General features: G+C 41.7%; 1 protein-coding gene, 1 long non-coding RNA gene and 1 pseudogene across 5 annotated transcripts; 2 read left to right on the top strand and 1 right to left on the bottom strand.

The window, feature by feature from the left end:
* Positions 1-52,161: 52,161 nt before the first annotated feature.
* Positions 52,162-59,391, top strand: LOC108349715 (uncharacterized). Its single transcript, XR_015648372.1, has 4 exons — positions 52,162-52,246; positions 52,855-52,988; positions 56,012-56,137; positions 59,270-59,391. It is a non-coding gene; the product is annotated as an uncharacterized LOC108349715 (long non-coding RNA).
* Positions 59,392-74,190: 14,799 nt separating this feature from the next.
* On the top strand, positions 74,191-133,981 carry Cacul1 (CDK2-associated, cullin domain 1). 4 transcript variants are annotated; one of them, XM_087578289.1, is made up of 9 exons: positions 74,191-74,866; positions 91,047-91,173; positions 91,977-92,079; positions 111,654-111,749; positions 113,952-114,054; positions 119,520-119,609; positions 122,789-122,867; positions 129,251-129,294; positions 129,666-133,981. In XM_087578289.1, the coding sequence occupies exons 1-9, from the start codon at positions 74,476-74,478 to the stop codon at positions 129,704-129,706; spliced, it is 1,074 nt and encodes a 357-aa protein (XP_087434415.1). In that variant the 5' UTR covers positions 74,191-74,475; the 3' UTR covers positions 129,707-133,981.
* On the bottom strand, positions 83,357-84,229 carry Snu13-ps5 (small nuclear ribonucleoprotein 13, pseudogene 5; annotated as a pseudogene).
* Positions 133,982-144,179: the final 10,198 nt, after the last annotated feature.

Below are 144,179 nucleotides of genomic sequence, written 5' to 3'. Positions count from 1 at the left end.
CATGCAACACAACAGACTGAGTATGAAGAAAGTTTATTGACAGGAAGGGAAGGGGACCTGGAAAAGGGGTAAAGGCAGAGAAAAAGAACTGAGAAGGACAGAAAGAGAGGAGAAAGGAAAGGAGGAAGAGGCTGGCTGGGGACACATGGGAAAGAAAGAGAGAGGAGATGGAGAGAGAGGAAGACAGAGAAAGAGGGAGGGAGTGGTAGGGGAGAGGGGGAGAGGGAGGGAGAGGGAGAAAGGGAGAGAAAGCGGGAGGGAAAGACAGGGAAAGGGAGAGGGAAAGGGGAGGAAAAAAGGGAAATAGAGAGGGAGGGAGGGAGGGAAGAAGGAAGAGGGAGAGGTAATAGCAGTCTCCTGGCTTATACCTGGCTACCTGGCAGGACAGAGATGCAAGCTGTTGGACAGAACCTAGAGAAATTACTAACACAGCGCATCTCACCTGCTAACTTGCTGCATGACCTTGTGCCAGCGGCTTCATCTTTAAAGTTCAGTCAGTTCCCTCGATTTTAAAATTATAGTGTTGCATACTTAACCTCCAAGAACTTGTCCACCTCAGAGTCCAGAAGTCTACGGTCAGATCATTTAAAGTGTGATTTCTCTTACAGTCAGGAGGACTGTGAGAGTGTTTGTTCAGTTCAGGCAGAAGGTAAGTGTGTCGGCTACTCTAATGAAACGAGCACATTTTTGCTCTAAATGTCATGGGTGTTTATGATCAGATTAAACTACAGCAGGCCTAATTTTAGCTCTTCCAATTCAAGTGGAGCAATGAAGATTAAATGTTAGGCATAATTAAAGATGCAGATGTAGTTATATTGAATTATAAACCTCATTAAGTACAGCGTCCCAGGAAGACTCTTGAGACCAGCTACAAAGGACTTTTAGTCACAGTGCTAGAGTTATTAAAAATATTCTAAAGTAAATCTCACTCCCAAAATATTATGACTTGCATGGAAAGATTTCTAAAAACATGGTTGGGGTTGGTTCAATGGCTAATTTCCTTATTCTGTTTGTAGAGAGTTGGGAAGGAGGGTTTCTCCCCTAGTGTTTGTATGGAATGTATTTGATCCCATTGACAAGGGATCAAATCTCCTGGGCCTGTGCAAAGTGGAACTCAAGGTCGAATTCCATTCTAGGGTTGATTGCAGGGGTATTAAGAGAGGTTTCCTTAGGATTGGAAGGCCACGTTGAAGATACAGACAGATCCATTTCCTTGGTGGCATTTCCACTTTTTTTTTTCTATAAAGTCAGCAGGTAGACATTTTAACAATCCAAGGAATACAGAATAGGATAAAGAATTCATGACTTCAAAGAAACCAGTGTTGATATTTTCTCTCTTAAATTTTGCAAATAATAATTTATACCTTAAACATCAGTGTGTGTGTGTGTGTGTGTGTGTGTGTGTGTGTGTATGGTGTGTATACATGTGCTCCCCTGTGTATACTGGTATATGTGCATGTTCATGTGTGTGTGTGTGTGTGTGTGTGTGTGTGTGTATGGTGTGTATACATGTGCTCCCCTGTGTATACTGGTATGTGTGCATGTTCATGTGTGTGTGTGTGTGTGTGTGTGTGTGTATGGTGTGTATACATGTGCTCCCCTGTGTATACTGGTATGTGTGCATGTTCATGTGTGTGTGTGTGTGTGTGTGTGTGTGTGTGTGTGTGTGTGTGTGTGTGTAAAGGTGAGAGGTTAACCATAGGTATTGTTCCTGGAACTACCCATCTTGTTTTCTGCTGGAGTCAGGTCAGCCAACATCACTTTGACCATTGTCAAATTGCTTACCTGAACTCAAAATCAAATGGTCAAGGTGAGAACTTCAAAGTGACCTTTCAAGAGGCAAGGGTAGGGCTGGGGTGGGGCTCACTTGCCTAGAATGCAGGTAGCTTTGGGCTTGGTCCTCAGCACTTCATCAACTGGGTGTGATAGTGCACACCCTAATCCCACCACCCAGGAGGTAAAGGCAAAGGCAGGAGGACCAAAAGTTAAAGGTCATCCTCAGCTACAAAAAGAGTCTGGGGCTATCTTGGGGTACATGAGACCCTACTCAAGAAAGGGACAATCATATTGATTTAGGCTTATTAATGTAATGTCCCCAAAGACCCATGAGCCTCAACCCTCAACATCTGGGCATGCACTTACAGACTGTCTAGCAGATGGGGCTAGTTTGTGTTGTCACCAATGTTGCAAGAATGTCACTTTGGTGGAGTTTTTGGTAGATGCTCTCCAGCAGGCACTGTACTCTGGGTCATCATCTAGCCTTATCCCTCATAACTGTCGTGTGTTCTAGACCTCTACTGGCTTTTTCTGTTAGGAATGCTCTTCATGTTCTACCACGTACATCCAAGCCCTGTATCAAGTCCTGCTCCCCTAGGCAGAAAAAAATGACGTGTCTGTTTGTCCAGAACCTCACTGGTTTTAAAATACAATCAGTCTTCCATCTCAAGCTCCCCACCAGACCCAGGCAAGCTCAGCTGATTGATCACCATAAGAGAGGGACTTGGCAAACTTTAAAGGGCCAGAAAATAAATATTTTAGGTCTCTATTGAGAGCTCTTGATTCTGTAAGTGCAATGTAAAATCGATTCTAGACTACATGTCACAAATGGGTGTGGTTATGTGCCAATCTGACTTTATTTACAGAAACAGGTAGTGTACTGTGTTTGGTATAAGGGCTTTAATTTTCTCCTTGCTAAAACTGGGTATTTTAAGTATTTGTCATATTCTTTAATTGTTTGTTTTGTTGTTTTCCCTCTCTCTTTCTCTGGTTGGAATATAAGGGGAGTGTAACATCTTTACACTGTACCCTGTCACTTAGTGGTTATGTGAAGTTAAATGAGTTGCTTAACCTCTTTGGTCTTGATTTCCTTATCTGTCAGGTGGAGATAATAGTAATGTTGATCTTCATGCGTTTAGGAGGATTAAATGTTTTTTATAACATATGGCTGAATGAATGCTCAATAAACAGCAGTCGTAATCATCATCATTCTGCATGCCTTCCTTATTAAGTAGCACAGTTCTGGTTATAGAAGTAACTCAATGCATAGAACCATAAAGTCACACATTAAAAGTCTTTTAGGCTATGTTTCACTGAACACTCAGAGGTGAGCATATTAAGGAGGGCTGGATGATCGGAAACGTGACCACTAGTGCACTCCCTGTATATTGGCTGTCCTTGTCTCCGTGGTTACCAGCCAACTCTGAGAATCAAACCCCAGGTTCTTCTTAACAGGTGGTCTCTCCCTGAAAAGCCATCTTCTGCCTTGAATTCCGTCTTCTAACTACCTCTATGCCTACCTAAGTTATGTGGATGAAGCTTGGGAAGGGGCTCCCTAAGATTATAGCAGGAATTTTCTAAGCAGACATTGAAGTCACTAGTAAGAGTAAAAGTTGGTGGGTGTGTAGAATACTAGGACTGCTTATAAGACCTGGTGTGAATAAGTTATAGAGGGTCCTTTCCTTGGTGACAGAAGGAAGGCCTCATAGTTGGTTCAGCGACCCCTCCAGCCAAGACTCCATCATTTTATCAAAAATCTCTTTCATCTTTTAGGGCTGGCTGAGCTTTGATCTGGGAAAATGGAAGGCCAGGTTTCTGGGTGCCCACTGCCAACTTTTGCAGTAAGAGTGAGCCTCGTTGATCCTGCCGGCTCGGACGTACTCCATTTCCTGGTAATTAAACAAGTGGAGATCAAAGCTGACAAATCTCCCAGTCTCTCAGAACAGGAGATGAAGGTAAATATTTCCAGCAACAGTCCTTCCTCTCTTCTCATTAAAAGTGAAACATGAAATGTGTTTTTACTTTGAAGAAAACAGATGTGTTCAAGGTCAGTCTAGAGATGTTCTATCGGACTACTGTAGTTATTCTACACTGGCTCTAACTCTCTGCTCAGTGGAGGGATGCAGCATCTAAATCATACCAAGTCAGAAGACAAAAGAAAGGTACGGAACACACCCATCTGGTAACCAGAGCCTACATCTGGTGACACCTGCCCTTTGCTAGCCTCGGCAGAGAGCTTCCAAAGCCTCTGTCCAATTATTGCTCCCAGGGCTCAGCCTGAATTTCAGGCAGCTGCCTGCGCTGTCTTGGCTGTTTCCCCATAATGTCTTTTGTGATTTGCTGTCTTCTCTGAAAGGAACGGCTCACCAAGAGGCTCTCCCCCGGGGCCACCAGTTCAGGAAGCTCAAGGTTGGAGGTTACAGATGCCTGCTGGAGATCCTAGATGAACTCCTTTCAGTGCAGGCAGCAGATCCCACTTGAGTTAGCTCAAGTGTGGGGTGTGTGGGTCGTGTGGAGCCAGTTAAGGTCCTGGGGACCCCAGATGGGGTTCCAGGGATACTAGCGTCAGAGTCTGTGGAAGCCTGAAGCACAGGACTGTGTAAAGGACTGCACGGCACCCATCCCCCCACCTCTTCTGGGGCTCTCCTTTCTCCTCTGTGACCCACACTTGGCTTCTGAGTCATTGTTGCTTCATCCTGCTTGTTCACAGTCCCTGGAGGCTGACTTGAACCCAGAACCGTGTGTCCTCATGGTTTGGCCTTGACTTTCGTGCCTCATCCCCAGTCCCGAATTCCAAAGAGAAGGTGAATATGAAGAGTGGGAATCTCTCAAGACAGGCTATGATGTCACAGTTCTGATCAGGATGTAGGTGCTCCAGCCTTACCTTTGATCCAATTAGCTGTAAGTATAGGACTTCCTTCCCAGAGAGTCATGGGGTGAGGAGGAACGTCAGCTTCTGTGCTGGAATGGAGCTTAGTGGGTGGACTTCAGACTTACTGGATCTTGGGTTTGATCCCTAGTACCAAGTTTGCACGTACCTGTAATCCCAGCACCTGGAAGGTAGAGATGAGGGGATGAGAAGTTCACGTTGTTCTCAGCTACACAGAAAGTTTAAGGCTAACCAGGGCTTTATGAAACCCCCCTGAAACAAGCAAGCAAGCAAGCAAGCAAGCAAGCAAGCAAGCAAGCAAGCAAGCAAGCAAGCAAGCAAGCAAGCAAGCAAACCAATTTCTCTCTCACAAAGTCAACAAAACATTCCTCATAAGTGGTCCTGACTGTGACCAGCTCTGAGTAGGACAGATACCAAGACCTGAGTGCTCACTAAGACTTTTGGTTGCCATGTTTACCAGCTGCCATATTGTTTTAAAGATATAATTCACATACTATAAAAGTCACCCTTGAAAGCATACAACCCAGTATTTTTGGGTATACTCTACTCCATGCCCGTGAGCATTCACTTCCCATTTCCTGTCCCTCCAATCCCGAGCAGCCACGGATTTATTTTCTATTTCTGTGATTTATCTATTTCAGACATGTCATGTCATTCCAATCACATGATCTACAGCCTTTTGTGTTTATGTCTTCATTAGCATAGAGTTCTGGAGGCTCATTCATTCCACAGCGTGGATCAGTGTCCTCATTTTCACTGCATAAAACCCTATTAATGAGTCTTTTCTTTTTCAGTTTTCATCCAGCCTTTCATCTCTCCATGGGCTCTTGTGTTGTCTCCATTTTCTGGTTTTGAGTTGCGTTGCTACGGACATCTGGATACTGGTTTTTGCGTGTGTATGTTTTTTTTTTTTTATTAACTTGAGTATTTCTTATATACATTTCAAGTGTTATTCCCTTTCCCGGTTTCCGGGCAAACATCCCCCTCCCCCCTCCCCTTCCTTATGGGTGTCCCCCTCCCAACCCTCCCCCCATTGCCGCCCTCCCCCCATAGTCTAGTTCACTGGGGGTTCAGTCTTAGCAGGACCCAGGGCTTCCCCTTCCACTGGTGCTCTTACTAGGATATTCATTGCTACCTATGGGGTCAGAGTCCAGGGTCAGTCCATGTATAGTATTTAGGTAGTGGCTTAGTCCCTGGAAGCTCTCATTGGTTGGCATTGTTGTTCATATGGGGTCTCGAGCCCCTTTAAGCTCTTCCAGTTCTTTCTCTGATTCCTTCAACGGGGGACCTATTCTCAGTTCAGTGGTTTGCTGCTGGCATTCGCCTCTGTATTTGCTGTATTCTGGCTGTGTCTCTCAGGAGCGATCTACATCCGGCTCCTGTCGGTCTGCACTTCTTTGCTTCATCCATCTTGTCCAATTGGGTGGCTGTATATGTATGGGCCACCTGTGGGGCAGGCTCTGAATGGGTGTTCCTTCAGTCTCTGTTTTAATCTTTGCCTCTCCCTTCCCAGCCAAGGGTATTCTTTTTCCTCATTTAAAGAAGGAGTGAAGCATTCACATTTTGATCATCCGTCTTGAGTTTCGTTTGTTCTAGGGATCTAGGGTAATTCAAGCATTTGGGCTAATAGCCACTTATCGATGAGTGCATACCATGTATGTCTTTCTGTGATTGGGTTAGCTCACTCAGGATGATATTTTCCAGTTCCAACCATTTGCCTACGAATTTCATAAACTCGTTGTTTTTGATAGCTGAGTACTATTCCATTGTGTAGATGTACCACATTTTCTGTATCCATTCCTCTGTTGAAGGGCATCTGGGTTCTTTCCATTTTCTGGCTATTATAAATAAGGCTGCGATGAACATAGTGGAGCATGTGTCTCTTTTATATGTTGAGGCATCTTTTGGGTATATGCCCAAGAGAGGTATAGCTGGATCCTCAGGCAGTTCAATGTCCAATTTTCTGAGGAACCTCCAGACTGATTTCCAGAATGGTTTTACCAGTCTGCAATCCCACCAACAATGGAGGAGTGTTCCTCTTTCTCCACATCCTCGCCAGCATCTGCTGTCACCTGAGTTTTTGATCTTAGCCATTCTCACTGGTGTGAGGTGAAATCTCAGGGTTGTTTTGATTTGCATTTCCCTTATGACTAAAGATGTTGAACATTTCTTTAGGTGTTTCTCAGCCATTCGGCATTCCTCAGCTGTGAATTCTTTGTTTAGCTCTGAACCCCATTTTTTAATAGGGTTATTTGTTTCCCTGCGGTCTAACTTCTTGAGTTCTTTGTATATTTTGGATATAAGGCCTCTATCTGTTGTAGGATTGGTAAAGATCTTTTCGGTTGGGAGACCTTTAATGACTGCTTCTATTTCCTTAGGAGTTATGGGGTTGTTTAACTGGTTTATCTGTTCCTGATTTAACTTCGATACCTGGTATCTGTCTAGGAAATTGTCCATTTCCTGAAGATTTTCAAGTTTTGTTGAATATAGGTTTTTATAGTAAGATCTGATGATTTTTTGAATTTCCTCTGAATCTGTAGTTATGTCTCCCTTTTCATTTCTGATTTTGTTAATTTGGACGCACTCTCTGTGTCCTCTCGTTAGTCTGGCTAAGTGTTTATCTTGTTGATTTTCTCAAAGAACCAACTTTTGGTTCTGTTGATTCTTTCTATGGTCCTTTTTGTTTCTACTTGGTTGATTTCAGCTCTGAGTTTGATTATTTCCTGCCTTCTACTCCTCCTGGGTGTATTTGCTTCTTTTTGTTCTAGAGCTTTTAGGTGTGCTGTCAAGCTGCTGACATATGCTCTTTCCTGTTTCTTTCTGCAGGCACTCAGCGCTATGAGTTTTCCTCTTAGCACAGCTTTCATTGTGTCCCATAAGTTTGGGTATGTTGTATCTTCATTTTCATTAAATTCTAAAAAGTTTTTAATTTCTTTCTTTATTTCTTCCTTGACCAGGTTATCATTGAGTAGAGCATTGTTCAATTTCCACGTATATGTGGGCATTCTTCCCTTATTGTTATTGAAGACCAGTTTTAGGCCGTGGTGGTCCGATAGCACGCATGGGATTATTTCTATCTTTCTGTACCTGTTGAGGCCCGTTTTTTGACCAATTATATGGTCAATTTTGGAGAAAGTACCATGAGGAGCTGAGAAGAAGGTATATCCTTTTGCTTTAGGATAGAATGTTCTATAAATATCCGTTAAGTCCATTTGGCTCATGACTTCTCTTAGTCTGTCGACATCACTGTTTAATTTCTGTTTCCATGATCTGTCCATTGATGAGAGTGGTGTGTTGAAATCTCCCACTATTATTGTGTGAGGTGCAATGTGTGCTTTGAGCTTTAGTAAGGTTTCTTTTACGTATGTAGGTGCCCTTGTATTTGGGGCATAGATATTTAGGATTGAGAGTTCATCTTGGTGGATTTTTCCTTTGATGAATATGAAGTGTCCTTCCTTATCTTTTTTGATGACTTTTAGTTGGAAATTGATTTTATTTGATATTAGAATGGCTACTCCAGCTTGCTTCTTCTGACCATTTGCTTGGAAAGTTGTTTTCCAGCCTTTCACTCTGAGGTAGTGTCTGTCTTTGTGTCTGAGGTGTGTTTCCTGTAGGCAGCAGAATGCAGGGTCCTCGTTGTGTATCCAGTTTGTTAATCTATGTCTTTTTATTGGGGAGTTGAGGCCATTGATATTGAGAGATATTAAGGAATAGTGATTATTGCTTCCCGTTATATTCATATTTGGATGTGAGGTTATGTTTGTGTGCTTTCATTCTCTTTGTTTTGTTGCCAAGACGATTAGTTTCTTGCTTCTTCTAGGGTATAGCTTGCCTCCTTATGTTGGGCTTTACCATTTATTATCCTTTGTAGTGCTGGATTTGTGGAAAGATATTGTGTAAATTTGGTTTTGTCATGGAATATCTTGGTTTCTCCATCAATGTTAATTGAGAGTTTTGCTGGATACAGTAACCTGGGCTGGCATTTGTGTTCTCTTAGGGTCTGTATGACATCAGTCCAGGATCTTCTGGCCTTCATAGTTTCTGGCGAGAAGTCTGGTGTGATTCTGATAGGTCTCCCTTTATATGTTACTTGACCTTTTTCCCTTACTGCTTTTAATATTCTTTCTTTATTTTGTGCGTTTGGTGTTTTGACAATTATGTGACGGGAGGTGTTTCTTTTCTGGTCCAATCTATTTGGAGTTCTGTAGGCTTCTTGTATGTCTATGGGTATCTCTTTTTTTAGGTTAGGGAAGTTTTCTTCTATGATTTTGTTGAAGATATTTACTGGTCCTTTGAGCTGGGAGTCTTCACTCTCTTCTATACCTATTATCCTTAGGTTTGATCTTCTCATTGAGTCCTGGATTTCCTGTATGTTTTGGACCAGTAGCTTTTTCCGCTTTACATTATCTTTGACAGTTGAGTCAATGATTTCTATGGAATCTTCTGCTCCTGAGATTCTCTCTTCCATCTCTTGTATTCTGTTGGTGAAGCTTGTATCTACAGCTCCTTGTCTCTTCTTTTGGTTTTCTATATCCAGGGTTGTTTCCATGTGTTCTTTCTTGATTGCTTCTATTTCCATTTTTAATTCCTTCAACTGTTTGATTGTGTTTTCCTGGAATTCTTTCAGGGATTTTTGTGTCTCCTCTCTATGGGCTTCTACTTGTTTATTTATGTTTTCCTGGAATTCTTTCAGGGATTTTTGCGATTCTTTCAGGCATTTTTGCGATTCCTCTCTGTAGGCTTCTACTTGTTCTCTAAGGGAGTTCTTCACATCTTTCTTGAAGTCCTCCAGCATCATGATCAAAAATGATTTTGGAACTAGATCTTGCTTTTCTGGTGTGTTTGGATATTCCATGTTTGTTTTGATGGGAGAATTGGGCTCCGATGGTGCCATGTAGTCTTGGTTTCTGTTGCTTGGGTTCCTGCGCTTGCCTCTCGCCATCAGATTATCTCTAGTGTTACTTTGTTCTGCTATTTCTGACAGTGGCTAGACTGTCCTATAAGCCTGTGTGTCAGGAGTGCTGTAGACCTGTTTTCCTCTCTTTCAGTCAGTTATGGGGACAGAGTGTTCTGCTTTCCGGCGTGTGGTTTTTCCTCTCTACAGGTCTTCAGCTGTTCCTGTGGGCCTGTGTCTTGAGTTCACCAGGCAGCTTTCTTGCAGCAGAAAAGTTGGTCTTACCTGTGGTCCCAAGGCTCAAGTTCGCTCGTGGGGTGCTGCCCAGGGGCTCTCTGCAGCGGCAGCAACCAGGAAGACCTGTGCCGCCATTTCCGGGAGCTTCAGTGCACCAGGGTTCCAGATGGTCTTTGGCTTTTTCCTCTGGCGTCCGAGATGTGTGTGCAGAGAGCAGTCTCTTCTGGTTTCCCAGGCTTGTCTGCCTCTCTGAAGGTTCAGCTCTCCCTCCCACGGGATTTGGGTGCAGAGAACTGTTTATCCGGTCTGTTTCCTTCTGGTTCTGGTGGTGTCTCAGGCACAGGGGTCCTGCCGCTCCTGGGCCCTCCCCCACGGGAGCCCAGAGGCCTTATACAGTTTCCTCTTGGGCCAGGGATGTGGGCAGGGGTGAGCAGTGTTGGTGGTCTCTTCCGCTCTGCAGCCTCAGGAGTGCCCACCTGACCAGGCGGTTGGGTCTCTCCGCGTGTGTATGTTTTACGTTCTGTGACTCACATGCCTTGGGATGAGGCTTGCTAAATCATCCTAGGGAGTCTGAAGTGGTGTTTCATTGTTTAAATCTGTATTAACATCTTCATCTTGAGCAATAAGGAGAGAGGAGCAGGAGGGAGAGGAAGAGATAGGTGTTCTGAACACCATTTCCTGTGCTCATTGATCACTTGATGTTTTTAAGAAATGGCTGTTCAGATCTTGGCCCATTCAACAATAGTGGGTCATTTGTCTTCTGTTAGTGTTCGGTGTAGCTGCTCCATCTTTCTAGGAATAGATTTTCTTATCTTATTGCTAAGGTTACCTACTTCAGGTGTCTGGAGGGAATCTGTGAGGCAATGCATATGAGAGCCTTTAAAAGTGCCCAAGTCTTAGGGCAACCCCATAGGAATACGAGCATTCTCAACTAACCTGGTTCCCTGGGAGCTCCCAGACACTGAGTCACCAACCAGGCAGCATACACGAGCTGGTCCAAGGCCCTGACATATATATAGCAGAGAACTGCCTGATCTGATATTAGTGGGAGAAGACGCACCTAATCCTTGAGAGACTTGAGACCTCATGGAGGCCTGACAGTAGTAGAGCACCCTCTCAGAAACAGAGGGGAGGAGGAATGGGATGAGGAACTGTGGGATGGGGGACCAGGAGGAGGGGCAATGGCTGGATTGTAAAATTTTAAAATGTGCCCCATTCATGAAAGAAACAACAGTGATACTATTATCCGGTCATTGTGGAGATGACCCAATAGTTTGTTCTCTTGGTAATACTCTTCTCACACCAAGATACTGTTTTGGGTAGGTGAGGGTTGAACTTAAGAGTATATTGTAAAAGCCTAGGGTGTGGCTGGAGGAAAAGAACACCCATACTGTTAGTTGCAGTAGCTGACTAGTGCCCTTTCTGCTTACTAGGGACTCTAGTAAGGACCATAAACGAGGACAGTAGAATTTGAGAAGTGACTTAATATACTGTGACAAAATATTTGACAACATCAACTTAAAGGAGAATAGATTTACTTTGGACCATAATATCACAGGTTTCGGTCTAGGTCACTTAGTTCCGTGGTTTTTGGGTCCTGAGTGAACACAAACGTTATGTAGCACAACTTATGGCAGACAGGAGACAAGGGAGAGATGGAGGGAAAGAAAGGGGGAGGGAGGAAAAGAGAGCGGGAAGGAGGGAAAGAAGGAGGGAGGGAGAGAGACAGAGAAAGGAAAGAGAGAGGGAGGGAGGGAGGGAGGGAAAGAGGAAGGAGGGAGGGAGGGAGGAAGAGAGGGAGGGAGGGAAAGAGGAAGGAGAGAGGGAGGGGGAAAGAGGGGGGAGGGAGGGAGAGAGAGAATATGAATATGAACATGAACTAGGGATAAGACAGAGCCTTCTCAGAGCATACTCCCTAGTGACCTACTTCTTCCAACTCAGCCCTATGCCCCAGCCCCTAACACCCCCTAAAGCCACCAGATTATGAGTCCATCATTAGATTAAACCACAGATTAGGTCAGACCCATCACAATGCAATCACTTCTCAGATTCCTCACCTCTGAGCGTTGCTGTCCTAGGGACCAAGAATCTATGAGCCCTTAGGGACATGATGGATATGAGTCATAACAGGAAAGCTAGTCAGGGGTTGGAGGACATTGACAGAACTGGCAAAGGTGATGTTTAGGAAGCTTTACTTGTGGTATATAATCTAAAATGTCTTTCCTCCAAAGAGCTGGTAAAATTTCCATCTTACCCAAGCATTTTAGGAATGGATCTTTTTTTGAGAAAAATGAATAAAGTGCTTCTGGCTTCAAAGGTATAGAATGGGTTCCATTATTCCCAAATTATGCTGTGATCTCTTTAAGATTTGAGATAATGAAGGTCAAGGATAGAAAATCGTTCTTGGGTACTCACAGGGATGTGTAATAAACCATGGTGGTTCAGTCTCCTCCTGGATTGGCTCAGTGCACAGCGTGGGAAGATCTCTGCATCCTGCTGTCTGTGGACTATAAGAGTCTGACCTCTATATGGGCATGCAGATTGCACCTCTGCTATGCCTGTGTATATCAGCTTGAGGCCAGGTCTGTAGCTGGCACAGCTCCTTGGTGAGTGCTCTAATGTGTTGTTTGGGACCTTAGATTTCCAGCCAAAGTTCACTTTGAAGACTTCCTAAGCATCTGATTGCATTATCAGGAGATGGTGGAACTTTTAGGAGGTAAGACCTATTTGGAAGAAGTGGGTCACTGGGGGCATGTTCCATGTTTTGGAACCATATCCTTCTAATTTCTCATTGGTTTCAGGCTGCTATGAGGTGAGCAGTTTTGCTCCAGTATGTGTGCTTACCACGATGTTCTTCCTTACCACACGCTCAAAGTGGTGGGATTAGCCAACCATGGACAGAAAACTTTGAAAATATGAACCATTATTCCTCCTTTAAAGTTATTGGTCACCGGCATTCTGTCATGATGATGAGAAAGGTATTACACAGTAGAATAGCTCTGGGACTATAGAAATTTCATAGTCCTTTTAGAGTTCAGAAGGAGTCTCCATTGTGAAGAGGACTCACAGGGTACCACAGAGGTTCTTCTATGCATATACAGAATGTTTGTGCCCTGCCCCATTCCATGTGGATATAATAGCACCATGAATTAGAATTCAGTGACCATGAATTAGAAAGTGAAAACATTTGGAGGTAATTAACAGGGTGAAGACTTCATGGGTGGATCAGAGTCCTTAGGAAAGCAACCTTAAGGTCTCTCTCACTGTCTCTTTACCATGTTAAATTTAGGGAAATTTCAGTATGTGATCCAGAAAGATACCTTCACTAAAACCCAACCATGCTGGTGTCTTGATCTGGGGCCTCTAGCCTCCAGGTTTGTAGGCAATATTTTCCTGTTGTATTTAAGCTTCCCAGTCTACAGTACATCGCTATAGCAGCTGACTTAGACACTCTCCCTAGTGCCTTAAGGAAGGGGAACCTTTGCTTGGGAGGAGGCTTGGAGACAGTTTTATGTTCCAATATGGGGGGGGGAATCCTATCTATAATGGACATTAGTCGTAGCTGGCTTACTTAGAAAACAAACTTTCATCTTTCACACATTGGAGGACAGTTTGTTCAGTCAACAGACAAATTACGTACCATCATGAAACACATTCTGAGCCAGGCATTTTCTGAAAGAAGATTCCATCTAGTCGGAGAAGCAACTTGCAAACAGCAAGCAGAGGTTATAACAGAATGAAACAAATGTGTGGAAACTGCACTGGATGAAGAGGACTGCTCATTTTGATGGAGGCACCAGGGAAACTTCTGTAGAAGAGGTCATGGACTGGAAAGGGTGCTCCTGGGTAAGGAACCATAGGAGCAGAAGTACAGAGAGCCAGGTGGTTGTAAACTGGTCAGGGAAGGTATAACTTTAATTTTTTTCACCACCTATTTTTAATGATGGTTCTTAAATGCTTCTAACCTCCCTTTCCACCCACCAGAGGTAATGGAAAAGAAAGGAGACAGGGGAAGTGGACCTGTTTAGAAATGGTTCTTTGGAGCAAATCCTATCTGCGCTATCAGGAAATGAGTGTTTCAGTTCACAGGTCAGCAGTGGCAGCTCCATCCACTCACAAACATTTCACAGATCAACATTTGTTCTAACAGTTCGTGCATGCAATGCTCCCACGGGTCATGTGTTTTAACGCCTGATCTCCAGCTGGTGGCGCTACTTTAAGAGCTTGTGAGCGTGCAGCTGAGTCGCTGAAGACAGGCCCTTGAGAGTTGTAGTTTGGCTTTTCTTCAGTTGCTTTCCCATCTAGCTTCCATGTGAGGAGTCACACACTTCCACCAACAGCGCTGATTAAGTAACTCCTGCTCCTGTCCCTTCCCTGCGTGATGAACTGAAATTCCCCTGAAGCCATAAGCCAATGTAAACCTCTTCTCTCTTAAGCAGCCTCTGTCAAATACTCTCATAATGATGAAAAACTATATCTTTGTGTCTGTTTATCTTTTGGACCTATCTTTGGTCCATTCTGTGGATCTCAAGCTTCATTGAGACACTTTGCAAGCATTTGCCGTGCAGGATAGGGATATGGTGATCTTGCGGGTCCTTAGTTGGAACTGGTGGGAAGTGGAGGGAGGGAACAAAAGCCTTCCCTGTCGGCGCCAGCACCGACACGGTATCAAGAATTGGGCGAAAGCCTGTGGGATGAAAGACACAACACACACACACACACACACATACAGGTTATCGTGTCAAGCCAAGAGAGGGAGAGAGAGAGAGAGAGAGAGAGAGAGAGAGAGAGAGAGAGAGAGAGAGAGAGAGCAGAAGAGTCTCCTGTAGCTTTATTCACCACTTATATACCCAAGTCTCCAGGTAGAAAATAAAATATCTGGGAAGCACAGTGGGAAACCCTGGCCCGTGACTCGGTAACAAAAGACCGACTACAAAAGACCTGAATTAACTAGGGAGAAATCTGAGAAGACCAGCCTAAATCTCAAGGATAAAGTCTGAGGAAGCAAAAGGCAGAAGTAAATTGACCACCACCCAGGTGTGGTCCAGGTGTGTCGGTTCCACGTGCATCAGCCGGGCTCAGCAGAGGTCATGCAGTGGAGACACCGGGTGTTTACTACTTGGTCTTTTCTTCCTGTGCCGTAAATACATTGGAGAGGCCTCTGTCCAACAATCTCATGACTTTATGGCAGTAATCTTAACTGTGGCCATACAGTTACAAAGCGGCCAGGCCCAAATCCAATATGGCTCACTACACTGCCCCTCCCCCTCATCTTGAAAAACAACATGTTCTGGAAGCCCAAGGTTTGTTAAGGACTTAGGTACTCCTAGGCTTGCCCGCAGACATCTCTTGTGAAGCCAGTCAACACCTATACTTTTAACTCATGATTCTGATGTTCTCCAAAAGTTGAAAACAACTGTTTAAAAAATTTGCTCAGGAAAAGAGGGGAGCTGTGTTCTGTGACCCCTGAATTTTACTTGGAGATCAAGTAACCGGATGCACTAGGTTTAAAGGACTTTAAGCAGAAGGCAGTATTAGGTCTCTTCGCACAGAAAGCTGACAGAGTGAGTACTAGGAAGCCTTTCTAGTTGGTTCAGGACATTTTTACCTTTCTGTGAGTCAAAATGAACCACTTGTCTTTCTATAAACCTCACCAGTCTGTGAACATATAAGATTAACATAAATAATACTAGTTAACCCGGTAATTCCCTGACTATGCATACAGGACCTCTTTGCAAAATCACCCAGGATGGTTAAAGCATCAAGTCTTTCCGCACCAGGTGGAGCCATGGTTTACCCAAAATTCTGCTAGGTTTCTGCTATTTTTGACCAGGAGTCCTCTGGTACCTCTGCAGGCACATGGTCCCTCATTGAAAACCAGAGCTCACTGAGGTCTTCCTGGGGTCAACATTTAGGGTTTGGCTGCAGAATCAAGAGTCTGAGGAGGCACAAAGCATCACACCTACGAGGGCTTGCAGGGTTTCACCAAATACTCTGTTATGTTTTCCAAGTCCTAATGGTTTTAGAGATTTACTATCTGCCAGTCACTGCTCTGGGTACTGATGTATGACACCTTAGTCACCCCCTCTTCTGTCTATCTATAATAGAAAATTAAATATATATAGAAGATAACCAAGTGAATCTGAATAAGATGTTTGATATATTTATACCATGTAGAATGATGAAGTCAGGTTAGTTGAGAAACCCATTACTTCACATATGTTTTCTTAAAGATTAAAAAAATTGTGTGTAAGTGTTTTGCCTGCATGCATGCATGTGAATCTCATGCATGCCTGGTGCCCACAGAGTCAGAAGAGGACATCAGGTTCCCTAGAACAGGAGTTACAGGTAGTTGTAAGCCTCCATGTGTATACGAGGAACCCGACCCAGGTCCTCTGTAGAGCAGCAAGGGCTCTAAACTGTAGAGCCATCTCTTCAGCCCCCATGTGTCACGTGTGTGTGTGTGTGTGTGTGTGTGTGTGTGTGTGTGTGTACACAGAACAGTGTAGCAATTTGGAAATATACAATGCATTATTATTTATTCTGTAGACAGATCACTAAAGCTTGTTCCTCCTGCCTGCCTGACATTTTACATCCCTTTGCCAGGATTTCTCTTTCTTTATGTCTGTCCCTGGTAGTCTACCCTTTATCTCTATGAATTCACCTTCTTTATGTTCAATATCTAAGTGACATCATGCAGTATTTATCTTTCTGTCCCTGATACTTAGCATAGTGTCCTCCACGTTTATCTGTGTGTTGGAAGTGACAGTTTGTCCCTTTGGAAGGCTAAATAACACTCTGCTCTGTGTGTCTGTGTGTCTGTGCATGTATACATATATATTATATATATGTATACCACATTTTCTTTATCCATCCATACATCGATGAGCATTAAGTTTCCATCTCTGTTTAGCTATTGTGAATAATATTGCAATGAACGAGGAAGTGCAGCTGCCCGTCTAGTTTCTTTGGCAATATACACAGAAGTAGAATTAATGGACCATGTGGGAATTGTATCCTTGGTTTTTGGAGGACCTCTAGATTGCTTTCCATAAGGAGTGTATAAATACACACACACACACACACACACATATATATATATGTCATCAGTAGTTTACAAGGGCTCCATTTTCTGCCCATCTTCACCAGCACCTCTTTTTTGTCCTTTTGATAATAGTCCATCTAATAGGTGTGAGGTGATGTCATATTATGGTTATAATTTGCATTTCCCTGATAATCAGTGGTCATGAACATTTTTCATAATCTGTTGGCTATTTGCAAGTCTTCCTTTAAGAAACGTTTACGGGCTGGAAAGACGGCTCAGTGGTTAAGAGCAATCATGGGTCTTCCAAAGGTCCTAAGTTCCCAGCACTCGTAAGACTGCTCACAACTGTGTGGTGCTGTCTTCTGATGTGCACAAGTACACGCAGACAAAGTGTTCTTGTACATAAAATACATAAATCGATCTTTAAAAAAGAGAAATGTTTAGTTAGAGAGCTGAAGAGGTGGGTCAACAGTTAAAAGTGTTTCTCTTCCTCCAAAGGATCTGAGTTCAGTTCCTGGCACCCATATTGTGTAGCTTAAAACTGATCCTCATTCACCCCCACCTATTCCACAAGTTCTTCTGGTATCCTTGGGCACCCACAAATACTCGGCCTTAACACACACACGAACACACCAAGTAATAAAAAAAAAAATCTGAAAATTTAGTTAGGTCTTTGGTACATAGTTTTGTTTTTTTTTGTTTTTGTTTTTTTAAGTAAATCCCTAACACCCTATTTTATTTTTAAATATTTGACATTCATTTCAGATAAGAACATATATGGACTCTGCAAGAAACACAACCATAATAGCATTGTCATTTGCAAATGTAGTTAAACTGATTTTTTTTATTTCTAGTACTTCCACATATGTGATACATTTAGAATTGTTTTATTAAAAAATTAAAAATATATATGCATGTGCATCACATGCATGCAGTGCTCACAGAAGCCAAAAGAGGGTGCTAGATTCCCCTGGAACTAGATTTGAGGTTGTCCGTCTCATGTGGGTGCTGGTAACGAACTCACACCCTTTGCAAGAGTAGTAAATGCTCTTAACCCCTGAGCTCCTCTCCAGTCCTTGGAACTGTTTTTTTAAAAAAAACTTGAACCAGGATTTTGCCAAAGCTGTAAATGTTATATGTTGCTGTGTCTCTTGAGTTAAAAAAAAATCGAAACAATGTTACTTTGTTCAACCACAGGGTCCTTATTAGAGTCTTTCATATATAAATTCCTTTATATACCTTTTCTTCATGGGAGGAACTAAGATTAATAGCATTAGAAAATCATGGAATCACTCATTAAAAAAAAAAAAAAGCTTCAATCGCACAAGTGGACATGCACCTAAGGTCATACTAGAAAGCAACAGGGGGAGCCCTGTGCTTGTTGTCAACCCCACTGCCAATGAGTGGATGCTAAACCACTTTTCTCTTTCTAAAGATTTGTTTTATGTATACAAGTACACCGTAGCTGTCTTCAGACCAGAAGAGGGCATCAGATCTCTTTACAGATGGTTGTGAGCCACCATGTGGTTGCTGGGAATCGAACTCAGGACCTCTGGAAGAGCAGTCAGTACTTTTAACCGCTGAGCCATCTCTCCAGCCCCTCTTTTCTCTTACTGGCTTCTGTTCCCCATAAAATCCCATGGTGAGTCCACAGTTGCCAGCTCAGGAGGCAAGTAATGTAAATAACAGATTTTGCATTAAATCCTTTCCTTATCAACTTCCTGGGCCAATAGCTTCCATCTGGGTTACCTGTTCCTTGGCCGAGGTCCTCTCCAGAGGCACCATGGCTTTCAGGCAAGAACAGATTTAGCAAAAAAGAAAAAAAAAAAAAACAACCCAAAACACCAGACATGCATGTTTGCTCTGTCTGAGTAGATCTGAGAGAGACTCCAGTCTTTTCTTTTTCTCCTTTCTCTCATTTTCTCTTTATGGTTCTTGTTCAAGGCCAGATCCATCTATTTCTCCATCCTCGGTGGATTTATTTATTTATTTATTTATTTATTTATTTATTTATTTATTTATTTATTTATTTATTTATTTTAATGTACTTCTGTTGGGGAGGTGTATGCCATATATATATATATATATATATATATATATATATATATATATATATATATATATATATATATATATATAAAGTTGCGCTCAAAGGCCAGAAATAAGTGTCAGATCCCAAGGGACTGGAGTTACAGGTGGTTGTGAACATGTTGACAAGAGCACTGGGAACTGAACTCAAGTCTCCTGAAAGACAGATGGAGGCAGCTATCTGCATATCCCTCTCTCTAATCCTATGCCGATTTTTGGTATTTCTTTTCTTTATTATTTGTTTTTGTGTATGTATATCTGTGGTCTTGCACATGCTACAGTGTACATGTGTAGAAGAGGACAACTGTGGGGATCGATTCTCTCCTTCCTCTCCTACTGTGTAGGTTCCAGAGATTGACCCCAGGTTATCAGGTTACCCACTAAGCCATCTTGCTGTCTGTCCTCACCCTGAACTTTCGGATTGAGCTCAAAGTTTGTTTGAGTTTGTTTTAGGGGATGAATCACAGGAATATTTCAGGATGCTGGGGTCCATCCTATTGTTGTGGTGAAATCAAAGAATCCAGTCAGATGACTCAATTTAGTCCTAGCTTTGCTTGGGGATCCCTCCAAACCTCAGTTTTGTCAACTGTAAAATGGGGCTCTTGCTTGTGTACGGTGAAGAGGTGACTGTTGAATCTTCTGCATGGAAAGAGATGTAACTTGAACCCCCTGAGCAGGCTTCTGGGTGGCTGTAGAGGACTTTGGGTCCCAGATATAACTTTCTGCCAGTGACAAATCAAAACCAGAGCATCTGCCTCCAAAAGGCTGACAGGGAATTATTTTATTTTATTTTATTATTTTATTGCCTCTAAATGCCTGGGTAAGCCAGTGCTGGTTCCCTGCTCTGTGGGTGTGCTGAGATAATTGTTGAAGTACTTTGTTAAAAGAAAAAAAACTCTCCATGTTTCCATTAACTCCCTGCATGGGGCAGTTCCAGCCCACTGATCCAGGAGCCATTTACAGTTCAATCTCACAGTTATGAGAGACTGAAATACCTACCCCTCTCCAAGAGCCAAGAGCCGCGCACATTCACAAACAGCAGGCATTCATCACAGGTCCTTTCTTCTTAATTATCCTCTGTTTGGGTCTCCTCCTCTTCAACTGAGAGCAACTTTGAATTTCAAATGTCCCAATGTGCTTTCATCCTCTGGGTAGACCAAAGAGTTAATCTCTTCAGAAATCAACAGAGCTGCTGAAGGTCTTAAGATTCCCTGCCCCGAGTGCGGACATCACAAAGAATAGCACAGTAGTACATAAATCTACGACTTGCATAAGTTTACTTAATCACATTGAAATTCTCTTTGAACTTGACCCCAGGGGATGGAGATTATAGAACTGGCTGGCAGCTAAAAACTAATCCACCGCGAGTGTCATGAGAACATCAGGATGAAGGGCAGAGTGCAGTTGGTGAAGAGTCAGTGCAACTCGGGATGTTACCTGTCACAGGTTAGGCTTGGGGCTGCAAGCTTGTGGTAAGGTTAGATTTTTTTTTCTCTCTTTTGCCTCCTCTTCCTCCTCCTTGTCCTTTGAAATGGGGGTCTCATAGAGTCCAAGGTGTTCTTGTACTCATCGTGGAGCTGAGGAGAATAGTTGAACTGGTGGTCCTCCTGCTTCTGCCTCCCAGGTGCTGGGATCGAAGGTGTGTACTCATATGTCCACACCTCATTTAGTATGTGGTACCGGGATGGAAATAGGGCTTCATGATTGCTCACTGAGTACTCTATGCGATGAGCCGTTTGTCCAGCCAAAGGATCCTTTGACAAATGAATATTTGCTTTTGAATTCCCATGTGGGTTGTCAAAAAGGTATCTGATCTCTGGGAAGAGGTCGTTGGGTCCCCCAGCGAGATACTTGTTAAGGTAGGTTGGGGAGTACATGGTGCTGACTCTATTTTGGGTCCTAGGAACTAGTGTCAGTCTGGGGATGAAAGAGGTCAGGGTTGAGCACGTGCAAAGGCAAGCAAAGAGGAGGAAGGGCAGAGTGATTCCAAGGGTCCAGACCCGGGATCTTGTTTTTTGTGGACGACTTAAAACAGGGTTCAATATGTCATGGCTTGTGGGCCAAATTTAGCCTGAGCTGAAATGTTTGTAAGCTGGGTATGGTGGTCTATATTCATAATCTCAGCAACTGGGAGGCTGAATCAAGAGAATTGTGAATTTGAGGCCAGCCTGGGACACATAGTGATAACGTCTCTCTAAATAAACAAAAATGAAGAAAAAGTAAAAGAATATTGTATAACATACACATATCTGGATGACAATTTTCACTGTCTGTAAGGTTTTATCATCTCACTGTGCTTGCTTATTCGAATAGTGTGGAAGGCTGCTTTGTGCTGCAGTGGTGTAGCCAAGGTAAACTGTAGTGAGCATTCTGGAATTTTGGTTTCTTTAAAAAATACAAAAACATTATAAGAAAGTGCTTTCATTTTAATCTCAGCTGTATGGATGTGGGGCTGCTTCAGACTGTCCACAGCAGCTGACCAAGATCTGCCTTGTGCCCTAGCAGAAGCATGGTTTAGCAGGGTACAGATAGCTTCTGTGATTGTGTGATGTTTGGAATTCTGGGAACTTTTCAGAGGGTACATAAATGCAAGGGCCCCTGAGAAGCAGGGTCGGTGGTCAGTGGTTGGTGGTTGATGGTTGTCTGTGGAGGTTAGTCACAGTTTGTTAGGAACAGAAGTCTAGGAAAAAACAAAAGGGAAAAAAATTACACTCAGGGATCTCCTAATTCTTCTCTCCCCTCTATCCTTTTTTCTCTCCTATCTAGTGTTAGGGGATGAAAATGGAGGGATTAAAGGTGGGAAAAGAAGAACCCACGAAGTAGCAAAGACCAGTTACAGTAAACTGCTGTCTGATCTTTGATGACAGATAGTTTCTACTCTCTGTACAGCAGATTGTATAAATAACGGGTACTTTATACTAGAGCCAAAGATAAGTGGCCGTAGCTAGGACCACAGATCCAGGTTTTCCCATGTTCCATGTAGTAATAGTTTCATGGAATTTTTAGTTACAAAACAAAAAAATCTTAAATCAAGACACTTCTCAAATATATTGGTAGAAACATTGCAAAGCAAGAAAATCTCCATAGGCTTTAGAATCTGATGACATCCTTAGCCCTTGAGTTGATAAACTCAAGGTATCTGTCTGCATATTACAAAAAGATTTACCTGATTGCCACAGGATGCTAGGTCAATTTTATAGAACACTGTCCTCTGGGCATAGCAGCCATTACCATCTTCATCAGATTAGCTGTGAACCCTTGCCTACGACTTCAAGATTGGCCTGGTATTTTCTCATAAAAGGAAGGTGCGGCAAGGGTCATCACCCAAGAGTCCAGCACTCTTCTCTATACCTCCTTTCCAGTTGTGTGTGATTCTTCCCCAGCTCATGGTCTTGGGAGGTGACAGAGTATATAGAATGTTAACTGAAGTATATAGAAGGTTAACGAAAGAGGGGCCTTCTGTGTGTAGCTGTGAGGAGGCTGTCGTCTCTGAGGGGTTAAGACTTTTCATTGCTATAGTTGCTTTGAGGTTGTCTGTGTACCAATAAATAACCTTTACCACACTCTGCAAGGGAGCTCAATAAACTCATGATTTGTCAGGATGGACTTTGGCATAATTATTATTTGGTCTGTTTTTTCTGTCCTGTCTGGGTTCATATCACCTTAGGAAAAATTCACATAGCAGTCACATGAAGAGGTAGGCGATGATTGATTGTTTATAGAGGCTCAATGATAGTGCAAGAGAATTTGGCTCTTAACCTGCAACCTTTCAGCTCTCCACAACCATGCAAGTTTTAATTAGTTAGCCAGGCTTTCAGACCGTTTAACACAGAGGTGGCCATTTTATAATCTCTGTGTGCTTATGTGCCTATGTACTCATGTTTGTATGTGTGAATCTGAGCATGTATGTGCCATGTGGAGGTCAGAGGACAGCTGTAGGTGTCTTCACGTGCCTATACACACCTGTTGGGCGTTGAGCTTCTGGGATTCTTCTGTCTTCACCTTCCATTTCTTTGTAGGAGTGCTGATATGACAGACATATACTACAGTGTACAACTTCCTTTGGGCTCTGGGAATTTGCACTAAGGTTCTTAACGCTTACAGCGTAAGCATTTTATCCACTGAGCTGTCTCCTTAGACCAGGTATTTTTTTTTCTGGAAACTTATTTCATAACTTTCATATAAAAGTTTGCTGACCTGTAGATCAGAGTCATTTAGAAATTTTGAGTTTGAGAAAGTTTGAGTTCTGGATGGAATTTGTGTGAAGTAAAATAAGCCATGAGCTATTTTATCTTTGTTAGGGACAATTCCCTAACATGCAAAACAGACACTAACCAGACCCATTATTTGTTTGTTTATTTGTTTTCCTTCATTCTTTAAATTTTTATTTCCCCCTTTTATTGAAAATATATTCCTTTCTCATACAATATATCCTGATTACAGTTTTCTCTCCCTCTGCTCCTCCCAGTTCCTCATCACCTACCCTATCATCTAGTTCCACTCCCTTTCTGTCTTTTCATTACAAGAGCTCAAGTTTCTAAGAGACAACAACAAAATATAATAAGATAAAACAAAAACCATCCTATCAAAGTTGGACAGGGCAAACCAACAGAAGAAAAAGCTATCCAAGAGCAGGCACAAGAATCAGAGATCCACTCATTTACACACTCAGAAGCCCCATAAACACACTAAACTGAAAGCTATAATAACATACACAGAAGACCTGGTGCAGACCGTATAGGCCCTGTGCTTGCTGTTTCAGTCTCTACGTTCATATGAGCCTTGCTAAGATGATTCAGAGGGCCTGTTCTTCATACTCTGCTTTATACTCCTTCTGCTGCTTCTTCTGTGGGGTTCCCTGAGCTCCAAAGGGAGGGATTTGATGGCTATATCCCATTTAGATCTGTGCATTCCAAGGTCTCTGTCTGTCTCTGTCTTTCTCTCTTTGTCTCTCTCTGTGTCTCTGTCTGTCTGTCTCTCTGTCTCTGTCTCTCTCCCTCTCTCCCTCCTCCTTCCCTCCTTCCTTCTGTGTAATGTCTAGTGGTGGGTCTCTATATTATTCCCATTTGCTGTAGGAGGAAACGTCTCTGATGATGGCTGAGTAAGGCACTGATTTATGAGTATAGCAGAATATCATTAGGAGTCATTTCATGGCTATTTTTTTAGCCTAGGTCTCCAGGCTATCTAGCCTCTGGTTCTTGGTCACCCACGCAGAATCAAGTATGGGTTCCATCTCCTGGAGTGGGCTTTAGGTAAAATTCGACATTGGTTAATTACTCCCATAATATTAGTGCTACCAATATCCTAACATATTTTGCAGGCAAGACAGCATTGTAGATCAAAGGTTTGTGGCTGAATTGAAGTTTCTGTTTCTCTTTTGATAGCCTGCAGAGTACAATTCCATACCAAAGACTCTAAAATGTAGGAGTAAAGGTTTTATGCAGACACTCGACCTCTCTATGCTAAATTAGTTGTTCGAGTGTTATCTTCAGCAATGGAGACTGGCTATCAGTTTGTAGAGAGAAACCTATTATCTTGGCAACAACCTGGGTTGTTTGGTGATTTTTCAGGGGACCTCTTTGGCCAATGACTCAATTAGATGTAATCCAGTCTCAGTACTGGAAGCTTTGTTTGATGACAAGAGATGGGCATTCGGGACTCTGACTCATTCATTATTTGGAGGCTTCATTAGGATTTCCTTGATATATTTTAGGAAGTTTCCACTGCACTAGGTTTTCATACCACTCCTCAACCCCCCCCCCCAAATTATATCTAAAAGATTCATTTTATAAGGTGCTCATGATCATCATCATCACCACCACCATCATCATCATCACCACCATCATCATCACCACCACCACCACCATCATCATCATCATCATCATCATCATCATCATCATCATCACCACCATCATCATCATCATCATCTGGGCTTTTTTGAGACAGGGTCTTACTATGTATCTGGCTGTCCTGGAACTCACTATGTGGACCAGGCTGGCCTAGAACTTAGAGATCTGCATGCTTCTTCTTCCTGAGTGCTGAAATTAGAAGCATACACCACTACCTCCAGCCTAAGGTCCTCCTTCTTCAGACCTCATCAACTGAAGGTCCATAATCATGTCCAGAAACTGACACAGCTCAGAGGAGCAGCCAAAATTGCCTGGAAAATATTTTCAAGCATGGGTTATCATTAGAACCACTTACTGGGCTTTTAAATATAATGAGCTCTGGATACTATCCCTCAGACAGACTGATTTTGTGGTCTGGGGTAGAGCCAAGCGTCTGTGTCATTGTGAGCTGCTGGTGAACTCAGACTTCAGCCTAATAGGGAAGTTGCGATCTGGCTATGGGACTCATGACACAGATGAAGAGACATAAGGGTCAATTGCTTGATCATACACGTTCTGTCTTCAGTGACTTCTCTACTGGCTCCCTTTTTGAGATCACATGGTTCACACTTCATTCTTGTGCCCATATTAAGGCATTATGAACATTGTTCTCTCCACTTGCAGGCTGGGAGCTTTCTAAGACCAAATCTGAGGGTGCACTTTGGTCTCTCCTGCAAAGCCCAAGGCTAAGCCCATGCTTAGTTCCACATTAACTCAGAATACAGAACTGTCATGGTGATAGGACAGCTAGGGAGTTGGGGGCCTGGATTAAGTTTCTGCCTGGTTCCATTGGTATATGTTATGGTTTAAATGTGAAGTGTCCCCTTTAGTTTCATGGAGTCCCCAACTGGTGTCTCTTGCTAAAAGAAGGTGTCCCTGGGGTGGATCTTGATGTTTTATATCATGGCTCTACTTTCTGTTCTTTGTCTTCTTACTGTGTAATTAACCAGATGGCTCCCTGTTCCTGCCACCATGCAATCCCTACCATGGTGGAATGCATCTCCTAGAATCGTAAGCTAGAATAAATTCTCCCATCCTTATACTGCTTCATGCTTTTGTCGCAGCAGTTAGAAAAGTAGCTAAACCTGTCTATATCAATGAAAGAACACAGCAGTGAATCTCTCCAATGCAAGCATTGTTTTATTGAGAGGATTTTTAAAATTACTATTTCAATGTCAGCATTTCACCCATTAAAACTGTTTACAACACCGTGGTTATATTTTAGTTATTTACATGTACCTAGAAATTTATGACCTTCTGGGTTTTCCAATTTATTGGACTATAAATTTTCAAGGTATTTCCTAACAACCATCTAGATTTTGGTGTTATCCTTTTCCTAAACTTATGGGTTACTTTTAGTCACAGTGCTTTGTCATGTTCCTATGTCGCAATTCATGTTCATCAATTGGGATTGGGATCTCTTGAAGTTTTACATGGAGCCTTCTTATTAAACGACTTTGTCTTAAGGGCTTTCCAGCATCTATTGGGGGTTGGGGGGGATAACCAATTCATGTAACGGTAGTGTAACAGCAAGTCACCCATGCCTCTTTGTTCCCAGAATTAATGACTCTGAGACTTCTTTTATATGAATAAAATGCCTAGGTCAATAATGTTGGCTCTGTTCCCTGACTAGCTCATATCTCAATAATTCAGTTAATTGTATTCTAAGTATAACATGGCTGCTTTACCTTCTTCTCACCTTCATGCACCTTTCTCCTCCTCAAGAGTTCAGGGCAAATCTCTGGCATCTGATTTTTTCCTAGGATTCCTTTTTCTCCTGGAACTCCCACCTCTTATTCCTTGCCCCAGTTCATTGGCCGTCGGCTTTTTACAGACAGGTAAATAAACCATGTATAATAAACCATGGAGTTTGCCATTAATAAAAATTAAAAAAAGGAATGAGCTAGAGAAGGAAAGAAGAGAGAAATATGGTTACATAAAAGGAAAAATAAAGTGTGAGGAAGAGATAAAAGTCTGATTAAATGATAAAGAAAATATAAATAAAATTAGATTAAAAATAGGATTAGTGATTGGAGAGGTGGCTCAGTGGTTAAGAGTGCTTGCTTCTTTTGCAGAGAACCAGAATTCAATTCCCAATACCTATGATGGGCAGCTTACAACCACCTATAACTCCAGCTCCAGGGGGTTCAGCACCTTCTTCTAGCTTTCCAGGCATCTGCATGAACATGGTGTAGATACATATGCACTCAGAAAGACACACATAAATAAAAAAAAAACTTTAAATATTCAAGGCACCTTCTGAGGGTCTCCTGACTTTTCCTTGACCAGCTCTCCCTTCTCTGTCCTTTAACTTCTAGCTCCATAAGTCTCCTTCAATTCTTAACTCTGTGTCTTTGGCCCAGAGAATTCAGCAGACTCCTCTAAGGTGTCTCCTTCCTGCACTGTGTCCTCTTGGGATCTCCCTAAAAATAGGAAGCTGGAGCAATGATGGCTCCACTCTTTTTATTTCCTGTATCTCCAATATCACTGTCCCTTAGCATATAAGGTGCCCTGGTACTGAAAACCATCGTCACACAGTTTACTCATTTCATAGTTGGCTGGAGTGGGAGAGTAAATGCAGCTTTAGCCACCCCATCTTGGGTAATTTTTTTAAATCTTTATATGTGGGTGCATGTGGAGGTTAGACGACTCTATATGAGTCAGTTATGCCCTTCTACAGTATGAGTCAAACTCAAATAATCAGACTTGGGCCAAGTGCCTTAACTGCTGAGCCATTTTGCTGGTTTGCAAATACTCTGATTGGGAAAAAGTAGTAACTTATTCATTTTAGTGTTTGATTCTTCATACACTCCAGTGAAGTATTTATTTTCACTTTGTAGCCAAGAAAAGCTCAGCTAGGTCCTTTCCCCAAGTTTCTAATTCATCATGACCCTGAGTTTACAGTGCTCTCCCTGTGAATCATCCAGCACTACTGGGATCTGCCCCCTTACACCAGAGCAAGAACGAGAGGGCCATGGGTTAAATCCACTCTTCCTCATCACTAGGACGAGGTCAAGGGCCAGGCTCATCACTCCCTGCAGCTGGCTAGAGATACAGAATCTCAATCTTTCCAGACCTTCTGAACTACAACCTCACAGGTCAGGAGGGAGGCAATTTGTGATCACTGCAGTGTGGTGTACAGTAAGTTAAGAAAACAGTTCCTGGCCCTTGATCTCATGGGTCCAGTCTTAGCTTCCTGGAAGTATATACCAGAGCTGAAATGAGATGAGGCATAGCCAGAAACAAGAACCCATGCAGGTTAACTCCTTGTCCACACCTACTTCCAATGGCAACTCATATGCCTGCCAAGGCTCCTGGAGAAGCTAATGAGACCATCTGCTCTCTGGGAATTTGTCTGGACCAGAGTTTTCCAAGAAGCTGTGAAACTTCATCCAACTTATGAGTGCTGGACTGACTGGAGGTCAGTAGACCAAGTCTCTAAGGATGGAGTGGAGACTGGCAGAGTGTCCTTGCAGGACTGACTCAGGCTGTCTGGGGGACACTATAACATTGTTCATGAGATTCTTGGCTCTCCTGCTTGATCATAGTCAAAGGTAAGTCACATCAAATTTTGGCAAGTGGTCTCCACGCTTACTATTTGAGACTTTTTGATCCACAAAGACCCTTCCCACAGTAAGGTTGTTCTCTGTGGTGGCTTGAATATGCTTGGCCCAGGGAGTGGCACTGTTTGGAGGTGTGACCTTGTTGGAAGAAGTGTGTCACTGTGGGCCTGGGCTTTAAGACCCCTGTTTTAGCTGCCCAAGGAAGCCAATCTTCTCCTAGCAGCCTTCAGATGACAATGTAGAACTCCCAGCTCCTCCTCCATCATGCCTGCTTAGATGTTGCAATGCTCCCACCTTGATAATAATGGACTGAACCTCTGAGCCTGTAAGCCAGCCCCAATTAAATGTTTTCCTTTATAAGAGTTGCCTTGGTCATGGTGTCTGTTCTCAGCAGTAAAACCCTAACTAAGACATTTCTCTAAGTTATAAAGAGCTGGGGGAAGCTCAATGGAGTATGGACCAGCATTTCCTCCTAATAAATCACTCTCTTCTTCTTCTTTTTTTTTTTTTTTATTAACTTGAGTATTTCTTATTTACATTTCGAGTGTTATTCCCTTTCCCGGTTTACGGGCCAACATCCCCCTAACCCCTCCCCTTCCCCTTCTTTATGGGTGTTCCCTTCCCCATCCTCCCCCAATTGCCGCCCTCCCCCCAATAATCACGTTCACTGGGGGTTCAGTCTTAGCAGGACCCAGGGCTTCCCCTTAAACTGGTGATCTTACTAGGATATACAATGCTACCTATGAGGTCAGAGTCCAGGGTCAGTCCATGTATAGTCTTTAGGTAGTGGCTTAGTCCCTGGAAGCTCTGGTTGCTTGGCATTGTTGTTCATAAGGAGTCTCGAGCCCCTTCAAGCTTTCCAATTCTTTCTCTGATTCCTTCAACGGGGGTCCTGTTCTCAGTTCAGTGGTTTGCTGCTGGCATTCGCCTCTGTATTTGCTGTATTCTGGCTGTGTCTCTCAGGAGAGATCTACATCCGGCTCCTGTCTGCCTGCACTTCTTTGCTTCATCCATCTTGTCTAATTGGGTGGCTGTATATGTATGGGCCACATGTGGGGCAGGCTCTGAATGGGTGTTCCTTCTGTCTCTGTTTTAATCTTTGCCTCTCTATTCCCTGCCAAGGGTATTCTTGTTCCCCTTTTAAAGAAGGAATGAAGCATTCACATTTTGATCATCCGTCTTGAGTTTCATGTGTTCTAGGCATCTAGGGTAATTCAAACATTTGGGCTAATAGCCACTTATCAATGAAATCACTCTCTTCTTATAAAGAAAGAACTTCAAGCACAGATGGAAACTTTATTCTTACCATGATACTTGCACATCCTCTCTAGGCATAATGTTCTATACTCCTCTAATTAGTGCTCAGATCTGCACAATATCTATGGCACATACCATAGCCAGGGCCTAAGACAAAATGGAACAATACTGAGGTCAGAGAGATCTGGCTCCAGATGTGGAGCTGCACTATCTGTATGGTTCTTGGTAGGATATGTAGCTTTGAGCTTCTAGTTCTTCATCTGTATAGTGGGATGCTAACAAAATCTACTTGAAAATGCCAATAAAGTGAGTTAGTACATTGTCTTATTTAGGGTCTTATTGCTGTGAACAATCACCATGACCACTGTAAGTTTTATTATCATCAAGGCGAGAGTACAGCAGCATAGCAGCATCCAGGCAGGCATGGTGCAGGAGGATCTGAGTTCTACATCTTCACTGGAGGAAGCCAGGAGCAGACTGAGCATCCCCAGGCAGCTAGGAGAAGGGTCTCCAAGCCCACCCCCACAGTGACACACTTCCTCCAACAAGGCCACACCTTCTAATAGTGCTACTCCCTGGGCCAAGCATATGCAAACCATCACATATGTGGACTGGTGATACAGCAAATATACAATGAATGACAGCATTTATTACCTTAGGACTGACCTTTACACTGTCACCTGGAGGGCTTGTTACACTTTCTTGCCTTTGCTTCTGTCCCAGGTTTCTGATTCAGGAGGCCTGTGATGGACTGAGAATTTGGATTATCACTGAGCCCCCAGGTGATGCTGGCTAGATGCCTCTACTCTGACAATTACTAGTTTAGGTCTTGTTAGAGAATACTTGGGGTTGCATGTTAGAACCTCCTTCCATACCCTGGGTGCTTCAAACTCTGTGACTGTCCCACCTCAACTTAGGCCATTTAGGGTAGGAGCTTTTCAGACTGTTATGCAGGTAGTTCCAGAAGCTCCCTGGGGAATCCAAGGGATAACAGGATCAATTGAAATGCATGAGTCAAAATTCCTCCTTCTGAGACTTCTGACTCTGGCTCTAGTGCTCAGTAGTATAGGTTGCCATTCCTGTACATGGCTTCATTTGGTTCATTGTGTTTGTGTGTACACTTGTGTGTGTACATGCACATGTGCACATGCTCATATGCCCATGTACACTTGGTATGTTTGCAACTGTATGTGCCTATGTGCTTGGACCCCAGTGGTTGATGTCAGATGTCTTTCTCCATTGCTTTCCACTTTATTTTTGAGGCAAGGTCTCTCATTAGCTTGAAGCTCATTAGGCTAGACTGGTTTGGTTGACCAGTAAGCTCGAGGGAGTCTCCTATCTCTTCTCCCCTAACTATGGGACTGCTGGCAAACAGCACCATGTTCTTTTTAAACATGGTACTAGGAAATAAATTCAGGTCCTCGTTATCCACTGAGCCATCTCCAAATTCCTTCTCTGACATATTATTTAAAAACAAACCAGAAATCTGCACTAAAGCTAACTTCCATAGATGCCATGATCCATATAGTCCTACCTTGTTTTTCCTCTCTACATATGTTCTTCCTCTGTGTAGAGTCAATGTTGAGTCCTCTTCTATCAGATATTATTTCATTCCAGTTTTCTTATGGCCTACTTGTTTATATATCTGTGTCTCTACCTTCCACAACAGACTGAGCTCCCAAGAGAGAAACTGGGTCTTAATTCAACATCATGATTTTCTCCAAGGAACTAGCCTCAGTGCTGAATCAGGATACTGTTATTTTATCTTTCATTGAAAAGAAATAAAGTCTAATTTTTGGCCTTGTATTTAATGCATTTTACCACAATAAAAGGGAGAATTGTGAAAAAAGAGTGAAATAATCCAAGCTACGATTTCTCCTGATGGAAATATAACATGGATCTACTTGACCTGGACTCTTTTCAGTCTCTTCTTCGTTGCCTAGCTGTGCCTTGTAGTTACCCAGTAAGCATGAATCTTGCATGTCATGGTGATAACCAAAGGCACTTAGAAATAACTCCACTGTTATTTAGCAAATTATTTTTAATCGTATGGCTAAACTTGCATCAGTGTGCAGCTGCTCATGTCAAAGACAAGGGAATAGAGAAGGGGTGTTCTGGGAGCCTGCTGGGCTTGCTTCATAAAAGAAGGCTTGTTATCTTGTAGTCTGTCTACAATCATGATATTTCTTGGGGGTAAGTTGTCACTGCTTTGTCTCTGGTGGCAGTGCAGTAATAAAACGTGAAGAATGAAGAACTATCACACATTCCTCAAGGGGACAGTTTCCAGAGGAAAGAGGGTTCTGGTTCCAATCTCATTTTCCAGCCAAGCTAGGCAGATTTCCTGTACTCTTCTTTTGTTGCTTTTCTTTATTCTAGGTAACTTCCTTCTAGGGGTGTCAGCTACTCTGATCCTTGGCCAGTTTGGTTTACCTGCCCATGAAGCTTCCATGTGCAATTGGACTAGGACTTTCTGGACCAAGGAACATCATAATTGTTTCTTCAATAACTTCCCCCAGCCTTGTGTTCTTTACCAATCAGGCATTAGCTCAAATATTACTTTTTTAAACTATAATTTTCCTGGCAGGAATGATGATAATTCAAAAGAGATACTTGTTCCCCTTTGGCTATTAGACTATTGAAACAATGGTCCCCAAGGAATAGGAATTTTCTCCAGAATTTCACATGGGTAGAAAGAAAGACTTGATACCAACCAGAGTAGGAACTTATCTCCTAGAAGGAGATTTTACAGTTCTGAAAACTTATCAGACCGCTTTACAGGAGAGACTAGAGCCAAGACAGTGATGATGAGTAGACCACACTTTGACTAAACTGTTTAGTTGTGTGCATCTCTTGTCTTCCATTTAAACTCAGAACCCTAAAGATGGACTTGGTGAGGAGTCACTGTCCCCTCTTTTCTCCGTTTCCCAACATGGCTGAGTTAAATAAATTCCCCCTTTCTGCTTTTCACTGTTACTTGTTTTCTTTTTACTTTCCCTTTCTTTAAAAAAAATAATCAATTGAAGATAGGTGGACCAACTTAGGTTGCTAGGGCTTTCAAGGCTCCAATAACTCAGGTAGGAATTTTACCTGCCAAAGCATCTTTGGCCCACCAGTGGTTCCTTCCAATGCTTGATGAGTAGGTGTCTGGCTCAGTGATGCCTTCAAATTGCAGCTCTAGGTGATATCTGACTTCGAGGACCAGGATGGTTCCAGGTGAGAACTGCCCAGTTTAGCACCTGAAAGCCATGAAATAGCACCTCAGCTATTGTTGCCAGCCCCTGAATATTGGCTGATGTGATCAACAGAGAAGTCCCAGCAGGCTGAAGTCTTCAGAGAGTAGGGACTGGAGATACAGAGAGGCTATTTAGACACAACTACAGTGCCATGTGGTGTTAAGATAGCTATGTTACTGATGATAAACTAAAGTTCCAAGTGATTAGAAAAATATGCCTTTGGTTGAGTTCCTGGCTGAGGAGAGGTGGGAGGATGGCAGGAATCTTAGAATGGGCTCTTGCCCTCTGTTATTACCGTGACTTCTGCCTGCCCCGCTTAATCAGTGAAGTTCTTTCCTCCCTGTACTTCTGCATTTCTCACTGAACCAGTGATTTCTGGTCCTTTCTGGAGAACCCTTTCGTAATTTCCAGTCCCCTTGAGGAGCTTCTTTCTCTCAAGCTAAGCATCAGGGTAATCACCACACGTTTTAAGCGCAGACTTATTCTGGGCAGAGATGCATTTCAGATTGAACACAGTACTAAACAAACAAGAACTAGAATAGAATAATCTTTGTAGAAAATATAGTCAGGTGTTTTTGTTATCTTGTGGGTGTGTAAGCCTTCTTCAGCAAGTCAAAAAAAAAATCCAGATGCTATAAACAGCAAGGCTGGCATACTAGACTGTTTAAAAAAACAACTCAGAATGACACAAAGCACCACACACGAGAAAGAGGCACAGGCATCAGACTTCATCTCTAACAAAGACCTACCATATTTAATAGATGCAGTGAGAACAAAGTCAGATAGACTCCAGGTTTTAAACAGGCAAAGGATGAGGCTGGAGAGATGTACAGTGGTTTGAAGCCGATACTTCTTTTTCAGAGGACCTGGTTTGGTTCCTGACACCCATATCTGATTCTGCATTAATGTGCACACACCCACACTCCCACACATACATATAATACATACAATTAAAAGCAAAATAAATATTTGAAAACAAGCAAAGGATGCAGCTAAGACAATTGGAAGAACAAAAAGTTTTATTTCATAAACTATTAAAGCAATGCTTCTCAGCCTATGGGTTGCGACCCCTTTGTGGGGGTTTCACATCAGATATCCTGCATATCAGATATTTATATCACCATTTATAATAGTAGCAAAGTTACAGTTATGAATTAGCAGTGAAAACAATTTTATGGTTGGGCATCACTGCAACATGAGGAACTGTATTTAAGGGGCACAGCATTAGGAAGGATGAGAACCACTGTACTAAAATATACTTGGGTATTTCTTTTAGAAACACACCGGGAATTGGGGAAAGACCCCACTCCTAACCTGGGAAGGATGCAGGAAAAAGTAATTCTCAGCTGTGGCTTGGATTTATAATTGAGAGTTTGACGCCGTTGAGTGCTTTACAAAAACAAACAAACGAAAATATGTGCAGTGTTCCTACAAGTATTTTAGAGCTTGCGCTTGCTTGCCACATGGGACTGCTGAGCATTGGAATGTGGCCAGTCAGAACTGAGGTGTGCTGAAAATACAAAATATATATTATGCACAGACTTTAGAGGTAATGTCAAACATCTCATAATATTTTTATAAGTTTACAACTTAAAATGGCACTATTTGGGGTTGACAAGTTGGCTCAGCAGGTTAAAACCAAATCAAACCAAACCAAAGCAAACCAACCAGACAAAAACCTAAACACTTGTCATGTAAGCCTGAGTTTAATCCTTGTAATCCACATAAAGACAGAAAGAGAGAATAGACTCCACAGAATTATCCTCTGATAGCTCCTTAGCTCATGTGCACCCATGCTCTCTGACATTAACAATAAATAAAAAGTAATTTAAGCAAATAGCACCATTTTGAAACTATATATTTCAGTATATATTAAAACTGATTTCATCTGTTTTCTTTTGCTTAATGTAGCTTCTAGAAAATCTGATTCATGCATGTGTATTTTAGCAGACACACTTTCTAGAATATGGCTAAGAGAATGCTTAAATAGTCAATGCTTAAGGTAAATACTATGAAGAATTGTCATGAAGAGGCTCCCTGACCCTTAATTAACAAGGCCTCCAAGACAAAAGGTTTTCATTAATCCATCCTGGGATAAGGATAGGTTATGGGTGGTCAGAGGAATCTAGGTTCATTTCTGACTCTGTGGAATTAAAAATTGGACACATTTCTGTCATTCTTGTGTCCCAGTTTCTCCTTGATGAGACATGGAGGACTGAGGTCATCATTGAGGCTCCTGCTGCACTAAGAGAAAAGAAAGGAGTCTTCCTAGCTCATCTTAACCATGGTGGGTAAAAGGTGTTCCTGACAGTAGTTTCTGGCCCAAGAGAGTCATGTGGGCAGGTCTTAGGAGAGCAGTGTAATAGCTCTTTGGATAGAGGGTTTCAAATCAAAGCTGGATGAAGATGCATATGATGATTTGGATCTGAAGTGTATCCTCAAGCATATGTGCTTAAACACCTGGAGCTCGATTGGTTTGGAATTTTGGAAGATTGCAAGGATGGGTTGGCTACAGTTGGCCCACTGGTTGTGGGCATTTGAGGGTTGGTTTTTCTTTTTCCTTTCGCCAGAAACTAGCCATGCTGCAAATTTCCACAACCACAGATAGAGCTACTATGTCTTCACTGCCATAGTGAACTGATACCCCTGAAACTGTGAGCTAATGTAAATCTGCTATGGCTTCACTCCCGTGGTGAACTGATACCCAGTGAGCCAATGTAAATCCCTTGGTTGCTTTTCTTTTTTTATTTTGTCACAGCAATGAGAAAAATAACTAATACAGGAAAGTGATATCAAAAAGTGGGGTATTGTGGTGTGCCTGGCCATATGGTTGTGGCCTTCAGCAACCAGATCATGTGGAAGAGTTTGGAGTGGCAGGCTAGAGATTGCTTTAAGAAGATATTAATGGGATTTTATGGTGGGATTCAGTGGAAATGCCAATAGTAAAGACTGTGCTCATGCAGTTTCTCAGAGAAACAAAGACTCAGTTGGAATTGACTAGAGCTGTTTATGTTACATTTTGCCAAATAATCTGGCTGGATTTTGGTCCTGTACTAAAATTCCAAATGAGGATGATTTTAAAAATAATGGACTAATTTATTTGTAGAAGAAATTTCAAGACAGCAAAATAGTGAAGCGGTGGCATGGTTGTTTCTTGCTGTTTTTAGTCAGATTTACACAAAGTGTCCAGAATAAAAAACACATGGCATAGAGATATGAAAAACATGGCATTTGATATGGAGAGGAACATGAATATACTTAAAATTGTGGACAAGGTAGGTGTGGACAAACCATTAAAGAAAAACCAAGCTTTTGTCACTAGAACATAATAAAAAATTGACTTACAGGAAAGATCCCACTAATGCTCCAATAAAAGTACTGAAAAACCACTTGAAAGACCTTAATTTGAAAAGAGAGTGCTGAGACCCCTTGCTTGAACAGGGTAGCCTAGGTAAGAGATTCTAGAAACATGGGGGTGTTTTCTGAGAAAAACTTTAAGCACTGAATGGAGTGAGCCCAAGAGGGAGCTCCTGCATGTTTTAGGTGGCAGAGTCATAGAGTCTGGGTTCCAAGCCCACTAGAGTGCACATTACACTGTCTTGTGCTCTGGATGTTACTCATAGAGTTACAGAGTTGACTGTGTACCATGCTAACTTTTTGGTCCTGCTTTGGTCCTTTTCTTTTCTTTGCTATCCTCGGGTTTCTCTCTTTGATGAAAATGCTTATTCTATGCCATTGTATATTGAAAAGATGTAATTCACTATTTTGTTGAGTTTTCTTTGAGTATCAAAGAGATTTTGAACCTTGAAGTATTGGGACTGTCAAAACTATTGGGTCTCTTGAAGTTGATTTTTACTTATTTTTCTATATGAGATGCCATGAACCTGTGGATGCTGGAGCAGACTTAGATCCAAAATGCTTCTGAAGCTTAGTTCATATTTTAACACCTTGTCACCAAATGGGAGGAGTTTACCTGGGAATGTTACAAGGACTGGCTAGCAGAAGTGGGGCAAGCAGGGCAGGCCTTTAACAGTCATATCCCAGCCCCACTTGTGGTTCCATTTTCTCTGCTTTTTGATCCATCAAGATGTAAGCAAGCATGCTCCAACCTCCTAATACCCAGATGGAGTTACTTAATTATCATTCTTTCTTCACCACAATGGACTGAGTCCCTTTAGAACTGTGAGCTGGAATCAATCCTTCTCCCTGTAAGTTGCTTGTATTTGGTATTTTATCTTAATGAAACAAGTTAACTAATCCTATGGAATACAGGAAGCCAAGAACCCTTTAGCTAAGCTCCCAGCAATTCTCCACAGCTATGCAGTTCTCTTTTCTGGGGCACAAAGGTGAGCTAGAACCCTACATGAGCTGGATTGTTATAAATCTGTTGGAAGATGGAAAGCAGAGCTAGTATGTCTAAAATGCACTTAGTGGTCATCATGGCTGGACTTTCGCTTTTCCCCTTCACAAGAGTTTCCCCTTATATGTGGTTGTTTCTTATTCCAGTCGAGAAACTAAAGCTTTAGAGGTATTTGCCTATACTCAGGTGGCCATATTTCTCATTGTATGACTTATAGAGAGTATTCAGTGCAGACCAGAGAGCCTCACCACACCATCTAATAAGAACCATGGTGCAAATACATCACATCTCATGCAGCTAAAGAGGGTTCAAGGCTGGCACAGGGCTGAACAGCATTCAGGAGCCCAGGTGTCTGCTTTTTCTGTACTGCCACCATCAATAAACAAGTGGCTTTCATCTTCAAGGTTGCCTCTGGTAAGCATTGAAGTTCCAGCCATTATGTCTACAGCCTGGTGAGAAAAAAAGAGGTAGAGAAAAGAAAAAACAAATCAGCTATTTTCTTCAGAAATTGTAATTAGCTACATTTCTCTGCCCACATTTCCTGACTGAGAGTTTATCACTCAAGTGCAAGGTAGGCATGTGTAGTTTTCCAGTTGTGAATAGGTTGGGGATTCTACTAAGAACATATGAAATGGGCACTGGTGGGCATTTTTTGGTTTGAGTGTGAAATGTCCCTTATGGGCACCATGTGTTTGTACACTTAGTTTCTAGTGGGTAGTGCTGTTTTGGGAGCTCGTGGGAACTTTAGGAGGTGGAACCTCATTGAAGGAAGCATATCACTGGGGGCAGGACTTGAGGGGTACAGTCTGGCTCCGCTTGCTGACTGTTTTTTTTTTCTTCCTAATATGCCCAGATATGAGCAAGAAGCCTCATGCTCCCACCATCACAGCTAAGAGCTGAACTTTCACCCTTGTCTTCCTTGGCATGGTGTATTGTACCCTCAAATTGTGACCCCCCAAATAAATTCTTCTTCCCTTAAGTTACTGCTTGCCAGGTATTTGATCACATTCATGAGACAAGTGGCTAACAATGCAGGCAAGTCACAGTTGTCATCATCCTCTTCAGGACTGTCAAATCCTTGGACACACTTCACACCCAGAAGAGCCCTATCTGCTCCCCTCTTTGTGTATCACAGACGTGGCTCATGACAACAGGAAGACATGGAGAGAAGTCATTCACCTCTCTTGACTTGTGTACCCAATTGGATAACACATTGTTGACCAAACCAGACATCCTGAGTCTGGCTCAGCTTTTAGAAACCTGAGTCAACATGCCAGTTTCCATTGACCACACTGGGTTCACATATGGGGAAGACAGCACTGCCTGAGGGCTGGGCTGGAGGTTATAGTGTATACTAGGATATTCATGTTCCACTCTCTCAAGCTGACTTGCTCTCTGCACACACTTTCTTGCTACCCCTCCCACCATTTTTGACATATATATGTATGTACATTGCATGCATCTTTATGTTCTGTAGTTATGTCTGCACATATGTGCATGTATATGTGGAAACCAGAAGTCAGTCTTGGTATCATTCTTTAGGATGATCCACTTTGGTTTATTTGTTGAGACTACTTCTCACTGGCTTGGAAATTGCTGAATTGACTTGACTGGTCTGCAGTCAAATGTTCTACCACTGAGCTATACCCACTCAGTTTGATTAGACTGGTATGAAGTGTAAATTTTTGGTTTCTTCAACAATTCAGTTGTATCACATGATGTTTTCCTGGAAGATGTCTTGTAAGAGGCCCTGTGATATTTTGCTGAAAACAGACACTTGAGACGACATGTGATGTTTAGAAACAGTGAGAGGACACTACTGCATTGCTATGCTGTGCAACACTACTTCTTTGCTGGTCTTCACTTCATAGAGAGAAACCAACAAAGAACTTCTTGTGGTGTTCTGGCTGATTCTTACTCCTTCCATTGACTCATGCTAATTCAGTGGACCTTGTAGTTTCTGCTGGATCATGAAGCTGCTACTGATTCATGTTTGGTGTTTGGTATTGAACTGGGTTACTGACAATGAGGAGTGGAATCACCCTAAACAGCTACTTCTAAACAGGTCCATAAACTTCTTTTCCTATTAACTTCCTTTTTACCCTACCTCTAGTCAGTGGTCTAGAAAGGAAGCATTCAAGAACCCTAAATAAAGTAGGTTTAGAAAGATCTAAGCCTACACTGGTCAGATAGTGAGTCCCAGGAAAGCTTGTCTCCATTTCCATCTCTCCAGTGTTGCAATTATAAGCACATGTCAGTGTACCCAACTTTTTCATGTGGGTTCTGGGGAAATTGAACTCAGACTTTTATGTTTTCAAGGCCAACGTTTTACTGACTGAGCTATCCACCCCATTCCTCAACTTTTTTCACGCATTCAACTGAATTCCCCCCAACACAAATGCACATATACCTAGAAAAGGAATTTCTAAAGTTACCGCCTGTTAACACTAACAACCCAACAAGTACATGTTCCAGAGTAATGCCCTCTGTGATCTATAGAATGGAGGAGAGGTACTTCGTTATGCATCCTGTCCACTGGGCAACTTCACAAATCAAATATTGGGTCTAATTTTTAAAACCATTCTCCTAACAATGGTTTTCCATTTAATTCCCCAGAGTTAATATGTGATGGTTTCCCTTAACAAATGACCTCCTTTAACTTCATTAGCTCATAATTAATTTGCTAGCATGTAACCAAGATAATTAACACTTCTGATTAGAGACAAGCAAAATAGGAGCCTCTTTTTTCATGGTCAAAGCAAATATTGATTAAAATCAGAGCTGTTTCTTAAATTTCCTTACAATTTAATTAAATGAAAGTGGTGATTGGTAATTTGTAGTAGTAGTTTAAAAAACTAAATTGGAGGAAAGATGAATGAGTCTGATCACTGGGCACTTCATTACCAGCTCATACATTAGATAATTTTACTTCAAATACAAAGATATGAAGCAAAAGAGTTGAGTGGCATCTGACTGTTTTTAATTGAAACTTTGAATAGCTGGACCGTCTTTGAACTTGTGAAGAACAAGGCTGGGCTATGATGAGTTAACTCAGGGGTAGCAACTATTCTCATAAACATAACCTTTTGAGTGATCCAGCCCACAATGGTCTACAAAGCGTTTCCCTCTGATATCTTGTTTGATTTCACATAGCTCTGTGATGTGGATAATGAGGAAGGACCAATCTTATGAGCCTTTATGATGAGAACACAGTCCCAGAGAAGACCATAGAAGTATTGCGGATGCCAGGAACTGTGCTCCCTGTAGGCTGAGTCCTTATCTCCATTCTCCTACTGGCTAAGACCAATGTCAAGTGATTCAAGCCTTCTTGAATCTCTCAAGGTCTTGCATGTCCCCTAAGGTCACCTACATACATTTTTAGAGTAGAACTGAAGTAATCAAGTTGTCCAAGACACAAAAATTAAGGAAGCTTTCACTGTCACGACCTTAGGTGTTATACCCTGGAAAGGCAGGTGTGCATCACCTAGCTGACATGTGATTGAGACTCATCTATCTGGTCTGCTCTAAGCATTTTGGTACATTATTTCCTTTAGTTCTCACAACAGCATTCGTGATGTGGATGTTGCCAGCAATTCTGTTTTTAGACTGGGTTCATTTCCTGATGAGGAAAAGAGCTTAGAGGGAAAACATAATTGTTCAAAGACAAAACTGAAGGTGACAGCATTGGCCAATGGTCTTCTATTTTTCTGACTGAGGTTCCTGGAAGCAGGCTTGGGGAGTGAAAATGGAGCACATTGCCTCACATGGCTTTGGAAGCATGATTTTAGTGTGGGTGAGAAGGGTGGGAATCTAGAGTATGGAAACCAAGGAACCTTCTTGAATTCCACAGGCAGGTAAGATCCTGCAGAGAACTGGCCTTTTGACACTCTCCTGGTCTTAGAATACCATCAAGAGATTCTGCTTCTCTTCCTGGATTTTCTCATGTAGAGTCTTGCTCAAAGACAGAGGCAGATACAGTAGGCATAGTCAGTGGAGCTGGGCTAGGGTTCGAGTGTTGGGGTTCCAAGTTTTGGGGACCAATGGGAGGGCATTTTCTGGAAGTCCTTCTAGAGTGTCTTCTCAATGTCTGAGCAAGGAACATCTATCTGTTCTTTGTGAAGGAGGTTGGAACTACAGAAGGAGTAGAGAACCCTGGGGCTATGAACAGCACTCCAAGGACAGCCAGCCCAGAAACCAGTGTGTAGGCAGGCATAATCCAGAATTGCAGCTGACCCAAGAAGCTGTGATCTATAATTTATACCCAGCTCCTTCCAGAAAGGACTGGAAGCATCTGCTAGGGGGATTTGTAACTGTGGGTTTTGCTTTGATGATATTAAGGAGATTTAGGTGGTCCCTGGGGTTAAGTGGTCCTGAATTCAGACCATCTGTGAAACAGCTTCTCATGTAGCAACTGCTCTCATCCTCACAGGCCTGCTGCAGAGTCAGATGCTACTCTCTATGTGACAGATGGAGAGATAGGCTCAAGACTTACCCAAGGCCCCACACCTCAGGGAAGGCAGGAGTGAAACTTGGAGCTGTTTGGTTGGAATCGCATCCAAGACTTCATGGGAAGCAGATGGTGATAGTGTTGTCCATTTATTGTTCAAATCTCTTCCATGCCTGCAGTCATTTTAGGTATGACCCAGCCCTGCAAATTACCCAGATGGCTCTAGCCACCCACTGTTCTCAGTCATATTTCCCTGGGATCAGTTCTATCCAAAACATAGGTCTTGGCTACTTCTGAATAGATTATCACCCATCACATAAAGGAAGGAGGGAATGGGATGAGAAGTAACCATCTGTGTGCTTCAAACCTACCTCAGTTATAAAGATTCTTACTCCTCATCCCTGCAGAGGGTTAAATTGCAGATGATGAAGTCCTTAGGAATATCACCCTGGAGCCTAACTACATAGTTCTTATGTTGGTTCTATCATTGGGTATTTATTGGTCAACTGGGGATGCCATACAAATACTGTAGATGCCCAAGGTCAAATGTAGGCAGAATTGGTTGCTTCTGAGGTTTCTGACTTGCAGATGACTGTCGCCTTATTATGACAACACATGCTTTCTCTCTTGTTTCTTCCTCTTATTTAAGAAAAAAATTTATGTGTATGAGCAGTTTGCTTGTATGGATGTGTATGTCATATGTGTTCAGAGTCTGAGGAAGCCAGAAGAGGGCATTAGATCCATTGGTACCAGAATTTACAGATAGTTGTAGGTTGCCATGTTGGTGCTGGGAATCGAACTTGGGTCCTCTGTGAGAGCAGCCGGTACTCTTAACCACTGAATCATCTCTCCAACCTCCCTTCCTTTTCTTTTAAGGAAACCAATCATATTAAGTTGGAGCCTTACATTTACAACTTCATGTAACCTTAATTATGTGTCTTATATTTGCCACATTAGGTCTTAGGGCTTCAATAACAAATGACCTAAGCAAAGAACCTCTCTATATCTCAGTTGCTGTATCTGTTACATGTTAAAAGCAACTAGTTTACTGGCATGTTGGAACAAACCTGCTATCCCAGTACTCAGGAGATGTATGAGGAGGATCAGAAGTACCAGGTCATTCTTGGTTTCATAAAGAATTTGAGGCTAGGCTGGACTAAATGAGACCTGGCCTCATTTTTAAAAAGTGAATTTTTTTTAGTTCTTGAGAGAATTAAAAACATTTTTCAAGTGCACCAGTGCACAGCATACAGCAAGGACTCAGTGTGCTAAGTATCACTGCCGGTATCATTACCATTATCGTCATCCCAGCTATCACCATCACCACCTCTACCATCATCACAAGCACTGTTAATCACCTCATTGTCCTCACCATTATGATTGCCACCAACATCATCACTCCAACCATCATTATCAGTCACCAACACTGTCACCATCATAACTGTCACCATCATCACCACGGTCAGCTATATTGTATTTATCACCAGGACATTGCTTTTATCAGTCCAAAGAATGACCATGACCTGTAATGGATGCTGATTTCAGACCTCTGGGCTCTGCTACTATTCATGGAAACCAAGTTGTAGTCACAGAAGATAGAACTGCGAAGATCTTGACTTTGATACCCAAAGCTGATTTTACGAATGAAGAAGTCCTGGAGGACCAGAGTTGGTGTCTCAGAATCAAAATGCTGGTATTTTCCAGTTCCTGTTCTATTGTCATTATGGCTGCTCAACCATTTATTTCTGTGTTCAACAGAGCCAGAGAGTGCTTCTATCCCATCCCTGTTGGAGCAATGCGTGAAGTATTTGAAAAATCCAATTTGTTTTTCCTGTCAGTGTTTTATGAACCGTTTCTTTTGTGTCTTAGCAGAGTGCCCATCATAGACTGGATGAATAAAAGTCATTAATTACAAAATCCTTTTGCAAGGAACTCCAGCCCAGCTTCTCTCTATAGCCACAGTCTCTCAGCCCCTACTATGATGACAACATTCTAAGGGCAGCCCAACATTTTCATTGCCTTATCCTGTCCATGCATTCTGACTCACCTCGGTCAGAGAGGGGCATGACGTTTTGACAGTATAATCTCTCTAGTTAGAAATATTCAGACTAAAAAGCAAAAATCCCAATAAAGCCTGTCATTGTTTCCACCACAACACTTCCACTGACTCTCTCCAGCAGGACTCAGCTGTGGTCTAGTATAGGGCACGGTGTTCTGTGTGTGGAGGGGTGGAGGGGGGCGGACTAAACTCTGGCTCAGGTGTCTCTCCTTTGCCAAGGATTGCTTTAGGATTGGATATGTGACCCATTTCTGGCCAATGGTACTTTGAAGCTCTTGATTTAGATGGGAAAGCATCTTTCTTCATGTCAGGAATGCAAGTGTTTTGTGAGGAATGATGCTTGCAGCATTAATCTTAAAACCAGGGAAGCAAGACCAGTGAGATAAGCCCCTACAATAGCCCTATATCATGGAGGGGGTGATTCCTATCCAAATCTCCAGCCCTCATACTTGTTATATAAGACATGTAGTTGCATCATGGGTATTAACAAATGTGTACAGAAACAATATAAATGAGATAAGACTTACTTTGATTAATTTCTTTTAGAAAGTTCAGTTTTTGGTTGCTTGGCCCTGTGTACTTGGTCAAAACATCATGGTAGCAGAATTGTATGGTAGAAGGTCTTCTTTACAACCTCCAAAGTCAGTGTCTTAGTGAACCACCTCCTTCAGATGCACCCCACCTCCTAAAGTCTTCACTACCTTCCTACCATCATTTCTGGAAGAAATTTTCAATACTCAAGACTGGGGGACATTTAATATTCAAATTAGATAACTTCCAGGTTTTAGTTTATATGTATGGGCTGGAGAGATGGTTAAGAGCACTGACTGCTCTTCCAGAGGACCTAGATTAAATTTCCAGGACCCATATGTCAGCTCACAATAGTCTATCACTGCAGTTCCAGGGGATATTATACCCTCTTGTGGCTTCTGTGGGAACCAGGCATACACATGGTGCACAGAAACAAATGTGGACAAACCACCTATACATATAAGAGAGAGAGAGAGAGAGAGAGAGAGAGAGAGAGAGAGAGAGAGAGAGAGAATGTGTGTACTTGTATGAGTTTATGTATACTACATGTGTGAAGGGCCAGAAGAGGCTGTCAGATCCCCAGAAATTAGAGTTGTAGATGGTTGTCAGCTGCCTGATTGTGTTCTGGGAACAGAACTCAAGTTCTCTGCAAGAGCAGAAAGCAGTCATAATTACTGAGCTACCTCTCCATTTCTGGCAACTTCTAGTTTAAGGCAGATGTTTTGAGATGCTACTTACTTTCCAAGCCCAGATCTCCAGCCATCATGGACCAGTGGCAGAAGTGACGAAAGGTTGGTCTTACAGCCCTGTACAGGCCTGGTCACTCTTCTTAGAGACAAGTATTGTGGTAGGGATGCCTTTTGGGTCATTCTGATGTCCTCTTTCTTTAATAACTCTCAAAAGCAATTTTTGGAGAATAATGCCCTTTTTTTTTTAAACAGCATTTTTTGTGGTGAATGCATGTGGAGGCCAGAGAACAACTTATGAGGAGTTAGATCTCTCCTTCCATACTATGGATCCCAGGGATCAAAGTTGAGTTACTACAGCCTTGGTGGCAAGTGCCTTTATCCGCTAAACCATCTCACCAGCCTGAGAAGCATATGCTTTTAACTGAGGCTGAAGAGAGAAGCATACTTGGAGACTGAAGCATTCACACTTAGGTGTACAGTGAAATGAATCTTTGTGTATAAATTCACCCACGCATACTTCCCCAGTGTTCCTTTGAGCCTGTTCCTAGCCAGTACTCCAACAGAGCCTACCTTCTAATCTCATTTTTTAAGATAGTGAGACACATCTCTGCTGCTCTACATGCCAAGGGTTCATTTCTTAGTGTGGAGTGTCATTTTCCTGAGGGAATATTCTGCAAATGTACCTCCCGTTCACAGATACTTGATCTATCTAGTCTAGTCTAGTTTGGGCTGCTATGAAAACTCTTCCATGTGTTGTTTTGGGGGAGCCTTTGGAAAAGCTTCTGAGCTTTAGGCTTCACTCACACAGCAGAAGTGGTTAAGAACGAGCAGATCCTCTTATAGAGCAATTGTATGCTATCTAGTTTTGAGAGTTACCTCAGGCATATCATAGGAGTCTCAGCTGATAATACATAGCTCTCCAGAAGAGTCTAGACTCTAAGTTGTTCATTCCTCCTGCTAGGTTGGTGGTAAGGCCCTTGCCCAGGCACAGCTGCAGAGTAGTGTCAGCTCCCAGTCATGGACGGAAGAGAAGGTAAAGATACTTGGATACAGTTGTTTTGACATCTCACCTTGTGAAAGGCTGGAGGTTTCCCCCACACTACAACTCTTCCTACTACCACGTCTGTTTTAGTTACTTTTCCTGATGTTATGATGACATATCCTGGCAAAAGCAACCTAAGGGAGAAAAGGCCCATTGTGTCTTACAGGTTAAGGCCGAGTCCAATTGATAACGGGAGCTGATGTAACTGGTCACAGCACATTCACAACTGGAAAGTGGAGAGCAATAGTGGTTTGACTAATACACCCTCCCCCAGGGTTTACATATTTGAATGCTTAGTCACCAGGGAGTGGCACTATTTTAAAAAGATTAGGAGGTGTGCCCTTGTTGGAGTAGGTAGTGGCCTTGTTGGAGGAAGTGTGTTCCTGGCGTGGGCTTTAAGGTTTCAAAAGCCCATACCAGATCTAGTCTTCTCTCTCTCTCTCTCTCTCTTCAGATCAGTATGTAGCTGTCAGCTATTTCTCCAGCACCATGCATGCTCCCTAGCTCTGAAACTGTAGCAGGCTCCCAATTAAATGCTTTCTTTTATGAGAGTTGCTCTGGACATGGTGTCTTTTCACAGCAATAGAACAGTGACTGAAACAGCAATGGATTCATTCTCTGTCCATTCTTTTTCTTCACATGCACAGAGTCCTCTGCATCCTTTAATCCTGTATCCATTCTTTTGCATCTTTCTGGGTTGTGTTTTATATGTGAATCTTGTAAGTGGCCACTGAGGATTAAACTGAGCTAAGGTATCAATGAGGTACTTCTACAACCAGCATGAATTGGGCACATAGCCACACCTCTCACAGATGGGGAAGATGGGACTATGAGGTGAGGGACTGGCTCCACAGGTCCCTAGAAAGACTTCTGGCCAGCTTACTTGATGTCACACTCAAGCCTCTTTCTGCTCTTTTTCTAAGAATGGGAAGGGTAAGTAATAATAGTCAGTAAGCAAGAGTCCCAGTATGGAGTAAGTGGCTGTTCATCCACTGGCTTGGTACTTGGGGCCCATCTAGAGGTAGTTCCTGACAGATTATGGGATCATCCTAAGATAGTTATGCAGGCTAGCATTGACCAGAACATCTAGAAACAGGTAACAGATGTTGGGGCATCAGCAAGACTGAGCATATCTGGAGGTTTCTATGCAGTACTCTTTGGACTCATTTCTGCAAACTGAGACTAGGGTGTGCTGGTCCCACTGGTGTGCTTTCTCTACCATGATCCAGTCTCCTCTCTCCAGAATCCAGTCTCCTCTCAAATCCAGTGATCTGGAATTAATCCTTCTGCATGTCTGGCCTGGTATTTGGTCACGGTGATGAGAAGTAATGCAGGTTTTGTGTCAGAGTTTGGTATGCACAGGTCTTGCAAGCTCAGTTCTCCACGGAAAACGTCATAGTGCCCACATGGAAAAGCACTGTTTCAGAGAAAGCCACAGGTACTCTTCTGATGGCATCCTGACCTGGGAAGTCTAGGACTTGGCAAACTATGGCCTGCTGTTTGTATGGTCCCTGAATGGTTTTCACAGTTTTAAATGGTTACATTTTTCAATATTTCAAATCTTGACATTGTATTCACATGTTGGGCCTTGGGCTTCGATGCCGAAAGTGATTGCTATTTTGTCCCCGGTGTGCTTGTTTTCTGAGTCTAGCCTCTGCCAGTAGAAAGACCTGGCCGTGCTTTCGCCTTGGCTGCTCTACTTTGCCTGGCTCCCTAGGGAGGCTTGAAAATGAAGTTCCTTGGCTTAGTGCCATAACTAACATGCTCTTCAGGCTTTTCGTAAATCACCCAAAAAGAAAGTGGGGATCTGAGGTATCTCCCCCATTGAAGTCCACTGTGGGTTGCTCCTGGCAAGACAAGTGCCAAGTCTGCAGCATCTCGTGGATAAAATCTAATGAGCTGCATTTAACAACGAGCCATGCCACGTGGCTTCTCCCAGGGCTGCCCATCTGTCAGCTCCGGGAGGCCACTCTTTATGCAGCTGGAGCCCTCTCCAGCCATCAAATCAGGAGACAGCCAAGGCCCCTTGAGCCACATCCAGCACATAGGCCCATAATCTTCACTCTCAGCTTGTGCCAGCTTCTGGCTGCTCTCCAGCTTCCCAACACCATCGCCAGATGGTGCCTAACAGAGGGTGAAAATGCTACTGGGAAGGGGTGGGCAACGGGTCAGTGGGGAAAAGAAAGGCCAAGTAAGCCACAAGGTGCCCTGACCATGGCATGGCCAGTCTCCACGTGTGAGCCAACTAGCCTTTAAATTTCTAATTCTTTTATTATTTATTTTGCTATTTTAAAAACAGCTGTTGGCCACCACAGTGGGTTCAAGTGGCTAATATCACTTGTCTAGTTTCAACAGGGGCTTCCTGCCCCCTTCAGATTCAGGAAATATTATCTCTGACTTCATCCCAAAGCTTACATTTCTGCATCCCCAGACTCTGATGTGCTGCCCCTGATTTCTTGTTGACTGCAGTAGTGTCCATGTATCCTTGTGTTCATGTGACATATCCCAATTCTCAACCTGGAGACTAAGAAGAACATAACTCAGGCTGTCTTCAAATTTACCATGTAGCTGAGGATAACCTTGAACTTCTGATCTTCCTGCGTTTACTCTTGAGTGCTGAGATTATAGATGTGGGCTACTGTATCCAGTTTTATGCAGGGTTAGAAATCAAACTCTGGGCTTTGAATATGCTGGAGAGGCACTCCACCCATTGAGCTACATCTCTAGACCAGGCTTTTATTCTTGACTGCTTGATAACTTCTCTTTTCACTCCTTGTCACTGTCCCCAGAGACCTGATGGCCATTTGCTTTTATATTGTGTAGAACTAGCAAAGGTGAGGTGTTAGTAGAGTGTTCTGGAGAGAACAGCTGACCCGTGATCATCTGGTCAGTGGATACCCAAACAGAACTATCTTTAGGTTGGAATAGGGCTGAGGAGACCCCAACTCCAGGGCCTGTCTACAAACTATCTGGAACCCCTATACCCCAGGCAGTGCTGTTCGTATCAAACATTTGACCTAGCTTTATGAAGGCTGTGATTGATGTCTTCTTGGCCCCCTAATGGATTCAAGCAGACTGTTTGCAAGGCCAGGGTCCTGGACATACCCAGCCCAAATCTACTTGTGAAACAGAAAGCAAGACTAGACAAGGGAGCTGGGCAGGACAAGGGCAGAATCTGGTGTGAAGCTCTAAAATAAAACACTAGGGTTAAGAATCTAAGCTGACTCTATGGTATGTGCCCTCTTGGGGAGAGTAGGTAGTGTGCTTTAGGGGAAGTTCATGTGTGTGTCATGTGACTGCATAGGTAGTCATTGTGATGGGAACCTAAGGCAGGAAGGGTTGCTTTTCCTACCACTTTGAGGATATAATCCATCATGGCAGAGAAGATGTAGGGGTGAGAACAGCTCTAGGCCATGGTGGTGGGCGCATGCGTCCATAGTTAGGGTACAGAGAGACAATTGCTGGTGCTCAGCTCATTTTCTCCTTTATTTATGTATTATTTGCTTGTTTGTTTATTTATTTTACTCAGTCTGGGCTCACATTCAGAGTGGGTCTTCTCGGTTAAACCTCTCTGGAAACACTCTAGACAACACACTCAGGGTTTTATCTCCTAGAAGATTCCAAATCCAGTTCAGTTGACAAGGGAGATCAACCACCTTCTGCCTACCATACATCTTAGTCACCAGGCTCCGACTTGGGATGGGTAGTAGAGTCTGTGTCCTGTGGTCAAGCAGGGCTCAGATTGAACACAAACAACCATGGATCTTGTAGCAATCTGGATGGCACAAACTAGAGCTTGGGGAGGCAGAAATGTAAGCTTAGGGAAGCCTAGTGTTGTGGAGGAGGTCTGAGGTAGCTATTCATATCTTCAGGGGTGAAAAGACCCTGGTAAATCTAGACAAATGACTTTAGGTACATAAACCTGCTGTGGTGACCAGTGGCTTGTTCTGCAGGAGGTTTCTAAGTCTCAGGATCTGTACCACACGGGCTTTTAAAGGGGTAGATCTGTAGACCAGTTCTCTGTCTTGTGAAGCAGAAGGCTTTTAGTGGGTACTTCCAGCCCTTAAGGCACCCAAAAGGAACTTGGGACATTAGAGTGTCTCTGCAGGATTTGAAAATTCAAAGAACTGCTGTGACCTCGGTACAATTGGACATAAATATGGGCTTCTCAAGAGGAGGAGTCACCATTAATGTCTATGATGACTGTGTTTGTGTGTTTTGTGGCTTTTAAAATTATGTTGGTCAAAGGATGTAGTTCAAAACAAAGTTCAAAGATGGAACAAAGTTTAAAAATTAAATAAAAATATATGAGCTACTTATTCCTCTTACAATAAAAAATGTGTGTGTGTGTGTGTGTGTGTGTGTGTGTGTGTGTCTTCATGCACACATGTGCACGTGTGTAGCTTGTTTCTATTTGGGTGCACGTGTGTAGGTGTGTGCTGCATTGGAGGTCATAGAATATCCTGGGGTGGTGTTTACAGGCACTGTCTGTGTTTTATGCATGTCTGTGTGCATATGTGAGTGGAGGTACCCATGAAAGTCAAAGAGGGTTATCACAAGGCAGGTACTTTACTAGCTAAGCCATCTCGGCAGCTCTACAAGATTTAATAAAGCATATTGTTTAGATTCAGAGAGGAGTGCGGATGGAATTAAACTCAATGTCCAAACACTCTGGCCTTGAGTATCATTTTTTGTTGTTCTTGTATTTTTTGTTTGTATGTTCACACCACAGCATGCATGTAGAGCTCGGGGGACAACTTGCAGGAGTTCTCTTCTACCCTGTGGGTGCTAAGGGGTCAAAGTCAGACTTGGTAGCATGTGCTTTTACCTGTTGGGCCTTCTTGTTTGATACGTCTCTAGGAATTCAAACTCTGTCTCTATAGGACATTGGGTTTTTTTTATCAGTAATGTTGAAGTTTCTGAATCTTATCTTGCCAATGGACAGCCTTCTTTTCCTTTCTATCGACTCTTACTTCCTCTGGCTTGGTGGATCCAGCCTGAATTTGAACGATGGTGGCAGGAGTGTAGGAGGAAAGGAAAAAGAACAGCACCACACTGAACTGTGAGCATACAGTGAGCTCTGAACGTGAATGTGTCTCTCACCCCTCATCCCAAGGAAAGAAGAGGTAATCTGGTCATAGGTACAGTTATAAAGGAAGCCAAGAGAGACCCTTGACAGGTTGCTGCAATGTCAGAACTAGGCAAGAAGTCCCTCATTAGACAGAACCCCCAGGATCTTGATTGAACTCTGCAGCTCCCATACTTCAGGAAATATTCTTCCGTTCTTAACAACCACCTCCCTCTCACCGCCCCATCGATGGCATTTTACTATATAGGCCAAGTCAACTAAAATGGAGAAGTTCCAATTTGGGGTGAGAGGGCAGGACCATAGTACACTTTGATCTATCCGGAAGGAACAGAGTGGGGAGTTCCCTTTAGTGGAGATCTTCTCCAGAGCAGGCTGGGACTATCTTTATTCTTAGTCTGCGTGGAGAATCATAGCCACTTGGAGAAGGTGACATTTGGGAAGCCTCCTGGTGTTTGGGGGTAGTCAATGACAGTGTAATCCCTATAGGCAACATGGAGGGAGGAGAGCCAACGTGATTGAATCCTGGCTGCCGCCAGGGGGAGGCCTGACGCTGCCTCCTCTGCTCTCTGGCAGGCATGTCAACTCTTGTCACAGCTGGAGTTGCTGGTGCATTGGACATAAGAATGCATGGCTGGGTGAGCCTCCTAGGGAGAAGCATCGATGCTTGGAGGCTTAGCAAGGAGTGGGGAAGACATAGCACTTTCCAGCTTGCTGCCTTCTGCTGGTGGAAGCCCAGGCTGAGGAATCTGCGAGGCGGGTCTGAACAGATTGTGTGCCCAGTTTGCTTTTCCACACCCACTGTCCACTGATCTAAGACGGGAGAAAAGAAAACTCTCTGGAGGAGAAGTGGAATCTGAGGAGAGAGATGGGAGCATGGGGGGCTTTTCTCCAGTCCAAGATCCAAGAAGGCGTCGTAGAGGCAGCCCGCTCCTGGGGTAAAGAGCTCTGGGCAGCAGGTGTCTGTCAGAGCAGGCTCCTATTAGAACACTCAGAATTTCCGCAGTGCCTGTTGCCATGGCAAACAGTCATTCACAGAACCAAGCAGATCATTCCAGAATCCCGCCCCTTGGTTTAGCCTGTGACCCAGCCCAGTGAAGAGGAAAAGCTAGAAGCTAAGTCTCTAACTCCAGTTTAAGCAGTCTGCCTCATCTTCCGTGGGTACTGGCCCTTGTGTCTCTTTCTGCTTGAAAATAGCTTTTCCCTCAGCTGTTTAGGAAGGAATGTGTAATGCTGTAAGGTTCAACATCCCTGCACCTTAGAAAAGATGTTTTTCTTCCTGATGAGCAGACTGAATCCTCACCTTTGTCACTCCTGAGATGCTTGTGGGGAGATTCCTTACATTTGGCAGATTCTCAGATAAGGAAATCTAGATGATATTCTAGAGAAATGAAGTGTACCCAAAGTCACTAGAGTTTATTGGAACCTGGTAGTCATACTTCTCAACTACCCAGAGCTTGGCTGTTAAATCCATACAAGATCTGTTTAATATAAATAAAAATTTCAGGGGCTGGACAGATGGCTCAGGGTTAAAAGTGCTTGCTCTATTTGAAGAGGTTCAGAGTTCAGTTACCAATTCCCACGTGGGGACTCACAGCCATCTGTAACTCTAGTTCCCAAGGATCCAACACTCTCTTCTGACCTCTGTTGGCACCAATCATACAGATATATACATTCAGGCAATACATACATAGAATAATAAGTCTAAAATATTTTGTTTTGATTATGTGCCTGTCTCTGTGTGGCTATGTGCACGTGTGTGCCTACAGAAGCCAGAGGTGGTGTATTCCCTGGAAGCTGGAGTTAGAGACGGTGGTAAGTCATCAAATATGGCTGGAAACCAAATCCTGGTCCTCTACTTGAAGAGCTGAGCATCTGTCTGGCCCATAGTTGCTGTTTGATTGTAAGTGTTTGTCCTGGACCTGATCCTCCCCACAACCCCCAGCTCCTTTCCTCTCTCTTTTCTCCTGATTCTCTAGCAGCAGCACTTTTACCCAGGGGACACAAGGCCTTCCCTTCTCTGCTCCTGTTAGCTCCTTTCTGACCTTAGTGAGGACTAAGACTTTGTCCAGCTATTGAGCCACAACGTCCAGACTCTGAGGGACTATGGTTAGAGAAAGGGAACAAGTTCAAGCTGAGAGACAGGCCATAGTCAGACCAGCTACAGGGAGAGGTCCAAGTGCGTGACAGGAAGTCTCAGAAAGGCCACTCAAGTGACTACTATCCGGGTCTACTATTTGCAGCAGGGGCTCGGGAGTCCAGGAAGGGCTAGAAAACACAGGATGCTGGGTAACAAACAGGAGCTAGGCCAAATGCCTGTGGAATGATGACTGGAATAGCAGGTGTGGAAACTGAAGCAAGAATCTTGTTGTCCTTACTAGACCAACCCACACCCAGGCAAGGTTATGCCTTTTATGTTGACTTGGTCATACAGCCAGACTGTGAGTAGCAGGACCTGTCCTTAGCCTCCGGGCTGGCATCACCATTGCTGTTGAGACACTGTCAGCAGGCCCAGAGAGTGCTAGGACTGCCACAGGGATCCGTACTTGGATGGCAGGCGAGAAGAGGTGCAGATTACACTTTCTGCCTGCTCCCAAACCCCAGCGGCATAGATATTTTAACGGACATCTTAGTGCTTCCATCTCCCAGAGGGAGAGAAAGGCCTGACAACCTGGTTGCAGGGCTTTAAAGTGTCCATAACTAACTAGTTGTATGCTATGATGCCAAGGAAAGGCTAGGAGATATTCACATGTCAGCAGCCTGACTTGAACCTTGTCTCCCTCCACATCTGAAAGTCAGGGGGTCAAGCCCCTGGAAATCTCAGTTGGAGTTTTTCATTCTACAAACCACTGAAACATACTCCGGGCTCTGAGACCTTGCCATGTTCCAGACGGAACAGTTGACATATGTTTTATCAACCACCATAGTAACTCTATCCCCTTCAAGGCACACTAAAGACTTCCATTAGGTCTCCTTTCATAAAGTTTACCACAGTCTGGGGACCAAAACCTTGCCACACAAATCTTTAGGGGGCACTCAGTATGCCATAGCACCATCTTATGTTTGCGTGAGTGTTAGAGCTGTCCTCTGCTAATGTAATGAACAGAAGCACCTAATCTGCCTTGCCAGCACAAACCTGGACTGTCATGTGCCAGCTACTGAAACTATAACTTGAGTCACCCCTAGGTGGCGCTGTCTGCCAGCCCACAGCTGGCACAGCTCTGTTCAATAGCACGTGTGCACCTACTTCAAAATGTCATTGAATTTTCCCCGTGTTGCTTTATCAAAAACAAGTGGGGAGTGGGAGAAAGAGAAAGTGCTAATATTAGAGCCGAGCCAAACAACATTTCCATGTGTGCTGGCTACTTTTATGTCAACTTGACACATGGAGTCATTCTGGAAAGAATGAACCTCAATTGAGAAAATGCAGCAGTTGGCCTGTGGAGCATTTTCTTGTATGCAGATTGGCTTTTGTATCACTTCCTGTCTCCAGTTCCTGTCCTGATTTCCCAGGATGGTGCACTGCAAGCTGAAATAAACTGTTCTCTCTAAGTTGCTTTTGGTTACAGTATTTTATCACAGAAATAGAAACCATAAGATACTATGTTTAGTATATCTGCTTCCAGGAGGAAATTCAGTTGCCAATCTTTAGCCTCAAGTTAGATGCTCTTTGTCCTAAGCAGTTCTACAGGAGACTTAATGGTTAAAAAGAAAAGAAAAGAAACAACGTGAAAGAAAATTTTACAGTATGTAAAATTTAATAGTTGTAAAACACTTCTGAAAAAGATAGGCTCTCTGACTAGAGACATGGCCCAGTGGTTAAGAGCACTGGCTGCTGCTCTTACAGAAGTCCTGAGTTCAATTGCCCGCAACCACATGGTAGCTCACAACTATCTGTAATAGGATCTTCCATCTTCTGGTATGTCTGAAGACAACTACAGTGTACTCATGTGAATAAATAAATAAATAAATAAATAAATAAATAAATAATCGATCTCAGAAAAAGAAAGATAGGATCTCAGATAGCTCGTGTAGCCCAGGGTAGCCTCAGTCTATCTTCAGTAGCTGAAGATGACCTTGAACCTGCAATTATTCTACCTCCACCTTCCAAGTACTGAGATTTAAGGAGGCAAGGGCCACTACCCCTGATTTATGCAGATCTGGGGATCAAATCCTAAGGCTTGATGCATGCTGGCCAAGCACTCTGTCCTGTCAACTGAGCTCCATCTCCAGCCCTGGCTATGAAATACTTGATCTCTTAGATTCAGAACCATGACCACTGGAAGGATGTCTTGTGCAAATTAGAAAAGTGTTTTTTTTCCTTCTCTATGTAAATATAACTGTACCAAGATACGAGGGTAAGATTCAGTCTCTGCTAAATCTGTGGCCAGATGCTGCTACACAGTGTGCAATCTGCCCAACTGTGCAGAGCTGTCTAGGATGAGCAGCCATTTATAACGCACAAGTCTCTTGCTCTAGTTTTGTACAGTTAATTTTATACACATTTATAAAAACAGAAGGCTGCCTACAAACAATATTTATGGTTCATTTTTTTAAAAAATAGACTTGCCCCATATTTGGGAACTTCCTAGGGAAGTTGAGACTATGAGACCATGAAACTCTGATTGGCAAGGCTAGGATTCATGTCCTCTGTCAGCAATTCTCCTCATAGAGTATTTTATTTCCTAGAAATTTGTGTCCTCATTTGGTTGTCTGGTTTCTGTTCCTGTGATAAAACACTGATGAAGAGCAACTCAGGGAGGAGAGGGTTTATTTCACTTACAGGTCATAGATCATCGTGAAGGGAAGTCAGGGCAGGAACTAAAGCAGGACCAAGGGCAGGAACTAACAGAGGAACTCTGCTTATTGGCTTGATTCCATGGCTTATGTCCAGTTATCTTACACTTTCTGGGACCACTTTCCCAGATGTGACACCACCCACAATGGGCTGGCCACTCACACATCAATCAGCAATCAAGAAGATGCCCTTGCTTATATGCCAATCCATTGGAAGCATTTCTTCAATTGGACTTTTCGTGTATTGACAAAAAGGTAAGCAGGACATCTGTATCATGCCTTTTACATAATCGTTGACTCTCTGTGGACATGGGTTAGGTGAATCTTTTATTTCTAGAGCACATCACAAAGATGTGTGAGAGTGTGCTGGTAGGAGATGGCAGGAATTACCAGAGTTCGTGTTGCAGGAGAATGGACATGCCTTCTCTGGGTACATGGCCCTCTGTGTTCCACTTGATCTTTGGGTATAGATGGCACCCAGTGATTAATTTGTTTCCATTTCCCACACTCGATGGGGCAATCCATCAGGGCTGTAGTTCTAGGAGCTTACTAGGCACCAGTCTTAATACAGAATCCAGTCTTGACAGGTTCACACTTGAGAGCTGGTGGGTTCCAGCCCTCTCTCCGAACAGCATATCACTGTACTTCCTTGGTCCCTTTCTAGTTGAGCCTAGGAAAGTAGGCCTAGCTTTGGTAATTGCCCAATGGAAGGAAGAATCAGTTGTGTAGAACAGGGAGTAGAGTTTGTAGAATAGGCTTATTGCGGGAGGAAACAGCCCCTCCTTGGTGCAGCAAATGGCCTCTTCTTAATTGTGGAACAACTCCAGAGTACACTTAGGAAGCCCACAGGGCCCATCTGAGCATGCCACACAGCAGAGCTGTATCCGCTGGTGTCCCTCAAACAGTAATGGATTATATGTTTCTCTAATGTGGGCACTCTGTAGCCATGATAGAAGAGAAATGACTGTCCCTAAACCCTTCCTGGCTTCCTAGAGGTCTTAGTTATGGCTGCTTTCTACCCAGACCATCACTACAAACTGAAGATCTTTGATCTTGAGATTGCCCGGTTCACCTCCTTTTCCTCCCATCTCAGAGAAGTTGGAAAAATAGCTTCCTTTGGTCAGCGACTGAGAGTGTTGGCTCTTGCAGTGGAGGAGACACGTTTGCAAAGGACAGAGAAAACTCTCATGGTTTGTGATTAGCAGCTGTTTTAAACAATGAATGAATTACCATTCAACTCCATGAAGCAGAGGGTCTGGTCTGCCTTTCCCAGAAGCTTTGTGGGCCTCCTTGGCTGAATATCAGCTCCTTTCAAGTTCTGTGCTTCCTTCCTGTGTGTGGTTTTGGGGTCTATGCCTTCCACACACTCTAGAACTCAGGTGGCCACAGACCAAAATTTGCCTTCTGACTATGCCAAGTACTTCATTTAAATTTGAAAAGAGCAGTTCTAGAATATTTGTGTGAGGAGTGGGAGGTGGAGGGGGTAGTACCAGCTATCAACGTAGGTAGTCTACATCTTACTAAATCTATTTATGATGTTATATATGAATCTAATGTATTTATATTCTATATATTTTATTTTTTAAAGTTTTTTTTATTATTTCTAGTTGTGTGAGAGCGAATGTTTGCATGTTGGAACGAGCCTGAGAGTGTAGGTGTCTGCAGAGGTCAGACATGTCAGATCCTCTGAAACTGGAGTTATAGACAATTGTGAGCGACCTGACATGGATGCTAGGAACCAAACTAGGACCATGCTATGGACCAAACCATGCTAGGACCTTTCCCAGGTCCTCTGGGAAAGTCACAAATGGTCCTAACTGCTGACCCATGTTTCTTGTCCTATATCTGAGTTTTGTCAACAAAGTCTCTCACTGAACTCACCAATTCAGCTAGTCATGGCCAGCAATGGCTTCTTCTGTCTTTGCAACCCCTCTATTTGGCATTACAGGTGTATATCCCTGTGCCTGGTTTTTATATGAGTGCTGGAAATACAAACTCAGGTTCTCCTGTTTGTATAGCAAACAGTTTACCACCAGAGCTGTGTCCCCAGCAGCTGACTATGATTTTTCTCATGCTTTAACAGGGGTGTGATTTTGCCAGGGGCAGATATTTTCTGTAGTTGTGTGATGTTTGGAATTCTGGGGACTTTTCAGAGAGTATATATGCTGAAAAGCCTGTCTGGCCTGGAATGGTTTGAAGTAGGACTTAGCATTGGACATAGTGGTAGCTTTAAAAACTTGTCTCTGGCCTTTAAACTCCCTAACTACGCTGAATGCTGAAGCTGCTGGAATTCTAAAAAAAAAAAAAAAAAAAAAAAAAAAAAAAAAAAAAACTCAATAACTTTCTTGCTTACTTTGTGGTTAAAAAGTGCTATCTTGGGTGATTAACACCTGTAGCCTAGCAGCAGGGGATTAAGCAAAGGATTAATTGCTAGAGCCTCTTTCTCTCTTGCCCAGAATCCTTGCCTCTGTTTGTCAGGTGGGAGGGAGGTTTGGAGCAATAAACTTTTATTGTACCAGGAGAAGAGTCATGCTTGCAGAAGGAAAAACTTTTACACATGCAAGTATGCACAAACTTAAATACCTTCATATATAAATTCACACACACATACTCATACACCTTCATGTATCTAGTAGGGCTCAACTACTATGTTATCTCATAATTACATACTTACATACACACCCATACTTACATATGCATATGCAACAAAAGCCCAACTGCCAGTGCAGAAAGAACTCATCATTCATTCTGGTTAAATAAGAAAAAAAAAAGAGCTCCAATCTTTATTGCATAGAGAAACAAAAACACCATTTTATTTCTAAATTAAAACCAAGTCTGTAAGAAACAATGTTAGTCCTCTTTAGTAAGACTAAGCCTGTCTTGCTGTTAAGAAAAGACCTGTTCTGTCCATGGTAAGGAGAAGCCTGCCTGCTCTCTCTGCAGCTTCTTTGTCCATCCTTCTCTCTGCATTCTGAATGTTGCTCTCTTCTACTCCTGCCCTAATGTCCTCCGTATTTCTAAGGGAAAGCAAAAGGAAAAACCCAATCAGACTATATACTCTCTAAATTCCTAAGTTGCTCTCTTGATTTCTAAGCTCTCTTTTAATTTCTAAGTTGCTCTACTCTTCTGTCCTTCTCCTTCCTCCTCCTAATCTGGCTCTCTCCTCCTGTAATGCAATGTCTGTAATGTCATTATTCCTAGTTTTTTGTACCTTTTCTAGGAGAATAGATCACATGATTTTCCAAGCATCCTTTTTTTTATAGAATAGTTCAAGCATAAATTCAAATTATAGATTGAAAAACAAGTTTACAACAGAGATGTTTAAACATAATTTCATGAAGAGCAATTATCTGACTAAACATTAATTGTCTGTCATTGGTTTCACAGGTTCATGGAGAGTTATAGATTATAATTTTTGTGACTAAGCATTGAAGCTTTTGTATGGATAAATCCAGTCAATATTGTATCTTCTGTCCTTGTAACTATAATAAATCATTAGTTCCCTTTTATGACCTTTGGTTAATTATTTTATAACTTTCAGGGAAGTGTTCTAAGTTGTAAATGCCTTCTTTCTATCTCAGAAGCAATTAACTAGTGACACTTAAAGACTGGCAAAGTTCTCAAAGCAGGTTTTCATATCAGAAAGGACATTAAGAGCAGTCCTATTATAAAGGGCTTAATAATTGCTAGTATAATTTTTAGGAATTCTTATAGGATCATCATTAAGAATTAAGAAACCCACTGTTTCTGCCTATACCCAGAGCTGACCCAGTCCCAGAGCTCTCTGTACCCAAATCCCATTGGGAAGAGAGCTGGATTCTCAGAAGTGTGGACAATCCTGAGAGGTCAGGGGAGACCACCACTTCTGCTCACATTCTTGGCCCAAGAGGAACCAGCCTAGCCCTCTGGACACAGGAACCTAGGAGCAGTCAGGGAGAGAATCCTTCCGGTCTCTGCCTGTGCTCCAGTCACCAGGAGCACTAGCACACCTGAGAGAAGACATAAGACCACCACTTGAGCTTTGGGGTACCCTCCTAAAGCCCTCAGGACACATAAACCCAGGGGCAGTTTGGGACAGGACCCTTCTGGTTTCTGTCTGCACCTGGAGTTGACCCAGTTCCACAGCTCTCTGTACCCAGGTCCTGTTGGGAGAAAGGTGGTCTCCAGGAGTCCTGACACACAGGAATACAGGAGGAGGGTCAAGTCACTGTCAGAGACCAGCTAACACCAGAGACAACCAGATGGCAAGAGGCAAGCACAGGAACCTAAACAGAAACCAAGACTACTTGGCATCATCAGAGCTCAGTTCTCCCATCAAAGCAAATACTGGATATCCAAACAGAATGGAAAAGCAAAATTTGGATTTAAAATCACATCTCATGATGATGATAGAGGACTTTAAGAAGGACACAAATAACTCTCTTAAAGAAATACAGGAGAACATAGGTAAACAGAGGCTAGCAAGACCCCAACAATTCTAATTAGATCCTAGTCATTCTGGTGTTGTGTTCTTGGCTTTTCAGCCCCCAGAGCTATAAGAGAAAGTTGTCTATTTGTTATGGCTACCTGAACTGACTAATGCAGGCTTTATGAACAAAAGCAATTTGGGAACCACTGAGGAAAGGGTCAGTTAAAATCCCATTTTTTTTTCTTGATTACTGGTTCCATGCCCCTCCCAGGGGACTCTGACTTGGTCTTGTGATTTGCTGTGGCCAATGAAACAAAGCTACTATGCATGCAGTGGCTTGGAGGATGCTTAGGAGTTGGACACACCTTACCATGGAAACTTCTGGCATCTGCTGTCAGACATTACAGCTCCATGGAGATTGAAAGTCTTGTGGAAGGATGATTGCAGGTGTCCACACTGCCAGATGAGCCTTATGTATGAGGCTATCCTCTACCACCACCTGTAGCCAATGTTACCCAGTCCTCAACAACTACCTAGATCACACACAGAGTCATGAGAAAGCATAGAAGCATGTATTGCTTAAAGCCACTGCATTCTGGGTGCTTTGCTTTGGTCGCTCAGAAGAGCTGAGGCACATAGGGACAGTGTTAGTCTACCCTGAGATCTTCAACCCAGTTTAAATGCCATGCAGCTCACAGAGTACACGGTCTGCAAATATGAGGGACCTCAATAACGCTTCCAGCTTTATTTCCTTTCGCATCCTCCAAGGCTAGCTGACAGACGCGCTTACCCTATTGCCCACAGGCCACATGAGGTTGATGATAGCTATGAATACAGCCTGGACGAAATCACAAATGTACTTAAAATATTATGAGTTAATTTTTGTGTGTACATGATTGGTGTTTTGGGAGGAACAGTCAGTTCTCAAGAATGGTCTCTGTCGGTGATGTCATATTGTCATGCCTAAAGGTTGCACATGCCTGGATGTTTATTCTAGCACATATTACATGCTTAAAAACATTTGTTGAGGTGGTGAATTAAGACGAACCCAGATGGCACACATTAGATATTTTTAAGTGCACTGTATGGATTATTTTACTTAATCTTTGCCTCACATATGCAGTAAATTCTTTATCGTGTCTTTTAAAATTGGGCATTTGAGGCTTAGAGAATGCAATATAAGTTACTATGCAATATAAGATCAGATCACTAGAATGGCCAAGTAGGGGTGAGAACACTTCCATTCACCTGTCTTTAAGCAGCCTTATAAGTACTGCATACGTTCCCAGGATTCCAGGCAATCCATCATCGCACACAGAATGTACTTTTAGCTCTGGAAGCTGGAAATAACGTTTATACTCTGTTGCTTAAACTAGTCACCAGGTCCTTAGGGCACACAGTGGAGGCTGACAGCTGATCGATTTGCCCTAGAACCAGGTTACCTGTGATGGTGACAGTTGTGGACCTGGTGGGTCTACAATGGAGGTCGCTGATAGAGGTCATTAGGAGCTGGCAGCTTCCAAAGCCAGTAGCCGTGAGGGGAGCCAGAGTTCTGCTCCAGTTTGGTTGATGCCAGATGCAATCCCTGGGTCCCAGGTGGTGCCCATTATGTGAAGAGCTAAAGCCAGCTTCAGTGGAGGGGTCTGTGCCAGGCAGGCATGGCCAATCACTATGTTCGGACAGTGTGTGTAAAGCCTTCTTTTTGTCCATCTTGCTTTCAGTCCAGGCTTGGAGGACAGAAACAGTACAGATTGGAGAGTAAGGTGTGTGTGTGGGGGGGGTGTCTATGCACAAGCTACTTGCTGTGCTGCTGGCTTTGATAATGGTGGGCCCCAGTCCCTGCTGGCTGTATGCAGAAGACTTTTCTGGTAACTGGTGGTTCACCCAGAGCCTTCCTTATTTCAGTTCCCAGATCTCCTTTCTGTTGTTTGCTTCAGTGTTCTGTCCCTAGATCCATTTTTGCCTTTCCTCAATGACACGTGTGACTCAGCACCTCACCCACGCTGGGCAGACACTGTATCCTGGAGCTACACCCCCAATCTATCTTTATGTGCTTTCTTTACCATCTTTTCCAAACTAACTTTAAGTTCCATGAATTCAAAGTTTTGTTTGTCTTCTTCTCCAACCCATCTTCAATATGTAGATAATAGGTGTGAAATAAAAATTTCTGGGTTGGGCTAGAAAGATGGTTCAGAGGTTAAGAGCAGGCCATTGCTCCTGTGGAGGACTTGAGTTTGGGTCCCAGCACCAATCAATGTTGGGCACTTCACAATTTCCCATAACTCTAGCTCCAGGAAATCCAGAAATTTTCACTACAGTTCTCAACCTCCCTAATCATTTTCATTGCTACTTCATAACTGTAATTTTGCTACTGTTATGAGTTGTAGATATCTGTGTTTTCAGATGGTCTTAGGTAACCCCTGGGAAAGAGTCATTTGACTCCACAGATTGAGAAACACTGTCTTTTGGGAAAGCACTGCTGCCCAAGTGTAACTAAGATCTCTGCCACTCACTCGTAGGGAGAAGCAGTCACTGATCTCCGCTAAAATACTAGTGGCCGATGTTTTATTTCAGGAAGCAATAAACCTTGTCTGCAGACAGTAAACAGGCCAGGCATTGTCCTGTACTCCTGTAAAATCACCAGAGGGGAGGCTAAGCCAGGGAAAAACTCAGAGCAAGATACTATTCTACCTTCCCATTTCAAAGAGCGGGATAGGATCATCATCACCTTCACCTGTTATTCTCATTGTTGTGACAGGGAAATAAGATAGGAAAGATTTCTGGTGATGGTACTCTGTCTGTGGAGGTGGGAGCTTGTACTATGGCTTGTTCACGTCTTGGTAGGTCAGGAAGCAGATATCTTGACCCATAACCAGAAACAGGTACCGCTTTTAAGGCCCAACATACCTAGCTGGGTTCTACATCCCAGAGATTCCATAACCCCCCAAACGAGGCCAGCTGCTCAGGACCAAGTCCTCAGACACACATTATATTCAAATCACATCATCTGATCCAGCAATCCCCTTTTAGCTATATACTCCTTTCCCAGTTTAAAAATAGGCATTTGAGTGGAATATAAAGGTGTAACTGTTTGTAGCAGCATTAGTTATAATAGCAGCATTAGTTATAATAGCCCAAAGGTAGGAATAACATCAGCATCTATCGGTGAATAAATTGACAAATAATATTGTGTACATTCAATGAAATATAAAAAAAGGAATGAAATACTGATCGATGCATTATAGCACAGTGGGATTAGTTAAAAGATCTAAATGTGAAGGCCACACACTGACTCCATCCATGAGAAATAGCTACAACTGCTAAATCCTTGAAGTTGGAAAGGTCGTTGGTGTTTGCTGGAGGCTGGGATAAGGGAGGATTGGGGAGTGATTTTTTAACAGGTACCTGGTTTTCCTTTGGCTCAATAAAAGCATTCTAAAACTTGGTGTAGGGAGCATCTGGGCAAACTGAATGTACTACACACCACAGGACAGGACACTTTAAAATAGTTAATGCTGTGTTATATATGGTTTATCTGTGTTTTAAAAAATGCAAGGGGTCTGGGAAATGTAGTCCTTAGCTGGGAAGCTGCTGTTTGCTTCCTGGTGTAAAAACCCCATGCTCTAGAAGGGGCTCATGGCTTTGGTGAGTTGTCAATGTTTGTGTTCACATTTCTGCTGTTTCTCCCAAGCTCCAACATATATGTTTACCCTGTGTGTGTGCGCACATTGTGACAGACAGAGGGGGAAGGGGAGACAGTAGAGGAAGCAGAAGGGGAGGAAGAGGACAGGAAAGGAGAGAAAGACAGAGACAAAGACACATTAACAGAGAGAACATAAGCAGGTGTGTGTGTGGGTGCACATGTATGTGCAAGCCCTAGGTTACTATTGGGTGTTCGCTTCAGTTTCTATTTACCTTATTTTCTGAGACCAGGTCTCTTCCTGAACCTGAAGCCTACTGACTAGCTAGGTTGGCTGGCCAACAAGTCCCAGAGAGTGTCATGTCTCTATGTCCCTGGCACTGGGGTTACAGATGCATGCCTAGCTTTTTCTGTGAGACCTGAAGATCAGATTCTGGTTCTCAACCTCTGAACAAGCACCTTGCTACCCCCCACCTTCATCTCCCTTTTGAAGTGAATGAGCAGGGCACTCCAGGCTGAGGGTGTGGCTTCTTTTGCTGTGACAATGTTAAGATACTTCCAGGCAAAGTTCAATAGGCAGAGGTTGTGTGGACACAATAACTAGGGGCCATTGGCCCTGATACATACCTGAGGTCCTGCTTGGCAGGCATGGAGCAGGTGAAAAGATGGCCGGGAAATCCCTCCTTAGAGCCACCTCTGATGTTGAGAGGGGCTACTAGGGCCATTATTCCTGTGGCTCTGACCACAAGGATCTCTCCTTGCTCAGCACCTCTGGAGCACATGCAAAGTGAGCTTTGGAGAGTTCGATTTTCTCAGAGGATGCACACAACCTCAATAGCTGGCTTCCTGCCTATGTAGTCTTGGGCCCCCAAGTTGTGCGATGCCTGAATAGTTTAGACCTTTGCTAGTTTGGACTCATCAATTTTCTGACAATAAGGTGCCCTCAAAAATGTCAGAGGCTAGGCTGGGCATGGTGGTACATGCCTTGAATCCCAACACTTAGCAGGCAAGCTCTGAGTTTGAGGCCATCCAGGATAACAGTGAGACCTTGTGTTTAAAAAAAAAAATAAGTGGCCCAGGCTTCTTACTAGACACAAATTGGTACTGCATACTTTTAGTTATATGGCACTCATGAGTAGGTATAGTGGGTTTTAGGAGGTGCTTAGGCACTACAGTGCTTCTAGGACATAACAACCTGATTGAGATTCCCAAATCCCACATAAAAAATCCAGGGGTTGTGTCCTGCCCTGAGATGGAGAGAAGTGGATCATTGGGGATGGCTCACAGTGTCATTAGTCTGTGTACAACTTCTAGGCCAGTAAGGAATTCTGTATTAGAAAACAATGTGTCTATAGCATTCCGAGATTGACCTCTGGCCTCAGTACACAGGTGGAACTCCAGATATATATACTCACACACACCTGTGCATGTAAGCACACACTCGTAAGAACAGGTAAAACTATCTGGGCATGGTGGCCTTTAGTCCTAGCACTCGGGAAGCAGAGGCAGGTGGATCTACATGAATTCAAGGCCAGTCTGGTCTACAGATCGAGACCCAGTTCCAGGACAACCAGGACTACACAGAGAAGCCCTATGTATCAGTCAGGGTTCTCTAGAATCGCAGAACTTATGGAATAAAGAATTTATTGGGATGACTTAAAGGTTGCAGTCCAACTAATCCAACAATGGCCAGCTGTGAACGGAAAGTCCAAGAATCTGGTACTTGCTCAGTCTCACAGGACCGGGTGTCTCAGCTGGTCTCCTTCTGTATATGCTAGAATCCAGAAGAAGTAGGCTCCAAGGCCAATGAAGGAATGGTTGTGCAAGCAAAGTGAGGACAAGCAGGCAAAGGGCAAAAGCTTCCTTCCTCCATGTCTATTTAGGCTCCAGCAGAAGATGTGGCCCAGACTAAAGGTGTGTCTTCCTGCCTCAAGGTCTGGATCAGAGATGTCTTCCTACCTCAAAGGTTCAGACTAGAAGTGGGTTCGCCCACTTCAAACCATGCAGAATATCTCTCACAAGTGTGCCCTCGATAGCTGAAGTGTAGTACACTCCAGAAACAGTCAAGTTGACAACTAAAAGTAGCCATCACACCCTATTTTTAAAAAACAAACCAAATGACAACAACAACAGAACAGGCAAAACTAAGTAGATGATCCTTTGTGAATGCCGTATGCTGTCTCCAAGAGTCCCTTTGATTTGGAATTTGACAGATGAGAATAGAGAGAGAGTCAGAGGAGGGGCTAAGGCATTTGCTTCAAGGCACATAGCCATTGAGAGCAGAGACAGGACTCAAATTTAGGTCTCCTAATTTGCAGGTCAAAGAGCTCTCACCTCTAACTCCAGGAGGAAGCAGTAGAAACCCTAGATAGCAAATGTAGCTTCTCCTTTCTGCAATTTTAGTTAGTGCATATGAAATACACCACAAGTATAATTTATGATTAGGTAACCAGAAGGCTGATTATGCTGTAAATTTAAATTAAAAAGCTGTTGTTTTCAATTAGGCTTGATAGGAAACTTCTCTGACAGTTTTCCTGGCCTCTGAGAAAGTTCCACATTTCATTTTGTCCACAGTCTGGGATGTTGGTAACTAATGTTCTCAGGCATCCTCAACCTAGTGCACACTTGGACGTGGTATACCCCATTAGTAGCAAAGGCTTTCTCAGTAATGAGGACCCAAATAGAAGTATCTCAGACCCCGATGGGGGCTTAAATATCATGCAGGGAGAAGCTCAGACGTAAGTTAGTTCCAAGGTTGGCTGATCCACTTTTGAAACATCTGTGACTCAAGCACCCTCCATCTTTTTGTGCAGCACATTTATCAAGTGCTGACTTCCAGCCCAAGGCTTGACCCTATTGGGTCGTTTGATGATTGGTTCTGGCCCAAGCTTTTCCCTCAGAGGGAAACATTCCTGTCACACATCTCGTCATGTGTATTATGGTTTCTACAGATTTCTCTAAACTCTTTGGGCAGAATTGCAGCGCCAGTTTGTTCTTGCATCAACCCTTAGCAACATTCAACCTGTAGTTCATTTTGGAGACCATAGTTTCCTGAAACCTGTGCAGAGGATAGAGACTAGGAGTGGAAAGACTGAAAATTGAGGAATAGAAGGGAAAAGAGCCTTTTGCCCTGGATCCAGTTGAAGCATCTCACCAGGTGAGACTGGCCAAGGGAAATGGGATGTACTTGCACTCCAACTTCTCTTACCAGAGACCCAAGGGGTTTCCTTCCATCAGTTTAGTCTCAGTAACTCTAGGCTTCTCGTGAAAATTATTTAATATACCCCATAGAGCATGCTTAGCAGAATGCCTGCCATGGAGTTAGCAAGCAATGGTGCTTTGCTAATGCTATCATGGTTGTTATGATTACCCTCAGTGTTCTCCTAGAGAAGCTGCCATGTCAAGCCAGCTTACACCTGGCTCCCTCTCTGTGTGGGTAGTTTTTAGAGTAATTGAGTACAGAGGAGAGACAGCTTCCATTAGATGACAAAACCATTGGTTTTTGTCCTATGTGGTATGCCTAGTTCATAGCAGGTAGACAGTGACTATTGTAACGGCCCTCAGACTTTAGAACAAACGACTCTATGATAGAAGTACCATTCAGGCCATAAAATTCAGCATGTAGACAGTATCCCCTGACATAATGAAAGTAAGGACCCTGTAGTGGCTGTTCCTGGTTGTCAACTTGACGAAATCTGGAATGAACTACAATCCAGAATTGGAAGGTTCACCTTTGATCCTGATCTTGAGGCTGGGGGATACAAATTTCTGACCTGGATCTTGGTATGGAGATCTTGAGGCCAAGTGACTATGAATCCCAGGAGACTAAGGCAAGGAGATCTCTGAGCTCAAGGTCATCTGGGACAAAGCAAGTCCCAGATCCAGGCATGATGGTACACACTTTTAATCTGGAACACAATCTTCTGTTGGAGACCTACATAAGGACATTGGAAGGATGAAGAGTCTCTCTCTTCTTCCCTGCCTGCCTTGTGGGACTGTGGCACTGCTAGATCCTTGGACTTCTATTCACAGCTGCTGCTGACCATTGTTGGGGAGTTGGACTACAGACTGTAAGTCATCAACAAATTCTTTTTTTAAATATTTATTTATTTATTTATTTATTTATTTATTTATTTATTTATTTATTATATATGAGTACAGTGTAGCTGTCTTCAGACATACCAGAAGAGGGCACCGAATCACATTACAGATGGTTGTGAGCCACCATGTGGTTGCTGGGATTTGAACTCAGGACCTCTGGAAGAGCAGTCAGTGCTCTTAACCACTGAGCCATCATCCCAGCCCAACAAATTCTTACTATATAGAGACTACCCATAAGTTCTGTGACTCTAGAGAACTCTAAGACAGACCCTAACCCATCAAAGTCCATAGTTCTGGGGAAGTCTCTAAATGTACTAACCTTGCTTTTTTGGCTTCCATTCCGCTTCTGGCTAATTGTTCTTGTTAAGTGAACTATGTCAACCCAGGACTTGGGTTTTGTACTTAAAAGCTCCCTCTGAGAAAGGCTCAGGGCTACACTGGGATTCTGAACAACTAATATAGTCATCAGCTGGGTAGTAAAGATTGATTTAAGATTGGTTTAAACCCACAGCCAAGCAGTCTTCTCCGGTGAATACTCCACAACTTTCTTGACTTAAAACTGCCCAGCCACCTTCATGACATCTTCATTCTCTTTCCAGCCAACCCTCAGAATAGCTACAGCTGTCCTGGTGAAGGCATGGTACTCCAGGAAAGAGGTCACCATTTGGAAGCCCTGCAGACTTCCTTTCCACATAGGTTCCTCAAAATTTTGGTCAGATGAAGCACACAAGTTGAATAAAAAACCATATGATCTTAAGAGGCTGGACTAGCCTCAGAGAGCTAGGAATGTCACAAAATCTACAATTACAAAAGTCCTTTCAGACAATTGGTGGCAGTGTTTTGCTGCCCCTCTCCTCCACCTCTTTCTGAGACCGAGTCTCACTCTGTAGTCCAGGCTAATCTGGAACTCATTATGTAACCCAAGATAGGCTCCAACTCCTGTAAATTCTCCTGCCCCAGAACCAGGAATGCTGGAATTACAAGTGTCACCATGCCTGGCAATATGAATTTGTTGTCTATAATTATCACTATGGCCAGCTGAAGTACAGGGAATGAATGACAGAGACTAAAACTCCAAGATCTAATGATCTACCCGTGTCTAAAATGGCTTATCTTTATGGCTTTATTTTTTTTTTTTGTTTTGTTTTCTCAAGACTGAGTCTCTTTGTGTACCTCTGGCTGTTCTGAAATTGCTCCATAGACCAGGCTGACCTTAAATTCAGAGATCCATCTGATTTTGCCTACTAAATGATGGGCTTAAAGGCATGTACCACCACACCCAGCTTCTTTACACTTTTTTTAAGAAAATCACTAGTATTGGGTGTGGCGGTGCGTGCCTTTAGTTCCAGCACTTGGTATGCAGGTAGAGGTGGATCCCTGTGTGTTAGAGGCCAGCCCGTTCTACAGGGTTTCAGGGCTACACAGTGAGAGAGGCAGTTAAAACTATTTAGCTTTTGCAGAGGACTAGAGTTCTAATCCATCACCCACACCAGGCAGCTCATTGCTGTCTAACTCCCACTGCAGGGAATCTGACACCGTCCTCTGCGTGCACCTGCACATACGTGACACTCACACACATAAGCATACCCACACATACATAAATAGGAGTAAAAGAACAAGGAGGGAAACATGGAATTTTCATGTACATGTACAAGTGGAAGATACTGGTATGTATTAGGGATGCTGCCAGTGCTGACCTGCAGGCTGGAAGGGACAGTACAGCACTGAAGTTGGAAACATCTGGGGTTAGAGAATAGGAGGCGATTTCAGGTAGCATGCATGAATGCACTGATTGTGTCTGAAATAAACAGAAGCTGGGATTTGTTTGTTTGGGCTTTCTCTTCCATATGACAAGATAGAAACAATTCCTCCCAGATCATCGGCCATGTCCAGGGTTAATCCCTGGAGTGTTGGTGCCAAGCTCATGAAGCATCTTGGTCCAAACACCCGGGGTGCTGATGAGAATTGCCTGGATTGACGAGCCATGAAAAGTCAGGTGTCTTGTGCTCAGTGATGCCAGTCATGGATACTGTGGCACCTGCTGTGCTGATGGCAGAAGGCCAGTCTTTCATTTCAGCTCCATCAGATCAGACCTAGCAGGCCAGAGCTGAGCTGCATGGAGGGTACCCTCCTCCATAAATGCCACTGGGAAAAGGCATTGTTGTATGGCTCTGACATGTCATCACCCAGAGGTCCAGCAATCCTGAAAATACTTCTCGTTTCTCATCCTCAAGCTCTCCTGTGATCCTCTGATGTAAGTTGGCATTCTTTTTTCTTTTTGTCTTGCATGCTCCAACCCCTTCACTGTGACTTATGGAACTCTGGCAACACGGTGGGGTCAGCCTTTTTTTTTTTTTATTTGAAACATGTTTATTTTAGTTTGTGTGTATGAGTGTCATGCCTGCATGTATAGTTGTGCAGCATATGTGTGTAGTTCGTGCAGGGGATAGAAGAGAGTGCCAGATCCCCTGGAGCCAGAGTTACAGATGTGAATTGCCATATAGGTGCTCTGTAAGATTAGCAAGTGCTTTTAACCCCAGACTTATCCCAGCCTTCCTTTCTGTTTTTATGCAATCGGTTTAGTGTTTTTTTCTTTTTCTTTCTGTTCTTCCTGTAGGCTTAGATTTTTTTTTTTAAATCTACTTTTAATAAGGTGTCAAATGCTTTGACACACACACACACACACACACACACACACACACACGCATGCGCGCACACACACACACACATACACACACATACACACACCTTGTAGCCTTGTAGCTTACTGTCTAAATGTAGGAGGGAAAAAGATAGTAAACAGGACAAGGGGATGTGGACCTTTTTAGAAGTACTTCTCTGGGGCAATCAGGATACCAGCAGTCCAGTTCAGTAGTGTCAGGAGACCAAACAGGAAACAGCAGTGATGGCAAAATCCAGCAGAAACCACCAGGCCTCTTCTGAGTCAGCACGAGTCAGTGGGATCCACCAGGACGAGCCAGAAACACAGGAGTTTTCTGCTGTGCTCTCTCAATAAAGTGAAGATCAGCAAAGGCAAAGATAAAGATTCCAGACCAAGAAAGCATTGCAAGGCTAGCTGTCCATTGAGTCCTATTTATACTTTCTCTAAACATCGTGTATCCTCCTTCCTGTCTTGCCTCAACAAAACACTATGTGAGTCTGCATCACATGACATATCCAAAAACTTCAACTTCAATGCTTCCCAAGGATGGTCTCTATTAACTGGGAGGTCTAGGGAGGGCAAGTCTGGGATAGTCATTCTGGGGGAATTGAGTGAGGTCTGGCTCTACAAATAGTCAAAGGTCTCCAGGTTGTGAAAAACATTCATTCCCAGCTTTCTTCGTGGAATGCAGGCATTTTATTTCCTTCATTGAGGAGATGCCCCTGGGTGTTTAACATTCCTGATTCCCCTAGTGCTCTGTGGGTGACAGGGCCTTTGTGTCTCCAGCAACACTTGTCGTAGAGACGGAAAAAAAAAATTCCTAAGCTACAAAGGTCAAAGAATCCAAATAAACTGCCATGGATGTTTTAAATTGATGTTCTCTTTAAGTATACAAAGTTAAAAATATATTTTGTAGGTATATTTGTACTGCTTTAATAAAACTCACGCCCTACTAGGAAACAAACAGAAAAACCAAACAAAGAGGCTAACTTCGGGGACTGTGGAAGAATATAGCAATTATTAACCTGGGCCCACTGTTGGGTCAGTGTTCCTGATTTTGTTGTAACTCTCTCTAAATACTGAACAAACCAGCAATGGTTTTAAGTTAATAACTTATTAATATTTTTTCTTTTTTTTCTTTTTTCCTTTTTTTCTGGAGCTGAGGACCGAACCCAGGGCCTTGCGCTTGCTAGGCAAGCGCTCTACCACTGAGCTAAATCCCCAACCCCGTTAATAACTATTAAAACATAATATACCTGTACTAGTCTGGGTTCTTTAGAATCCTAGAACTTATGGAATGCATGCACACACACCCACCCACACCCACCCAGTCATGTGTGTGTGAGTGAGTGGGTGGGTGTGGGTGGGTGTGGGTGGGTGGTGTAATTTATTGGAATGACTTAAAGGCTGCAGTCCAACTAATGGCTATCTAACCCAACAATGGCCAGCTGTGAACGGAAAGTCCAAGAATCTAGTAGTTGCTCAGTCTCACAGGACCGGGTGTCTCAGCTGGTCTTCTGTATATGCTGGAACCCCGAAGAAGTAGGCTCCAAGGCCAATGAAGGAATGGTTGTGCTAGCAATGTGAGGACAAGAAGGCAAAGGGCAAAAGCTTCCTCGTTCCATGTCTTTATATAAGCTTGCAGCAGAAGGGGTGGCCTAGATTAAAGGTGTGTCTTCCCACATCAATATCTGGATCCCAGGTGTCCTTGAAACCTGGATTGTAGTTCATTCCAGATACAGCCAAGCTGACAACCAAGAATAGCTACCATAACACCTTAAAGTAAATTTAACAATCGCTCACGGAGTTCTAAATAAAAGTCAGCCGGGTATCAGATGCCCATTTATCTTCCCTTCTGTTTCTTACCCATGGCCTCCTATATCGACTCTACCAAAGACTTCTTCGGTCCAACCTGTTATGTTTTTCCATGTTTAAACAATGGAAACACCATTACATATGGAGAATCTTAACAAAATACACATGAAGAGGTCAGTATTTACCAGTGTGCTGGGAAAAACTCCTTGAGTCGGGCCTCCCTAGAAAAGTTTACTATAATTGTACCTATCTCATCACTTCTAAAGATTTTCAATATGACTTTCAGATCAATTAGCTGATCAAAAGAACACCACAATGGGGACTTTACCAGCTATCCTTCAGTTAATGGTTTCTGTGATGGCCGTTTCTGGTTTGTCAATTTGACCACACCTGGAATGAACTACATTCCAAAAACAGAGGGAAACCTGTGATCCAGAACTTGAAGCTGGAAGACACCCGGGTCTTGACACACACTTTTGATCCAGAACTTGAGGCATAGTGGTCTTAGGTTGTGTGTACCACCTTGTGTCAGGTGGTACACACATTTAATCCCAGAGGGAAGCAGATCGCGGAGTTCAAGCCCAGTCTGAGACAGAACAAGTTCCAAGTAAAGAAAAGACATGGTGGGTACACATCTTTCAACTGGGCCACACCTTCTGCTGGAGGCCTACATAAGGACAGTGGGAAAAGGAAGGTTTTGTTCTTTGCCTGCTTACTTGCCAGCACATCTGTTGGAACAGACATCCTATTTCTTCAGGATTTCAGTTTACACAGAAGGCCAGTTGAAAGACTTAGCCTGGTGGGACTGAGTACTTAGATTCTTTGACTTCCCCATCACAGCTGTCCATTGTTGGGTTAGTTGGACTGCAGAATGTCATTCATCCCAATAATTTCTCTTAACACACAGACACTTTCCTTAGGTTCTATGACTCTAGAGAGCCCTGACTAATAGTTTCTAACAGCACAGTGCTCAGAGAATGTGGTTATGTCAGTCCTCAGACATGCAGGGACACTTGCTTAGGGACACAGTATGTTTATCTTTTGTAAATGTTTCACATACTCTTGGAAGGAATGTGTATTATGCAATTTCTGAAGCGATATTCTGTCTTTCTCAGTGTGGGAAAAAGAGGGAGCACACCAGCAGTCTACCCCTTTTTGAGTCTGTACCCAGGGCCACCCTGTCCTTTTGTCGCCAACCTGCGAGGTCAAGGCCTGGGTGGCAAAAAGCATGTGTCCGTGGGGGAACCTCGCTGTGGAGATTAGCCAGCATGGGGCATGAAGGGACACTCAGGAGGCTGAGGAAATAAGACTGTTTGGAGTTGGAGGCCAGTTTGGGGTACAAAAAAAGAGAAAAAGAAGGGACACAAAAACGGCTGATAAATATAACAGGGGCTGTGCGCCGTTTTTTCGTCCCTCCTCGGGCACACCCAGACTAGTTCAGGCAACAAGTTAGAGACCGCGCGTGCGCAGACCAAAGTCCTTTATCACGTAATGTCGGCCGGGGGCGGGGCCAGCGAATCCTGGTCTGGACACCTGGCCTAAACTGATGGGGGGGGAGGGGAGGGCGAGGGAGACGCGCGGCTGGGTGCATTCGCGTTGAGGTGACTCATAACTCCCTCCCTCTTTCGCCTAGCTTTCTCCGGTCCGTCCCTCGTACCACGTGCCTTCCTGTCCGCTCCCCCAGAGTCCTTTCCAAACGCCTGAAGAAACTGCTGTAAAATGTCGTGAGGGACGTCGCCGCTTTGCGGCTGCTTCTCTCAGAACTAGACCCCGGGAGTGCCCACCGCAGTCAGCGGTTCCTCCGGCGGAGTCGTCCTGACAGAAGGCGAGAGCACTCGGCGCGCCACTGGATTTTTCGCCGCACCCGCGAGGGCTCCGGGCGATGTGAACTCGAGGCGGCTTCTGTGCTCCCAGGCCCGGGGGCTGAGGTGGGCAGGCAGGTGCCTGGGAAGCCGCGGCCCGGCGGGATGGAGGAGAGTATGGAGGAGGAGGAAATGCTCACCTACGAGGCAATGATGGACGACCAGAACCACAACAACTGGGAGGCCGCCGTAGACAGCTTCCGTCAGCCCCCGCCCGCCCCGCCGCTGCCCCCGCCGCCGCCGCCGCGGCCCTCGTCGTCCATCCCGGATCCTGGCCGAGAACTCCCGGGGGGACAGCTGCTGGCTGTGCACGCGGGCTCCATGGACAGGAAGGGTCTTAAGGAGGGGCTCCCGATGGGGTCTCCGCCCTTGTCGGAGCCAAACGGGGTGATTATGATGTTGAAGAGCTGCGACGCAGCCGCCGCGGTGGCCAAGGCGGCCCCTGCCCCCACCCCTAGCTCCACCATCAACATCAACACCTCCACCTCCAAGTTCCGTGAGTCTCTCACCCCCCCCCTCGGCCCCCACTCAAAGCTTCTCTTCTTCAGCTCGCAGAATCCCCCCCCCCCCCCGCCCTGAAAGCAGCTCCACTTCCTTTGTTCCAGGCTTAGTTCTCTTTCCTCTTACCCTCCCACCCTCATTCGGCCGGTATCCGGCCAACCAGCCCTGGTTGCTTGTTATACCTGCTCAGCCTTAGATTGATGATGCTTCAGAAAAGATCTTTATTACTTCCGATCATCTCTCAACATTAGTAAGCCCTTTTCTAATGCGTCCCCTTTAAAGTTTCACCTTACAAAGTGAGGGGGGAAAGTAAGGCGGTCTTGAGTTTCTTAAGCGAGAGGCCTTTCGTTTTATTTTGTAGCCCGAGGGCAAAGAAATGTGTTCCTGTACTTATAGCCACTGTACTTTAAGCAAATCAGGCTTCTGAACGTTGGTCTCTATCAATTCTTTGTTCTTTGTGACTTTTTTTGCATCCTGTTACGGAATTCTCAGTTACTTCTACTGTGTACTGGGAACTGCTACACGTTATTTGAAGTCGATGTATAAAATCACGTTCCAGAGAAGCGGTTCAGCAAGAGACCATAACTAGGAAGGATCCTACCGCACGTTGAACTTTTTAGCGATCTGCCTTGAAATTCAGTTGCAGACAGAAGACACAATCTAACCCCAGAATGTTCACAATCAGGTAGTGTGCTTCCATAGCTAGGTAAAGAACAGGGTAGTAGTGCTTTTTAGCCCTGAGTGGTGGTGGTGTGTAAAAGGAACGTGACCATTACTGGTAGCCAGGTCCTTGTTATCTGCAAATTAAAATGACATCCAGTAATGTAACTGGAGATTTTATTTCTAGTTAAGCAATTTTTTTTTTTTGGTTCTTTTTTTTTTTTTTTTTTCCGGAGCTGGGGACCGAACCCAGGGCCTTGCGCTTCCTAGGTAAGCGCTCTACCACTGAGCTAAATCCCCAGCCCCCTAGTTAAGCAATTTTATTAAGCTATTAGAGTAATTGCCTACCTAGCTGTGAATTTTTTGTCCTGATACAGATGTGTAGTCACAACCTTAGAAAAAGTATTTACGGGACTAGCACATGACATTACTTACTTGCCTTCAAGATACTGCTTTGGGCAAAGAGACTTTGGTGGCGGTGTAGATAGGAACATTTGTATATGATTATTCCCTGATATACATACACACGACAGTCATTTATATAATGCAGTTTGTATGTTGAAGGTTAAGTTGTGAAACTAGACTTTATAGTTGCAGTGTGATTTACCTTAAATGCTGAAGGCATTTGGATTAATGCTTAAGTAAAATTTCTTTGATGCGTTAAGAAGTGAACATTAAGAGCAGAAGTCATCAACCAAGCTGAGAGCAAAAGGATTTGCCAAACCAAAAGATTATTTCTTGGAAAGATTAATAAGGGGAGTTAGGAATGCAGCCTGGTTGAGAGCAGGCAGGAAGCCCCAGGTTTGATCCCAGCAACTTATAAAACCTGACCTGGTGGCTCACAACTGCAATCCCAGCACTCTGTGGGTAGAGACAGGATGATCAAGAACTTCATTTTTCTTAGCTGCATATCCTGTTATGGGCCAGCCTGTGATCTGTGAGAGACCCTGTCACAAAACAAAAAGGTTAGTAAGCTATGCAGACCTGTTAAAGATTGGTCGACGGGAAAAGTTGCAAATAAATGAAGACTGAAAATAGAATATTAGATTTTAAAAAGTTGCTATATGGTAATACATTTGAAAAGGAAAATGGAATATGTGATAGGGAATTATTAACACAGTTATCAGAAGCTATCTAAGCTTGGATGGATGAAGCATAGACTAGTAGCAGTACTAGTAGTGATGAGACTTTCCCTTTTAAATCTCCTGCTTCATATACTGTTGTACTGGAAGCTCCATCACACTTCAATAATCTTTTCTTTTTATAAATTCTGGAATATAGGGCACAGAAACAAGACAAAACTAAAACCCCAACTCCTTTTTATGGGTTTAGTGAAATCTTGAGTTAAAACTAGGTAAGATTATAGTTGTGTTACACCTATTAGCACAGAAATCAAAATCCTGTATACTATTACCTTATCAGATATAACCATGTCAAAAGAATCATGATTTACAGTTTTTCCAGGTTTTTTTCAGTATCAATATATTGCTGTAATTTATCTCAGGTTGGAAAGAAAATCAGGGCTTGATAACTTTTTAATGACAATCATCCAGCACCTAGTTGATGCTGTGATACTTGATACTCTTAGTAATTCAGAGTGCAGGACAGCTATTTAAAAGTCATTACCAGATACCTGTAGTTAATAGGAATCATAATGGAGGAATTTTGAATATATTCACTATTAGATGGTAACTGCCCATGGATGGTCCTCAACATATTCCGAAAAGTACTTGTTGCTTGCATGGTGGCTCACATTTTTAATCACTGCCACAGGAGTATCTTTTGAGTTCTAGAGTTCCAGGTCAGCTAAGAGACTCTGTCTCAAACAAACCCCCCAAACCAACCAACCAAACCAAGAAGAAAGGAAACAAACCCTTTAGAATGTGGTAATAATATCCTTTATCAAGAACCGCTGAAACCAAGAGGAAATACTCAGTGTAGATGGATTGTTAGGTTGAAGACCAGCCTAGAAAAGATAAAATTTATACTAGTAGCAATGGTATCAAAATACACATCTGTATAATAGTTTAACAAAATTATAGTGTCTATAAGTGAAATAACCCCAAATACACAAGACTTAAGGAGAGTGGTTTTAATAAGGAACTAAGGAGGAATTCACTTAAATAGCTCAAGTTTTCATATTCTTGAATCAAATTATTTTAGGAATGCCTCTTTTCTCCATTGAACCTAGAAAGTGAATCTAGAAATTCAATTTAAATATCACCAACATTGTTTTATTTGTCTGACAAAACCTTTGTTTTTGACTCCAGTACTTCTGACAGTACTTCTGGCTGGTCTGGTAGCCTGATGGAGGTGGGCAGTAGTAAGTGCTGCTGCCTTTTGTTTCCACGTGCCTTTGTCAGGTGACTTCTGGTCTGTCTATGAGACTGTTCAGATCTGCTGCTTGTTCTTGGGTTGTGTGTGCTTCTGTGTTTGAAGACATCCTTGTGACCTTTGGGCATGTATTCAGAATGTCTTATCCCCATGGCTTGTACTTCTTAGTGTTTTTCTGAAGACTAGATGTTTTTAGTTTCAATGTTAACTGATTTTTATCATTTTTCCCCCTTCTATGGCCTGTGTCTTTTGTATCCTGAGAAATACTTGTGTAACTCAAAGTCAAAATTTTCTTATAAAAGTATCTTTTACCTGACTGATGTAATTATCTTCTTCGGGGTCTGTCCATGTTCACCCTTTTTAGTGCTTTCTGAACTCAGACTGAGTGGTTTATCTTCCATATTCTGGCTCAAACTCCTCTTCAAGCTAACTGATTCAATCTGGTTTATTTCAGCTTCTCATTGAATTGCTCTGCTTGACTTCAAACTAATGTTTTAATCTTTTGGCTCCTCCTCATTCCTTGGCTTTAGCTGCCTCTGCTGACCTGCACTGAACTGCATGAACTCAAGAACAAACTCAACTCCACTGCACTGAACTTAACTGACTGAACAGAACTGACTGACTAGAACTAGAGATCCAAATGCCTCTCTTGTCTCCTGAGTGCTGGGATTAAAGGCATGAATTATCATGCCTGGCCCTAAGTAAGGTTTTCTTTATGAGAAACTTGCTCTATGCCAGACCAGCTTTGAACTCACAACCAGACCTCTTGGTTGTCTGTATTCCAGCCAGATCACATAGATTAGGAGGTTTTTGGATGTGATGATCCCTTGTCAGAGCAGCTATATTGCTGGATTAAAATTCTACATTTTCATCTAGAAATGTTGTGGGTTTAGCTTCTAACCTGTAGCCTGAATTATGAGCTTACCTGTGTGTAGTGTGAGAGGGACATTCCTTTTCCTCATACATGTCCAGTAGTGTCAGCAGTATGATTTAAAACTATCCTTGCTATTCTGGCAGTTTTGTAGGAAAGTGACTGACTATATATGTATAGATTTCAGTTCTGTTCACAAACCCCTTTATATGGTGTATCATGTTCAGGATTGTGTCCTGGACTGGGTGTTTTATAATGATGGAATTCCTATCTTTATCACTTATTGTATCCAGTATCTTTAATTTCCAGGTTCATTGTATGATACCTTTTCCAGTCCTTTTGCTTTCAATCTAAACTGCACATTTGTTGTGCACAAAATGTGGTTGGATCTTACTTTTTTAAAAATTTATTTATGGCAATCTCCCTCCCTCCCTCCCTCCCTCCCTCCCTATTCCTCTCCCTCCTCCTCTTTTTCCTTTCTTTTCTTTCTTTCTGGTTTTGAAACAGGGTTTCTCTTTGTAGCCCTAGCTGTCCTGGAACTCCTAAACCATGGACTCAAAGATCCACCTGCCTCTGCCTTTGAGATTAAAGGAATGTCTACCACACCCAGCCCCCAGCCTCTGTCTTCTTCCTCTTAGTCTTTTTCCCCCCTTTTTTGATTTTTTAATCTTTTGATAATTTTTTTTTTTTTGAGACCCTGGTTGGCCTTAAACTCCAGTCCCAGGGAGGGAGTCCTTGGTCATACCCATATATTGTGTGAATCTTAAGTGTTTTGCCCACTTTTGATGAAATATGACTTGATTTTTGTTTATCACCATTCTTTTTGTTCCTTAGTGGTCGCCCAAAGAGTTGCAGTGTGGAAATTTAAGTAATGCATTAGACTTCCTCACTTAGAGTGTAAAAATCTGTAGTCCTTCATCCTTTCTTTCATCCTATTTGTGTGCTGCTGCTGTATATAGCTGTCAAACACTTAGGTGTCCCATGATCCAGGTAACTATTGTTTAATGGTAGCCATTTGTTATTTTTTTAAAGTAAAACTACTCAACTTATTGGCCATTTTAGAGTGAAAAGTTGAGAGGCATTTGGTACATTGTGTGATACAGTCACTGCTTTGTCTACTTCCATGCTGTTTTTATCACTTCCAAATAAATGTTTATACCCATGATGCAATCAGTCCCCACTCTTCCTTCCAGCCCCTAGCATCTCCTAATCTACTGTTTGTCTTTTCTAGAATCATAAGATGAAATTTACTTTTTAGAGAATCAAAAACTAGTGTAACTAGAATAAAAATAGCTTCTGGTTCTTTTATTTGAATGATTAATAATCAGGAAGTGATACTATTTTAGGATTAGGAGGTGGGGCCTTGTTGGAATAGGTATGACCTTGTTAGACAAAGTGTCATTGGTCAAAGCCCATATCAGGCTTAGTCTGTCTCTGCCTGTGGATCAGGATATAGCGCTCAACTAGTTCTCTAGCATCATGCATATCACCATGCTCCTTAAGCCTCTGAAACTGTGAGCAAGTCCTCAGTTAAATGCTTTCCTTTATTAGAGTTGCCTGGTGTTGCTTCACATCAGTAGAACGACTAAGACAGCTGGGAAAGAAGTCTTTGATATTATCCTTTGTGTTGCTGTCCTTTCCCTTAGTTTTTGGCTTCCATAAAAATTTTAGCTAGTTGTTTGTTTGTTTTTTGAAACAGGGTTTCTATTTGTAGCCCAGGTCATCCTGTAACTTATTCAGTAGGTCAGACTGGACTCAAACTCAAGAAATTCAGCTGACTCTGCCTCCTGAATGCTACGTGACCCTTGTGTGCCACCACCATCCAGCATGGTAATATTTCTTCTTTTTTTCCCCATTTTTTATTCACTTTTCATCCTCATTGCAGGCCCCTCTCCTCTCAGTCCCTCCCTTCACACCTTCCCTCTTCCACCCCACCACCAACCACCTTTTTCTTCACCTCTGAGAAAGGGGAGGGCCATCTCTTGGAACCAACTATCCTGGCACCTCAAATCACTGCAGGACTAGGTATATCTTCTCCCTCTGAGGACAGACAAGGTAGCCCAGTTAGGGGAAGCACAGTCTATAGGCAGGCAACAGAGTCAGAGTAAGCCCCTGCTCCAGTTGTTGGGGGACCCAAATGAAAACAAGCTGTACATCTCCATATATGGGAGCAGGGTTGGTGGCGGCTAGGTCTAGCCCTTGAATGCTCTTTGTTTGGTGATTGAGTTCCTGGGAGCCCCCAAGGGTACCTTGTGGGTCCCTTTCTCTTCTGGGTTCTTCAGTGCTTTCCCCAGCTCTTCCATAAGACTTTCTGAGCTGAGTCTGGATCTCTGCATTGTTTCTGTCATCTGGGTGGAGCCTCTCAGAGGTCAGTTATGCTATGCTCCTGTTTGTGAATCCAGGCTGACAGATAGAAACATAGCTTGAGGCTCCAAGGAAGGCAGGCTAGCAATGTGTCTCTCTAGATCTGAGTACAGCTCGGCACGTTCCCCTCCAAATTGGCAGGGATTGTTTTGGTTCTGTTGACTTGACTTAGCTTTTGCTTGTCTGTAGAAGTCTTTATTTTTTAATTTTTTTTTTTACTGGATATAGAATTCTATATAGCCTCCTTTTTCCCATTAGCATTTCAAAAAATGTCTTTCTATTATCTCTTGACTTTCACTGTTTCCTTAAAATCAATTTTTATTCTTTGAGAATTTCATACATGCATACACTGTATTTTATTTATTTATTTTTATAGACTCTTTTGGCCCTAGCTGTCTTTGTAACTGAGGATGACTTTGAATCTGGGAGTGTGCCCAGTTGATGCCTGCCGATTATCTAACCCAGGGCATTTTGAAGCACTCTCCAAACTGAGCCACATCTCTGGCTCTGCTTTATCTTTTTAAGTATCAGCAATTTAACTTTGATGTTCCCAGAGGGCCAGGTTTTCTGTGTTTATCCTCCTTGGTTTTCCTGTATTTACCCCAACCCTATTTCCACTTGGCAGACTGCTTCTGCTTTATGAGTAGTGAAGCACTGTTCACTTCCTTTTTTTTTTTTTTTGAACAAAATTAGTTCTGTAAAGACTGCATGTGTCTGTCTCTGTGTGTCTGTGTCTGTGCACTTGCACACCCGTTCATGCTTCTGTGTGTGTATGTGTGTGCATGTTTTCCAATGATGTCTTTATGGAGTTACTGCTCTCCTGTCTTTATGTGGGTTCTATGACTGAATTTAGGGTTTCAGGTTTGCTGAGCTATCTGGTCAGCCCACTTATTTTATTGCTGTGTGTATGTATATTTCACTGATCTTTTCATTTTTAGTGTCTAATCTGTTAAAACAGATTTACTGGGGATTCTGACTAGTACAGGCTGACATCTAGTCTAGGTGTTGTTAATTGAGCAAATCCTCAGTGTATGCTGAGCAGAGAATCGTTAGTAAGCTCACTTTTAAGGACTTCTCTGCAGTTAGCTCCCTTGGTGTTTGGCACACTCAGGATCCATTCCCACATGTATTCAATATGAAGTGTTTTTATGGAATGTTACTAACTTCTTTTTCATTACCTGGAATTTTCTTTTCTGTGAAGTCTTATTCTAGCTAGAGGTCTTGAGATAGCATGGGCTCTCAGATAGATTAGTTCTTGCCATGTTGGTTTCATTCTGGGGCTCAGGGTTCTGATATCACAGGTATTGTAAATCCCCCCTCCCATAGGTGTGTTTAGTCGTTGGATTAAATTCACATGAAAATTCCATAATCTTAAGGACTTTCTTATTTTTATTTATTTTTTTCGGTATGTCAGCATAGTACCTCTAATAGTTAAAGTTTTACAGAGGTCTTCTAAGCATTGATCCAAATGAGCTACACATATATGAGAGTATGTGTAGAGGCTAGAGAATAACCTTGGCATCATTGACCGGAAGAGACTTAGTAACCCACAGCACTAATAATTCTTGCTCCTAGGTGAGCAGGCAATTCATAATACAAATTTAACTTAATGAAATTGCTGGGTTTTTTTAGTTTTAGTTAACTTTTGAATTGATTAAAAGTATTAACTGATTCTTACTAAATCTTAAATTGCCTTTTGGTTGTCAGGGCCAATCTTCGAGTTTGCAATATGTGGTGTTGTTTAGCATCTTGTTACCTTCTAGCACCTAATAGCTGTGTTTGGCAAGCATCACCATGAATATGCTCTATTGGCTGAACTTCAGAATCTTACAGAGGCGCTTAATCTCCTTTTTTGCTTTTTATTTTTAAAAATTGATATCACATGAAATGTCATTGATAAAGAGAAACCCACTTTTGTATGTAGAGCTTAGTTTCAAATCTCTGAAGAAAACAAAGTTTAGTTCTTTTGTAAACCAGCTGAAGTGTAAGCCGTGCGCATTGCACTGTGGGTTGTTAGACACTTGGTGATGTTCACTGACCTTTGCAGTGTGTCCCAGTACTATAACTGGTCTGTACCCCTTTATGTTGTAGCTGACGTTTGGCTGGTAGCCTCTGTAGATCTGCTAATATGTAGTCACAGATGTGCTAATACAGTTGAACGGTATCTTACTCAGCGAGTGCTTATTGTATGGCAGAGAAGTGTTTGACCTTTTGGTAATGATGTGGAGTGAGACATTTTTTTTTTTTTTTAACATTATCAAATTTTTTTCAAATGATAAGGGGTGGGAGGGACTGCTACCCAAAGAAAGTTCCTCATTCACAGTAGCATTTAGAGAGATCTTACATCAAAAGCACAAGGGACCAGTAAATATCTACTATCCCTGGCATAAGTTTCTCCTGGTTCTTCTTGTTGCTAAATGGTGACATTCTGCCTTTCACCTGTCTTAGCTATCATTTCAATTAAAAAGGGAAACTAAAAAATGGTAGAAGAGGACGAGGAGATGGTGAAAAACAACCCTGTTCAGACAAAGATAAAAATACAAAATCAGATGTAGCACAATATAATAGAAACTGGCTGAAAACAGTACACGCTAACAGACATGATACACAAACTCAGGGTGGGAGGAGATAGGAGAGGGCAGAGGCCACGGCCTACACCAGGAGCCGCTCAATAGACTGCTGAATGGATTGGATCTGCTGCTTTAGTTGAGAGCCTTCTTTGATGGTTACAGAACAGGCGATGACCGGCCTGGAGACTCCACAGGCCCGTCCTAAAGCCTGCTTGGAGCGTACAAATACATAGGGGACATTCTTGTCTTCACACAGCAGAGGGAGGTGCAGGATGATCTCCAAGGGCTCAGCGTCTGCTGCCATCACAATGAACTCAGAGATGCCTCTGTTGAGGGTTTTGGTGGCTTCATTGGCTCCTTTCCGAAGCTGCTTGTAGTTACACGACTGCTGAACAAGGTCCAGCAGCTTCTTGGTGAGGTGGGCATCTGCGAGGGGATAGGCCTTTGGGTTCACATCAGCCTCCGTCATGGCTGCGGTGCGCAGGCCTCACCGAGACTTCACAACAGCCCACCTCAGACAGACAGAAACGTTGCGCAGAAAAAGCAGCGGAAACCACTCTTTTTTTTTTTTTTTTTTTTTTAATGAACAAATAGATGCTGGTGTGCTATGACTAGATGTTAAGAGTTGTGCAGTAGAGTTGATAGCATAGCAGTGAGAGAGAAGCCTTATGAATGTGAGAGATGTTTGCCAGAAGTGTGAGAAATGGGGAGTACTTGGACTCAGATGTCCTTGCAGAGGGAGCAACCTGTGACCCAGGGTTGTTTTTGGGAGCACAGGGTATAAGGAAGAAGTGGCACAAGTCAGGTCTGAGTGGATAGCAATGGTTGGTAGGAATGGGAGCCACTCCACTAGCTATTAAGGGAGTGAGCACCCTTATTGAGGAGGTAGGGACGATGACCATTTTGAGGCAGTAATAATTGTAGGCAAGAGATGGAGCCTGAATGAACAATTAAAGCTTTGGAGAAGGGGCTTTCAAGTTTTTAGAGGGTCTGCAGAATTTTGGGTTGAGGAAGGAAGAATGAATTTTCAAGATTGATGGTTTAAACTCCGAATGTCTTCATTTCTCCAATTGTAGAATAGTGGAAACCCTAAAACAGCAGTTTCATGAAAGATTTTTGCTGTTATTAAGAAGAATACAAGTTTTTGGGGCGGTAGAGATAGCTCCATGGTTGAGAGCACTTTGCTCTTGGAGAAGACCTGAGTTCAGTTCTCAGCACCTACATTGGGTGGCTCACCACCACTGTGACTACAGTTCCAGGGGATCTTATACCCTTCTTTTTGGTCTCTGTGGGCACCTGCATGAATGAGTCGTACATAAACACATACAGGTACACACAAATATATAGAATACATTTTTAAAATACAGTTTTGTACTTGAAACGCAGTTATATGGGAGGACAGAGATTTGGATCGGTGCTTTCTCTGTTCTAGAGTTTTCCCAGGAGTCAGTTACTTGATAGAATCAACACCTCTTGTGTTCATGGTAGTTTGTTGTTGCTTAGTTTCTCACTCAACACAATTGACTTAACCATGATTTAGGTATTTTAATAATTAATTTTTGGTTTAATAAAAACACTATATTTGCTAATTGTCACTGAAGGGCCAAAAAATGTACTCATATTACACCCTCTTTGATCTAGAACTTTGGCATATTTTTGTTGGACTTATTCTTATTTTTTAAGGCAGGATCTCATTGTAGCCCTCGCAGGCCTGGAACTTACTAAGATCTGCTTGTCTTTGCCTTTCAAGTGCTAACATGGGTGACCTGAGCATTCCCTTAAAACTTCAGCAGCTTCATCTGATTCAACATCTAGTGGCTTGGTCTTTGCTTATGAAGCTGTCAGTCCTTTTTCCTCTTGTTTCCTTAGAGCTGAGGTATCCTTGTACTCAGTAGCTTCCTAAGTACATATAATGACTGCACCTACTCTACCTTTTCTTCTCCCCTACCACTCCCTGCATGTGCATGCATGTGTTTTGTGTATGAAGATCAAACCTAGGACCTGTATGTACCAGGCAAGGGCCTGCTGCTCAGCTATACCCTCAGCCTCTGTGGTTGCATCTGCATTTTTTTGTCAGATAACATTCCTGTGTGGGTGTGCGTGCATGTCAGAAGTCTTTTAGCAGGTTCCCGATAAAGTGTTAGATTTTGCCTTGCTGAAAGATGCTGTGTAGGGTCTCACTGTGTAGCTCTGGCTGTCCTGGAACTCACTGTATAGACCATACTGGCCTTAAACTCAGATATTGTCTTGTCTCTGCTTCCGAAGAAGTGGAATTAAAGACATGACACCGATTCTCAACTGAAATATGCTCTGGAACTTCTAAAATGTAGCATCCTTGACTTTAGCTTGCTATCTTCAATGAATGGCAACATATGCTACTTTGACTTGTTCTTTGAGAAAACTTCTAAGATAATTTTTTTTCTTTTTTTAAATGTATAGCCCAGGCTGGCCTTGAACTCATGATCCTACTGCCTCTGCGTCCTTCAGCAAATCTCACCCGGAGTGCGCCACTACAACCAGCTCTGGGATAATTTCTTATGTTGACATATCTATCTTCTTTTACATTTCTCCTTTCTCTTCAGTCTCATGAATTATTGATAAATCTGTGGAATTTCCCATTCTTTTTTCTGATAGCTAGATTTTGGTATCTTCTATTTCTCTATAAATGATCTGGGAAAGCTCCTTGATGATTTCTTCATCTCTTAGATTTTGGCTGTATTTTTAGTTTTTGAAACACCTGGAATACTTTTGTCATGACAGCTTTTAATTGTATCTTTTTTTTTTATTACACTTGCTATTGTGTAATATTTGTGTTTCTGTTAGCCGGCTGATGTTAGCTGCTCCTATGTATCACAGAGCACATGTGGAGGTCAGAGGTCAATTTGCAGGAGTTGGTTTTCTCCTTCTACCACTTTGGTTCCAAAATTGAACTCAGGTCCTCAGGTTTATTGGTAAATGTTTTGAGCCTTTGCCAGCTCTTTTACATAATTTTGAGAATAGTAATTACATATATTTTTAAAAAAGATTTCTTCTATCCTTTGAATTTTAGCTTGTTGTTTTGTTTTGTTCTTCATGACTAATCATCCCTCACCATCTTTCCAACATTGAGACTGTTTGGTTGGTCTCTGTAGGGCACTTCGCTAAGTAGTTAGTATTGGGCTTCACTTTTCACTGATCACATGTAGAGTTACAGTTTTGCTGATGAACTGTCAAGTGCTAGTATATAAGTGACTTTCTTTGGGGAGTTTTAGTTTCTAAGAAAAGGATTTTCATTCTGAGAAAAAGAAGGGGTGGATAAGTGGAGTGGGAAGGGTAGTATATTTCTCTTGGTTGATAGCTCTCAGAGGTATAGGGTTAGGTTTGATAGTTTGGACCTACCAGCTCTAGGCTTCATATGCTCCTGCCAGCCCTCATCTAGGTCTTTCAGAATTCTGTTCTAACTTCTTACTCTTTAGTCTGCAGCTCTACTTCTAGCTGTATGGAAGTAACCTGCAGTTCCTGGCCTCTGGTCTTGAAAGTTTGCAGGGCTCCCCTTTTGTTCCATCTTCAGAACTCAGATATTTTTGGGTTCGATGCCAAAGAATGATCAACCTGTTGAAATGTTGAGACAGTAAAGAATTTTAAAGTGATAGAATACTTGTAATCAGTGTAGTTGAGAACAGATTTCCTTTTTAAAATATTTTTGCTTTGGTGAGAGTTTGGGTTTGATGGAGTTGGTACCATAATAGATATGGTAGCCCTGGCCATTTCATAAGTATACTGTCATGATGGGGTTTTGTCATGATGGGCTGTGTCTCAAGTTCAAACGTGATGGTAGAGTTGTAGAACAGTGTGTGTTGTGTAGTCCCTTGTTGAAATTTCCATCTTAACCAGTAGCCTTGGCTTTGAGTGTTCTTTGAAAGCATTTCTATTATCCTAGTCTGTTCCTCATGAAGAAATGGGTTCTAAGCAGTAGAACAGTAATGATGTAATTATCTTAAAGCCTTACAGCGTCTGTGAAAATGTACTTCATTTTACGCAAAGAAGTACAATAGATAGTTAACAGATGGTTAGTTGGCTTGCTGCAGCCTTATCTAGACTACTGCACGTCTTTTGGGGCAGGTGAGTAGCATAGAACTCCTAAGGAACATGTTAATGAGGACCTGAATAAATAAAAACAAGATGCCAGTGTTATCTGATGACATGTTTATGTGAATGTAACTCTAGAACCTACAGGAAGAGTGTCTTCATAATATCTACAGTAGACATTTCTAAGTTCTCTACAGTGTCTCCAAACGCCCAAACTTAGAAGCCCCCGATACCTAAAGCCTTTTTATAGAATTTGACCAAGTAGAAAGAAATGTAACTTCACTAGGTTTCAGATGGCTGCTCTCTTCTATTGGCAAACAAAGACATTACCAAATAGGTGGTACAGAGTTGGTTTTTCTCTTCTCAAGAACAGGCTATTTACAATGGGGAGTTTTTGTTTTTAAAGTGGCCAGTTCTCCTTGTAACAACTGTTTCTCATTCTTCTGTGTTCTTTTGTTTTTGAGATGATCCTCAGGCCTTTACTTCTGGAGCACTGAGGTTGCAGGAATGCGCTGCCCATCCAGTTTATGCTTTCTGTGGTGCTGGGGATCAACCCAGGGCTTTGTGCTTGATAGGCAAGTGCTCTGCCAACTAAGCTACACCCTAGCCAAGTTATTTTTTTCAGCTATTGCTCAGGATTAAAGGTGTGAGCTATCACAACTGTCCCGCTTGTGTCATTTTAATAAGGTAATTTGGTTAACGAAAGTGCCTGCTGTGACTTTTTCTGGTCATTTCCTGGCTTTTAGCAGCTGTATAGCAACTCCCAAACCCCAGGTCCAGCTATTTGGGTTTTAGACTTGGTTTCATTTTGTTGCAGTAATGGTAGGTTTAACTATCTTTACAGTAGGAGTCAGGTGGTATGAGTTTGCTGTTTCCCACATTTATTTTGAGGACTCACCTTTTGGCAGTAGTTTTGAGAAGACACAATATTTAATTGGAATGTCTCTTTGTGAACTCACACCTTCTGGTTCACTTGCTTTTCATTCTTTTTTCATCATGCATTCCCGGCTGGCCTTGCACTTGTATTTCAGCCATCTTCTGTCCTCAGCATTCCAAGCACTAGGATTGCAGGTGTGCATGCACCATGTGCCAGGCTGTGACACTGAGCTTAAATTTCCCAAATAGAGATTTAGAACGTTAAGTCTCAAGGAGGATTGCCCTTTCCCCCCTCAACATTAGTAAGAATCAATCCCAGGGTTTTATGCTAGGCAAATGCTCTACAATTGAGATATATATATCCTCAGCCCCATTTTAGCTTTATGTTGCCAGAACTTTCCCTGCTCATTCTATCATTGTCAGCTCTGTGATTCATTTGTCACTTAGACTTGTCACATTTCCATTTCGTCTTTACCTCTATAGCCTACAACTTTGATATTCATTGTATGGCCTACGGTTCTGTTGGTTCTGACACAGAGTGGCATATTGTTACTTTAGTTTCATACAATGCGTCTCATTGCCCTAAAGATCTCCCTGTAAGCCTTTTCCTTATTGACAACTCCCTGACAACCACTGATAGGTCTTTTTTATCCTTAAAGTTTTGCCAATGTTAATATTATATATATGGAACTCTCACAGATATGGAGAGGAGACTTTTGGATCTGTTTTTACTTTTATGTAGCACCCCGCCCCTACCATAATATTGATAACAGGACCCAGGGCTTCTTATATACTAGGCAAGTATTCTACTGAGCGCCATCCCCAGCCCTAGCAAAATGTCCTTAAGATTATGCTTATAACAAAACTGAATACGTTGGCCCACAGCTGCAGTCACAGCGTTTGGGAGGTAGAGGCAGGACAGATCACCAGGAGTTGATCGGTCTTCTTTGGCAATATAGAGATTTTTTTAAGGGCTACCATATCTTATGAGTCAATAAAAGTCGTTCTTTAAGTGCCTTTTAATATACATTTTATCGCGTTAAAATGGATTGATTTAGAGAAAATTGAATAATACTGACAGTAGTGGTATATATACCAACAAATCTTGACCCTTAATAGCTAAGGTTAGATGTTAGGAGTATAGTAGTAAGGTTTTCCTTGACCTGACCTCTCTGTCTGCAATTAGCCATTATTCTGGAGGAAGCCATTAAACTTTACTGCTTCCCAGCTTTTTTTGTAAAATGAACAATAAGATACTTGGTCTGGAAGTTGTTACCTCTTATCTCCCTAGGTATTTAGGGATCCCTTTAACATTAGGATCTTGTTCTAAAGCACCTGTTACCCTGGGACAGCTTAGGAACACTGTCACACTTAGGAACAGCTTGCTGAGGCTTTGGAAGGATCCCTGGTAAGGATTTGAGTCTGTCCATTGGAATGAGGTGAGTTTTTAAGTGCAAGGTTTCTAGGTCATATCTTTTACCTTGGGCTTGTTAAATTCCAGGTACTTAAAGCCCAAGTTAGTCTGTCTGAGTGGGACTGGTGATACCATAAATCTCAGTGAATTTTGTGGAAGTGTCTTTTTGGATTAGAGCATTATTTAAATCTCAGGCCCTGTAGTCTAATCATTAGATAGATTTTTCCCAGGGATGTCTATAAAGATTAATTATGGAAGGCCATAGTTCCTGGAGTCTTTTTGTGGTTCATTAATGACTCATTATGGCACATAATTATGAAAATAATATACTGAAGGTCAGGGTATATTTGAGAGTGCTTTACTGATGGTAGATGGACGCTTATAGCAAACTGGGAAAGCAACCAATGGCAGCTTAATATTACTGACCAGATTCTTTGTACTTTATGCTTTCCTTCTCTCTCAGCTCATTTTCTCTCAGCTCCCCTCTTTCTCTCTTCCCCCTCCCCTCTCTCCTTTTTTGAGAGATTTTAATGAATTGTCTCAGAGCTTACTGTGTAGATCAGAATGTCTTAGAACTCAGAGAGGCCTGCCTCTGTCTCCTAATTCATATGCATTCTCATATTCTCCCTCTCCCTCTCCCTCTCCCTCTCCCTCTCCCTCTCCCTCTCCCTCCTCCCTGTCCCTCTCCCTCTCCCTCTCCCTCTCCCTCTCCCTCCTCCCTGTCCCTCTCTTCCCCTCCTCTCCCCCTCCCCCTCCCCCTCTCCTGCTGGTTTTTCAAGACAGAGCTTCCCCAAGAAGCCCTGGCTGTCCTGAAACTTTCTGTAAGTCAGGCTGGCTTCAGACTCACTGCCTGACTCCCAAGGCGTGTGCCACCACTGCTGGGCTAACTTTTTCTCATTTGAAAAGTTGAAATGGGTTGGGTGAATAATGGAAGGAAAGATTTTGAATTAGTAAACACTTGCTTTGGTTTGTATTTCCATGTGGCACATGGTAATGTTTATTTTACTTTTACTTGTAGTAATGAATGTTATAACAATTGAAGATTATAAGAGCACATACTGGCCAAAATTAGATGGTGCCATAGATCAACTTTTAACCCAGAGTCCTGGTGACTATATACCTATATCCTATGAGCAGATTTACAGGTAAGTCACCATTTATTTTTCCTGAGTTTGAATTGGATTTGATTGGTGACAACATGAATGTGATATATAAAGTATGTAAGATGAAGTTGAATGTATATATATTCTCCACACCACTGTATTGGAGGTGTGGTGCAGAAGTGGTTTTCAAATCAAAATACTCTATTAACTTCTGTCTCTGCTTGCTTGCCTGCCTTTGTCATATAGAATGAAAACCTCTGCAGCCAGTAAGAAAAAGTAGTGGGGTATCTGCTGTAAACTGTGTTTTAGGGAGATCCTTGTTAGCTTAGTGACATGCAATTAATTCTAGTTCTCTTTGACATTTTATTACTTAGCCTCTGGTAAATGGAAGCACCACATTAGGGATTAGGGTCGGGAAAGAGATCAGCTGATCAGTGACAGGAAGAAGTGACAGCTATGTTCCCCACAGCTGGTGTACAGGGAGGATGTATTGCAAACATCTTTGTGAGTTAAAAACTTTCTCTCTGCTGGTTATCACTCTTTATTATTTTGACATGTATTTTTTTTTTAAAAGAGTGGTTTATAAGGACTTGCCATGTTTAGACCATAAATCATCACTCAATTTTTGACTTCTTATGTCTATTTAACATGTACTACCCAGACCATTTGAAGTTAGTTGGCAATGTCCTTTCCATCAGAACACTGAAGGTAGATTTTTTTTCTTAGTTTCTGGTTGATTAGCAACTGTTTTAGGTTGGTGATTTTTATTTTGAATGTGTGCTTTAACATGGGATTGCATGGAATGCTTCTTCATCGACTTGGTTTCTGTGCCTTGTTTCTTGCAGTTGTGTGTATAAGTGTGTGTGCCAGCAGCACTCAGAACAGATGTACAGTGATCTGATTAAAAAAATAACCAGCCACTTAGAGCGAGTCTCCAAGGAGCTGCAGGTAAGAAGTTAAGTGCATGGTGTTTGCTGCATTGTTTCTGATAGGGCGGAGCTAGGCTGTCGAATGGATAGTTGGTATCTTATCAGTTTGATTTAACATACAACTTTATACTTTCTAGTAAGATACTAACTTAATGACATAATCTTCAGAGTAGATTGAAAATTTGACATAGATTGAAAATTTGACGTAAATTATGTGACTTTTTCTTTGGAACTATTTTATCCATAACTGATTCCACTTAACACCATATCTGCATTTCTTTTAATTAAAATATTGTTTTTTCTCTGTTAAATTCACTATCTGGTGAAATTATATAATATACATCTTGTTTTTTGAATTTGAGTTATCTTTCAAGAGTGAGTATTTTCTCCTAGTTTCTAACACTTGCAGTATGAACAACTGAAGCCAGCTATTGGCAAATTCGTGCAAGTGATCTTAATATCTGGGTAACAGCAGAAAAGAGAAATCCCTCTTTGGGGTGCCTGGCCTGCTCGTCTTTAAACAAACACTAGCTTTGCGCCAGAGCCTGATCCTCTTGGATTCTGAGTAGAAGTAACAGGGCCTAAAAATCTGACTCACATTAGGTAACTAGAGTTCATTAGGTGAGCAACAGCTCCAGAAGTAGGCTGTCCTTTTTATTCTCCTTGTATTTTGTTGTACGTTTATCTTTGTATGGGGGCAGTGTGTACATGTGCCGCTTCTGTTGTGCTGCAGCTGGTTTTCTCCTCCCACTGTGTGGGTCCCAGGGTAGACTCAGGTCATTAAGTCATCTCACCTTTACATGCTGAGCCACCGCATTGTCCCAAGGGCTTGGTTTTGTTTCATTTTGTTAACTTCTTTTTCTCAGTTATAGCCAGAGCTACATTTTCTAAAATATACAACTTTGCCTATTAAATTGTTTTCACCTTTTTTTAACTGAACACAACTTATTCATTAACACACACACACACACACACACACACACACACACACACACACATTGTTGTTATTGTTGTTTCTATAGCCTAGGTATCGTATGCCAGTCGTAGCTGACACCCAAAAGCTGTTTATTGTGCTTTAAATAGTTTGCTTAATAATTCTCAACTCTCTGAACCCCTGAAAGATCGGTCTGCCCTGTGTGTCTGCCATTCCTCTGGTTTCTGTCACTGTCCCTACATGAGTGTGTTGGCGATTGTTCTCCTTACCTCATGTATCTAAGTTTATTTAACCATCTTTTGACTGATTGGTCTTTAGGCAGCTTTTAAACTAATAACACTTTGATGAACAATCAATTTGGTAAGTACTATCATCTTGCCATAACCAGATTAGACTCTCAGGTTTTAGTCATGTCTGTGTCAGAGTCCATGTTTCCTCACCTAAGTAATATAGCAATTTACAAAACTAAGTTTTAACTTCTTTTAGGAAGGACTTATTAAAGTATTAAAACAGGACAAAGGTGCTCTTTTTTTGTATTTCAAAAACTAAATGTCAGTAAATGTAAAGGTATCTATGATATAAAACCAGGAACTTTATTTTGAAGAGTCAATACACGTCTCACTAAGTTTAAAAAAAAACATTATTTAAAACTTTTTCTTTGAGGTTCTGGGAATCAAATCCTCAGGGTCTTGTTGTGCCAGGCTGGCCTTGAACTGGAGATCCAGCCTCAGCTTCCCAGGTGCTGGGATTATAAGCATGCCCTACCCTACCAATTTTTAAAGTGACTTATTTTGGAAGATTGTAACCAGTCAAATAGCTTTAAAGTAGGAAAAGCATGGGGACCTCAGACTGTGGTCTCAGCTTTGAGACTTACCAGTTGTAGGCCCTTTTTAAAAAAACATGTTAACATCTTTTTGTCAGCTCTCAGCATTAAGATCAAGTAGCTTTACTGAAATATCTGTGGTCTCTTTACACCAAGTTGTAAGGTACTTTTTTCCCTTCTGCTTCCTGCTTTGCAGAACCTTCTTTCTCAGTATTATATCATTTCTGGTAACTTATGGAATAGCCTTCCTGGAATTCTTGTCCAACAGAACAGAATAGAACAAAACATACTGTTGGCATTTGTCTGGAACCCAGGGCTTCTTAGCAGTAACAAGCCTGTTAGGGCTGTGGTTGTGTACTGTGTTTTTATTCATACCTGACTACTTCTCTGGCTCTCCTGTGAGTGAGGTAAGGACTCTGTCCTGTTTCTCTTTTTAGCCTTAATATCTGGTACAATTGTAACTCAACGTTTGTCGAGTGAATGCTCATTAGCAAAGTTTGACTTATGTCAACGGTAAGAGTATTGATTAGTCTTTCAAGAACTGATCTTCATGTTCTGTAGATGCTTAGGTAGTTTTGTACAGGGCAAGACATTGTATTTGGGTGGAACATGTTATTTGCAACCTGGATTTTTAAATTCTTGAGCCAAAACAGTATTGTGGGATGAGTTGCATTTGGCAAATACGCAGATGCAGTTGACAGATCAATGAGTTGGACCCAAGGGCATCAGTTTCTGTCAAGGGCACCTTAAAATAGCTACTGGTTTGGCTTATTTATCCATATTTAAAAGCACATTCTGTTTGAAACACTCAAAGTGCTGCGTGAAAGAACATTCCATATTTATTTTTGGTATTGACCTAAAAGCTAGAGAATATTGTTTTCAGATTTTAAAACCTAAATATTATTATATGGTAGAACAATCTTAGTGTTTTAAATCACACTCCCCTACATACATCTTTCATTTTAGAATAGTGTCTTTTGCACTATAACTTAAAAAGTTCAATAACTTAAAAAGTTGCTTGTTGAATTGATAAAACAATTAGCTAAACCCACTAAAGTGTTCTTCTCACTTGTTACTTCACTTGATGATCGTCTCCTTTAGCTGTCATAAATTCAAGGTTTTTTTCTTTTGTTTATCTCCAGAGACCCCGAATTCTTAGATTTTGATTCACAAATGAATGCAAATAGTTATATACAGAAAATTGTTTTACTAAAATATCTGCTTAGTTCTTATTTGTTTGTGAGACAGTATTTTAGTACATATCTCTGGCTGATCTGGAATTTGTATGTAGACCAGGCTAGTCTCAGATCTACCTATCTCTGACTCCCCAGTGCTAGAATTAAAGGTATGCACTACAAGCCTTGGCCCAGCTTCTTAGTTTTGCAAAGTTCTGTTTAAATTTGTAGAAATCATCATACTTGGGCTGAGGGCTTGGACTAGGACTTCCAACATGCCTGCTGAATTTGAATTACTCTGATAGATATGTTGCATTTATCGACAAGTTGGAATGCCTCTACCCAGCTTACTATCTCAGGCTTGAGACCCTACATTCCTATTTGGTTCCTCTTTTCTCTCTTTCCTTTTGCTTTCAGGAGATGGCCAGTTAGTAGGCTATCATATTAATTGCTGCTTGCACTCTGTGCTAGCATTGCCTGACACATGAAGTGTTTTCTTATTTGCCTCTACAGAGTCTTCTTTTAGGTTTTTTTTTTTTTTTTTTTTTTTTTTTTGAGCTGGGGACCGAACCCAGGGCCTTGCGTTTGCTCGGCAAGCGCTCTACCACTGAGCTAAATCCCCAACCCCTCTTCTTTCAGTTTTAATATCTTTAAATTCATAATTGTGGGCATATATTCTGTGGTGTGTGCATGTGGGCCTGTGTGTAAGATGATAGCACCTCACTCTGTCATCTCAGCTGATCTCAAACTGTCTCTGGTTCCCGAATTCTGGGATCAAAGCTATGTCATACCTAGCTTGTGGGCATTTATTCAGAAACTTAAAGGTACCACCACCATCTGTTTCATGTTTCAACTAACCATAGTTGAATTTTTCATTATCATTAAAAGAAACAAAAAAACAACTGGTTTGGTTTGTTTCAGGCATTTCTGGTGAAAAATTTGATGTAGCTAATACTTTTCCTGTCCAAATATGCAAGGTGTTCTGTTAGGTATAGTAGATAATGTCATTGATAAGAAGATGTGATTGGTTCACTCCTGCTGTGAACAATTTTAAAACAAACAAAACCAAAACAGAAAAACTAACCAAACAAACAAAAAATTAAGACCAGAGTAGAACAGAAGACCAAGGAATTACAGGGCCAAGGTCTGAGAAAAGGGAACTTCAGAGAGAGGAGTGTGATACTTGAACTAACTGCCTCTTGGGCCACCTACCTATTCTGGACGTGGGGGAGGCCACTGTACTCTGAAATTCATGTGTGTACTCTGCTGTGGACCTGCATCCTCAACTCTACACTGCACTGTGGAATTTAATAGAGTTCTGATACACTTGAGTAGCAGATATAAAGTAAACTTGAGTAGCAGATATAAAATTGATTATCAAAGCTCATCAAACTGAATGGATAGCTCCCAGCAATAGTAAGAATGACAAGCGTGACCTTTGGCATAGAAACTTTCTTCTTGCTTAGTTATGGTGGTCTAGACTGGCTGGCACATTGAGTCAGAAGCAAAAGTAGATTGTCTTTGGAGAAGACACTTTCCTAGGCATGAATCTTTAATTTTTCAGAATCATTGTCTGGCATTCTACTAGAAACTCAGAGTTGGAGATACAGCTGATTGTAAAGTCTTGAGGAATCAGAATTGAGAACCACTAGTAGTCTCTTAACCACTGAGCCATCTCTCCAGCCCCACTAGAGTATTCTTCTGATAGATGTCTCAGTGTGATGGTTTTGCTTTATCTTATTATATTTTATTTTGTCATGTTAACATGTCATTGTTGTTATCTTTTAGAAGCTTTTTTTTTTTTTTTTTTTTTTTTTTTGTAATGAGAGACAGAAAGGGAGTGGGTCCGGAGGGGAGGGGAGATGGGAAGGAACTGGAAGTAAGTAGAGGATGGGGAAATGTAGTCAGAATATATTATACGAGAAAAGAATCTATTTTGAACAAAAGGAAAAATAAAAAAAAACCACAATAGAGTTTTGGCTAGATGTTTATAGGTGAAAATTTGGTGAGTCAAGTTGGAGTGAAGGACAATAACAAAAAGATATGCTGAGTTTGTCAGTGGGGCTTGCCTTCTGGGAACAGGACTTGCCAAAAAAAGCAGGTGTGTCTGGAAGGCTGTGGTGCAAGGCCATTTTTGCTGGATACAAGTGATGTCTCTGGAACCAAAGAGAGCACATGGCTCTTCTTAAAATTGAAGGCGTTTATGCCTGAGATGAAACTGAGTTCTACTTAGGCAAGAGATGTGCTTTTGTGTACAAAGCAGAAAACAATACAGTGACTCCTGGAGGCAAGCCAAACAAAACCAAAGTGATCTGGGGAAAAGTAACTCGGGCCCATGGAAACAGTGCTATGGTTCGTGCCAAATTCCGAGGCAACCTTCCTACAAAGGCCATTGGATACAGAATGCTGTGATGCTGTACACATCCCGGATTTAAACTCACGGAGAGAAAATAAGTAAAAGTAGATTTGTGCTCTTATATTTTTTTCTAAAAAAAAAAAAAAAGAAGGTATGTTGAGTTTATATAAATGTGATGTCTATTTTTACATTTATTTATTTGTGTGTGTGTGTGTGTGTGTGTGTGTGTGTGTGTGTGTGTGTAACACATACAAGAACACCAGGTAGGGGTATGGGGAAACGAGAGACTCACATACCACAGTGCACATGTGGCATTCAGAGAATAGTTGCAGGAGTTATGTTCACCCTGTCAGTCCTAAGGATCAAACTAAGGTCCTCAGGTTTGATAGCAAGGTACCTTACCCACTGAGCCATCTCACTGGCTCAAATGATAATTTTTCATTTCTTAGCAGGTATAAAAGATGCATGTAAACAGAACTCATGGCAGTAGTATGTAAGGGTTTGGGAGCATACAGTCTGTTATTGTGGGCTAACCTCTATAGGCATAGGTAAAAGTCAGTGTAACCTTACGATAGATGGAGCAAATGTAATTAAAAAGTAATCAAACTTGCAGATACTTACACCCAACCAATGAACAGAAGCTGGGGACCCCGACCCCTGTGGTTGAACTAGGGAAAGGTTAAGCCAGACACTTAACCCTCGTGCTTCACAGGGAGATGGTAGAAGAGGCAGGAGAATCCTTGGAGCTTATGCGTCAGGTAGCCTGGCTTCCATAAGGAAAATGATGACACCAGCTGCAAAAAGGGACTCTGTATCAAACAAAGTGAAGATAGGGTGTTGGTTTTAATTTTATTTGGAATAGAATCTAAAACACAACAGATGGAACCTAAAGAAAGGATTAAAGTACTGTGGCTGCTTATTAGACCATGCAGTGTTTACAGCCATCCAGACAACTGTGATTCAGAGCAGAAAGAACATGTTGCATTAAGAGCAAAAGTTGACCAATCTCAGCATAGTTAGTGCAGTGAAGAAGTTGGCAGCACCAACAAAGGGTTGTTATGGATAAGGGACAAGAGAACTTTATGGGCAGAGGCTCCTCTGTGGTGCTTACCCAGCCAGGTCTTAGGTAGTAGTCGTGTGAAGAAGAGAGGGAAAGATGTTCCAGTGGTGTTGGGAGTGGGGAAGGCTGCACAGCTAGACCAGATTCAGATAACAGAAACCGTTGAATGATTGGAATTGCATCTCAGAGCATCAATGTCCTAAGCATAGAAAGTGGATTGGAATAGGAATAATGGGGAGCGGTTTCTGGTGACAGACTAACAGGTCATCTGCAATTCCAGAGTCTAAAAAATGAAACTCTGAAAGGGGATGCCTTTAAATTGGTATTGAAACTCGTGTATTAAAATTTGATATAGGGTGGGAGTGGTTAAGAGCGCTGTTGCTTTTGTAGAAGACCTAGGCTTAGTTCTCAGCACCCCATGGTGACTTACACCACTGTAATTTTAGTTCCAGGGATTCTGATGCCACCTCTGACAGCTCTGGGCATCAGGCTTGCAAGTGGTACACAGGCACACATGCAGGAAAAACACTCTTACACTTAAAAACAAACCAAAACTTGATCTAAATTTGTGTGACTAATTTACTAGGACCCGTAAACATTCCCTCAGAAATAACTGTGTGTAGTCTCAGTCCTAACTGAGGCCCAATCATAATACCTTCAAAGTTTACCAAACTCTGAGTAAAGTAAGGTATATACTTGGCCCAATTGTTATAGTGTTAAAACCATGGACTAGTTGGTAATAAAAAGGAGAAAGGCCATAGTAGTGCACGCTTTTAATTCCAGCACCCAGGAAGCAAAGGCAGGCAGATCTCTGGGACTTAAAGGCAGGCCTGGTCTAAGAGTGAGTTCCAGGCTATCCCAGAACCCAGATGGAGATCAAAATTTCTGTGCTCGTTAGAGGTAGTGTTTTATAATGTTTGATTTGACACTATTTATGCTATATGTACTAGGCCTTGGTATGCAGTCCCTAGAATCTAGGGTTACAGAAAAATTACAGCTTTATTCCTTAGTAGCGTTTATGAGAAAGGTATAATGATCATTTCAATAGTCTGAAATATGAAGAGTGACTGGGTAGGAAGATAAACTGAGTACCAAGTCCTGGCTAATTTTCTCTACTGTGAAACATTCTCTAATACTTCTGTCTTAGGGTTTTATTGCTGTGAACAGACACCATGACCAATGCAAGTTTTATAAAGGACAACATTTAATTGGAGCTGGCTTACAGGTTCAGAGGTTCAGTCCATTATCAAGGCAGGAGCATGGCAGCATCCAGGCAGCTATATCTTCATCTAAAGGAAGCCAGGAACAGACTGAGCATCCTTAGGCAGCTAGGAGGAGGGTCTCCAAGCCCACCCCCAGTGACATGCTTCCTCCAATAAGGCCATACCTTCTAATAGTGCCACTCCTGGACCAAGCATATGCAAATTACAATATCTATGCCACTTTTTTAGTATTTTTTATCAGATATTTTGTGTATTTACCTTTTAAATGTTATCCCCTTTCCCTTCTCTCTTCCCCCTCCCCCTGCTTCTCTGAAGATTCTCCCACTCCCACCTACCCTCTCCCACCTCAATACCCTGGCGTTCCCCTACACTGGGGAAACTAGCCTTTACAGGACGGAGGGTTTCTCCTATTGATGCCAGACAATGCCATCCTCTGTTACATATGCAGCTGGAGCCATGGGTCTCTCCATGTGTATTCATTGGTTGGTGGTTTAGTCCCTGGGAGCTCTGGGCGGGGCTCTGGTTGGTTGATACTGTTTTTCCTATCTGTACCACTTTCTATTTCCTTAATTTAAGCTGCCTTGGTGAATACTTGACTGGACAATAAGAAAAGATACATTGTATCTTTGTTTCATACTTTCCCCTGGTCCTTTTTGATTTTCACACTTTCTGTACCACCTTTTCTTAACTCTGACTTCATTCCCTCCAGAGCAAGCAAGACAATAGCCCCTGATGAGGGATTCAAGGCTCCTTGTGTACTGATACAGCAGTATTTTGCTTTTAAGTTTAGGTGGATTGCACCTTTGCACATTGAGATCTTTTTCTCTTCTGGTTTCTTTTGCCAGTAGCTCCTCTTTCCTGCCATCATTCTTTTGGTGTCTTAGGGTAGGCTCCACTTTGAATCATCTACTCTTGTCAGACTTTAATGTTTATGTTGCCACTGTCATCCTAACTATTGTGCAGGTTGGTGTGTTTAACTATGACCAAGCCAGCTCAGTCAGTCAACAGGTTCTCCATTGCAGGAGTGAGGATTAAAAAGAAAAAAGACGGGGCTGGGGATTTAGCTCAGTGGTAGAGCGCTTGCCTAGGAAGCGCAAGGCCCTGGGTTTGGTCCCCAGCTCCGAAAAAAAGAACCAAAAAAAAAAAAAAAAAAAAAAAGAGAAAAGACAATTACACACAACAATGTAGCATGACCCCAGCCAGTTCTGAGGCTGAGGCAGGTGTTTTTTTTCCTAGTCTGCTTTTATACTATTTTAATTACATGCAAGTACTAAGGTCAGTTCTAGGTTAAGGAACTAGCAAGGCAATACAGTCCTGCAATCTCTGTTTCTATGGGCTTATCAGGATGACCAAGATACCTGAACCTACTTCCCTGTCTAGCCTTTCTTGCCTGAAGACTACTTCTTTGTTCTACCCTAAAATCAGATTCCTGCCTGCAGCCCCAAAAGCTCTCCACATAACTACCCATCAGGATGCCATCTTTTGAACAATGTGTACTTTTGACAATAATGATGCTGAATGACCCATGCTGGAGAGATTGATTGATTATTGATTCAGAATCCACTGGAACAGTTGTGAAAGCACTTTTCCCTATGCATTTTGTTGATAAAAATTCAGTGAACTTGTTGAATTGTAGTGTATCTTCATCTTAGCCACCTGAGTATTATGGCTTTTTTTGCAGTTCACTGGTCATTAAGAGTTGCTCATTTTCAATAGTTTGGAACTTTACATTACTGAGTTATTTAAGCAGAGACTGTTTCCAGGGAAAGAATAAATAACATTAAAGTGGAGGGAACAGCACAGATAATTCTCTTCAGATCCTGGTAAGCAGCAACCAAAAACAGAGCAAGGGGGCTGGGATTTTATGGTACATGTTTTCATTCTTAAATCTCTAAACAACAGTTTAGAGAGGTGTTTTTTAACTGTTCTAATTAAAAGGAAATTGATTGGGTATACTTAAAATATTTTAATAAAATTAATACTTTTGATATGTTTAAGCTAAATAGATCTTGGGTTTCTAGTCACTATAATTGACAAACCAATCAATAATGAACTTAGTTGAAACTAAGTTATATAGCTAGTCTTTTTTACTTAATTTTATTCAGTCTGTACAAACATCTGCTTATATATAAGCCTCCTTGTCCATCTGCCCATAAAGGGCCAGCCATGTTTTGGTGGGTGTTAAGATCTGGGCAGGTGTTGCATTCCTATTTGCTTTTTGCCCAGTGGGTGGCAGTACAATCCAACTTGTTGCTTGCAGATGGCAAATTTGAAAAAAAAAAATTAAAAAATGAAGACCTTAAATTTCAAATCTGTTGACATTTAAAGTCTGTCTTAAACAGATGAACAAATAACCTGTCTACTTCACTAGCGTACTGTTTTCTTCTTGATAGACTGGAGATTTTAGGTCATAAAATTATTGGACTGAAGAAATGGTTAAAAGTGTTTGTAGCTCTTATGCAGGACTAGATTTGATCTTACCATGTACATTGGGTAGCTCACAGCAGCCTGTAACTCCAGCTCCAAGAGGTTCTGATGCACTGTTCAGGACTCCATGGATACTCGTGCACATGAGGTTATGGTAGGTCAGGCCCCCCTCTCCCCTCCCTCTCTCCTTCCCTCTCTCCCTCCCTCCCTCCCTTAAAAGGAAATTGCCTGGTTGCCTTTCTTCATAGTTCTCAAGCAAAATAGGTATCATTACCATTAGTAACTATTTTACTTGTAAATTCTACTGAAGGCTTTTCACTGAAGCAGTTGCCGTCACAAAGCTGTATTATAGAATTTGCCAGTGAGACAATCTGACCCTTAGCCATTTCCACAAGTACCCATTCAGACAGTGGTTTTAATGTTCATCACCAGTCTTTGAGGGTAGAGGCTTCTGCTTGGCCTATCTTAGTCAGAAGTGACATTCTGTAAGTTGCTAGAAAGCACATACCTGCAGTACAGTTGAGATTTTTGAAGCATCTGCTTGTTTCATTTGAGACAGATCCTAAACTTAGAAAGACAAGCAGATACTACCTACATTTGCTTATTAGAATGTGTAGAATATTTATATAGATTGTAGTTTTTTACTTAATATTTTAAGATTTATTATTTTTTCAAAGTTAATATATATTATATCTGTGGAAATATGTGTATATGTGTACTGGTACCCTTAGAGGCCAGATAATGTTGGATTCCCTAGACAGTTCTGAGCCATGCAATATGGGTATTATATATCAAAGTTTGGATCTTCTGCAAGAAGAATATATGCCCCTTCTGAGTCCTCTCTTTTGCTCCCATAGATCATAGATATTATTACTTTTTAAGGTTTGTTTTGAGACTGGTTTATGCTTGTTTCAAAAGATAGGGAAAATTTCCTTTAAAAAATTCTTAGGGACTGAAACGATGGTTTAGCTGTTCAGAATGCTTGCTACTCTTCAGAGGACCCATCATTGCCAGTCTTGGGAACTCAGTTCACCTGATGTGTGGGCTAGAATATCTCTGGGTGCCCTTAAATTTGTTCAAGGCTCTGCTAAATGAAAGCTTTCTACTTTGTATTACTTTCCCTGTAATTTTGTTGATATTTGCAGTGATGATGCAGGCAGTGGCGGGTCAAATAGTACATGTGTGAATTAGAAAGTAAAACAGTCCATCTCACTTGGGTATGATTGACACATATTATAATTCTACCACTGGGCAGGCAGAGGAGGATCCATGTGAATTTCAGGCCAGTCTGGTCTATATAATGTGATACAGCCTTCTAAAAGAACCACAAAAATTACCCACTTTATTAAATTGTGACTTTGGGGTACTAAAATACTCAGTATTAAAAGGTATGTACTTGTAAGAACATTTGTACTTGTACAATGTCTGAATGTACTATTTATTCAGTCCCCATACTAATAGTCTAAAAGATAGAAGACAGGTTTATGAGCAAGGTTTGTCCACAAGAAGGTGACTGCAAAGAATGCTACTTCCCACATCTCCCTTAAGTTTTTAATCTTCATAGTAGCTGTGGTAGTTTGAATAAGAATGGCCCCTATATGCTCCTATATTTGAATGCTTAGGTATATACCAAACTACAGTCTGAATGTTGAGAAAATTACCCTTCTCTATGGAACGGTTGAAGAACAAACTGAATAAGAGACCTAGGTACTTGAAATGCATCAGCAATTAGAAGATCCGTGTAACTCATTGTTTTCCTGTGACCAGTGTGCAGTGGTAGCAATAATTTGGATAAAAGACTTTCAAAATGGAAGATAAACCAGGCTTCATATATTATTATTTAATACACCCATTGGTAGTTTCAGGTGTTTGAATTCTCATTGCAACAGATTTTCAAGAAATTGCCATTTGCCGATGAAAATGATTTGTGGCATGAAAGGCATACACCTTCTCCCCATTTATAAATTTCTGACATTAAATTTTCTTCCTTTGGGCTGGAGAAATGGCTTAGTAGTTAAGAATACTGATTACAATGGGGAAGAATCTGGAACACATGGTCACTGGAGAAAATTTCCTGAACAAAACACCAGTGGCTTATGCTCTAAGATCAAGAATCGACAAATGGGATCTCATAGAACTACAAAGATTCTGTAAGGCAAAGGACACTGTTGTTAGGACAAAACAGCAACCAACAGATTGGGAAAAGATCTTTACCAATCCTACAACTGATAGAGGGCTTATATCCAAAATAAACAAAGAACTCAAGAAGTTAGACCGCAGGGAGACAAATAACCCTATTCAAAAATGGGGTTCAGAGCTAAACAAAGAATTCACAGCTGAGGAATGCCGAATGGCTGAGAAGCACCTAAAGAAATGTTCAACATCTTTAGTCATAAGGGAAATGCAAATCAAAACAACCCTGAGATTTCACCTCACACCAGTGAGAATGGCTAATCAAAAACTCGGGACAGCAAATGCTGGCGAGGATGTGGAGAAAGAGGAACATTCCTCCATTGTTGGTGGGATTGCAGACTGGTACAACCATTCTGGAAATCAGTCTGGAGGATCCTCAGAAAATTGGACATTGAACTGCCTGAGGATCCAGCTATACCTCTCTTGGGCATATACCCAAAAGATGCTCCAACATACAACAAAGACACATGTTCCACTATGTTCATAGCAACCTTATTTATAATAGCCAGAAGCTGGAAAGAACCCAGATGCCCTTCAACAGAGGAACGGATACAGAAAATGTGGTACATCTACACAATGGAATACTACTCCACCATCAAAAACAATGATTTTATGAAATTCATAGGCAAATGGATGGAACTGGAAAATATCATCCTGAGTGAGGTTACCCAACCACAGAAAAACACACATGGTATGCATTCATTGTTAAGTGGCTATTAGCCCAAATGCTTGAATTACCCTAGATTCATAGAACACATGAAACTCAAGACGGATGACCAAAATGCAAATGCTTCACTCCTTCTTTAAAAGGGGAACAAGATCCAGGGACTAAGCCACTACCTAAAGACTATACATGGACTGACCCTGGACTCTGACCTCATAGGTAGCAATGAATATCCTAGTAAGAGCACCAGTGGAAGGGGAAGCCCTTGGTCCTGCTAAGACTGAACCCCCAGTGAACGTGGTTGTTGGGGGGAGCAATGTGGGGAGGATGGGGAGGGAAACACACATAAAGAAGGGGAGGGAGAGGGATTAGGGGGATGTTTGCCTGGAAACCGGGAAAGGGAATAACATTCGAAATGTAAATAAGAAATACTCAAGTTAATTCAAAACAAAACAAAACAAAACAAAAAAAAAAAAAACAACAAGAAAAAGCAAGGAAAAAAAAAAGGTGGGGGAACAAGAATACCCTTGGGAGGGAATTGGGAGGCAAAGTTTAGAACAGAGGCAGAAGGAATGCCCATTCAGAGCCTGCCCCACATGTGGCCCATACATATACAGCCATCCAATTAGACAAGATGGATGAAGCAAAGAAGTGCAGACCGACAGGAGCCGGATGTAGATCTCTCCTAAGAGACATAGCCAGAATACAGCAAATACATAGGCGAATGCCAGCAGCAAACCACTGAACTGAGAACGGGACCTCCATTGAAGGAATCTTAGAAAGGACTGAAAGAGCTTGAAGGAGCTTAAGACGCCATATGAACAACAATGCCAACCAACCATAGCTTCCAGGGACTAAGCCACTACCCAAAGACTATACATGGACTGACCCTGGGCTTGAACCTCATAGGTAGCATGAATAGCCTAGTAAGAGCACCAGTGGAAGGGGAAGCCCTTGGCCCTGTCAAGACTGAACCCCCAGTGAACGTGACTGTTGGGGGAGGGCGGTAGTGGAGGGAGGATGGGGAAGGGAACACCTATAAAGAAGGGGAGAGGGAGAGGTTAGGGGATGTTGGCCTGGAAACCAGGAAAGGGAATAACAATTGAAATGTAAATAAGAAATACCCAATTTAATAAAGATGGAGGAAAAAAAGTACTAATTACTCTTCCAAAGATCCTGAGTTCAATTCCCAACAACTACATAGTGGCTATCAACCATCTGTAATGGGATCTGATGTCCTTTTCTCACGTGTCTGAAGACAGCTACATGTACTCACATACATAAAATAAATAAATCTTTAAAAATTTTATTTCTTCTTTGACTTTAAAACATAAAGCAATTGATTAAGTACTTAAGCAGATGGAAGAATCTAGTCACGTTCTATTAAGTTGTATGAGATTTGTTAAAATGTCAAGATAACTACTAAAGTTACTTAAATAAATTTGGATTTGTTTTAGGCGATTACTTTTTCATGAAAGTATGTTCAGATATAATGACTTTATTGTCATGTTACGACAAATTAATATGTATTTAAACATATAAATTCTTAAGTTTTCGTTTTATTTAGAACATAGAACTATATTCTATATATAATTCTATATATAATTGTCACAACAAATACTGTTTTTCAGAAGCTTTGCAAATAGCAAATACAAGGAACGACAATTGTGCCTCAGACCATGCTTTAGGACTAAGGCACCTAACGCTGATAAACTTAGAAAGTGAGTGTTCATAGTTACAGTTCTAAGAAAAATTTTAATGACAATTCAACTTTATTCTTTCCCTGAAAACCAGAATTTTAAATAAACGTGTACTGTATCCTGTGAACATAATCTTTCAAAGATATATCTTAACTTTTAAACTTAATTTGTTTTATCATAGCAATTACCAACTTCCTAAAACATCAAAGAATAAAGGGTTATATAATAATACATAATACAACAACGCCTTAGGATGTTACCGATTAGATAATTTTATCAAAAATGAAGTGGCAGTGATTTGGCTGCAGCAGAAGAGTCTAGACTCATGGCAGAGTAGCAGCTCATAGATTCTTGATAGCAGCAATATGTAAGAAATATGTGTGCTGGTGTACTTTTGAAGACCTTAGTGGTGAAAAAAAAAAAATATATATATATATATATTGAATAGTTCTTGAATAGCCTTTGCTATTTGACCTACCTATGCTCTGAGGCTTTTGTATTATACAGAGCTGGAGTTCTTCTGGTCTTTGTCCTTCTTAACTCTGCTACTTGATGCCTAGAATAGCTCAGAGGTTACCTTGCTTTCTAGAGCTTCTACAGAAACCTCTCTAAGTCTCATTCTTCTTGATGAGCTCTTTTAACTTCCTTCAAAATGGCTCCATTTCCCTTTTATGCTGTACTGTTGCTTCATCTGTTCTTGACACATACAATTCACGTCCCTTGGTTTTATGTCTCTTGAAAACTGAAGGACTTCTTCTCTGGACCCTCATCTGTAAAGCCCATTCCTTCTAGTCTGCAATGCCTGTGAAGCTCCTTGTGCCTACTGTCTACTCCTGCACACCCTCCATGTTTGCACAAATGAATATTTCCTGCTGTGTTTGTCACAGTGATTGTCATTTCTTACTTGGGCAATACCCAAGGCTACTAGTAGGTGCTGAACATTTTATTTGTGGACTTCAACTTTTCACAGTTCTTTAATCAGCAAATGGCAAATTCCATTTGCCCAGCTTTGAGCTTGCAGTAGAGTTGATTTTGCTAGGAGCTAGTATTCCTAACCAAGTCAATTATCTTACAAGTATCACATTCTCATTTGTTGTCCAGGCTGTTCTCAGTTTCCTTGGGAGTACAGGTGCTCTTCTAGAAAAACTTGCTATAGACCACATAAAATTTAAGGCTTTTTGGAGCCTTCAAGTTAAAGATTTATCATTTATTATTTTCATATGTATTTGTGTATCCACATGAGTTTATGTGTTCTATATGGGTACAGGACTAGATGGCAGCAAGAAGACAGTATCAGATCCACATGAATTGTCAAGCATGAGCTGGAAACCAATCCTAGGTTCCCTACAAGAGCAGTAGATGCTCTTAACTACTGAGCCATCTCTTCAGTTATTTTAAATAGTGCAAATGGTTCTTGAGACCAAAATGTTTACCAAAGATGTAATAGAATAGAACCTACTCCAGGATAGATTACTAATGTGATAGATTATAAATGTGAATTGATATTCACGTTTGTGTAAAGAGCTATTAGACTCTTATTTCTACAAGAAATGTATTTCGGATGGGTAGACAAGAATTAAGTGGTTTCAGGGAATAGGAAGTTTAAAGTAAAACACCAAACCTAAACTGACTTAAATTTCAAACAAAATAAGGAGAGGGCTAAGGGTGTGGCTATGGGTTCTGTCCAAAGTACCCGTACTACTATCTCTAAAGATTAGAAGAAGTTTAGAATAATTTTTTTTTTCTGCAGCCTGTTTCTTTCTGTTTGGTGTGATAGATTTTTTTTCCAATTAAAGTTCAAGCCAGATAATGTCATTTTGGAATAGTGGAACTCAACTAGGCATCATTTTTCTCAGTGGGGACCAGAGTTTATTTGATATAAGTTCTTAAGAGGAACAGTTTGATTAGGATTTTCAAAGTGAGATTTATTTCTAGGTTCCTGGAATAGATGGAGTTTATTTTCTCAGACTGTCATAATTTATAGTCTTACCATTTCAAAGGTTTTGAGTAAGTGCTTCATGAATTGTGGAAGTAAAAAGTTAAGTGTTCTGACATTTGATTTAGCACAAAAAGTACTTTTTAATACTCCTAACCTTTGAGGTTTGGGGACTTTGTAAAGGAATATAGAGTTCAATTGTATTTATTCTCTCTGCTGTTAAATGTGCCTTTTGATCAGTGTTCATGTTTTTTAACACTTAGACGAAGTGTCCTTTCATGAAAATGAAAAAGTATTTTAATGTAACAGCTTTTCAGATTTTTTCTTGTATATGGGTAGAATTTACTTCTTGGACTGTTGAATATCATTTCCAGAGTTCTTTGAAGCTGCTTTGAGGAAGATAGTGTATGCCAGTCTGTTCATTAAGGGTAATTAGGCTTGCCTGTCATACAGACCATTTCCCCCAAGTTCTTTAGTTGACGAAGATTGATTTTTTTAAAATATTAATGGATTTTTCTAAGTGTTAGGCACATGGCTGTTGTGAACCCTTACTCATGTAGAGGTATACAGTATGTGTCTTTTTCAAAGCGGTTCCAGATTTTTTCTGATTTTTGGTATATTCTCAGAAATAGTGTAGTGTGGGTATTGCTTCTTACTATGGAAATTGAAATTCAAATTGATGAATTAGTTACTCAGTACCATAGAACCTTGCTAATACTAAAGTAGAAATTTAAAGAGTGCTAGGTTAGATTTAGATGTAGTTTTTATTTCAAAACACCCTGCCTTTGAAAAATATACCTCTCCCTGTCTCCTGTATTATAGGCATTCTGGTTAGATTGGAGAAGAGCAGGTAAGGCACAGATTTCTGCCTCAGGGGCTTGCAGTTAGTAGCAGAGATTACTCAGTAGGAGCAATAACTGGTTTGCCCCACTGAAGGGCAATGGAACTCAGATGCTTTGAGAAAGTGTTAAATCTTGAAGGAGTAGGGCAAGTATGGTGAGGGGAGAGATGTTTGGGCAGACAAAGCAACACCAATATTACTTGGGATTGGCTAGTTGGTCCATGTGTGACCTGTGCTATGTGTAAGAAGGTGTAGGCTGTGGAGTCAGAGAAGTAGACAATGTGCCCTAAATTGAGAGGTCTGAACTTAAGAAAAAGATAAGTCGTGGGGATTTTGGAGTACTAAAAAGAGACTTTAGGTACAGAATAACTTCAGTTGCCAGAATCTTAGTTGTAAGACTTAGTGCTTACTAGCTTGAGATCACACTCAAATGGTTAAATATTTCTGAGTTGTTTCCCTCTTAGGTATGGTGGAGACAACCTTTATTCCACAGGTAGTTTAGGAGGACTAGGGAAAGGAATGGAAAGGTAACATCAGACCTTTAAGTACTCTGTAATGAAAGATGAAGTAGAGATAGTTCCCAGCATATATTCCAAGCTCCTAGGTAGAAGTTAAAGCATTATGAGGTGACTCCTTTAGAGTATTAGAACGTTCTAAATTCAACATTTTTCAAATAGCTTAAGACACAGCTTCTATAATTTCACTTATTTTATATGTATGTCTCTGTATGTGTCTGGATGGATGGGTGCCTGAAGAGGCCAGTAGAGGGCTGGGATCCTTGGTTCTGGAATTACAAGTAATGAGTTGCTTGAAGGGGTTCTGGGATCCACACTTGGGATTTCTGGAAGAACAGTGAGCACTCTGAGCCATTTCTCCAGCTCCCTCGTTTCATGTGGTTGAACTTGGTACTTAGGAGTCTTAGTGTGGCAGAACTTGAAAGCACGGTATTGTCTTTAAGGTCTGGTTGTCAGGTGATGAAGTTTCCAAAGGACAGACCTTATGCGGAACATGTTTTGTTTTTGTATTTTATACATTCCCATTCCCCAACACCGTGGCTCAGGAATTTTTAGTTGAATACATGTATCTTATCATTTGTTAATATTTTAATCTTTAACTTTTATTTAGTCTTCTTTAATATTAAATTAACTTAAAGAATAAAGTAAATGGATATAGTTTTATAAAACATAACATCTTAACTTATGGTACTAAAATAAAATACCATAGACTGAGCAGTTTAAGTTATTTCTTATAGCGGTTTGGAAGCTGAGAAGTTTCCAGATCGAGGTTCTGGGTTAAGGGCTCCTGGTGAAGACTCCTGGCTTACAGATGAAACATTCTCACCAAAGCCTTTTCTCTGCCACATTTTGATAGCAAAGATTTAGAAGCCATTTGTTATCTCTTTAAGGGCATGGTTTGTAGGGTGAGGCCCATGCTTATGACTTCGTGGAATTTTAGTTATTTCCTTACTTCAGATATAGCTATACTGGGAGACAAGACATGGAGGAGTTCCTTAGTGACTTTGTGACTTAGTATTTTGTAGGAGTGAGTGAAGTTAGGTGTACATTATACTGTCTATATCTCCAGGCATATATGAATCATTTGAGTCCTTACTTCTCTTGTTGACAGTTGATTAAATAGAGAAGCTGTTTACAATGGTGATAACATTGTAAAAATGTATTAACCAGTCTAATAGTGTCTTAAAAGATTGGTTTATTTTATTTTATACTTGTCAGTGTTTTACTTCAGTGCATGTTGTAAACTATATGATACAGTGCTTGTGAAGGCCAGAAGATGGTGTTGAATTCCCTAGAGCCAAAGGAACAGATGGTTATAATGCTACCATGTGGGTACTAGGAGTTGAACCTGGGTTCTTTTGTAAGAGCAGCAAGCATGTGTAACTGCTTGGCATCATTCATACCTCTGGTAGTATCTAGAGCCTGTTTTACCTCCTTGAATTCTCTGCCTCCTAATTCCAGGTCCTAATATAATTTGATTCCTTTAGGAAGTGGATTTCCTCTAATCCAATGGTGATTTATTAAAATCATATTTCTTAGTTAATTTGTTAAGGTCATACAGTTTTTAAAAGTGACTAAAATGTCATATAATAGAGTTTGGAACTAAGAAATCTGAACCGACTTTAGAGTGTAAGTATCTCCCCCATCTTAGATTCTTTGTGAGTTGGTTTGTATTACAGGGGTTGAAGAAGGACTTTTACCTGGTTTCCCAGAGTAGAGTACTGATGTTGATATTCTTCCTCACAGGCCAGCCCTCCAGACCTCTATATTGAGAGATTTAATATAGCTCTGGGTCAGTATATGGGAGCATTGCAGAGCATCGTGCCTCTTTTCATATATATGGTAAGTTAGAGCCCTTTCCCACACCATGCAAGGTTAATTGTGTTTTCCTTTACTCTGTTGACATTCCTGAGTTGGAGTACGATGGGTGTACTGAGCATGGTGTCTAGTCACCACCTTATTCTTTTTCACATCTAAGTGGAATAAACCAGAAATTGGAGGTGAGAAAGCTAAAAGGGCATTTCTTTTCCATCCCGCCCACAACTTTTTTTTTTAATTAAATTTGTTCTTTAACAGTTCCTACATGTATATTTTGCTTATGTTTGTCTCTAACCCTCTCTTCCACTGTGTGCCCCTCCCACACACACACAATATCCCCACAGGTCCCATTCCTACATACTTGCTGAGAGGAGACCTTTAAATCCTGTCAGGAAGGAGATTATTAGATGAAGAAAGCTTGAAACACCTTTGTTCAGAAAAATACCCAAAACAATAGTAGGTGGGGAACATTGTAGGAAATCTGTAAAACACTAGACACAGGTTTATTGTCTTTGATAATTAATTTTCATGGATTAGAAAGAAGTCAGCAATACTATGTTTTTATCTGGTATGAATTAGTTCACAGAATATATGTAGCATAAAAGAGGAAAAATATATCAAATCCCACTGTTAAATATAACTTAAAATTACTTTTTAAAAAGTGCTTGGAAATACTCATTTTTGATGAATAAAAAGAACAGAAACAGACCTATAATTTAGAGTAGAAATGAATTGCCTTGAAAGACTCAAATTTTATGTATAAAATTTCTCAAATTCATCAATAGGTATAAACACAGTCTAAGTGTATATATATATATATATGTATACATATATACATACATTTTTAATAGCAAAACATTGGGCATATTTGTATTGTCATCAGTTGGGGATTATTTTAACAATTTATAGAAAACAAGAAAATACACAGTTCAATGGCATGTTTCTATATTTTTGTGGAGAAAAGTCTCCTAGGTCTTAACATTAGGGTAAAAGAGCCAGGTACCAAGGTACAAGCAGTATGTACTCAAATGGGGAGAGGAGTGGTTCCCGTGCAGAGTGTTTGAAAACATGTTTCCATGTGATTTCTCTCTAGAATGGGGCCTATAAAGCTAAGCAGGGTCAGCTTTGGAAGGCTTTTTATTATACACCCATTGGCATAGCTGTCACTTTTAACCAAGTGTGTGCATCTTATTTTTAGACCCCACCTCACCCCCACTTTGTTTTAAACAGAGAGGAAAATACTTCTGAACTAAGAGAGTGAATGAAAAATTTGTTTTCATTCCCTTTGTGTTTTCTACTCTTTGGCATTGAGCTAGCATCCAAAATATGAACACATCTAACGGGTTCATAGTTTTCTTTAACTTTTACTAATCAGGTGGGAAGAAAAAGAAAACTTGATTCAAAGTGACTCTGATAAATAGGGAATGGCAATCCATCTTATTACAGACCTTAAGAGCAGGCAGTTCCCAGGGATGTTAAAGTGAGGGTTTCTATTTTATCACTTGCTGTACACCTTATATATAGTTCATCTTTTATTGGATGTAAGTGAAGAACTTTTCCTTCAATCACTGCTTGCTCTCAGCCTGATTAGGGTGTCTGCCTCTGAGCAGAGATGGTATCTAGAATTGGTACAGTGGCCATTACTAAAGGGCATGTATACGGGAACTCTTCTTAGTGGCTTCCAATACCTGCCTGCTCTAAGCTTTGGATGTTGAGGAGTGAGTGCCTTTCTCATTTGCCAGCATTGCCTTTTGATGTTGGTGATGAGAGCTTGTTTCTGTTTTTGTTTGAAGATTTATTCATTTATGATGTATACAGTGTTCTGCCTGCGTGTATGCCTACAGGCCAGATGAGGGTACCAGATCTCATTATAAATGGTTATGAGCCACCATGTGGTTGCTATGAATTGAATTCAGGACCTTTGGAAGAGCAGTCCGTGCTTAGGCATAGCACATAGTGTGGCTCTGTACTGTTACCATATTGTTGTGAAATTAATATTTGGATCTTCCAACCTCATGCCAAAAAGACCTGTGACTAGGAATGACTGGGTTTTGCTGTATGCTGGGCTTTTATTATTATTATTATTATTATTATTATTATTATTATTATTATTATTTTTAATCAATACGTTTATTCATTATTCCCTAAAACAATATTTAGTTCTCCTGTCCATGGGAGTAATTTCTTTCCCCTATTGATATATAAAAACTTATTTTTTTTTTCCAGAATAAGTTTTACATAGAAACTAAGCTTAACAGAGACTTAAAAGATGACCTTATAAAACTGTTTACGGAACATGTTGCAGAGAAGCACATTTACAGCCTAATGCGTAAGTATACTTTTACTTCCTATGGGGGTGAAACAGCATTAGTCATGGTCTCCTTTTTCCTTTTTCCCTTCCTTCTCCAGCTCACTCTTAATCTTTCCTTTCATCTGAGAACATTGTCTTCTAAACTCCAATATTGACATCTCTAGAGCCATAGAGCAAGAAGTTGTTAAAGTCTACCTCAGTCTATAGAGAGAGTCATGACTGAACCTGGCTACTGTTCTGGGCCACTTAGGCAGGTCATTTATTGGACAGTGTCTTGTATTTGGCCTGTTCTGTGTTGCCATTTCTTTCCTGAGCAGGAGTATGATTAGGAGGGTCACATGTTACCAGTGACTTCTGAAAGAGCTCTAGGTGTCTGTGAAGGCGAGCACAGGCTCTCTCTGGTTTCTACTGTTAGTCTAGTGTGGCTGCTATTCACCATGTTATCAAGCTGTTAGCATTTGTAAAATATTTACTATGGCTGTTTAGATAGCTAATTAAGGTCCAGGTTTCAAGCTCAGTCAGTCTTTCCCAGTCCCTGGGCAACAGTAGGTAGTGTCTTTTCCTCTTTAAGGGAGTTTCCCTCTCCTGAATGTACTCCAGGCAAACTGTCACTAGTAACTCAGCACCTTCAGAAGCCCATGTTTTGGTCAGTACTCAGCAAGGCATTCTTTAGTATTCTGTAACTAATGTGGATCGTAGTTTATATTTTCTTGAAGACTTTCAGTTGTACTTAATTATTGTTACACAGAAGTTTTACTGAAGTTTACAAAGACATTGTTTTAAAGCTTGACCCACAAGCTCTTGTTTTCACTTTTGCTTTTAAATGAAGACAAGGATTTATATACTGGGCCAGTTCACTTTTGCAAGGCACAGTTTTCACACAATAATAAAGATGCAGTTGATATCATACCTCCCAGAGAGTCCAGAGTCCCAAAATAGGAGAATCATAAGCTCGGATTATAACACACATTATTATTTTTAAGACCAGTCAGATACTTTTATAAGATTTTTGTACATTAATTCTGAGACATTCCACTTGTTTTGGTTTTGAGAGAGGGTCTTGCTCTATAATCCAGGCTGGCATGGAAGTTTAAGAAATCCTCTTGCCCAAACCTCTCAAGTGTTAGACAGTAGGCACCAGCTTCTAGCCTTTGGTTATAGTATTGAATACTGACATTGTTTTTAGCTTCCTAGAGCATATTTTCTTCTTTGTTAAAATTCCATAGAGAAATGCTACATCTGGTAGAAATATGTATTTCCTTTCTAAATATGTCTTTATACTGCTAATAATATGGAAGCCAACTTTATTGGACACCTGGGAAGAATATTGAAGAGAATATTGTATTGTACTTAGATTGGGTAAGAGTACTTCCTAGTCTGGGTTTCTCATGAAATTGATATTTAAAGGCAGATATATCCTTTTCCTAACAAATGGAAAAAAAATCCTTAAGTTTTTATAAGTTGGATAAAGCTAAACTTATTAGATTATTGAACAGTTACTAGGTATTATACTTATGGTCGAGGACACAGAAAGTGACAATGGTTTGGGTCCCAGACAGGTAGCCCTGTAAATGTTTTAACAGTTGCACAAGTGATCATCACAAGGATATTTAAATGGATAATACACACAGTTTACATGTAGCAGGACCTGTTCTAGATTCTTTACAAGTATTTAAAGTATTACATTTGTGACACTGTAGGATAGGTGATCATTACCATAGAAATTGAGTCAGAGGGATAAAAATCAAGTTCAAACATTAGTGACTCAGGGTTTGTGTTGTGGCTCTAGCGGCTACAACAAAGCAAGTGAGTGTACCCAGTCTCTGTAATCTGAAAGTCTGAGCATCAGCTTCTGGCCTTTGGCTTTTACACATCTGGCATGCTGCTCTTCCATTTACTGTCATTTGGGAACAGTGGCTTCAGCCAGCAGCATCTTAGTTTACTGTGCAGTCTGGAAAGGGCTTTAGTGAAGCTGAAGTGACCCAACTGGGTCTTTCAATCTGTGGCTTACGTGACTGAGGTCTTAGTGTGGTTTTCAGTTTTCTCCAGCGGTGAATGTTTCAAGATTCAGAAAGTAGCAACTTGGAAGCTATAAATGTCTAAAGTCCTGGACTCAGAAAAAATTTCCTGCATTCTATTGGGTAAGCAGTCAGAGAACCTAGGCTCCTGGTGGTAGATCATGGATCCCCATTTCTCAAAGGGAGGTGCTTCAAACTAGTCTGGAGTCCATATCTGAAACTTAGAAAGCCAAGCAAAGTGATCTTGTGTGCCAAAACCAAATTGGTTCTCAGTGTGCTCATGTTCATGAATTGATGTTTTGTGAATGTGACGGTTGAGTGTCATCATTGTAGGTGAGGCTAGTTTTAACTCAGTGCTGTGCATGCTCATTTGTCCTTATAAAATAAACTGACTTACAGTTTTGGCTGGTAACAAAATTACTTTCCCTACAAATTAGTTTTCACCTTGAATTAAACTGAAAGGATAGCTAGGAGGTTTTATATTAATTAAAATATTGCTTGGTGCTGTATTGAGCAGATGTGACAATCAATATGTAGCAATTAGGTTGGACATTTTCAGAGAAAGTATAATTTGTTAACTTTTGCAGTTAAAGATAAGAGTTTACTTTGCAGAGTCAAATTACTATTTAAAACTTCTTAGCAGTCTACACTTTAGTTTTAGACCCTTGTAGTTTGACACTTTTTGAATTTATGTAGTTTTAGTTTTCATTTCCAGACCAAATTACTAATAGGACCCCTTGGACAATGAAGGTGATAAGATGGCTCAGTATGTTAGGTTGCTGTAGAGTTAAGTGAAGAGAAGTAGCTCTTGCAAGTTATCTTCTGACCTCCATACATGCAGTGTAGCATTGATGCGTGTGTGTGCATTACACACACACACACACACACACACACTATAAATGTAATAAAAATTTTAAAAAAGAAAGCCCAATGCAACATCATAGCACTAAGGAACATTTGAAACATCAGAGGAGCTCAGGACCTAATGTCACAAGATAGGGAGAGTTAAGGACTAGACTTCTGCCCCTGGGCTTAGCACCCTATGATTGATGTATATCTGAGTAACAGGATTGTTGATGGGCACTGCTCTTTAATATATGGCTTTCAGAAGAAACCAGTTACTAAGATGACACTTTTCTAGTACCAGTCTATGTAAGACCAGTGTCTTTGGTCGCATGTTTGAAGGAGGAGCATGTACAGGGGGGGTCACAGGGAGTACAAGTCACAAGTCTTACAGCCTCTTCTGCCATCAACTAGCTCTGTGATTTTAGATAGGGGTACATGCATGTGCGTGTGTGCGTGTGCTATGTTGGGGTTGCTGCTCATCTAGTTTGCAAATAACGAGAAAGGTGAGCACTTACTGGGTTCAGTAACCACCACTCCACCCCAACTCCAAACACGTACCCATTGTGTCCTTAGCAAGTCTCAGTTCCTTAGGGAGGAAAAAAAAAGCCGGAAAATCCTTTAAATTTAAATACTTTATTCAAAGAGTTTTGAGAAGAAGGAATGTTAGCAAATTATTAAAATATCTTATCCACTCTTAATAATCCTTTCTTTACAAATTAGAGGTTTTATTTTGCTTTATTGAGATGGAGTCTCTTGTAGCTCAGGGTGGCCCGAAACTCTTAAAGATGACCTTGGACTTCTGATCTTCCTACTTTCACCTTCCTGGTTTGTATGGTGCTAGGGATCAAACCCAGGGCTTTGTACATGATAGGTAGGTAGGTAAACACTACATCAGCTTCCAGTAATATTCACTCATGAATATAATTATATCCAGTTAGTTCATTCCAAATTGTTTATACCCATTTCATAAGTCATGCGTGTTTTTAAATTTTGCTGTTTCTTCATAGCTGTCAGGTTAACATAGAAATTATGGTAGAGCTGTTGGCAGACATTAGGATTTAGCCACAGTTTTGAGTATGTGGGTGAGCGTGAAAACCTCAGGCATTGGTCAAAAATTAGGAATAGGAGAAAACGAGCACTTACAATTGGGGTGCATGCTGAATACCCAAGGCCTTCAGAATATAGAAGATTATTTATTCAGAAATTCAGTTTTCAAATGTATTTTAGAGTACTATGATTTTTAAGTTCCCATTTATCATCTTTGAAATTTGTCATTCAAAATTAAATTCGTTATCTGTGGATGATGAGATGGGAAGATAAGCAAAGCAGCCCTGGGACCTTAGTAAATCCCATGGAACTTCCTGTGTCTGAAGTTACCAATCTTTGAAGGAAGAAGATACTACCATTTATAAAGACACGGATAAAGAAAAACAGTTAACTACAAATCTGGTTTATATAAAACTCTACTATTTCTTTTTCTTTTTTCCCCCCTTTTCCCTCTTTTGGTTTGAGTAGTAAGATAGTGGATGTTTTGTTTTTTGCTTTTTGGCTTTTTTAATCTTTAAGAGAGATAAAAAAATTACCTGTTTTAGGTCAATGATTCTCACTCTGTCCAATAAATAGTTGAATTAGTGTCTGTTAATGATACAGTCTAGAAGTGTTATTGAAGTGTTTTAAAAATGTAGTAGGTAATATAAAAGAGAGTTGACTCTGTTCACAGTTAAAAGTCAGGGTTAGCTTTGTTGTTGCCATAGTTAGCAAAGTAGAAAAGGTGAATTGTAATCTTCTCTGGCTTTTTGTGTAGGAAGTTTTTTTTGTTGTTGTTGTTTTTTGGTTTTTTGTTTGTTTGTTTTTTTCCAAGAAGGTGAAGTTATGGCATTTGTGAAAGTAGGCTTTGATACAGCTTATAAAATTGATGTTGGTTGAGTATCCCTAATCTGCAAATCCAGAATGCTCAGAAATCTATAATTTACTGTGGTTTTGAGAGGGAGGGGTCCAGTATGTAGTTATGGTTGACCTCTAACTCAAGAGAGCTCTGCCTGCTTCTGCCTCCCGAGGGCCAGGATTAAAGGCATGTACCACCATGTCCCCTGAAATCTGTAGCTCTTTGAGCATGACAGAAATTGGAGTATTTCGGATTTGTTGCACTTAGGGATGCTCACGACTTGTGATCCAAGCATTTTGGAGGAGGGTGATTGGAAGAAAGAAGGGTCAGGTGTTGTTTTCTTCCACTGAGGCACGTTGAGTGCCCCAGAGCTGTTACTTTGGAAGGCCTCTCTTCTCTCAGACTCCTCTCTCTTCACTGCTTTGCTTGTTGCTGCTACAGCAAACCAGACAGGCTCTTGTTGTATTGAGTGCTGTGCTGAAGCTTGTGTAATCTTGTGTATAAGCTCTGCTCTGTCTCATGCTGCTCTTTTCTTGTGATATTTACTCATTCAGCCTTAGAAATACTAATAGAACTTTTACTGTTAGCAAGTGTTACATGCTCTTTTCTTTTTTTCCTTTATTCTTTTTCATTTGTGTTTATTTTTTTCTCTTCTGTTTTTTTTCTTTTTCTTCTTTTCTTTCTCTTTCTTTTTTTTTTTTTTTTTTTTTACCTGTTTTTTCTTCTTATTCCAGCTTTACTTTTAGAAGCCCAGTCAACACCATTTCAGGTCACACCTTCAACTATGGCAAATATTGTGAAAGGCCTGTACACTCTCAGACCAGGTAAACACCTGTCATTTCTGTTGGGATTGGGCTTGTGTTTCTATTTATTACAGCCTTATCCGAGAGGGCAGTTGTCTTTATGCTTCATGAGGCTGAATGGCAATTGGGATTATAGTAGCAGAAGTCCTGGAACTCAAATCAGAGCGGAATGTTGGTTTAGGACTCACTTGGAACTATTTTCTACCAGTAAAAAGCAGTTGCTTTGGTTTTTGTAGTACCTTGAGAGAGATCCACAAAATAATTGGCTGCATACACTTACTGGGAAAGATGGTAACACTCATGCACACCATCATTTGTGATGCTGAGGCAAGAGTGTAGTGAGTCTAAGGCCAGCCTGAACATGCAAACCTCTAGACTATTGCGGAACAAAGAAAGAGAAATGAATTTCATGTTTGGTCTTAGTTTTGTCTTTGTTGTTATGCAGTTTCTCCTTCATTCCACATCGTGAATATGCATAAGAATACACACTCAAATTACGTTTTCTAGTGCATTTACATACTTGCAAGGGATCTAGAACAGTTGATAAAGGGAACATACGTAAACAGTGCTTTTATTTACAAGCAAGGCCTATAAACGACCTTAGTGTGCCTATCTCATAGTAAAGGGAGGGTTAGATGCAAAGCGATAAGAGCCTGTAGTTGTCTTCCTGCTATCTAGCCATTATATAACATGTCCATAGGGGAAGTTTTAGAAATTTCAATGCAAAACATTGTCCTACGGTCAGTAAACACAAAGGATGCTTTAAAAACAAGCAAAAACAAACAAGCATACCAGAAATTACTGATCTGTGAAATTTGGTTATCTAGAGATTCAAAGAAATAAAATGTGAATGAAGGATGTTCATCAATAGTAATAACAATGATCAACATTTTAGCTGTAGTTACTCACCACTTGAATTTCATGATTATTCTAGTGAACCCATAACTGATGGTAATTAGTTTAAAAGACACTTTAAAATTTGGCTTGCTAAAATAAGAACCAAGTGAAACTGGTTAGTAAGGAAGTAGAGTCAAGAAATAGTCTTTCTGAGACCGCTATAAAATGATCGGTGACATGTGATGTTCATGTTTATGTAACTTTGGCTTTGGTCTTAAGCTGTATTCTTTGTTACTTTTAACAGATCATTTGTATAAAATAATTGTATAACGTTGCAAAAATAATTTACTACATGTTCTAGTAAGCTGGTATTTTTCTTTTAGTTTTTCTAATATTTGAATTTCATTTTTATAGTGTTATTAAAATGCCTCTTGAATATTTTTTGTATACTAGGTTATGGATGATGTCTTTCTTTTATGTTGGAAGTCTTCCCAGTGTAATATGACAAAATCTGCTTTCTAAGGAGGCAGGTTTATTAGTCATGGCCTTTTAGATATGCAACAAAATTGCAGAATAAAGCTATTATCACTGTGGGCAGAAAAAAAATGTAGGTGCCTGTTTATCTAAATGCTGTGTTATCCAGGTTGGACTCTTGAATAAGATTTATATATACGCTTTGTGAGGAAAATTCTGTGTTTGAGAATTGTTCTTTTCAAAAGATGAATTTTATCACAGACTAACCTTTTGCTGCCCTAGGTGCTTTCAGAGAAGTTATTAAACATGTTTTGACATTTCCATGTCTTGGCAGTACCCATTATGTTCCTGGCCTAGTAAAATTCTAGGCACCTGACAGATAAAGGTTGGAATATTTCAAAGCTGAATTTTAAGTAGAGAAGTATTTCTGTCACAGGTGTCCTTGATGTTAGCCTTTCTATGCCACAGTTGAGTCTCCTTGGGAGGTTTTCAACCTTAGATTCCTGCCCCGACCCACTGGCAGTTTGAGTTTTTAGGAACTCAACTAGAACCAGCTTCAGCTGTCCTACCCTGCTCTTTTTCATCTACTGTATACACTTTTGTTCCTTTATCTTTATTTTAATGACTAGAATTCACACCAACTGCTGGAAGGATTTGGTTTCTGTGCCTCAGATGATTGGCTAGTCATTACCCATAACCCCCTAATGACTTTATAACACCACATGCCAGAGAGGCACACCACTGAGCATTTGTCATGATGCTGTGCAGCAGAGGTATAGGCTGGCTTGCTCCACTCCCTACACTGCATGCTTCCTTAAATTTAGCTCTTCTCTAGTTCGACGTTTTTATTTTCCCTACTTTGTAACTTGCCATTGGCCCACCACTATACAGCATCAAAACTGTGTCCATTTCATATTGCAGCTTTTCAAGTGGGCGTTTGGGCTTACAGAGCATTAATGTATTCGTGGTTTTTTCAGTATAAACAGTCACACAGGTTAAAGGGGAATCTTGAAAGCCTTAATCTGAGATACTTGGAAAAGGCTGAGCAGAGCTCATGGAAAGCCTAGTCAGGAAAGCGAGGCATCAGTGCCATCCCTGAGTGGAGGATCAGTTTGCATGTGTATTAGACCTTGCATAATAAGTTTTAATATTTACAAGCCTATTTCATTCTCTGGGTTTTTTGGGTTTTTTTGTTTTTTGTTTTTTGTTTTTTCAAATAATCCAGTTTTACTCATCCCCGAACCTGACATTTTTGTCATGTCCATTGAAAAATATATTTCCATGACCCTCTCCTTTTTTATTTTCTATAGATTATTCTTTTGGTCTCATGATGACTACGCAACTTTTTTTTTTTTTTACCTTTATTGTTTTGCTCCCTCTCCTACATGGGGTTGTAATTCAATTGGGATTGGGAAGATTTTATTTCCAAAGCATCCACTGGTCCTCTGCCTCTTGCCTCTGAAGTGTGGTCTGGGCAGCTTTATTGTTTGGAGTAGGGCGCTCCCAGAGCTGGACTTCGTCAGGTGCTCCTCTCCTCTCCACATCCTTCCACTTGGAATTGCCTGGTCATCTCATTTGTGTTTTTGTACAGCTTTAGAATTTTTTTTTTATAATATTTACTAAAAAGTTACAGATTCAGTTTTCTTGAATTAATAATGTAAAAATGTCCATTTTCTTTATAATTTTAGGTATATTTCTGTATGTTGATCAAAACAGAGCTACACTAGGTTTTATTATTTGGTTTAATTCAATTTTTTGTTATTTAAATAAACTTGCTTGTTTCATTTAAATTATCATTTCCTTGATGAATCATTTATTTTCCTTGACAGAATGGGTTCAGATGGCTCCGACATTGTTTTCTAAGTTTATTCCAAACATTCTGCCCCCAGCTGTGGAATCTGAACTTTCTGAGTACGCTGCCCAAGATCAAAAGCTTCAAAGAGAACTCATACAGAACGGTTTTACCAGGCAAGTTGGCTTTTCCTTAGTGACGATTTCTTGTTTCTCTAGGCTTCTGGCTTGGCGTGCTGCTGAGTGTCTTGGGCAGAGGAGTCCCTGAGAGCTGGGGTTGCAGGCTCCTTACTGTGGTGGAAGCGCTGGTTTCTGTGTGCATTTGAAGAATGGGTAGTTAGATGACAAGGCTCTTCTAGCTTAGAGTTTCTCACATTAATCCTGAGCACAACAAAAAACATTACTGAAACATTAAAATTAATTATTATGCATTTTTTCCACTAAACTTTCTTTCATGTTTTCTCTAAATCTAAATGTTCTTTAAAAGTAAAATATCTCTATAAATGTTCAGAAAATTTGCTTCCCTTGCTTTTGGAGTATGTTTTATTTTCTAAAATGTTTGCAATTCCTTATTGTGCCCATACTCCAGCAAAATCTGGAAAAGTATAGTTCTTTTTTCTTTTTTTCTTTTCGTTTTAATATTTAAGTTAAAATGAATTAGTATAAAAGTCAGGAAATCAGTCATTTAGGGATATACTAGTAACGTTTATTTTCATATTTTTTACGTTTAGTTATCTTACCTATCTTCTGGTATCTGAATACCTTCCTGATATTGAGGGAAATCATGAAAAAGACAGGGATGAACATTCTTCTAAACAATTCTAGTGCCAAACTGAATTTCAAGAAAACAAAAAAAAAAACCCTCCCAAAACTGCCTTTACCGGGATCGATTACTTAATCTGTTTTAGGTTAAGAAAGTTTTGTTGTTATTGTTCTGTGTTCTTTGTTGGTCCACAGATGATGAGGACGATGGTGATAGTGATGGTGATGATGATGATGATGATGGTGGTGATGATGGTGATGATTACTAAGATTTATTGCCTTTTTTTTGGTCATGGTAGCATCTTGTAGATATGAGGTAGTAGACCTCCCTCCCTTACACAGCTTGTATCAGAAATGTCAGTGCAGAGAGGTCGTGCTTCAAATGTGAGTGGACGGCTTTTCTTTGAGATTGAGGAGTCACTTATCTCCTGATATTATTAACTAGGGTATTTATGCACAGAGTGAAGCCATAGTGCTGTATTTTTGACAATTTCATGGGTGTCTTTAATGTATCTTAATCGTAGCCATCTCCCCATTATCTGCCATACTTCTCCCTTCCAACTTCACGTCCTCTTTTCATTTTGTTTCAGTAACTCAGAATCCAGTCAGTGCTGTCCATGTGTACATGGGTGAAGGTTTTACCTCCTGGGGTGTAGGTAACCTGCCAGCAGTCCCCTCCCCCCAAAAGTGACTTTGCCTCCCCAAGCATCCATCAACTGCCTCAGCTAGAGGTGGAACCTCAGGAATTTCTCCTTCACATATTCATCTTTAAATAATATAAGAATAAACAGTAATTCTTATTTCTACTTGTTGTCTACCTCAACCGATTAAGTAGCTATTATTACTAGATTTTTTTATTCTAGTATTTGTAATTATAGATACAAGGAAACATAAGTGTTCCTTTATTTATTCCCACCCAGCCCCGCCCCAAGTATTCTACTGTGTGTCAATTTAGATTGTTAGACATTTTACTTACTTCTTTTTTCTGGAGCTGGGGACCGAACCCAGAGCCTTGCGCTCGCTAGGCAAGCGCACTACCGCTGAGCTAAATCCCCAACCCCCGACATTTTACTTACTTAACAAGTTACCTCACTGGATCATAAGTAGTTTTTTGGTAATACAGAGTTGCAGCTGGCGAAACAAAAATAAGCCTAATTCAGTGTGTGTTGGATGTGTATTTCAGAAATAGCTTGGCTGGGTTGAGGGTAGATTTGATTGGAAGTGTGATTAATGCTGCCATTTTCAAACGCTCTAAATGGCCACTCCTGAGCCCTGGGGGTTCATCCGCAGGCTCTCCTGGCCCCATCTTGGAGACTAGAATAAGTGTGGAGCTGCTGGGTACATGACTCTGTCAGACTTGGGTTTGGAAGAGATGAATAGCTGACTCTGGACACTATCAGACAGTATTTCTTTTTCTTTAAAAGGACCACTGTAGTATTGTGCCCAAGGCCAACAGGGTCAGGGAACTGTCTTGGGCTTTGCTGTAAATTAGAATTTTTATTACTCATAATGGGATTCTTGAAAGCTTTTTTTAAAAAAATTAGGTAGTATTTTAAGATGTAGTAAAATTGAAATGTCTGTATCACACTTAATTGGGCCACTTTTATAATTAACACCCTGTTGCACCTCTATTGCAGGGCTTAGCTGTCCTGCCAGCATTTCAGTAATGACAGATGCTTCTAATAGGGTTTGAAGTTTATGGCCTTATACTAAGGTAGTCCCCCAGCTACTCTGTGAACTGTTCTAGCACTGTGGCTTGGCACTCCTATTCTGATTCAAGAGAAGTTCTGTCCCCTTATTTCCTGTTCCAGCTACTGGCTATCAGTCCTTTATTTTAACCAGTCAGCAGTATGACAATGTCAGAAATCTCTTAGGTTGCCTGACCTTCCTGTTTTGGGAAGGTAGGGAAGGATCGTATAGAAATGACAGTACCAACATAGTGTCAGTACCTAGCCCCCAGCCTCTGTAGTAATCAACAATTGAGAAAACAGAGACACCTTAAGACAGTGTAAGGAAGGTCACCCCAACACACATTTACTGTGAGGATTGTACTCTGCCTTATAAATAGTTCTCACAGATTCTTTGAACAGAATAGGCCCTACCAAAGGTAACCTAGAACTCATTCTTTAGGCTTGCTGTCACCTGTCAGAAAGGATGCCATGCTTAGCCTCTGTAGAAAGCCTATCTCTGCTTGTGTCATGGACCTTCTGTGTAATGCCCTGTCACTCTAATGTTCCCATAGTCATTAGCTAGCTAGGATCATTTAGAGAAAACTTAGTTCACTAATGTGAAAGGGGAGAGAAACTCAAAACACACAGACTGTTAACACTTTTACTGCTTATTTGTCAGTTTTATTTCACCAGTGTTCTGAGCTCTGCATTTTGTATCAAAATCTTGAAATGTTTTTTACATAATATGCAATGTCTTCAGATCTGTCCTCTATAGTGGATCTTTAGGTATATGGAAATAGAAAGAAGACTAGAATAGACATAGTAAGCTAAAAGCATCGTAGCCCCCCCTTTAAATTTTTTATTAGATCTGTTTCTTTACTTACATTTCAAATGTTATTCCCTTTTCCAGTTTCCTATCCATAAGCTCCATCCCTTCCCCTCCCTTCCCCTCCCTTCCCCGTCCCCTATACGGGTATTCCCCCCATACTCTTTCAATCCTTCCTCTAATTCCCCCCAAGGGGGTCTTGTTCTCAGTTCAGTGGTTTGCTGCTAGCATTGACCTCTGTATTGGACATGCTCTGGATGTGTCTCTCAGGAGAGATCTATATCTGATCCCTTTCAGCATGCACTTTTAAGTTTCATCAATCCTATCTAGTTTTGGTGGCTGTATATATATGGGCCACATGTGGGGTTCCTTCAGTTGCTGCTTTAAACTTTGCTTCCATATCCCCTCCTATGGATATTTTTTTCCCCCTTTTAAGAAGGAGTGGGAACATCCGTGTTTTGGTCATCCTCCTTGAGCTTCCTGTGGTCTGTGGATTGCATCTTGGGTAATTCGAGCTTTTGGGCTAATATCCACTTATCAATGAGTACATACCAAGTGTGTTTTTCTGTGATTGAGTTACCTCACTCAGGATGATATTTTCTAGGTCATTCCATTTGCCTATGAATTTCATGAAGTCATTATTTTTGATAGCTGAGTAGTACTCCACTGTGTAGATGTATCACATTTTTAAATCCATTCCTCTGTTGAAGGGCTAATATCCAAAATATACAAAGAACTTAAGAAGTTAGATTCCAGAGAGCCAAATAACCCTATTAAAAAACAGGGTACAGAGCTAAACAAAACATTCTCAGCTGAGGATTATCGAATGGCCAAAAAGCACCTAAAGAAATGTTCAACATCCTTAGTCATCAGGGAAATGCATATCAAAACAACCCTCAGATTCCACCTCACACCAGTTAGAATGGCTAAGATAAAAACTCAGGGGGTTGGGGATTTAGCTCAGTGCCAGCGCAAGGCCCTGGGTTTGGTCCTCAGCTCCGGAAAAACCTCGGGTGACAGCAGATGCTGGCGAGGATGTGGAGAAAGAGGAACACGCCTCCATTGTTGGTGGGATTACAGACTGGTACAACCATTCTGGAAATGAGTCTGGAGGTTCCTCAGAAAATTGGACATTGCACTACCTGAGGACCCAGCTATAAGATGGCCCAACATACAACAAAGACCCATGCTCCACTATGTTCATAGCAGCCTTATTTATAATAGCCAGAAGCTGGAAAGAACCCAGATGCCCTTCAACAGAGGAATGGATACAGAAAATGTGATATGCCTTTCTCTCCTGTAACTGAATTGGTTGGGGAGAAGAAGCAGGTTGGTGTCGCTGTCAGAAATTACTCTGTGGAGAGTAAGCTTATTGGAAACAGAAAACAGAGGGCCTGGGCTAGAGTGACCATTAAGTCCTGACAAGCATCCCACAAATAAAATATTCCATCTGAGAAGAGGTGACCTCGGTTTCTGCAATACAGTAGTACCTTGTAAAGATACTGCTGTGTTTTGAGTCAAGATGGTGGCCCCTGTATGTGGCCTTTTTCATTTCATAGCTGAGGACAGTGTACAACTGGCAGACTTCACAAGTCAGGTATTCTCTTTGGCATCTACATCAGCTACTTTGTTCTGTCTGCTGTTTTTCATACCTGCATTTCAGCCTGTTACTTACCCATCTTCTATTTTTTTAACTGATGAGAAAGTAGGAATGGATGCTTTGTTGTAGAGGTCCCAGACATAAAGTTGTGCATCTTTGGTTTCAACAATGTATGTTGCTTGTCTGGCTTTGATAGGTCACAAAGTTGGATATCGTCATTTTAGGCTGTTCAGGGCTATTCCTGGAAAACACAATGGAATTTTTTCTAGATGCTCATTGTAAAGAATTTCAAGTACAAAATGTTAATGCTGTGAAGACAGAGAATGAAGTATGATGTGGTATTGGCCTTCAAGAGGATAACTGAGCTGAGGAGAGGAGAAAGAGAGCTCTGTGAATGCCTTGGGGAGAGAGTGGCAAACAAGAAAAAGATTACCAGCCCCAAAGTAAGCTGTAAAATGAGGTGGGAGAGACAGGCCAGAGCCATGACACTGGACTGGGAAATGAATCGGAATTGATTTTGAGCTAATGGAAAGCTATGATGGGTTTTAATCAGAGGTGCGAACTATCTTATACCTTTATATATGCTCACTGTTGCTCTTATCAAGCATAATAAATAGCAAGCCTGAAGATGTTCTGAGGATGGAGCTGGACACACACTGTATTGTGCATATGGTAAATTTCAGTATGTGTTTAATGATGAAGATGCTGGTCCTTCAGATCTCAGAAATCAGAGCTGCCTATAAATCCTGGGGCCACAGAGCTGGTATGATTTGCATCTTTGGAAAGAGGGAAGAATATATATGGAGAAGGAAAAGTGCTCTGTGACAGTATTCAGCAAAGCCAACAACAATGGCAACAATGGGTAGGAGAAAGGTCAGAAGAAGCTAAGAAAAGGGTTCAGGAAAGATGGATAAGTTGCACCCTTGGTTGATTGACAAGCAACTGGTGCCATTACTACTCATTGCTTAAGCATTGGAGTCCAAGTTAGTGTCTGGGAAGCCAGAAGTGGGATTCATGGGAGGCTTATGGCCCATTCACAACCACTCTTTTTTTTTTTTTTTTTTTTTTTTTTTTTTTTTTTTTTTTGGTTCTTTTTTTTCCGGAGCTGGGGACCGAACCCAGGGCCTTGCGCTTCCTAGGCAAGCGCTTTACCACTGAGCTAAATCCCCAATCCCCTCACAACCACTCTTAACTGTAGTACAGACCTTGACCACCACTAGGCTGGGCATTGTATGTGAAGATTTGTTTTCCACCACAAAAGTCAGTCTTCAAGCACCATAGATTAGGACTTCCAAAGGCTTTGAGATTCTCAAAGTCTCATTTGGGGACTTGAGGGGAAGATTTTTAACCACCGTTTGATATTTAAAGTTTTGCTAGTTGATGCAGGTTACTAAGGATATTGTTAGCAGAATCCTGAGTTGTTTTCAAAAACATGTTAGTTTGCACCTGTTTCTAGTACTCAGTGCAAAACATCTTTATAGATGATCCTTCATCTAATAACTTTCTATATTTAACAGATATATACACCCTTGAGCTAAGAACACGCAGGGTAAAAAGAGTCAGCTGGTGTTCAGTGTTCAGGCTGTTGGGTTAAAACCTTAAGCATTTGCTGTTTGTACTATCATGAACATTAGTTTATTGCTTCTGGTGTTGTGGTAGACCAGTCAGCTCTGTTGACTGCTTTCTCTTTTCTTATCCCCAGAGGTGACCAGTCCCGGAAGAGAGCTGGAGATGAGTTGGCTTACAGTGAGTGATAATGCTTTTCCTGTTTCGATGGGATCGTGATGTGGGCCAGCTTCTAGGGCTTAATAATGGAGACCATGTGGTTAGGGGTATAGTCTAGATGGCCCAGCTTGGTCTGTGGAGTTGGGGTCATTCATTCCTTGGGCTTATTAAGCAGGTGCCAAGAGACCACCCAGATTCTTTAATCATACTCAGGAATGAGGTAATGCCCCAAGATCAGTTCTGGTGATATTGGTTCGTTTTCACTTATCTCAGAACTGTGTTGTTTTTTTAAAATAAACACACCAGGGGATAGAGATCAGGAGGAAAATGGACTTGCATTTACAGAGTGCTCTCTGTTCCTCATGGTTTTTCTTCTTCTGACTTCTTTTCAGACAGTCCATCCGCTTGTGCAAGTTCCAGAGGGTATAGATAGTGACTGTTGAACTACGTTTCTCCCGAGAGAAGACACACTGGAGCTACAGAAACTGTTCCAGGCACAGTGGGGCCTGCACCACTCAGGAGCTCTGTCAGAGGCTGTTCTCAGAGAGGATACCGGACTTCTTTCTTTGATTTTCAGTTTTTAAAAACAAGAACTAACAAAAACAATTGCTGCTAGACTGGGGGGTGATTTGAAGTGGGACAATCTTTTAATCTACAGAGCAAGTGTCTTGGAGAGCGGCCGTTGCTAAAGGGAAGCTCAACATTTGAATCAGCTTCCTCCAGAAATACAAGAACGAAAGAATCTTTTTTTTTTTAAAGCCCTCGTCTTGTTCATTTGTGGACTTGGAACATGGTGTCACATGTCAAGATATCTTTGCTTTAAAACCAAGCAGATATTACAATACAGTGTTTTCACCCATTCCCCAAACAATCTGTTTTAAATTCAGATTGGTCTATGTTTAGCAATTAGTCTTGTGGAGGAAAATGCTAACTGCTTTCACTATCACTTTCCCTGTCAATTCCCGTTTTCAACTGTGTGCCTTGAGCTCTGTGCACTTTGCAGCTATGTGACCATGTCATCAATCTCACGATGCTTCAAACTGGCCCACCAAAGCCTCTGTATGGCTTTGTGTTTGTAGCAGAACCTGATTGAGAAAATGGAAGCACTAGAGGCTGGTCAGAATTCACCTGTCTGTCCCAGCTCTCCTGGGGACCAACTCTTACTGAGTGGTTTCCATTCTGCTATCCCCTCATCTGATCTCAGCTTCAAGTGGGGTGGAGCCCTGGGTTAGGGCTATGATACTGTAGAGATTGCCCAACAGAGGGGGTTGCTCCCTTGGTCCCTCTCTGGATGAATGGTTTTAAAGCCAACTATGGTCCATCTCATTTTATTGGGTGTATTTAATACGAAAAAAGGTCAGCTCTACCCTGCATCTCGTAAACATCATGTTTGATATCAAGTGCAACAGGGAGAGTTTGCACTGTTGTTTGAAGGCTCCTTTCAGCTGTGGTAAAGTTGTATTACCCGTTTCCTACACCAACTGTGCTCTTTAGTTCTTCACAAAAGTCTGAAGCTTATCCAGTTGTTTTTCAGTAATAACAAAACTAGACATAGCAAGGAAAAAGTATTTTTCTTCTCAATTTTGCTTGAATGTGAAGTGAGCATTAGCTTTGTGCTACCAGGCTCCATCAGACAGTGATGCTGACCATTTAGAGAATGCACCTAATGCTACTGCTACCAATTCAGTGGGCAGTAGAGTTAGAAGTGGAACACCAGGGACAAGAACATTACCCAGTAGCAGTCCTGTGTTTGTAAACAATGTTCCAGGGGAGGAATAGTTAAGGGTTGACAGCTTGATTCTTTCAGGTACTTGTCTGCAGTTGGTAGAGTTTATGGGGGGTTTAATTGGCTCATTCCATTTGGGTTACATTGAAAAACCCTGAGTAGGGACAAGTGGGCTCTTATGGTCTGTATAGCTTTTTCTGCTCTAATGTCAAGGGAAATTTTTCATTTTATCAAAAAACCCAGTTTACTTTTCTGATGGAATGCTCACCACAAAGTTGTAAATATCATTTGGAAGTGGTTTCTTCTACCCAGCTTTAATATTTTTGACAATAGTAAAGTTGGAGCATTTCTTGAAACATAATAGTTTCAAGAATAGTTCATAATAGTTGAAACATAGTGGTTCCGTGTCTTAATTATGCCCTCCTGCTCCCCCAGGAGAGAGTGCTCTTCTTTCTCTCCAAAAGAACTTTCCCTATAAAAGCATTATATTAAATAAATTGGCATTAAAGTGGGTGCTTTTGTGTTAGTAACTCAAAGTTAGTCATACTCATTCTGCATTAGCACAAAATAGGCAGAGGAAAGCCTCTGAAATTCTCATTCTCAGAGTCAAAGCCTAGCACCACTTTGCTGGTACTGAAAGGCATGGGGAAAATGAGTGTGCTCCTGAGGACTGTGTCCTGGTGGTTTAGCAAGGCTTTACAGTTTGTAAACTTCAGGTGAAATTGACACTTCTTGTTAATTGAAGTCTTTACAGAAGTCTTAATCTCCAACTACGAGGAAATAAAATCTGTTCTGCCTCATTTTGTATTTCCTGGAAATATTTTCTTTTCAAGTGTACTTGTGCTCTTACCAGTACAGTTTTTCTACCCCTGCTGAGGACTGTTTTTCTCAATCAGATCCTTAACAGTCAAATGGTATAGATCAGTTAGTCACTGTAATATAGTTGATTTGGCTAGATGGCTAGTATGGTTTTATTTGCCTAAAAGTAGGCCTTTTAAAAAAAAAGAAAACCAGGTGGGTTATCTTCAAGTGATGGTTTAAAAAGTAAACGGATGATAGTGTTGAGAGACCATGCTCATTTTAAAGGTTGACCTTATGCTTAGATTATCTGGTGACCTGCTATCATAACTGCACCCTGACCTGACAAGAATCATTTTCCTGGGGGCAGAAAGTAGAATTTAGTGGCACCTAAGCAGGGTTAGCAAGAAGAAACTCTCACTTGCATTCACAATTAGTAATGATACAGTGCATTACTAAAACTTCTCAGTCTTTTATTACAAGTCACCTGTTCCCCTGTTTGCTAGAATGAAGTTGGTTTGAGTGTTGGTGAGACTGCAGAGGAATGGATGTCCCTGGTCATGACACTGCATGTCTCTGACCTGTCTAGCTGCTGCCCCCCTGTCGTTTACTTTCTGTCAGGTTGCAGATTTGCACACGTGAATGATTCCTCAGGAACAGTTTGCACACTCCTCACCTCAATATAGTCTGTACAGACCAAACAGCATCTAAGGTTATCAGCACAAGAGGGTTCATACACCTACTAGCAGAGGCCATGTGAGCTTGCAGGCAACTGGTTTCTGCAGGTAATGGGAAGAGGAGCACATAGTGTTTGTTTAAATGACCTCCCAATTCTCGCTGTAAACCAGAGTAAGAAACCTTCCAGATGGTGTATTGGGGCTGTGGTTTTTGTCTGTTTTTTCCTCTTTTCTGTTTTTCCTCATATATGCAAGAGGAATTGCCCAGGAGCTAAGATTCATCTGTTTATTAAGCTCTGTCCTTAAGCATTATTCAATGAAGTACACTAATCTGAGATAATAAGAAACAACTAAAAAGCAAAACAAAAACTGCATTCGCTATCCATCTGTTAGAGTTCATTTTTTAGTGTGTTCTTGAGCTTTTTAGCTTGGAATATTTATTTTTATCCAAGTGTAGGGCTCTTAAGAGGGGGGACGTTAAAATTCAAGGTTGGAATGTGACACCCTTAACTGACATCTGGAAGAAGTATTGACCTTTTCTGTTGGTGACTGCTTTTAGTAATACTGTGTAAAATGTTCGTTTTTACCAGAGGTTCAAGCAGAAGTCATAGGGGTTCATAGAGAAGTGGCTCTTCTGTGCTTTTGTTATCGTGTAGAAATTTTCCTTGGTTTCTGACCGCTAGACTATTTGGAAGGAGGTGCTTATTCTTTTCCAAAGGAAATGCTCCCCTCTCTGGTCCCCTGCTGCTTAGCTGCAGTCACTGCCTCCTCCCTCCTGCACTAGCTGGCACCTTAATTTAAACCTCCTTCCTGAGCCAGGGATGGGTCTGCCTCCTGGGTGCAGGACCTGTTACTTTACAGGACCAATGTCTGCCATGAAGATCTTCATTTTAGGCCTGATTCCAGTGTTAGAAGAGTGCTGCTGGATTATACCCAGGGAAGTTGTCAACAGGGCTCTTGGGTTGAGTGATTTGTTAAAAAAAAAAAAAAGAAGATAAATACTTTGGTTCTTACATGTTTAAATACTGTGATTGTACTAAATTCAGTGAGACTGGGTATTCTCTTAAAGGTGGCAGTGTTCTTGGTTCTTAGTCTTACGTCAGTGTTAACAGCCATCAATTTTCAGAGAAATTACTTACTTAAACATCAAGTCCTGGGAAATTGGCTCAAACAAATGCTTATACAAAATTTGGAGATCATGTGCAGGCTAACGGAGTTTGCCGCCCACCAGCATAGCAGAGTAAATGAAGCATTGCTGTCTGTTCTCCAGACCATTTGTCATAAGAAATGGTAGATCTGGCACTGTCCTTCACAGCTTACTTAAAGAACATGACTGAAGCACTTCCTGCGCTGGGGTACAAAGCTGTTGGCCTGGGCTCTCTCCTTATAAACATGGTGGATTCTGAATCACTCCTCTGTATTAGGTGTATATTCTCACTCTAAAGTATTGTGGTTAATGAAAAATAAATCTTGTACAGATGTCATTAAACTTGCTTTTTAAGTTTTGTGCAGGTGTCCCTGGACTTCATACCTGGTTTACTGTTGTAACATGGACGATCAGTTCCACTTACAGGGTGCTCTGTCACATGGTGGCTACAGCTCAGATACAGTCCTGACCACTGTATCCGTGACTACAAAACTTTTACAGTGCTGTAGGCACAATAGTATGTTTATAGATATGAACCATGGGTGTCTGTTTTGTGTATAGGTATATAGTGCATAGTATGAGTGTACTGTGGGTGTATCTAAGCCTGCTGTAGGTGATATGGTATGTGTGCGCATATTCACGGTGGGTGTATATAGTGTGTATGTACATGTACTGTAGATACAGTGTATAGCATGTAGACATGAATGTACTGTAAGTGTAGTGTGCGTACATGCACGGTAGGCATACATGGTGTGTGTATTCAGTGTGCTTTGGCATACATAGTGTGAGTGTACATATTTGCTAAAGGCATATATAGTGTACATGATTTCCTTGGTGGAGGGACCCAGAAGCTCATAAGCACTTGATAACATTTTGACTGTTGTAAACATCTCATTTCCTTTGGTTTAATATGTGAGTCCAGTCCAAAGACCACAAGACTTGTTTTAAATATAATTTAAAATCTCATGTGTAAGTGTAAACTGATGAAAGAAGAAAAATTAGAAGGAACTTGCTGTACCAGAAAGATACATCACATTTTTCATAAGTGTTATTAAATTTAAAATAGTGTAAACATAGACGGGTTAATAGGAAATGGGTAAAAATATGAATGAAGGCATACATTAACAATGGCTTTTAAGAGTTATTCTGGCCACGAGACACTGTTCATTGAAAACTGTTGAAGAAAATTGAATTGATTGTTGTCATCCCATTCATCAAAGAAAGCTCAGATGGACTAAAAATTAAATTTATAAACAGCACAAAAAAGTATGACTCCCTATCTCCAGGAATTTAGTTTTTTTTAGATCACTTGTGAGACACAGTGCTGCAGACATTTTATCTTGTCTTTGTGCTCTGTAGATATTCAGTGTGTGTACTTGTGGATAATTTTAAAATTTTTAATTTTTATGTATGTGTGGCCTGTACGAATTTATATGTACCATGTGCATACACTAATCTAGACCTAGGGCATCAGTTCTCAACCTGTGGGTTGTCAGGGGTCAAATGACCTTTTAACAGGGATGGCATATCAAAAATCCCTGATCAGATATTTATATTATGATTCATAACAGCAAAATTATAATTATAAAGTAACAATGAAAGTGGTTTTATAGTTGGGGGTCACCATAGCATGAGCTGCATTCAAGGATGGCAGCTTTAGGAAGGTTGAGAACTGATAATGCCCAGGCTGTCACAGTACCAAGAACCTAGTGTAGGCCTGCGGGATTTAAAAACAACACACAGACATTGTGTTAAGAGAGAATGCCAAAGTTTTACTGAGCTTTACAATACGTATACCCCAACCACAGGGTGGAGATTAACTCCTGGGAAGCACAATAGAGAAAGTGAGTTTGCATTCTCAGCAGGAAAACAAACCAAAACCAAAAGCTTACATCAAAGATGTTCAGTCCAGGTGTTACTCCTCAAGACCAAATAGAAAGGCCAGGATGTTCCTCCAAAAGAACAAAGGCTTTCACGTGCACCAGGAAGGCTCAGTAGGGGAAAACCCCTGAACTAGAGTTACAAATTGATGATGTGCTGGGAACCAAACCCAGGTCCTCTGTAAAAGGCATATTCACTGGACGCAGAGCCATCTACCCTGCCCCAAATTGGCTAAATGTGCTTTTATACTCTTACAAGACAGAAAAGAAAACATTTAAACTATTTTTTGGTAGAATTTGTATCTTTTAAAACTTTTCTCTATTAAAAAAAAAAAAGAATCCCCCCACCTTTTTTTTTTTTTAATTTGTTGTTTCTTGAGACAGAATTTCTCTGTGTATACCCTGACTGTCCTGGAACTCACTCTAAAACTTCAGAGTCAGATCCACCTGCCTCTGCCTCCCAAGTGCTAGGATTAAAAGAATGGGGGTTGGGGGGAGCTTTTAAGTAAGAGACATGCAATTGGAAGGTGATTTGAGGCTGCAGTGATCACCCACTAATGTTTGCTATGTATGTGTGAAAACCAAAGTTTGAATCCTAGGGAACATGAATGCTATATGCTAGCTAGCAAGATGGGAGGTATGGACAGAATATCTGGAAGCTTGATGGCCAGTTAACCTGACATTGGGGTGGTAAACAGAGACCATTTCCCAAAAAAGGTGGAAGACCAGGAACTGCACCCAAGATTGTCCCCTGATCACTAAACTATTGCATTTGTTCACAGGAATGCATTTGGACATTTATACACAATATTTTATAAACTTTATGTCTTTAGTTAGGGTTAGCATTACTTGATGAAATACCATGACCAAAAGCTGGTTGGTGTTTTATAACATGTTTTCTTGGAGCCTTTAATCCCAGCAGAGGCAGGTGGATTTCTGAGTTTGAAGCCAGCCTAGTCTACATATCAAATTACAGGACAGTTGGGACTACAGAGAAGCCCTGTCTCTGGGCGGGGGTAGGGGTGTTGGGGGTGGGACACAACTGGGACAGGGACCTGAAAACAACAAAACCATTCTATCCTGCAGGGAGGCTCTCTAAAAAAGGTGAAGAACTCATCAAAATAGCTTCAGGAAGTCCCTAAAACTGACCAGATTCCCCTACCTAGGTCTCCTGCCAGAGTAATCAAAAGCTGAGAGTCCTGCTTAAGAGGAAAAGTGCTAAACTGCAAAGACTTATAATCTGAGCTGTAAAATAGACAGGAAAAAGAAAAAACCAAACCAAAACAAAAAAAAACAAACAAACAAAAAAAAAAAAAAACAAAAAAAAACCAACCAGTTCAATGATGACTGACCCAACCAGCTGCCTGGAAGGAGGAGAAGCCAGTTCAGTTGCCTAGAAGAGGTTAGGACCAGAGTCACTTGGAAATTGCACTCTCAGGCCTGTTTAGCTGCCTGCAGACTGTGCAGTGTCTTCCACATTACCCAGGTTTTGTGAGCTGTCACCCATGTTGGAATGGGCGTTGGTGATGCAACTGTCTGGGTAATTTCTGATCCTGTAAGTAACTCCAATAAAACTCATTGGTTCAGCAAGTTGACTTTTGGTGGTGTCCATATGTTGGTCTGTCTTGGGGTCCCTATCTGATGTGCCTCTCCCCAGAAAAAGTTATTTTATTTGCCTTATATTTCCAAATTGTAATTCGTTGAAGGAAGTCTCCAGGGCAGAAACCTGGAGGTAGGAGCTGATGCAGAGACCATGGAAGGGTGATGCTTATTGGACCTAAACAATCAGCCTAGACTGTTAGAACCTAGGATCACCAGCCCAGGGATGACCACTCACAATGGGCTGGGCCCTCACCCAGTCACTAAGGTTTGTTTGCAACCCTGTCTTATGGGGTCATTTTCTTAATTGAGGTTCTCATCTCCCAAATGACTAGACTGTGTCAAATTGACACAAAATTAACCAGCACACTTTATTTCAAACCTTGCAAATAAAAACACTAAAACGCACATAAACATCTACATTTTTTAAATATGAAGGGCTTTTTTTCTTTCCATCTTTATTAAATTGGGTATTTCTTATTTACATTTCAATTGTTATTACCTTTCCCGGTTTCCAGGCAAACATCCCCTAACCCCTTGCCCTCCCCTTCTATATGGGTGTTCCCCTCCCCATCCTCCTCCCCATTACCGCCCCCCCACACACAACAATCACGTTCAGTGGGGGTTCAGTCTTGGCAGGACCAAGGGCTTCCCCTTCCACTGGTACTCTTACTAGGCTATTCATTGCTACCTATGAGGTCAGAGTCCAGGGTCAGTCCATGTATAGTCTTTGGGTAGTGGCTTAGTCCCTGGAAGCTCTCATTGGTTGGCATTGTTGTTCATATGGGGTCTCCAGCCCCTTCAAACTCTTCCAGTCCTTTCTCTGATTCCTTCAACGGGGGTTCCGTTCTCAGTTCAGTGGTTTGCTGCTGGCATTCGCCTATGTATTTGCTGTATTCTGGCTGCGTCTCTTAGGAGAGATCTACATCCAGTTCCTGTCAGCCTGCACTTCTTTGCTTCATCTATCTTATCTATATGTATGGGCCACATGTGGGGCAGGCTCTGAATGGGTGTTCCTTCAGCCTCTGTTCTAAACTTTGCCTCCCTATTCCCTCCCAAGGGCATTCTTGTTCCCCTTTTAAAGAAGGAGTGAAGCATTTGCATTTTGGTCATCCTTCTTGAGTTTCATATGTTCTGTGCATCTAGGGTAATTCAAGCATTTGGGCTAATATCCATATTAACATGAATTTCTTTTAATTGAGTCACCACTCCCCCCCCCTTTTTTTTGTCTGTGTTTCATATTTGCATGCATATTCAGGCATGAGGACTGGAGGGGTGGCTCAGTGGTTAAGAGCATTGGCTGTTTTGCAGAGGATACAAGTTCATTTTTCAGAGGCCACATGCTTATAACTGGCTGTACCTCCAGTTCTAGGGGAGTTTAATGCTCTCTTCTGGTCTGAGGGTGCCAGCAGGCAAGTATACTTTCATGCAGGCAAAATACTCATAAAAATGTTTTTTTTTAAAAAGACATTATCCATTCACTTTATGGAAATTTGTTCTAGATGGCATGCTAACACTTTACAAATACTTCTCATCTCAGGATAAGACTGGCAGAATCATGATACATTTGTTCTTTTTGTTTTTTTTAAGGAGAAAAACTACTTAGAGTGTCTTTTCAATTTGGCACATATATATGTGTGTGTGTATGAATATTTTATGTGTATAGGTATTTTATCTGCATGCATTCTTTGAACGACATGTGTTCCTGTGGAGACCAGAAAAGGCTGTTGGACCCCCAGGACTGAAGTTACAGATAGTTGTGAGCCACTGTGAGGGTGGTAGAAGTGAAGCCCACATCCTCTGGAAGAGCAGCAATTTCTCTGAATGGTTGAGCCATCACTTCAGCCCCAGTTTGACAATGTTTTGAAAAGTGCAGTGAGATAACCATCAAGTCCCTTTGGTGTTTAATTCTTATTTTGTTTTTAAACTGTCACCAGCGTGCTGTGTAGAAGATGGTAAAGTATATACATCAAACTACTACACAGACTGATATTCAGGAAAAGAATAGTGCCATCCCTGACCTGGCACTGTGAGGCTGTCACCTGTCACCATCTTTTGAGGTTTCCTTGATTACCCCTGTGTACTACCTGATCTTTGACATGGGGACTGGGAATTACCATGTACTGGTAAAGTCTCTTTTCTAACTCCTGGTTTCTCCTTGTGTCTCAGTGGGTCATCTTATTCAATGTGCACCCACTTGAAAGGGAAGGGAAGTTTATGACCCCACAGAAAGGCCAAAGTTGATAGATAGCTAACTGGTGTACCCACGGATGTGGGCAAGTGAAAATGAAGACAACCATTCTTAGGAATGATTGAGAAGGTTTTTGTTGTAGATATGATAGAGAATTCAGTCAGAGGCATCTGGAGGACTCAGAGCAGAGAAAAAGTAGAAGATTGAACATGGCTCCAGAATAGACTGTGCCATGGGAGGAGAGAGAGGAAGAGGAGAGAGGCGACCAGGAGAAAGAGAAGAACCTAGAGAATACAGACAAGGGGAGCCTAAGGCTAAAATGGGTTTTATAGGAATCAGAAGCTGGGGGAAGGGAAGTGAAGCTCAGAGGCTGGCGATTTAGGGTAGGGAACCGGGTGACAAGTGCTGAGAGGAGCAAGGACCCTGTAATAGGTTCTTGCAGAGCTGAGAGAGCTTGGTGCCTAGTGTCCACTTTAATATGTTAATAGAAACCTCAGCCATTTGTCCTGGGTTTCTTTGGAAACCAACGGTGGACTGCTTCTGACTTTGTGCCAGGCCAGCCTTGGCATGATGGTTCATCACAATTGTCATCTTGATTGGATTGAGGAATGGCTGGGAAGACTTGTAAGACAAATGGGCTGAGGAGAGCTTGGTGATAGTAAAACGCACATGAGTGTTTCTGAAGGTATTTCAGAAAACCTTAAATAAAGAGTACAGTATTCCCGAATGTGGGAGGCACCATCCCATAAGCTGGGGTTCCAGATGGAATAAAATACTAAAAGACATCCTAGAGCGCTGGCATTTTCTGTTAGCTCTCCCCACAACAACGGGCTGACACCTTTGAAAATATGAGTAAAATCAACCTTCCTGGAGTCATTTTCTTGGATATGTGTCCCAGAGATAGAGCATTTAACATTCCTTGTACTGGCTGGGTGGTCATGGTCCCTTGGCTGCTTCAGTAGTCAGCTACTATACCAGCCAGCAGAAGAAGAAGCCTCTGCCCCCAAGATGTCAGTTTAAGAGCAGCAAAATATCCCAGAGACTTAGTTCTTGTACCTGTCAATGGGAAACATCTGAGGGTAGGGCAACACAGGAACATACTCAAACTAATAACCAAGGAGAATGGGCCTTTTGTTCTGAGACAGTTTGAATTGGAATATGCCCATGAACCTCTTCTCTCTCTCTCTCTCTCTCTCTCTCTCTCTCTCTCTCTCTCTCTCTCTCTCTCTCCACTCTCTGTCTCTGTCTCTCTCAACTCTCTTCTCTGTCTCTGTCTTTCTCTCTGTCTCTCTGTCTTTCTCTCTGTCTCTGTCTGTCTGTCTGTCTGTCTCTCTGTGTGTGTGTGTGTGTGTGTGTGTGTGTGTGTGTGTGTGTGTGTGTGTGTGTAATGAAGTGAAGTGCTGAGGGAGCTTGTGGAGTTGAGAGGACAGCCCCTACATCATGTGAGGCCCTGGGATAGGACAGGTGCCTTTATCTGCTGAGCCATCTGGTCAACATGAGTTCCACTGTGTCTTATTTATTCTCAATGATACCTCGTTGTCTTTGACAATACATTTTTTCTTAAGATTTATTTATTTATTTTATGTATATGAGTACACTGTCACAGTCTTCAGACACACCAGAAGAGGGCATCGGATCCCCATTACAGATGGTTGTGACTCACCATGTGATTGCTGGGAATTGAACTCAGGACTTCTGGAAGAGCAATCAGTGCTCTTAACTGATGAGCCATCTCTCCAGCCCAACAGTACATTTTTGACTGGTCAGTCAGGGATTGGAGAGTGGAAGTGACATTATTTAACTTTACCCGTAATGCCCTTGTATCCAGTCGGGAAACATGAGAAAGGGATGTTTTCAAGCCACTAGCTACTGGTTCTTAGTGGCTGAGGAAATTCCCTGAGCAGTTGGCTTCAGCAAAACTGCTCTTGGGCTTTTCAATAGTGATTTCTGTGACAGTCATTCTTCCACTTGGAGTTCCTAAGTCTGGGGAAAGGATGAGAAATCAGACTACCCTGTGGTAGTGTGAAGAATTGCTTCGGCCTTCAAGTAGAGCCTGGAGAAGATGAAAGGTGCCAGCCCTATCTGCCAGTAAAAGGAAGAATGTCAAAGGCTTGGAAGCGGACATGTAAGGACTTTCTCCTGAAAGGGGACAGTTTACTGGGTGCACAGAGCCAAGAAAAGAAACAGAAACAACGAGTCAGGTACTGTGGGGAAGGTTGGTCTTAAATACATTTCAAAGGATCAGACTGCTAGTCATACCAGGCCTTGGTCAGCTGGGAAAGTTATCTCATACCAGGTTGGCATGCTGGATGACCCTTTATGAATAGGAGACAGAGACTCTTGTAGAGGGAGTGAGGCAGTGGTGAAGCTGGGATCAGGGCTTCTGGGAGGCTCCACACTGCAGTGGGTGAGCCGAACTTAGACCTGGATATCTTTGAGGTCAGGTGGCTCCTGGGCCTACAAGTTGTATCCCTGTCTAGATCATTTCACCTCTGTGAGCCTTAGTATATTCTTTAAAATCAGCAACCCATTGCTTTTTCCTTTCTCCTGGTTTTCTCAGCCATAGGATTCAAAATGGTCCCCACTTTTACTCCTGTTGTCACTCACCTGTTCACTGAATGCTGGTGTTGTCCCTTGCGTGGCAGAGCTACTTGGCCTTAATGGTCATTCTTCCCAGCATTGATATAGGGCTTCAAGGTGCAGCCATGACACCACTGGAAAGATCTGGAGGCCTGGAAATACCCACATCTTCCCTTGTATCCACAGAACAGGCTATGAACCATGGTGGCAGAGATGCTCAGGTTGCGGCGACCATAGCCTCTTCCTCAACAAATAGCAATGGCCAAGCTCTTGATTCATGGGCTATCTTCAGATTGTGGCAGAGCTCCTGGCCTGGTGATTGCTCTAACCAAGTGTCTAGCACATGAAGGTACAAAGCCAGATTTTGTGGGCACATGGAGGGAGAGATACCTCCCAGCACAGTCCAGGGCACAATTTTAGTGAGTCCAGAGACTCCCTTGGCTCCAGTGCCTATCCTGTCCTGTTGATAGGTCCAAAAAAATAGGTCACCATGGAAAGACTGGTCATGGATTGTTGAGCAGAGGGCAGGAAGAACACACTGAAATCACGTGTGTTAGGGGAGGATGGACAGTACTGGAGGGAGGGATCATCAGGAATACACTGGGAATCCTGGCTACGCCATTGGTTCACTAGGTAAGTCATCAAGCCTTTCTAATTGCCAATGTCTCTGTGCTTTAATAAATAATCAGCTGTGGTAGAGGACACCAACATTGGGGTATAGTTGACCTCTGCTGCCATTCATGTCATTTATTCGACAGTACTTCTGTTCAGCATAAAGCCATGGGGATCTGATTGGTGAAGAGGATTTGCCTCCCTCAACCAGAATGATTGTTTTAGCCAATTAGGCTTCTCTCTTGGAGCTGCAACCATTTAGGAGCTGAAGTCTGCCATGGCAGGAGCCAGCCCTCATTGTTGGACTCCTGCTGTTGAGGTTCTGGTATTGTCTAGCACTGACCCTCCCTAAAGCCACAGTTTGCCTTCTCTTTTCTGGCTGCCATTCCTCATCAGCCTCCTAATTCACTCACCTTGAAAGATGAGTCAGTTTTTGTTGCTTGAAGTCTGAGACTCTTAGAAAAGCTCCTGGAGGCTCTTCTATACAATTCTTTCTCCATAAGTGTGGGGTCTTTGTTACCCATCTTGGAGCAGCTGTGAAAAGAGTGAGCAAGGGAATAAATGCATCTAAAGAGGGCTACTTGCCCGTCTTTTCATCTCTTTGTAAACAAAAGGAACACTTTCCAGGTTACTCCGTCTTGGCCCTCTTTGTGTTGTAACAACAAAATTCTTGAGACTGAGTACATTATAAAGAATAGATTTAGTTAGCTCAAAAGCTACAGAGGCAGAGAATTTGAAGAATATTTGCCTGGCTTCTTACAAGTCTTCTAGTGAGGGAAGAGAAATGGACGTGGAAATGGTGCTGGGTGGTATCATTTATAGGAAACTCTTTCCCAAGAATGAGATTCATCAACTGACAGAAGTAATCTCTTTCAATGTCTTCATAGTTCCTTATAAAGGCCCCCGCCTTCCTGCTCTGCTGCACTAAAGAATGAAGTTTCTGTATGAGTTGGTGAGGACAGAATGGAGTGTTCAGAGTTTGAGTCTCTAAGAGCTCCTAAGATCCTTGATCGTTCACCAGCAAAAAACCCCCAGAGTCTTCTCATCTCTCCCCGCCAGCTCTGAATGAGTGGGCGCTGGTGCACATGTCTCAAAGCCTTGGTCCACACTGTTTAATGAACTGCCAAACACCTCTAGCTGCATGTTACCTCTGGCTGACCGTTTGTAAATTGATTTTCCCTACTCCCTGACAAGGTGAAAAACGCATTTCCCAACTCCAGTCTGCAGCAGGAGCATCCTAGCCACCACCATAGCAATTGTTCACAGGGCTGGCCTACAGCCTTGGACACGCTCCACAGTGCAGAGCTTCCCTGACTTTCAGAAGGCTGGCCATGTTCTGCAGGGTGGGAGCCAGACCAAGGGCATAGAGACTAGTCCCAATTTGGGATACTTGTCCTAAACAATAGGCTTTAATGACAGCCAGAGGCAGCCCACTCACCACCAGACATATAATGCAGGGAGGAGCCACCACGGCCACTTCAAGCTTCTGTGTGTCTGAGTAGAACACCATTCTCTGTACAGGCTATTCAGGAGAACTTAAAGACAAGCCCTGTTCTCAGCCCTTCTCGAAGTATGCCACATGACCATACATGGTGCGAATGTTGCTGTCTTTTGCTCCATTCTCCAGATGAAATTCTACTGCTGGGTCCTGATGAAGGCTTCTGACCTCAGGGGCTTCTTAAACTGGGAGAACAGC

Source organism: Rattus norvegicus, chromosome 1 (assembly GCF_021556685.1).
Source record: "Rattus norvegicus strain SHRSP/BbbUtx chromosome 1, alternate assembly SHRSP_T2T, whole genome shotgun sequence".
In the NCBI taxonomy this organism is placed as follows: domain Eukaryota; kingdom Metazoa; phylum Chordata; class Mammalia; order Rodentia; family Muridae; genus Rattus; species Rattus norvegicus.
Note: the sequence above shows the minus strand (reverse complement) of the source record. Positions and strands in the feature narration are given on the sequence as shown.

Excerpts from the sequence above, each read along its gene's own strand:
- Cacul1 (XM_087578289.1), top strand. The coding sequence starts at position 74,476 with ATGGAGGAGAGTATGGAGGAGGAGGAAATGCTCACCTACGAGGCAATG. Across the intron at positions 119,610-122,788 it reads CCTGTACACTCTCAGACCAG|CTGTGGAATCTGAACTTTCT; the intron begins GTAAACACCTGT and ends TTCTGCCCCCAG. Across the intron at positions 129,295-129,665 it reads TGGAGATGAGTTGGCTTACA|ACAGTCCATCCGCTTGTGCA; the intron begins GTGAGTGATAAT and ends ACTTCTTTTCAG.